The sequence below is a fragment of the Mytilus trossulus genome, chromosome 12, assembly GCF_036588685.1.
Source record: "Mytilus trossulus isolate FHL-02 chromosome 12, PNRI_Mtr1.1.1.hap1, whole genome shotgun sequence".
NCBI lineage: Eukaryota > Metazoa > Mollusca > Bivalvia > Mytilida > Mytilidae > Mytilus > Mytilus trossulus.
Genome location: NC_086384.1, coordinates 20,058,983 through 20,180,878, shown reverse-complemented (window position 1 = coordinate 20,180,878; position 121,896 = coordinate 20,058,983). Strand labels below are relative to the sequence as shown.

Genomic DNA, 121,896 nt, shown 5'->3' with positions numbered 1-121,896 from the left:
ATTTCTTGAAAACCAGAAACCATTTGTAGTATATATAGTTAACCTGAGCGTTTAACTAATATCTTATATTATGGTCTTTAATTGTAATTGTAATCACATTAGAGGAAAAAAAGTAAGCTTAAATCTGTTTACGTCAATTTAAAAAAATAAATTTAGATTGTGGTAGAAAAAAACGTGCGTCCTCCAGAAATTGTAAACACGTAGTAGCCAATCATGCGTGCAACTCATTAAGTGCCTTGGCTAATGACGAAGGTAAAATAAAATGTGTATCATGAAATAAACATCTATAATGGAGGGAACTTTAGGGAACTAAATTATGCATACCCGTATAAGGCTGTGAATCTGACCTGTTACAATATTTTTTTTTTTAAATGCTATGATATATCATTTCGACAAGTATATTTTGTTTTAACTAATTGATAAAGGTTCCTACGAAATACAATTACCTGTATCTAGAACAAAATCGTTTCAAGGTATACTTTTCACAGTGTCCTGTGTACATTTCCGATTCATAAACACTGTTACTACAGATGTAGGATATCTTACAAATTCCTGCTTCTAGAAAGCTGAAAATGTATTGTAGTTAATAATTAAATGAATCTGAAAAAAAAAACGAATAATAAAATAAACGGTGCCAATGTGTATGCACCAGCTGACAAAACTATTTTCATAAGAGAAACTTAAAGCAGACATATATGAAAATTAAAACTGTCATTATAGAAAATATGTTCTAAGTCATAAATTTATATCTAGGGTGCTTTGAAGCAGTATATTTTTATTTATCTAGTGCTCTTATAAAACATTTGAGAAATTAGATATGATCTGCTTATTCATGGAATTAGATGCAGTAAAAATGGTTGAGCAGCTATCTTGCTTACTTTTGTTGAATGATATTTACTGATATGATATAAAATTTTGTATAAAAATATACCAGCTCAAGCGAGAAACCAATCTCGTTGAGATGATCAACGATAATCTAGAATTAATATGTTTGTCTATTGGAATACATTCGCGATAAAAGAAAAAAAAATTCCTTACAAACATTACATTCTTTAAACAATGCTGTTCATGTAATCAAGTTGACAATATTGACAGTATAAGGGGCATTTGGTTTTCCATTTGTCGAATTTCTCTATATACCAGTGTCGTGACGTCAGCCTATTCATTTTCCATGGATTATTTTTTCTAGAATAAAAGCTTCCTCAATCTGTCCCTGGATTAGAATATAGCTCTCGACAAATAAAATTGTAGGATTTGATGTTTCTGAATTGTGAAGAATAAATGATATCATGTTCTTAGTAAGGGAAAATCATATTGTTTAGGCCTTACTAGAGATTAAAAAAAAGTCAATAAGTTTCAAGTGCCCAGACGCACATTTATCAGTCTGAAAGAATGTGTGATTAAACATGATAAAACTGACTAAAAGTTAAATTTGAAAAAAAAAACAAAATATCAAAATAAGATGTATTTAACTGTTGCAGTAGCATTGGTACTATTAAGCTTAATGTTTTTTTTAAGAGAAGACTCATGTTTTCAAATGTCTATAAGAAATTAACAATATCAAAGCAATACTAGAACGAAAGAAAAAAGTTTTAAAATTAATTAAAACCAGAATCTTTGGCTTATACTCCTTCAAAACTCAGACAACTAGATCGAGAGTTAGTAAAAATAGTAGTGTCCAAATGTGTTGTAGATATATAACTCCAGTAACATGTATTGTAGATAGATAATTTTTATAAGTGAAACTGAAAAGCGAATAATTAAATGTGTATACAAAATTATTTACCAAAAAGAAACAAATAACAGACATATATGAAAATCAAAACTTTCATTGTAGAAAATATGGTCTCAGTCATATATATACATCTTGGGTGTTTTAAAGCAGTATATTATTTTTATTTGGTGCTCTTATAAAACATCTGTTATGCTGTTGTGTCATCTAATGTCTAAACTCGATTCATAAAAAGTAAAATCACAAAACATTCCCAAATCAGAATTTTAGTCCTCACACCATTACTTTTTTTATACATAAATTAAATGCTTAAAAGGAATTAAGTTTAACTTTTGAGTATATTTTAAACTTTTTAAAGGCATTGCATTTGAAGATTTCAATAAACAAAGAAGTAGTATTTGATGTAAAGGACTGAACTTAAATATTGGTGGAAAATAAAATCTAGTGTTATTAAATTTTTGAATTTATTGAATTGAACTGGATATAAACAAAAAGATAATTACTCGCAATAATATAACATGATTTGTATTCATACTCTTGATAAGTCTTTATGTTAGAATGTAGCAAAGTTTTCTCGATCAATGAAATTGTAGTACATGTATTTGGTGTGTCTTGAATGAAGAATGAAAGAAATCATGTTCTTAGTAAGGGATTATCCTTATATGTTATATTTGTATTTCTATAACCAATTAATTGTGAGGATTTATTAATTCATCATTGAACATGATAAAATGTTTATTCAGACTCACTTACAATACCTTCTTATTAAAAATGGCCTTAATTGTGAAAAGACATCAACACAATAGTTTAAGTGAGAGACAATGATAAGCGTTGATTCAACGTTTATTCAGACAATCATAAAGCTTAATACTGATATTTTTGAACTTTGTTTTTTATATTGGCACACACAGACTGAAATCCATTTAAAATAAAGCAAAAGAAATTGAACTTTTTTATAAAAGAAGCTATAAAAAGAACCTGCTGTGCACTAAACGATGCTTGAAAGCTAGTAAATACATTTGTCTTTTAAACTCAACTGGCATATAAGGATCGTTATGATGTTCAGTGGATAAATTTATCGGTATTCAAGCTCTTATTATACAGCACGTCATCCCTACAGTGGTTTCCGTTTGTACGATTGAAAAATATATGTGGTGTAAATGGGGGTGGGGTTGGGGGGATAATTATTACGAAGAAGAATCCTGACTGTTCGGGCTCCGATTTTTTACCTTTTTTGCACAATTTTAAAAACTGTAAAAAAGCCTCATTCAATATATTTTGGATTTCATTGCAACATCACTTATGACCTGTCTGTACCTTAGCATCCATGTTATATTAACTGGTTCATTTAACAGAAAAAAGTTAAAATAAATTTGATAGGTTTGAAAAAGATTACTAGTTTCTATATATATGTTTTAAATAATGGCTCTTATCGTGTTATTTTCTTCGATAAGGTAAACTTTGTCATTTTGAACATTGTATTTATCATCAAAGATAAGATAAACTATATTTACAAGCAAAGGTCCAAAAGTTTCATTTCTATTCAATGTTCATGCTAATTCCATAAATTCCAGACTTTTTGTTGGTAATACTAAATCTTTATTGTAAGGTATTCTTAACATATTAACTTTCCTCCTTGTTTTAATATAATGTATGCTCTTTTTTACTTTGTATTCATTTTCAATTTTTCTATATGAAATTATCGCACAACTGGTTCGATTAAATGAACGTGCTAAATAAAGAACTAAAATATATAAGAGACTCCAGGCTGCTCATACTAATGATGTATACTTGTATACGAAATATTTTATTGATTTTTTTTGTATTTTAGTTAACCAATGTCAGTGTAGTTCTCTTTCCAAGACGTTTATTTTGTTTCATTTACTATGTACAGTTGGTTAAGTTAGCTATAAATGTAGGTTTAATTCACGATATTCTACATTAGAAAATGATTGTAACAAGTCTGGAATATGACAGCTGTCAACCATTCGTTTGATATGTTTGAGCTTTTGACTATGCCATTTGCTTAGGGAACTTCCGTTTATAATTGTCCTCGTAGATCGGTATGTTTGTTATTTTACTTTGGAGTTATTTCTCGTCATTTTAATCAACCACGAAGTCTAATTTCATTTAATGTGCAACTATGTAAGACGTAGTTGTTTAGAAAGATCAAATTAAAATGTAAATAGGTAGGTGTTTGTATCACTCTAAATGACAAACAAGGATTTATATTGAAGTCGCGATCTTAAAATCATTTAGCCTTAACTACTTTTTTTAGCGTGGCACTTACAAGTGAGCCCCATTATTCTTTTAGATTTATTCTTGTGTAACTTATTTTAATATTGATGGTAATAGTTTGAATCACGAAACAAACTTCAGAATAGTTTTTCATCAGATTGCATTGTGGATTTATATCAAAACATACATAAAAACCCCTATTATTCTATAACTGTAAAATAAATTACACAAAAATAATTAAAGTAAGTAATAAATAAAAAAATTAACATCGCATGATGTATTATAAACAATGATAGACTCTATGAACTTGACTGGGAATAAATACTATGTTGTCCTCAAACTTCACAAATAAAGGCAATAGTAGTATACCGCTGTTTAAAACTCGTAAATATATGGATAAAAACAAAATCGGGGTAACAAACTATAACTGAGGGAAATGCATTAAATATAAGAGGAGAACAACGACTCAACATTTAAATGTAACACACACAGAAACGGACTAAGCATTAAACGAAATCCGATGAGAATAACAAATATAACATCAAAACCAAATACATGAATTATAGTAATGTGAATTCACACTCAAATATAAGAGAAAACAAACAACTAAACAGTCATTGTAGTTATCTGTATTTGAAAAGTCTGTATTATTAAGATAAACACATGTTTTAACAAATTTGCTTTTTTTTTAAATGGAAAGAAAAGTTCTACCGATGCTTCATGTTTTGTACTTTTTTTTAAATTTAAACAAGTAAATTGGGTAAATTTCTACAGTTTTAATGGACAAATATATGGTGTGTTTTTTATAATTAAAACATTTTCTTTATAATATATATAATGAATTACGCAACATTATTCTAACGTAAATACTTTTTTTTTCTCATTAAAGTCGTTAGGGTTAAAAAGAAGTAATTAAGATAACTAGTGCCACCTATATATAACACCCAAGATAATAGGTAGAGGTAAACGTATTTGCTGCTGCCCTGGTAATTAGAAAACAGAATTAAAACAGTGAGAACTGAGTGTTGATGGTGGTGTAGACATAGCGAGAAATTTTGAAACTTTATATGACGGGAAACATGTCTTTGCAAAATTAAGCAAAGGGTGTTCCTCATTCATACTATTTCGAAAATTCCAGAACCGTTGTTTACCATTAGCAAATGCCATTTTTCCATCAAAAAAGCTGCGGCAACATATGTGTTTTGCCATTTTATTCACATCCAACGGTGTTGATAATTTTAGAATTTCAAAGTTTTATCACCCGATCTTTTATATTGAAAACGCACGACCCAAAATGACTACCATTGTTACCTATGTAATTAATTACTTAATTGTAATCTAACAAATACATGTCAGATGCATAAATATATTTGAATGTGAATATCTCCGAATTTCGAAGTGTCATTGGACCTCATGCAAATCATTCACATATTTCATTAGACAATTATAGGAAGTCACCAACCTTCATACAATTCATTTAAACCTTTCACAGAAAATTGTGAACATATTTCACAGATGAAGTAGTCATCAGGACACAGTACTTACATATAACATAATTAAGAGTATTATTGTTTAAATTTAGGTAGAATTTCATGACAGAAATATTTTTGGGTCCAAACTTAACATATTCTTAGATGACATTTAAAACATCTGATCTAAGATCTTATATTTGAATTCAACGCTGATATGGTTTGTATGCCAAAAAAACCTGATACCATATTAATGTTTAAAACTTTTTAAATACAGCTGTTTACGAACCAAGCCTCATATGGGGAAATATATGATATTCATATATATTTTGTTTTTTACATACTAGTTTTCAGATATGATCTTTATATTTAATCTTATAGAGACAAACCTTAGGAATGTTACGAGTATACATACATATGAAGAACATCAGAATAAAGTTCTGAAGAAGACACAAAGTGAAGGGAGGAATAGTAAAACAATTTAGTATGAGTTTCAACTCTTAAAAGCTCGAAGCATATACATGTTGAAAATATAACCATATATTATAAAATTAGAACAAATAGTAGAGCAAATGCACTTTCAAGGTTGTATTGAGTTTTTTTTCATATTTCGTTTTTCATATTTCGTTTTTTTTATGTTTTGTTTACTTTATCCATAAAGTACATGTAGATATATCTAAAAAAGCGACTAAGGGTGTAGGTAGGAATGATTTCTCATTCGATGACAGAATTTTTTTTTGTTCTCGTCAGGGAAAGAGGAATCACTATATACCAGTATGTCTTTGGAATTTTATTCGGAACAATATACGCGACTGTGATGGAAATGAAAAACCACAACATATCAATTTTACTAAAGTATTCTTTATCAGATACATCAATCGTGGGCGACTTCCTTGGACTGGTAGCATTTTACAAGCACATGTCTTGTTTTTTGTATCTTAATATACTTTTTTATTATAAGTTTATCATAGATGACACAAAGTGAACAACCAGATATAATCCGTTAACAGTTTTGTGATACCTATCAGTAAATACATTAAATTTCATTTAAGAACTATCTTTTTTGTTGTTGCTTTTTTAACCATTCCCTTCACTTTGTGTGTGTGTGTGTGGTTTTTGCATATGTATTCTTTATTGTAACACCGTCAACACTATTTATCACAGTTTCATATACATTACTCGCCAAAATGTAATACAAAAATATGAATTAAGGAATGAACGTATATTCAACTACAAACCAGTTAAAGTTTGAAATGGCCCATATCATGCATATCTGTACTCGACTGTACTAATTTTTACTCGACCAATCTGAACTGGTCGGAAAACTTAATAATACTCGACTGTAGTCTGAACCATACTTAACAGTCTTACTTTTCTCGTTTGAATTGTTTTACATTGTCTTATTGTGGCCTTTATAGCTGACTATGCGGTATGAACTTTGCTCATTGTTGAAGGCCGTACAATGACCTTTTGTTGTTAATATCTGTGTCATGTTGGTCTCTTGTGGACAGTTGTCTCATTGGCAATCATACCACAGCTTCTTTTTTTATATTAACAGACTGAAATTGTACTCGATCAGTACTTAATCTTTTTATACGTATCTGAACCATGCTCGACTTATTCTGAACAATGATCGACCTAGCCTAAACAATGATGGACCTAGCCTGAACCATACTCGAACTAGTCTAAACCTTAATCGACCTAGTCTGTACCATACTCGACCAAGTTCTAAACAACCTAGACCTATATTTTGTCATTTTTGTATCTATCCATTGTATTATCAATTTAGGAACGTGTTTTAATAACTGCTTCATGTATTATGTCTACTTAATAAAGCAGTGAGCATTTTTTTAAAAATTAATACATGTATAAAATTATATATAAAACAACTGAATAAATAAAAAAAAATGCACCTTAATTTTGTAAAACCAAGTTTTTATTACATTCATAATTTGATAATAAAACTTCATTAGCAATATGTGATAACTTAAAAGATGAAAATGTGTTCCAAATTTCAGTAATATTTTATTTTAAATAAAGATGAATACGTTTTGTCAAAATTCAAGACATGGCATATATTAAACAGTTTAGTATGGTTTAAATACCTCAGTACATGTGTATTCTACAGGTAAAACAACTCAATTTACTTAAACTCGTGAATAACCTATGATCTATTAAATTCCACAGGCCTTGAAATTTAAGTTAAACCGAATGTTGCAATTTTAGATTAATGTTTTTATGCAGAATGTATTACCTCTGACCAAAATTATTATACATCACAATGGAAAAAAAAATAATCCTACCGAATCAGAACCATCGACAAAGGAAGAAATTTACATACTGGGAGAAAAGAGGCTTCTAGGAGCAGGTAACATTTCAAAAGCTATGAAATATATTACCTGTTTTGCATTGAAATGTTTTTTGCCGTGTTTGTCTGTCATCACGTTTGTGCTCCCCATATATATTTACAATACTAACTGATTTAACTATTCACTGAATATTATATACAAATTGTACAAGACACATACATGCTCATGAGGATACAAATACGTTTTAGCTATTCTTTATAAAAATTTTTTTTTACATGTAGCAACCAACCACTCTATATGTTAGATGCATGCATATTCCTCATTGCCATTACACAATATACAAATATTGTTGCTGCAGTTAAATAATTTATCCAAAAGACATAAGTTAAAGGCATCATCTCACAAAACAAATGTCAGTTGTGGAGCATAATGTTTTTAACTGATAACAAACAGGTAAAAATTACATATCCTAACTAATTCTGTTAGTTAAATACGAAACAATTTAGCCATAAATCATCAGCTGTGATAATATCAGATTATTACATGGCATTTTTCACATCGCATGTATTATCAGCCCTATGCTCAATATCAGCCCAAGAGCCGCATGGCTCGAGGGCTGGTATTGATCAGAGGGCTGATAATACATGCGATATGAAAAATGACATGCTATGATCTTTTTATCATATGCTTCAACAACGGAGAAAAATAGCAGATTCATATAATTGATCCTTTTACTTTTAAGTTCAAAGGGTGAAATGTTCACGGACGCCGGACCCCAAATTTAGTACATTCGATATGAAATCTTTCTAGCATATGCCTCAACAGAGAGGAAACATATTTTGATACGGACGAATCGACAAAAGTATACATAATGAACACTGTTTGGAAAAGTCAACTTTTTAAAGTAACTTTCTAAATCATGTTTGAAACTTTTAAAAATGCATTAATTTAATAATTTGTATGTTATTTTTTGTTTTTTTTATTATTATTTATTAACACTATTTTACACAATATACTTTCCAGTATCCAAATAATTGTTGTGTACACTTCTTTGTAATGTTTACCATAGAAAACGTAGCATTGAAGTGTATTTTACGGAATTTGCCGAGTATCACCGGAATGCCATGCGATAACATTACGGAAATGCATGTGATAACAATCGAAGCATGTGATAAACTTTTCATATCAGCCCGCTAAGCACCAATTCGAAAAAATATGAAATTTACGTTAATTTAATGCTATTATCATACAGTAAAAATCATATGTTATTTAGTCTAAGTATATGATAATGATTGATATTTATTTTCATTATATCATTCCAATTAAAGGAATAATTTGTCGTGTACTTTTGTGTATGTTTTTAGGAATAAGATCAAGACTTGAACAGCAGAATTTGAGATATTGAACATAAAATAAGCTTATCAGGAGAGAAGTTACTAGAGTATACAGAGCGAGCAACAAAGACCAGGTATTGCGAAACTAGTGATTCAACAGCGTCCCCTAAGATGTTGGAACTTAAAGATAAATAAAAAGTGTTCATGTTTATATCATTATCATGATCATTACACTGCTCCAAAGGAAGAATATATATATCTTTTAACTGTCATTCATTCCTTTAGTTTTTATTGTTCAAAATGACTTACGGATCAGACACAAGTTTTACAACTAAGTAACGTCTTCTTCAAGTCTTTCAGTAACATTACTGTTAACACACTTATTATAAGAACCAGAAAAACATAAAAAGAAAAAAAAAAGAAATCTGAAAAGAAAACCAGAAATACATATTCTACTTGTATACAAAAACAAACATTTTCTGATATGCCGATGAAAAGACTAAAAACAAAAGGAGAACATGACAGAGGACGACTCAATATTATAAATTGGCATAAACAATAAAGACTTTAGTGATGGATGGTTTATAAATCAATCAATAGATGAAATACAATATCTAAGAATATCTATGACATAAAACAGGTAGATGTATACATGCCCGTAAAGCCAATCACGGTGCTCGTAAAACAGTCATTACAACACTACTTCGTGCTAGAGTTAATAATTTGTCGTGCAACAACAATCAGGCTATAACAGCCTTTGTTCTATAAACAATTACTCAAACGCTTCTTTTCAAAAACATCAACAAAAATATCTGTCGAAATTGCACTGTTAATTCAATTTATACTCAGATGATACAAAGTCAGTAGTCTCCTGTCTATTACATTGTACTTGTTATTAATTGGTTTATTGTTAGTTTTTTTTAATTAACAGGATTTATTCAAAATTGGTTTTATAAGGTAAAACATTACCAAATGTACTTAAAAAAACCTCAATGAAAAACCATACAAAACAACTAAAAACAATGAGCAAATATTTCAAAAAAAAATTTGAACATTAAGCAGTTCCTATATATAAAAAAGCTGATGAAACATGTCGAAAAAAATAAATCTGAAGATTCATTTTAACCCAGTCAGTTAGCAGTTCCTATATACTCTCCTGTTTAAATATATGATAAAGCGTGTAAAACAGGGCAACATCTTTATCACATGCCGTATCATCCCGAGATCTGCCCGAGGGCCTGAACTATTTTTTGCCATGGATTATCAAGTATACATGTATAGTATTTACCAAATTTCAAATGTCATTGAAAGGAGGCTTTTTATATACTTGATCGATAATCAAAATATATTTCTTTTAATGATACAGATCAAAAAGGTCTACAATTCAAAGCACTATTTAAGGAGGCAACACAAATTGATTTAAATTAATTACTTAAAAAATATTACCTGACATGCAGGATACAAAGCAGCCAAGGTAATAAGCCCATGGTTGCTTATCCCTACTTCAAGTTAAAAACGTTTAAACCGGAGAGCTGGTCCAAATTATTGGATCTAACAGGAAGTCTCCCTGTTCTTATATATGCCACAAAAAAAAAGAAAAGAAACTAAGATACTTAATTGCCATCGAGCACGAAATGAAGTATTAAGAATAAATCATCGTTTATTGAAAAAAAAACCAAGTAGTTGTTGTTACAATACATGGCTTATTAATTTATAGCCTACGGAGAAATCGACCATTCATTCTATATTAAAAAAAAAATCTTAATAATTCTAAATTCAATTTCAATCCTAAATTAAATATTTCATACTAATACTTTATTAAGATTACAACATAACGATAATTCATTTCATTTGTGTATACACACGTTTTTTAGTTTATATTAACACATTAATATCATGGTCTTTTGATCGAATTTAAGACTTTTTTAAACATTCAAATAGTATCATATAATAACAAGAATCAATTGATAAACATGTGTTTTTGAACTTAAAAACAACCCTTTTGTTTTTTTGTTTAAAAGAGTTGTATTAAGAATATGGCTTTTAAAACAATATTGCTATCACAAGTGTTAACCACAGTAGTATTATTCTGTCTATATAGCTTTGAAGAAATAACTTTAAAAACGTGGTGAACACTAGATAACCACGGTGGATTTCAAATATACATCAAAAATATTTTAGCCATTCCTTATAAAAGAGGGACGAAAGATACCAAAGGGACAGTCAAACTCATAAATCTAAAACAAACTGACAACGCCATTGCTAAAAATGAAAACGACAAATAGAAAAACAATAGTACACATGACAAAACATAGAAAACTAAAGAATAAACAACACGAACCCAACCAAAAAAAACTAGGGGTGATCTCAGGTGCTCCGGAAGGGTAGGCAGATTATAAGTTGTATATACGTTGATGACGTTACGATTACATGTCAACATTTTTTGTAAATGAGCTGATAGATGTTTCAACCAATCAGAAGACGTTTTACATTCAAAATTTTATTTTGTATGCATATCGTAGCATAATTTGTATTAACGAATGTTAATGAAGTTGTCATTTCTTTTTTGAAGCAGGAAATTACGTTCTGTTACACCATTGTTCTCTTTTTGTTTGTATAAAGCATAAAATAAAAACAATTTTCTCCAATTTTATATTAAGATTCTATGATCATAGATTTATTTCCATTCTCAAAATTTTGCATTTTTTTATGAAAGAATGCACACAATTTGTAGCTGAAAAATATTAAGGTGTTTTTGCTTGTTTTTGATGATATTTAGCAAAAAAGGCATTATAAAATCTACATGTTAGGGAAAGTATTAAAAACATTCTAGATGAGGAAGTATTTAGTGAGTATTCACCTTAATATACATATTTATACATTAAAATAATCAAGTGCTGCTGGTTAGTTAGAAGAAACATTTGTCTTGAGCAACTGCAACTTTTGGGCAAGGATGATAATGATAAAATTTGAATCAGAACTTAATATTTGTTTTAGGGCTATAATGGTAGCGCGTCAGCTCTAGGATAATTCATGTTGTTTGGACTAAAAAAATTATCAATACACACTATTTGGAAGTAATTTTGGAAAAAAAATAATTCAACATGAAAAGATTTATTCGGTTTGAACATCAATTAAAAGTTGTTGCTCCTAGTTTAGTTTTGAAATTTAACTTTGGGGATCTGATGAGTAAAAAAAAAGAAATATTAGTCATGAAGGAGGGACGAAAGATACCAAAGGGACAGTCAAACTCGTAAATCTAAAACAAACTGACAACGCCATGGCTAAAAATGAAACCATTATGAGTCATGGCTAATATTTCTTTTTTGTATTTTAAATCTGCACTCTGATATTGTTTACTTATGAACACCAACTACGTATATAAAGCGTACCTGGGTTTTGACTTTGAAACTATGACAATAGTACTTTTTTATTTTTGTATTCAATTATATATAAATACTGGTCTTAAAAACAAGTCCAAGCACTGATATGTTGACCTTGATCCATTTTCATTACAAGATGTTCAGTTTAGGTCCTAATTTTATATATTTTACTTTACAAAATATTGTTTTGGAGCAAATCTGCGCTTTCAAAATACCTGGCTTCTTTGTACAAGAAAGTTGTATAAAAAAAATCAGCATTTGGAGAAACTTATTGAATTTGCTAACAAGTTATATCGATCATTGATCCATGAATTATATTATTTGGGATCAGTATATTTTTTATTGTGTCAGTTCTGCATGTCAATTAGACTTTCAATTTGTATTTTTTTCAATGGTTTTACGTCACTATTCATACTGTTTATTATCTTTGTAACTGTGATTTTGTAGCCCCGCAAATTTAGTTTTAAAAGGATATATGTGAATCACCCTAATAGAGCATATAAAATTCTCCATCTACGTTACCTGTTAGCAAACTCTCCATCATACACGGTTTGATAGATGCCAATTGAATTTTATAGGTTACAAATGAAAATGTGCATATAGGAATATAATGCTGGACTATCATTGTTGAGAATAAATGTATACTGATAATTAAATTAATTAACTCTTAAAGAGGCACTTGCTACGAGATATATGAAAAATCAAAAGTGAGATTTTTTTGTTTATTCATTAATGAAAGTGAAATAGTGAAGTAATAATTTGCTTTTATCAGCTAAAATGGTTCAATTTTGTCAAATGTGTATGGTTATTTGAAGGAAAAGAATGTCAATATTGAAAGTGAAACAAAGGTAAATAATTTGATTACATATTCAATCCACACAAAATAATTTTCATAAAGGTAAAACGACGATAAACCTAAATTTTTAATCTATAATACAAAATTTAACAGACCTATTAAAATCCAATTACACGAGTTGCTTTATCTATTAATATCCATGTTTATGTTTACATCGCTTATATGGTAGTATACATGTAAGGTCAACTTGATAGATAATTAGATGGCGTATTGGCAAAAATTCACACGAATCGAAGCTACATCTTATTGAGACCATGTCCTGTAAAATGTTTATTTTACGCTTTTGATAGTTTGGAAAATGTTTCACATTGTTATAAATAAAATATGAGAATTTGAGTAAAATCGGTGACCATGAATTTGGCAGCTAGTGCCCCTTTAAGGTTCCACTAAAGTCAAAATATAGGACACTTCATAAACATCTAAACTTTGCCTGTATTTTTCAACCTATAATGAATAAAGTCATAAACTATGAGAACATATGTTCATTTAAACATACTTTACATATACACATTGTGTAAATTGTAAATAAACTTGAAATTGTTATGTTGTGGCCAAACCGGTTCTTGGGGTGAACACAAAATTTTCCAAAACATCTGCAGGCCTGCAAGACGACTTAATTTGCTTAAAATTGGTATGGAAGAATACTATTACATATAATGCAGGGCAAGCGCATGTTGATTTTTTATAAAATGTATTGATTTTCGAGTTTCAGTTAATTTCATGTATCTAAGTGAACGAATATCGAAGGTACAATACAGAAATTGGACAAATATGCCATTAAAACATATGTATGTGACAAATCAGCATTCGCTTGCCCTGCATTACATGTAACAGTATTCGTCCATACCAATTTTTAGCAAATTAAGTCGTCTTTCAGGCCTGCAGATTTTTTTGAAAATTTAGTGTTCACCCCAAAAACCGGTTTGGCCACAACATAACAATTTCAAGTTTATTTACAATTTACACAATGTGTATATGTAAAGTATGTTAAAATGAACATATGTTCTCATAGTTTATGACTTTATTCATTATAGGTTGAAAAATACAGGCAAAGTTTAGATGTTTATGAAGTGTCCTATATTTTGACTTTAGTGGAACCTTAAGTACATGCATATAATGGGATGGTTTCGTTTGTATCTTTTTATGAGTTTAATTAAACATCTTGTTTGAGCTTATATTCCTGGTTCAGGGACTGCTAAATACAAATTAAATTGTATAGTTTTTTTTTTCTCAAACAATATCCTCCCGTACTATAAGTAATATGAAGACTGCTTAGTATGTATTAGGAGTAGCATTGTGATGTTTATGTGTCCTTTCTGACAGGAGTCATCCGACAATGATATAATTGCATAAATCTAATTAAGTCTTATAGAAAAAGAATGTTGTTAAAGCCTCGGTCACGCCTTACCGGATAGCACGAACGGACGACTAACGGATGAAAATATCCGTTGGGATTCCGTTGATGTACCAGTGGGAAAGCCACGGATCGATTCTGCGCCTCCTTCCATATGACGTAACGGCCAGAAAATCAAGGGCGACAATCGCGATTTTTCATAGAGGGCGACACTATCGCGCCATCGCTGCAATTTGTTTACATCGTGTACGTGTGATTTTTCGAGAAATTTATCATTAAATACAATTAAACTTGTGTCATTTCATCATCAATTAGTTATATAGGTAAGTTTTACAGGTGACCATGCTATTTTTTCTTCTTAGAAGATTTTATTTTACAAGAAACGAACATCTGAAAATGGCAAGTGACGTTGTTAATTTGGGGATAAAAATATGGCGGGTGTTTTCCCCTTCTGAAAATAACTGACACATTTGCATCCTATTGGCTATTTAAATATAAAATGACCAAAAATAGTATCTATGATGATAGGAGTCCCTAAATATTTGCATAAATACCCATCACTCCGTGTCAAATTGAAACTGAGGCTGCGAAAAGGAAGCACACAAATCGACGCCATTTTTCAACAGATTAAGGTTTCTGAGCTCACGAAATCCTAGTATTATTACTTTTAATGGTTAGTAGAAAGATATTAATACTATCCATAACATGATTTATTGATCTGATCGGGTTATGGCTACATGTTTGCCTCTTTTCGATTCTTAAATCCAGTAAATTTCCGTAGACCACATGTAAATAAACGCCCCTTTTCCAGCGTGAGACTTCAATTTGAATAAAACTTCAATTTTGGCAGGTCAATGTTAGCATTTAAATTTTAATTAAAGTTTTACAGTTGTGTAATGCATATGTGCTGAATTGTTTGGTTGTCTCGAATAGTAAAAAGGTTAATATCTTTATTTTTGAACCCAAAAAGTGTGACAAAAAACACAAAAATCAAACAAAATAAAAATATAGGAAAAAAAAATAACTATCCCCAGGATAAAGGGGGTTTCCAACTATATGTCCCCATTCAAATGCATTGATCGTCCCCAAAAAAGGGAGATTCCAATCCCTGGAACCCTATCCCTGGATCTGCCACTGGGAACTATGACTATTAAAACGTATAAAGAATTAGAGAATTGTTACTAAAGGAACAAGAATAGAGAAAATTTACCATAAAATAAGTAAAAAAAAAGAGCAAATGACATGCTAGCTGCGGAACCGTAGCTCTTAGGTCCTTATGTTATTTGTTGACTATTTTAGGACCATAGACTACTTTTTTTCTGGGACACCTTCCTATGCATCCCAGAAAAAAATCAAAATATTCCTAGCATCAAGCCAGAGGTCTGGTCATAATCATTTTGAACTTTTGATGTGCTAATTTATATATTAAGGAAAGAAAAATTATGGACAAAAAGTATAAAAAAAATAGAGACCAATGAACTAAAAGATTAAATGATAGTACTATTATTTTTGCTCAATATTGCATATGGGCATGTAAAATCTACAATACTAAAATTACAAGGTCCAATTTGTCAGCCGTCATCACGTAAAAACGACGAATCAAATAATTCATATTCATATCATATATTTAACTAATATAGTACAAAAGTGTAGATTAAAAATTACACCACTCCAGGCCCTTTTGTTTTTGACGTAATTAATATTGCCAATAATTAAGAAGTTCCGGTTCGAGTCCGATACAGATACCAATAGTATATTCACCTGTTACCTATTACCTTATCTGTATGTTCCGCATCCGACAGGCTCACCACCAAACGGTGTATTCAGGATTAATATGCTATATACACTGTCATAATCACAGGGTTGACACTACTAAATTGTCAAATTGTTACCTATTGTAGTATTAATCAGTAAGACTTTCAAAGATAACAAATCTGGACTAAAAATAAGGCGTATAGGTACAGTTTTCAATTTGTTTGTGGGCATGCATGACATAAAACAGCGAATCAAAGAATTCAACTTCATTCAGATGACAACTTGAATACTAATACTAAAATAAGGCTTGCACATAGTTATATACTTTAATTCATTCCCAGACCCGCGATATCACGGGTGTTTTCTAGTATCTTTTAAAGATTTCAGGTATATGAAATATTCACCAGTAGGAAAGTATAAATTCTGTCCCTCCTTCCATGCTAAAAAAAAATATGTGATTTATTGTTGAATTTTATTGCCACCTTCAGTATTGGCTAGGTGTTGTGGCCAGGTTTTATTGGCATTGGATACATTTATTATCAATTACTGGTATAAAGAATTAAAGATATGAATGATTGAATGAAAAGTTATCTTTTAAATAACAGATACCTGTAAGATAATTTAATGTTGCATATTATGTTATACTTTATTTAAACATTATTTATATCTATTAAAGAGGTTGATATGTTATTATGGTGATGAATTTTAAATACTAAAGTAAATGAATTTATAAGTAGAAAATTTTTCCAAACATCTGTTGGTGTGTATAAGTATTACCTTTTCTAGAGGACATTTTTCGGGACGTCTGGATTGGGTATTTTTAGCTGAGGATTTCGGAATTGATCCTTCGGATTCCAGTATTTCCTTTCAACATTTTTTTTTTAAATTGGGACCTCAGAAGAGCATGTTTTTGTCAGTAGACAATTAAAATATATTATAATTTACCGATCATATAGCAACTCTAGAGAAGTTTGAAATTATATTTATTTGATAACATCATCTGCATAAATTATATACATGTATTTTCAGATAACAATAGGAATAAGAAGAGCAGGATTTCTATATTGAGGATTTACATGTATGGGACAGAGGACTATTTGACTTGATTTTACTTTAAAAAACTTTTTAATTTCAACAACAGTTCTCCTTAATTGTTTAAAATACTTTTTACATATTTTTCATTTTAAAATTATTTTTATGACTTTGTATTTATTCATCACTTAATAAACTTTTATTTCTAAACATTTTTATATTTTCAAATATACCTACAATGTGAAACACTCCACCATTTTATATTGATAACGTGGGGTAAATGTACATGAGACACTAAACTGTTGCAATACAATATTACTTAATGTCATTGAAAAACCTGAGATTCATTGATGCAAAGCTAGCATATTCATAGGGCCCCCTTTCATAGGAAAAAAATTGGTTGATTAAATAGGGAATCACTGGAGCGGGCCCCTCCCAAGTTAGTCAGCAGCAGCAACCCCCCCCCCCCCCCAAATAGAAAAGTTCTTGATCGGTCACTGGTGTCAGACATATACATGTTTGTACTGTAGTATTTGAGACATAAGAAAAATAAAAGATATAAAAGTCAAAATGATGGTCTTTTATTCTTTATAAGGTTTGAATGACTTAAATGGAAAGTTTCTAGAATTGTTCACTTCTCCTAGACATAGTGAGGTCTATCATGAAGTAGCCTATCATGACATGACTTTTCACTGTTTTGCTTCCAATGGCATGTAGATTTCAAAGTGTGGTAACCCCTGCACCTAAATAAATCATTTTCAGAAGATACATATTTTTTTTTCAGACTTTTTGATGAAAAGTTTAAACTAATATACAAATTAGAAAAAAGAAAACTGATCAACTTGAACCCACAACATATAATTGAGCTCAGGTGCTCTGGAAGAGTAAGCAGATCCTGCTCCTTGTGCAGTATTATGTATGAGATGTCTATGTACCTTTTTCCTGGATATGTTAACACATGATTTTGCAAATTATTGCAATTGTGTGCTTTTAGAATGGAGTAAAATGTGTGAAAAGGTATTCTATTGCAGAAAAATCAGCACACAGATATAGGAATAGTATGATTCTTAATAAACTATAGATCCTGTGTCCACTGTTTTCTTGTAAACTGGTGTAAAATAAAAATGTGGGTCAAGCAGTAATATCAATGCAACAAAACAGGATCACCAAAATCAGAGTGAGACATTCATATACCATTTTTAAAGTAGACCTTGGAAGTGACATAGCATTTTGTTAATGATTTAAATGGTCATATAGCTCTAACATGTATTAAGAATTTGATGTACTAGGCATTGGGCATTCATATTGAATTTTAATCTCCAAGTTCTCAAGAGTTAAATATGCCCCAGGGCCCAGAAACACTCAAACATGAATAGTTGGTCACAGTGTACATCAGGTTGCAGATTTATAATAATTTACAGAATCAAAGAATGACTGTAGCCATTACCCTAAAAATTGGCTAAAAACAAAGACTAGCTGAGTGCTTACACTTTGCATTTTTGCATGCTTATTCAGACAACAACTTTTGACTAACTGAATTTTTTTTGTTGAAAAAAGGGGGGTAGGTCTACTTCCAGACAGTGGAAGTTATTTATATGGACAAATTCGTTCATAGATTAAACCAGTTTCAATGTACAACATAAATCTCGCCCATAAATCTGTTATACATCAGCAGCATAATTAAATAACTACAGAAAATGTGATACGAGGAGTTTGAACAACTTGTAAACATCAACAAATGACGTTGTAAAGCCTTCAACCACTCAACATTTTAAGTAAAATATATTTAAAATCCTGAAAACATCATCACCCTTCGTTGCCTCAATTAATTTTGTGCTAAAAATCTGTAAAATTTGACATAATTTGCTTGATTTTGCACCGAAATAACTCCCAAAACATCTGAAAAATGTTGAATTTTGACCTCCGGTTGAAGTATTTATTATGTAAACAAGACTCAGAGTGACGGGGAATCCTGTACATTGTCATGTGCCCATATGTTTCTAGGTCACATTTATTTATATCTCGACCAATGAAAAGCTTTAGGATGCATTTGTGTCAGTTGTTTGTAGTCGTGGGGATTACCCGCGGTTTTTTGGAAATCAACGGAGGTAGTCTTAAGATTTATCATATTTCAGTAACGGAGCACTTATTTGAATACCGAATTTGGCAGTCGTCTGACAAAATCTATTCTAATGAAAAATTAAACTCAAATACTGATGGATGATAAGTTGTTTTAATAGATTTATTGTCTGAAGCACAGGCTATGTTTTTGTTTACACGCTGGTTACAGCGCCACCTAAAAATTTTTAGATTATGTCCCCTTTCCCGCGGGACTACCGGAAGTAGCTCTTCAATGTCACTGGCTTTCCCACTGTACTGACCAAATCAAATGGACGCGTAACGAAAGCATAACGGACACACACCGGATATGCAATGTACAAAAATCGGAAACGTATCGGACAGAACGGATGTCGAAGGTACATCCAACGGACGAATACCGTATAAAACGGACACCTTATGGAGGCGTACCGGATAAACGGATGAACAAGATATAGTAAGAAATTAAAGGCGACAATGTAAATTGCATCAATATTCAAATATTTCTGTGTTACTGTTTTTTGGTTTGTTCTTCAAAATGCCACCAAAGGGCAGTGTGTGGCCTGAATAAGAGCTACTTGATTTTGAAGTCATGCCCATATGTAAATGCGCGTTTGTTCCTACGTTGGAAAGTTCCGGGCGGGAAGAACTAATTAGCCGAAAAGTTAATGGAGGATCTTATTCACTAGATACTTTGTTCTTCCTCTGGTTTAAAAGTTCCACCGGAACAAAGTGACTAGTTGAAAAGATTCAACGGAACATATCAACTAGTACAAAAGTTTCTTTTTGTCAAATTAGTCAAAACCGGAACTAACAAACCAGCACAAAAGTTCCAACGCCACTTATCAACCAGACAGAAAGTTCCATATGGAGGATTAATGCAAAGTAAATGTGAAACTTTTATATTTGAACCTTTCAAAGAGAAACCAAGATACTGATTACAAAAGTCAAAAGGAACTTAACATCTAGCCACAAAGTTCCTCTTTGGCAAATAAGTCAAAACCGGAACTAACAAACTAACCCAAAAGTTCCAACGGAACTTATCGACCAGTCATAAAGTTCCATTTGGAGAATTGATGCAAAGACCCACATGACACTAGAAGCCCGATTTCAGTCTGAAACGGCCATTTTGGTCTGATCACATCTTGATTGACTGGATTTACCGCTAGAGAAATTCGTCCAGATATTTCAGATCGTTTAGTCGCCGTTCAGATCGATAGCCTCATCAGGTAAATCAGTTCGTTAAGGCGTATCAAGACGGAAAAGACTGAATCATCTAACGGGTTGTTTAGACCCGTTAAGACCGTGTCAGACCAAAACAGACCATGGATACAAAGTTACGTCAAGATGTTGTCAGACCGTGTCCAGTCGTGTTCAGATTTTAATCATTTGGACACAAAACGAGTGAAACTTTCCCATTGTTTATCAGGGGTTGCTCCCCTTTTAAAAATAAAATAAAAGTTAGAAAGAAGACGGTTTATGTTAACTGAAAGTCTACCACGTCCCTTTAATCATGTTAATTAACTAAAAAAAATATTCAATTTGAATTCTTACTACATCCTATTTAACATGTTTTGTATATATTTTAAAAAATAGCTCAAAGTCATACTGCTGAACAAACCGCCGCGAAATGACTAAAAAAAATTCAACAGATTGCCGAAATAACATTTATTTATTGAATGTAAGCACCTGAACCTTTATATTAAAGGTTTACAAGTGATTACAATACATGTTTTTGCAATTACAGACTGTCGTGGGTGGTGAAAAATTTGTCATGTTGACGCAATAGATCATTTTTACACCCGTATTAAATAATTACGGATGTCGGCCGTGAACACACAGGCACTTGTCTCAGAAAATAAATTTCCTATATACCTTATTATAATAAGGTATATAGGAATTTTTTTTTTCTGAGACAAGTGCCAAAAAATTTCCTATATACCTTATTATAATGAGACAAGTGCCTGTGCGTGAACACTTGAAAACGCGTGATCTTAATAATTATGTTTAATTAAATTTAAGATGTAACATTTTTTAATATTGTAAATGAATGCATTCATTTAACTTTTAATGTTGGCTATATAAATTGCATTTGAGTGAGGCAGGGAAAAATATATATATATAACTAGAATCTATGTCTTTTCTCGTTTTCCGTTTACTGTCATGCCATTGTCCGTTCATTTTTGCCAGACTCATGCGTTTGACTTTCCATCTTTATTTTTCACTTAGTCTATAATTCGACAGCCTTTTATAAAAAAAATATTACACACCAGAAGACTTTGTTAAAAGATAAAGTTTGAATATTATAGCAGAAAAAGGCCAGTGTACCTGAAGTACATTTGAAGACCAGGTTATATATATTACATGAATACAGCATAATAAAGCTGGTTTAATTTGAATTACTATCCATTAGGGACATTTTCTGACGATAATTAATCAAATCTGACAAGTTTGATTAAAAACGGAAAATAAGCCCGTAAACGATTTAACGTTACCGTACCCTCTTTACTTGTCACATGTCGGCATCTTCAAATGGCAAATTTATTTTACACAAATTCGTTGACATGCCATGATGGTAGATGGACACTACAGCACAATATAAGCTGAGCTGGAAATTACAATTGGTGAGTAGAAATGAATAATATTTTAAAACATGCCTATCAGACATTAGCATCCAGTACTGCTGACAAAGTTGAAGTTTTAAATCAGTTTTTTACTAGTGTTTTTACTCAAACGGAGGACTTGAAAGATTATGATACTAATTCAGTGTCGAACAATTATTTAAATGATATTAATATTTGTCAGGAAGATGTGATAAAGAAACTTAATAAATTAAAGACAGATAAATCTGCAGGACCTGATGGTCTCCATCCGAAAGTTTTATATGAAGTTAGACATGCAATTTGTTATCCATTGTTTCTAATTTTTAATAAGTCTATCAAAGAGGGGAAAGTTCCAGACGATTGGAAAAATGCCATAGTATCACCGATATTTAAGAAAGGGAAAAAACTAAAACCTGGTAATTATAGACCTGTAAGCTTAACATCAGTGGTATGTAAGATATGTGAATCCATTATTAGAGACAATATTATGAAGTTTATTCTTACAAACAATCTTTTTACTAGTAGTCAATATGGCTTCCGTCCTGGTAGATCATGTGTTACTCAACTCCTAGAGGTTCTGGATGAGTGGTCAGAATTAATTGATAGTGGTTTTCCACTGGACTCGATTTTCCTTGACTTTTCCAAGGCGTTTGATACTGTACCGCATCAGCGTTTATTTTTGAAACTTGAAAAACTTGGAATAAAGGGATGCATTTTAAATTGGATAAAAAGTTTTCTATCTGGGCGTAAGCAATGTGTTCGTATAAATAACACAACATCAACATGGTCAGACGTTGTGAGTGGTGTACCTCAGGGAAGTGTTTTAGGACCAGTTCTTTTCTTAACATTTATAAATGATCTTCCTGATGTAGTAGAGGGCATAGTGAAAATTTTTGCTGATGATTGTAAAGTTTATTCTAAAGTCTCGTCAGATTATGAGCAAAGTAAGTTACAGGAAAATTTGGACAGATTATGTGAATGGTCAGATATGTGGAAATTAAAATTTAATGCTGCTAAATGTAAAGTATTGCATATTAATCCTGACAATGACCTGAAATATCGTTATACCATGTTGGATGAATCTGGAAATTTTATTGCATTATCTACAGTGAATGAAGAAAAGGATCTTGGAGTAACTTTCGAGTCTAATTTGAAATTTGAAAAACATATAAGTGATATTTATAACAAAGCGCAGAGAGTGTTGTCTCTTATTCATCATTCTTTTGATTACATGGATCAAGATATGTTTCTTACTATTTATAAATCAATAGTGCGTCCGCTGCTTGAATATGCGACATGCGTCTGGTCACCGTATCTTAAAAAAGACATCCGTAAACTGGAATCTGTACAAAGGAGGGCCACAAAACTGGTGAAAAATATTTGTCATCTTAATTATGAAGACAGGCTACGTTCATTGGGTTTGCCAACTTTGGAATATCGTAGGGATAGGAATGACATGATACAAGTCTACAAATCGTTGCATGGTATAGATGACATCGACTGGATGAAGCTATTTACTTTAGCACCATCTAATAATACTAGAGGTCACTCATTAAAACTGTTTAAAAAACAGTGTAAGACCACACATAGACTAAATACTTTTTCAATTAGAGTAGTGGATCAGTGGAATAACCTGTCTGATTTAACAGTGACGGCAAAGACTCTAAATAATTTTAAGTCTGCACTAAATGGCGAAAACTGGAACCCTTATAAATTCATATGTTCGTGTTAATTAAGTGTTCAGCTGCGCACACCCAAATAAGTGTTTTTTACTATAAGTTTAATATATATTATATATATATATATATTAATTATGAGAAGAGAAATGCATATACGACAATCCAAGATGAGGGGTCAGTAGAAGCCTTTGGCTTATTTAACGACCCGAAGATAAAGGTATAAAGGTATAAAGGTATGAGAATAATCATTGATCCGGCCAAGAGTTTGAAGGAAAGATGTTTACATTTGTTACATTTGTGCATACAGGTATGAATTGACTTTCTAATACACCACATTCTTGTACAGTAACTTGTTCAAAGGCAAAGTAAGAATTTGGGCTTGTAAAAAAAATTATTCCTGTGATTGGACCCCCCCCCCTTTTTGGAAGATCAATGCATGATTTGAAAAAGGTACATATAAACTATGGTTTAATTCCTCCCTTTTAAAAAGGGCTGGATACACACCTGTTTATTGCCTAAACCATTGTGTGTATTCACAATGGTTTGGTTGGGGGGGGAGGGGGGCCTATTACCAGACCTAACCCCCTGATGGAGTAACCCTAGTCCAAATAATTATGACGTCTGGCAAGGCTATTTTATTTTTTTTCTGAGACGCCTTCCTAGGACGTTGTAGGAAGGCGTCCCAGAAAAAAATTTAAATAGCCTTGCCAAACGTCATAATTATTTGGACTAGAGTAACCCTACATATTCATATTTATTGTATGTTTAATAATGTATTGATAACTGTCACGTCCTAAAATTTGCATGAAATATCTGTCACTGGATTTTTTATAACTCATAACCAACCAATCTTCACATGTATGTTACAATGATGATGCACCTATTTATATAGCCACTGGTGGGTGATGTACAATAATTATAATTTATCACATATTTGTTATGAATACCTTCAAGGCTTGGGTTTGCATATGCAATAACCTCTAAATTGCCGGGGGCAAAAAAAAGAGTATATTGATATTGTGCCCTGATTCCAAATGATGTGACAGCATTGCGTCCTTAACGACAATTTTTTACACTTTTGTGATAAGAAATTTAAGATAATTTTCCAGGCATGTTTCATTAAATTGCAGGCGCGGATCCAGAGGGGGGTTCCAGGGGTTGGAACCCTTTCTCTTTTTGAGGATCAATGCATTTGAATTGGGACATGTAATTGGAACCCCCCTTTGTCCTGGTTTTCAAAATGGCTGGACTCTCCCCTGAATTGTTATCAATGATTTGTTTTGCTCTAAATTTTGTAGAACTTAAATATAACATGTTATAATCTATGCATACCATTGCTTTGTCATGTATGTAGTAATATTCTACAAATTCTATTTTGAAATAAAAAAGTATTATTAAAAGAATTTGTTGAATTATTATTACTACAAATATCACAAATCAAATACATGTAGTTACTGTAAATTCAGAAATTATTGCTTGCAAATTATTGCGAATTTTTCATTTTAGACTTAAATGCGATTTTAATTTTTACGATATTGTGAAAAATCCTGTTTAATTCATATAAAATATCATAAAATGTGCGTTTAAGTTATTGCGTTTACAACTCAGTCGCATTTTTCGCAATAATAAAAACCTCACATTAATTTCTGAATTGACAGTAGTATATAAAATAGTATTAATCATGTTAATGCTATTGACTTATTTAATTTTATACATGTTATAGAAGTCGCATGTAATACAAGTTATAAATACTTAATTCTTAATGTAAATTTTTTTTGTAGATAAGATATCACATTGGTTTGAGCATGATTCCCAGCAAGATTATGAAGGGGCATATATATCATATATACATAGGAAATATATAGTGTCACTAAATTACTCTCATACGGTACCTCACCTCTGTAGCTGTAAATTGCGAAACGGTGGATTCATTCATAATTTTGAGTTACTTATTGCAATTGGAAATAACGTTGATAAAGCTAACAGCATTATGCCATGATGTTGATGGGATGTTCTGATTGGACAAAAAGGAAATTGTGAATTGAACAAATAGCAAACTTGAAATTCATAGGAAAAAAAGTAGGAAATTGGAATAATGAAAATTCATAGTTTCAGTGATTATCTTACAATCATCATGATCATTGTCAATACTACAAGTGCATCATCATGATCATATATATCTGAATTCACCTTGGATAATTATACATTTAAAATAAGAATTTGGATATAATAAGAATTTCTGTGCTGGCGTTGCTACTGTTGGCTTCATGTACCACCAGCTGGGAAAGTTAAACCTTTTTGACCTTTCGTGAGGGTCTGTCACGGTCCGTCACAATTGGTTAGTGTCATATATGCATGATTATGGAAGTTTCACCAACCTAGACAAGCTTTACAGCCCTGGCACGGTTGTTGGTTGCACTTAGAGTCAAATGACAGCTTGCTGTATACATTTGTAGTTCAAATAGTCTGAATGAATCTACATGTATGGTGACAATCTTCTAAATTACTGTTCATTCTGAAACTGGCATTTTATACTAGTACATGTAGTAGTCGAACATATTAAACAATACATGTACTTCAAAGTATCAATTTATTTTGTCTCGCCTTACATGAAAGTCATGAAAGTTGGTTGTATATATGCAAGAAATATGTATTACAGTCTTGGGGTGATGATGTAAGCTATTTTTAATAGAGCTTTAAATTTATAAAAGCTAAAAGAGCTGGTTCAGGGAATGAGTGTAAAATATACTGTTACATTTTATTACATGTAATTGGATACATTTTATTAAATATGAGTACCTTGCAAGGTCTACTTGTCTATCAGGTTAGGTTGACCTGACCTTAATTTTATTTCATGGATAATCTAAGTGATTTAGGTTATTTCAGTTTAATACAATGTTAACATGGTTAGGTTTGTTTCTCAGATACTTCGTAATGAAATTAGAGACTGGAAATGGGGAATGTGCCAATAAGACAACAACCTGACTACAGAGCAGACAACAGCAGAAGGTCATCAATGTTTGAATTGTTTCTCAGAAGCTGTAAGCTACATTGAACATGTTGGAAACAAACATAATTTTTGTTTTGCCTAAGGAGATATGGTATCAGGGGTGAATCCAGCCATTTAAAAAAGGGGGGGTTCCCAACCCAAGACAAAAGGGGGGGTTCCAACTATATGTCCCCATTCCATGATCGTCCAAAAAAGGGGGGTTCCAACCCCCTGAACCCTCCCCCTGGATCCACCACTGGGTATGAATTTTGATGAGACGACTTGCATTACTTAAACTATAAACCATGTAGACCAAGTGATTTTCTTTTTAGTCACTATATAATAGGTCACTGCACACCCTTCAGCAAAGACCAAAAACTTAAACTTCATGATGAGCACCCTATAAATGGCTCTGCTTGGAAAGAGCTAGGCTTCTAACAGAGTTAATGTAAAAAATTCAGACGAGAACCCAACAGTGATGACAACTTGATTTATACTAGTATACATGAGCTACAAACAAACAAATATGTGATAAACAGCAATCAACAAAAACACTACAGACAAAAAATTAAGGGAAGACTATTTAAATATAAAAAAAGAAGATGTGGTATGATTTCCAATGAGACAACTCTCCACAAAAGACCAAAATGACACAAACATTAACAATTATAGGTCACCGTACAGCTTTCAACAATGAGCAAAGCCCATACCGCCTAGTCAGCTAGAAAAGGCCCCGATAACTATAAGAAAAAGTAAAACGATTCAAACGAGAAAACTGACGGCCTTATTTATGAAAATAAATGAACAAAAACAAATATGTAACCAAGGATTTGTATAGTGTCTCACTATACAAATCCTTGATGTAACACAAAAACAAACGACAACCACTTAATCACAGGCTCCTGACTTGGGTTTATTTACTTTAATGTAAAGTAAATAAAATTAACTAATGTCTTGTACAAGTATTACCCTGACGTTCCGTGAAAATTGTTTTCAAAAATCTAATTTGTCCATAATTCTTTTATGTAATAAACTTATTTAAATAAATTCAGACCTTCACCTGTCTGATCACCAGCATGGCTAAAGGTATTACTCCCAGATGTATTGGCAGGTGACACCTCCAGGTATTCAAGCGATTTCCTGTCGGACTTGCAAGTTCATGCATCATTTCACTTCTGTCAGTGTACACGACCGAAAACTTGAATCTTTCCATTTTAAACTTTCAGGTGCATAGGTAATCATTTGATAATATACATCTCTGTCCTGCGTGTCCGATAGTGATACACTAGTCATTACTGTTTATAAATAACATTTCTGGTGTAAAGAATATTATTCATAAAAATTTAAATAATTCCAAAAAAGAGATTTGATAAAATAAAAATTTGCTTACACATTTTTTCCAATGGTAAATTTGGGGAAATGTAAGTACTCGTTGTCAAAAGTAAAGGCCAGTTTGAAACATACAAGAAAAATTGATTTAACAAAAATATATATATACGCACTTAACGACCATTCTTTTATACGCCTTGATAGAAAGTTACGGAACTATAGATAGTTGCAATTTAAAATTATATACATTTTTACATTGAACATAAGAAAGAAATAAAATTGAGAATGGAAATGGGGAATGTATCGAAGAGGAAGCGGAAGGTCACCAACAGGTCTTCAATGCAATGTAACGAGAAATTCCCGCTCCTGGAGGTGTCCTTTAGCTGGCCCCTAAACAAATATATACAAGTTCAGTGATAATGAACACCATACTAATTTCCAAATTGTACACAAGAAACTAAAATTTAATAATACAAGACTAACAAAGACCAGAGGCTTCGGACTTGGGACAGGCGCAAAAAATGCGGCGGGGTTAAACATGTTTATGAGATCTCAACCCTCCCCCTATACCTCTAGCCAATGTAGTAAAGTAAACGCATAACAATACGTACATTTAAAATTCATTCAATTCAAGAAAAGTCCGAGTCTGATGTCAGAAGATGTAACCAAAGAAAATAAGCAAAATGACAATTAAACATAAATAAACATGCAATTTGCCCCCTCCCTTTTTGGGAAAAAAATTGGTTGCTTATATAGGGAATCACTGAACCGTGACTGGAGCGGTCCCTCTCTTAGGTCAGTCAGTGGGCCATCACTTACGAAAATTCCTGGGTCCGCCACTGAGCATGTTATCATGGGATGTCGATGGACTATTGTATACCAAAAGAAGAAGAAGAGAACCAATTTGAATTAAAAACAGGTCGATATTTAACCTGCTCTGGTTCGTCGAAGTAATGGACAAAGTAAAATCACAGATTTCTATTTAAATAAAATTGTTCTCGAACAAAGGAAGGAATTCGTCATCACAATTGTTGGGTATAATGTATTATAATGTGAACATCGTTCTGAAGTACTGTATGCCAAATTTTCTGTTCCAACATGCACGTTATATATATGCTACCTGACGTCCCAAGAGAATTTTCTGTTCCGACATGCATGTTACCAAGATATGTGAATATTTTCTTGGAAAAGTATTCAGTAACAAAGTTTCAAATTAATATCGGGATTTATTTTCTTTCTTGATATATTCAGTAACAGCAAAAAGAATAACTTGACTGCTTGTCCGCTAAATTGGGCTGTTCTTGCCAGATAAAAGACTTATAGTTAAATAACTCGAAAAACTTTTAATTTGTATTTTTTTGTTTTATTTATTTTCATCACTAGATAGCTGAAATTTATTGGGAAACTTGCATTTCGGACATATTCTTTGCTTCTTATCTCGAATTAAAGAGTGTTATAAACTTTTTCAAATGTTGAATACGCAACCAACAAATGGAAGTTTTTAACGACCTTGACTGGCTATACAGCCCTTGCACGGTCGGCCCTGGCTTGCGCCTTTTTGGGCATTAAATAATTTAATATGTTTACCATGTGGTAATTTAAATAATTTAGAACGATGAGAAAGTTTAATAAAAACAAAAATTTAAAAAGCAAAAATTTGGATAAATAAATGAATAAAAAAAGTAAAAAATTTAAGATTAAGTAAATAATAAAATAATATAATACGCAACCAAATCTCCAAGTATTATTTATGTTTCTGGTAAAGGCGTTTGATTGGGTATTAGTTTGAGGTAGGCGTGTTTTCGGAAACATTCCTCCAATCAGACCTATTTGACATACATGTGTGCGCTGATGCGTGTACACTGGCTATTGTAACGGCACGTGTGACTGTCTCATATCGAAATCTGTCGAGCGTGACCAATGTTTATTGTAGAATTTTTTGTCATGTGGTCAAATTATTTGACATACAAGTTTTAAATTTGCATTTTGAAAGATTATTTTCGGAAGTTGTCCCGTATATACTATTCTAAAGTGTTAGAGAGAAAAAAACAAGACTTTAAAGGAAAGATACATATCAACGGAGAATATAACCTGAGAAAACTATACTAGTCTACTAGCATAATAGTCAAAGATATAAAACATGTATTATATGGCTCTGATATTAAATTTAACGTGTTCTGGAAAATTTTGACAAAATATAATTGCACGAATTTTTAATCGATCGCTGACCTTTAATTCTAGAAGTGACTTGTGACTGTTATAAACATGCAGAGACAATTCTATGCATTATGGTTTAAGTTTACAATGAACACACTATAGTTATACATTTTCCTTTTAAATATCAAATAGACAATCACCTTTCGGATAGACTTGCTTTTTCTTTCTTTTCGTAAAAATTATCATTCGTCCATTAAGAGACATAAATTACAAGTTATATATGTCTCTGGTTTATTATATTTGATTACTTCAAAAATGCTTCAAAATACTATGAGCCTGTATTGGGGTCCCAACCGATCACACAAAAAAAAGGGGCGAGTTCCAACTATATGTCCCCGTTCAAATGCATTGATCGTCTTATAAGTTTATGACTCAACGGTTTCCTCCAACAATATGGTTTGATAAATTTCTTTCGAAGTTCATTACTTTTCACATACTAAAATAAAATGATATTCATCTTCAATTACTTGTTTATCACACATAATACAAAATCTCGGATATGTCTCAATATTATAAAATCGACAAGTTTCTATATTCAAACAGTGAGCAGATATATGCGGTATTTACAAATGAATGGTTTTATAAATATAATTTACAGCATGATCTTAATAAAATTGTTGGGGTCAAATACATCTATGCAACATACATTTAGGCGAGTCTTCAAAAAATAGTACATTTCACTATTAAAGCTACCGTTTAATCTATCTTTGAATTCAAATTAAAACAAATTCACTTTTTTTACACCCTGATGTAACCGTATTTTTAAAGTGTTGTCATCCGTATCAATAAATTGTTTAATAAAATTGAAGTGCATGAGTATTATTAACGTCTAGGATAAGTGTGAGATTTCTCTGTTGATGGGAATAAACAAAATTTAGCTGAATTTGTATTATTTAAATTAATGAAAAGGCAAGCTAGTGTGTGTTTGAAATGATATTGTTGAAATGGATTTATAGCATGAAAAATGTGTGTAACTGATTTTACGTTGACTTGGACTGCGAATTTGAAAATAATATATTTGTGAAATCACATTCTACAAGATGACATATTTTGTAAGTACGTTTAATATACTCTATAACCTTTCATTCTAATTATAGTATCTTTGAAATGCATTTTATAGCGGACTATGCGGTATGGGCTTTGCTCATTGTTGACGGCCGTACGGTGACATATAGTTGTTAATGTCTGTGTAATTTTGGTTTCTTTTGGACAGTTGTCTCATTCGCAATCATACCACATCTTCTCTTTTATATTTATATAGCTATTACTTGCAACTGCCACATGTACATGTTCTAGACTCGTGTCGCTGAAAGAGGTCTCCTTTCAAGTTTGGTGAAAATAGGTGGAAAAAAGCCACACTCACTTATAAGATATATACATGCTCTCAGTCTGACTGTTGCATTTTGAACAAACGAGTGAAAGTCCAGCGCCATGTAGAACAAAATAGTTTCAACATTCATTTATCATTATCATGATCTTGACCTGCATGGATATATGCATTTAACTTGCAACTGTACGGTTAAACAAACCGGTTATTGATGGCTGCACAAAAATCTTTAACCTCAGACAAAACATGAAATTAACTGTTCAGGAAAAACGAAGTCCATCTAGTAGTAAAATACGGAAAAATGAAAATAAATATATGCAAAATTTTCCCCTGGATACTGTGTTTTGGACATAAAGAAGCCAATGTCCCAATTTCCCGAAATTCCATTATGTTTGACAACGATTTTGATGTAAAACAAAACTTTAACCACAGACTGAACCTAAATGCTGAATTAGTCGGCGTGAATGCTGACGACGGAACCTTTATTTTTTACCAATTAATTAAATGAAATTGCGCCATATTTACCTGTAAATATTTTTTTACCTATAGCAAAAGAAAAGCAAATGGTATGTTGTCAGAGCTACCTTAAAAAAATAAAAAATCCAGAGCTCTTCAAAATTGAAGAAGAAAACTAAGAAAAGAAAGATTTAAAATATGTGCGTCAGTAAATGTATATAGAGAGAAGAAAACTTCACCGGCTCAACTTAAATTCCAGCCGAATTTCACTGAATAGTGGATGCTATTGGTGTTGTTACAAACAAAGATGATGACTTTGTATTGTGTCACGATCCAGAAAGCGGGATCATTTTATTAGGATGCAAAGCTAATTTAAAATTTAAAATTTCTGTGTACAATTTCAGAGGAAGTTTTTGCTGGTATCTATAAAATTTGTCCAAAATATTTCAAACAACTTTATACTATACATGCATGGCTTCAAGATAGGACATTATATATGTGTCTATTCTCAACTACAAATACCAGCCTTTAGTTCAATGATGTACAGAGACATTTTAAGGTGTAACTGTGTATATTTATACAAGTGAACGTTTTAATTCAGCATACTTTTTGTTATTAAAATGACTTTAACTCCGCCAGTCGGTAAACTGCCGATCCCGAGCCCGAAGGAGGGAAGTCAATCATTTAGTTATTTTATATAAATAAAAAAAAAATTGGCGCAATTAGATGATTATTTTATTGGCGCAAATGATACATATAGTTTTGAAAATTAAGTGGCGCCAAAGAAGTATTGGCGCAATTAAGTTGTGGCGCAAATGAGTTACTTTTTGGCACAAATAGATATCGCCCGAAATAATAGCTTAAACCCTTTCAAACTATTCTATTAATCTCTCCATGCCATATGGCATAGGTTATGATTAGCCCTCGGGGAAAAACAGTCAAATGAAGGGATAATTATTACAAGTACGTGTATTCCCGACAAACAATGACAATTACCAAATTCGTTCATTACGTGTAAATGAATGCATTTTGTAAAAACATTAAATCTGTATTTATATAACTGTACAAATCACCCATGCAGAAATATATATACACATGGAAAAAAGTATTGCAACACCTTAATTTTTTAAAACATGAAAAATTAGTCTCTTATTTTGGATGGAATATGATAAAATATTTGTAAAATAATATTGAAACGTAGTTAATGATAACATTGGCTTTAAATCGAACAAAAAATGTATGAAAAAAAAGGTTTTTTCGAACTAAAATTTTTATAACAAAATGAAGTGTTTTTTGTACAAAAAAATGCATTTTACAAGTTTTACTGTAGACGAACTTTACAATGTCAGACATTTCAAAATTAATCTTTAAAAGATTGTTCACATCATGGTTGGTCGTTATACGCCAAAGAATTAGTACTTTGGGCGCAGCTTCCATTCAATACGACGAAAGTAAGCGATCCATGGTAAAAAAGACATTTAAAGGGCACATATTTATCTTTCGTCTGACAGCACGTATACACCGCAGTTATCGTGAATTATATAAACATATAAAAAAAAAATAACATTATTTTTTTAAGACAAAACAGAGAAAAGAACTGATAAGTGCGGGTATTCCATGCGCCTTGCCTCCTTTATGTTTCGATATTTTAGAAATTAATTATTCTTCTATCTATTATAACACGTGAAAACTACACCGGTGAGTTCCATATATGTCTTCAACTTACAGCTGGTCCTGAAAATGCATGAAATATTTGCCACTGGACTTTTAACAACCAACAATCAATCACACTACAACTTAAAGTATATATAGTAGTGAAATACAAAATGAATATTATAATGATACAATTAGCAAAAAAAATAGAATACAAATACACACTACTTTATTTAACTGACATAATTTAAAGGAATACTCTGTAAACTATATAAGTAGAGAAGCGAAAAGTTTCTTTTGAATACTTAACAAACTTCCGAACAGTTCATGTTTTTTTGCTCAATTTAAAATCTTGAAAACATAAGCATGTATATTAAAAGCTGACGATCAGACATCACTAATACGTGTATACACAAATTCATTAATTCTTTATTAACGTTTAGCCCTACGGCACCTTTCTATTAAGAATGATGATGAGAGTAATTGTAATATATAATAGGCATGTACTTTCTTACGTTACGGATCATTGATTTTGTTACCTGTTGACCCGGTTGATTACTAGCACGTGCCATCGAACTCAACCATTTTAACTAAAATAGATTTTGTTTAAGTTAACGCCATATGTATACTAAGTACAGTATACCTATCATATGGATTAGAAAATGCATATTATACGGTGATACTTTAACACTGTCCCGACAGAGACTGAATGAATGCAGTATGATGATCAGGTTTCGGGATCCGAGAAGTCTTTTTTCGAATTTCCGGATGTCGGGAATATTTTTTTCCAACTTAAATAGAGTAAATCTCACTAAATTAATACACATGCAAACAAAAAGCAACAGCTTCAACGGTTAACTAGGACATATATCAACAGAAAACGAATTAAAGCAAATGTCATACATAAAACCAAAATATGCATGTGTTAATTTGCCTCCGGTGCATTTCTGTGGATCCTTAACTTTTTTAGGTTACGTTTAGGATTTTCCGTTACTAATCTTCAAATACGAAAAACATTTTCACCGGTGTTCACAACATTTTAAGGTTTATGGCATACATTCTGGTGTGTATACAATTAACATACGTCCTTGCATTTAATTACCAATATACATTTATATAAACTAACATTTATTAAAAAAATAAACAACATATATAGACGAATAATTTAGACGTTGCGCACGGTATTGGTGTCACTTTAGAAATATGGGTTAGATGGCGGATTATTCAAATTCAAGCTCTTATCCTATACAATAAATAGCCATGTTATGCATATCATTCGAAAGGAAATAAACCATAGAAATCAATAACATAGATGAAATTGTGCTTAGTCTATTTTTTAATGAAAAAAAATGCTCATTTCGATGCCTATAACGTCATTTTAAGGGTGTCCCGCTGTTACAATTTTGTTTTATGTGCGTCTTTGAAATCCCAGTGCGGATTCATTAGTAAGTAGAATGGTTTAAAATTTTACAACTATATTGTATACATTTAACGTTAAATGAAGTAATAGACGTTTTTAACTATAAGAGTAGGAAGATCGTCAGAAAAGTTTAAACAAACAAGAGAAAAAATGTCCCAATTTGCTGCTCAACCCGTAAAAAAACTTTCTGTCTTCAATTTCATAATATATAACATACGAAAATGGATTTTAATAATATCAGAAAAATTATACATGTTCCGAAGAAGCTATCTGAAGTCATCATTATGTAACTGCGGTCTTATTTTAAAAACATCGTCATTTTTCCCGTGTCCAATAAAATGTCACGATGGACAAAATAACACAAAGAATAATTCAGAGGCTTTTTATCAAACGAAAGTCCACTATATCTCAAATTTTTATCACCTGTTGACTGATATGAATGGAAAATACATTTAATTTCCTTTAAAATGATATGACAAGTACTCTTGTTTGAGTTGCAGGTAGAAAATCCGAAACGATCTAAGATGTCCAATGAAATGTCCCCGTAACCGTAATTTGACGTTCGCGTTATAATAACGTTAAACTGGTATACGACTTTTTTGCATATTTGGCATATATAACATATTTTAATGAAATGGTCTGATCTGTATAAAATAAAGTTCTCGTTTGCATTAAAATTGAGATCTTCATTGTTTCAAGGATATAAGATGTCGAAATATTTAACTGGGATACTCCATAAAGACAAGGCCCCGGAACTATAACAAAGAGAAAACTAACTAATGACCACACTCCCACTTTATAAAAGCAAGATACATTGAAAAAGGAAATGCAAACAAAAGTGAGATCTTCTTAATTATCCTCCTCAGCCAGATAGTATCTGTAATTTCTAGCGTTGCTATTAAAAAATTTGAACTATACACATGAATGAAAATCCTCACAATTATTAAATCTTATGAGAAAAAGTACTCCTTAGTCGTGAACATTTCAGTTAAACGTGCAATAATTTTTTGTTGTTGCATCGACTCATTTACTGACAAAAAGTGTTATCAGAGAAAAACTCGTATGCCATAATATTTCAATATAGCTTACGATCATTTTTATTAATCTACTGTGAGTACATCTACCTAGCAATGTGTATGAAAAATAGGGTTATTGCATTTAGAAGTAGTGTGACAGAATGAAGTTTATTTTCTCAAATCTCCAACAGTACTGCCTGGTAAATAGGCATGTTTTTGAAATTAAAAATTTCTCTTTTACCATTTGTTGAGAAAGAACGAAAAAGAGAGAGAGATAGAGATTAGTTGTCGATGGCACACAAAAATGTAGCAGCTAGCTCTAAGGTATTAATTTACAGACACTCCAAACTCATTCGAGAAAGAAAAAAATAACAAATCAATCTTTTATGTGCAAATTTTTTTTGTTGTTGTGCAAAGTATATTTTTTTTTATCTTCACATAACGCCACAAAACATAGATTGAAAATTGATTCTTACATCGCGATGACCGTGAGGGGATTATTTCCGATGTATTGTTGCCATAGATATTTTACTTTCGTTTTTGACTGGTAACCGATCGCAAAAATTCGCGGATATCATCGAGTGCAAAATAACATATCTTATCGCTTGTTATAAAGTCATTTCTGCAATGAATACTCATCAGAACGGAAGTTAATAATACAAACATATTGTGTCGTTAGAAATATGTTTATGCATTAAAATATATGCACACGTACAAAAGAAATGTGTTAACGCATGCGGAGGAATTTCACAAGAAATTTTTGTGGGAAATGATGAATGTCTACTCAAATCCAATCTATGGGAAAAATCGAATTGTTATTGAAGAGTGTCTACCATGCACGTGTACTGCACTTTAATTAGAATCGTAGAATAGAATGATAAACAATTGGATGAAAATTATACATACATGTAACTGCTATATACAAATATTAATATAATATGTAACAACACATCAGACGGTATACTGATTTGTATCACCACAATATAATAGATATTAAAGCAGTGAGGTTGAATTCCCTGTCATTTATTCATTATCCACACACGAACTTTTCTCAGGAAAAAATACATAAATCTCAGTTTCAGGTATAGAAATGTGATTTTTTTTCTGAGACAAGTGCCTGTGACCATCCACAAGAACGTGCGGTCATCCGATGTTCAGTATTTCAGTTCTTTGATTATACTTGTAAAACAATGCAAACTCGAAACAAAAAGATTGAAACCGAAAACACAAAAGTAATCAGTTTGGAAACGTTTTTTTTTAAGTCTAAGAAGATTTAGTGTAAACCGATATACTCTGTTATATGTTGAAAATGGAAGCGCTGAACCAAATATAACCAATAGTATATAAAAAGTGCATGGAATGCATTCCTGGTCCATATTTGTTCGCTTGAGAGAAAAATGTATCTATGTGAACATGCACATATAGCAATTACTAAAAAATACACATCTAGTAAAATGAAAATAATTGTATCATTCAAAATCGGATTTCGACCTGCTTGTAATCTGTAAGGTAGGTATTGGTCTGTGTAAGAATTTTCTATACTTTGCCAAATTCTATAATTTCAAATATAATAAAAAAAAAATGATCGCCGACCCTTATTTGAAGCTTGAATTTGTGTAAAAATATCACATGAAAGGACAGCTCGTAAAATATGTTTCCGAAAGCAAAAACACAACAATACAGAATCCCCGTTCTCAAAATAAAGTAAGAAGATGCGGCCGTATGACGAGACAAACTTCCATTAATATAAAGACCAATTAATAATGTCTATAGGTTACTCTATTGCAATCAACAATGAGCAAAACCCGTACCGTATAGTCAGCTATAAAAGACCCTTAAATGGCAAATGTAAAACATTTCAAACGAGAAAACTAACGGCCTGATTTATGTAGAAAATGTGTAAATTCCTACATAACATGAATTTTCTTAATTATTTGGTAAAACAATCCTGATTTAAAAATTGTAATCAATGAAAACATTTCATTGAATACAATTTTCATTATCACTGAACTAGTACAAAATATATATTTGTTTTGGGGCCAGCTGAAGGACGCCTCCGGGTGCGGGAATTTCTTGCTACATTGAAGACCTGTTGGTGACCGTCTGCTGTTCTTTTTTCTATGATCGGGTTGTTGTCTCTTTGACACAATCCCCATTTCCATTCTAAATTTTATTAAATATTTTCTTTTTAAAGAAAATAGTTTAGACCCCGACCATCTTTAAATCATTGAAAGTTGGCAACGGCATTTCTTTTACAAAAATAGGCAGTTAGTTTTCTCGTCTTAATTGTTTTATGTTGTCATTTCGGGACCTTTTATAGCAGACTATGCGGTATGGGCTTTGCTTTTGAAGGCCGTACAGTGACCTATAGTTGTTAATTTCTGTGTCATTTTGGTCTCTTGTAGAGAGTTGGCGATCATACCACATCTTCTTTTTATATATTTCAATCATTTTACAAGACATCAAATTGTTATTTTGTGTTATTGTTGCATCTAGTAATAATTCTTCGCAAAAAATTAAAAAATGTTCATGTATTTAAAATTTTGTTCAAATTCAATGGAATTTTCTATTTGCACCGCCTTAAAAAAAAATAAAACCATACAAAGAAGCAACTTCGAAAATCTCTGTAATATAAGCAGCATTTCACATGAGTAGATCTGAATATAAGGTCAACGTTTGAAACTTTCCGCGGAACAACGTCAAAATCGTCGTTTTATTAGGAACGTCGTGTAACGCAAAGTGGCACAAATACCGTGCGTAACGTCTTATTAGTTCCTCGACAAAACAAGAAAAGAAATAAAGAATCAACAGAAGATTTAATTTTTCTTTGTAATTAATCAAAATAATACTTCAAACAAATCCTAATATAAAAAAAAAACATATATACAAATTAATCTAAAATGCATTATCGAGTAGAAGGGGCGCAACTCGTGTTATCAAACCGGTATACTAAACGGATCTAAACAGGGTCTGAACATGTTGAACGTAATTTTGTATCAATGGTCTGTTTTGGTCTGACACGGTCTTAACGGGTCTAAACAACCCGCTAAACGATTCAGTCTTTTCCGTCTTGATACGCCTTAACGAACTGATTTACCTGATGAGGCTATCGATCTGAACGGCGACTAAACGATCTGAAATATCTGGACGAATTTCTCTAGCGGTAAATCCAGTCAATCAAGATGTGATCAGACCAAAATGGCCGTTTCAGACTGAAATCGGGCTTCTAGTGTGAGGAGGGGGTATTCTTCCCTCTTTTAAGGGTACTATGAATACTAAATTTGCATGATAATGCAACTTAATCCGTTTTATGTCAGCTATGAAAAACAAATTAAATTTTGCTGGGAGAGTTTGGTCTTCCCCATCAGTTCATCAAAATTTAAACACATTTCATTATTTGTCCCCAAAGAAACCCCTTTCAGTGTTTTGGGTATTCTTGTAAATAAATGATTTGCTCTAAGTTCCATTATGAATAATAAGAATTCATGAACATTAAGGAATCTAATTGGAGTTTCTGACACCAAATTTTCAATTGACATTTATCCGTTTCAGATCCGTTCATCATCCATTTTATCAGTTATACTTGCGGTAGAAGTCCGTTTCACATTCGTCCAACATCCGTTTTATCCTTCAGACGTCCGTTAGAAGTCATTTGGTGAATTAATTTGCCAGACATCCAAGGAATGTATAACGGACGCGTAACGGATACAAAACGGAAACGAAACGGACGAGTACCGTACAAAATTGACGCTCACCGGACGTTCAACGGACATGTCATCCGTTGTACGTCCGTTCAAAGTTTTGAACATGCTCAAAATTTCCACCGGACAGAACAGACGTCGACGGATAAAATGTACGCTAAACAGGCATGCAACGGAAATGAAGGGACGTCTAACGGACATGAACGGATTGGAAAAAAGTTATCCGTTAGGCATCCGTTCGAGCTATCCGTTAAGGTGTGACCGAGTCTTTAAATTGAAATATTGTTTATTTGTAATGATTGTCATGTGTGTCTATGTAACCATCCAGTATTTGGATTTTACACCAATGGTATGATTTGATTTGATTTTATTTGGATCAAAGATGAACGTTGTTTTTTGGGAAATATATAAAAGATGATGTGGTATGGTTACCATTAAAATGCACCAGAGACCAAATGAAGTAAAAGTTAGCAACTATATAGTTCACAAAGAAGGATTCACTGAAACTAAAGCATTAATTATGAAAACGGTTTCTCTGACCATGTATTAAACCAGTAAAATATGATACAACTCAATTCATTTTTTACGTTTGTCAGTTTTAGAAAATATCATATAGCCTCTCGAAAATATTTTCTGAAAATATTGTTTAGGGAAACAATGTTTAAATAAATCTACAAATAGACCGTTATCTTATATTTTACTGGGATAATACAAACAAATGGAATAAGGAACTATTAATAAATTTGATAAAAATGCGTTATTATATCATACGTACATTGTGAACTTTTTCAACTAATTTGTATAGTTCGTTTGTATGTTGTACTGTTATTCTACTGTTCTAGGTTAGGGGCGTGTTTGGGATTTGGCTAACATGTTTAACCCCGCCACATTCTGTTCGTATGTGCCTGTCCCAAGTCAGGAGCCTGTAATTTAGTGGTTGTCGGTTGTTTATGAGTTAAATATTTTTTTTTCGTTCATTTTTTGTTCATATATTAGGTAGTTAGATTTCTCGTTTGATTTGTTTTATATTGTCAAGTCGGGGCCTTTTATATCTGACTGCGGTATGGGCTTTGCTAATTGTTGAAGGCCGTACGGTAACAAATAAGTATGTAAAAGAAATACCAATTCATTACCGGATCATTTTACCATGTAAAGGCCAGCAGATTCAAATGTATTTTACAAGAATTATGTTACACATTTCCTCAGAGCTTTGCGCTAGTAGTCAAACTATCATTTATATTGGAGATTTTCTTTGAAAACATGCTGGACAATTTGAATGGCAATATTGGTTTTTATGATAACGAGACAGGAAAACAGGTTTACAACTATCATGAGATGGATGGATGGATAAATTTAGTTATCAGCGTATAATATAAATATTGGTCATATCAAAACGCGAACACATTGACTTGATGTGAAAATGAACTCTGTTTTGTACTCGAACCTCATAATGAGCAGTTATTTAAATGTCAAAGTAAATGAAGGCATAGACTTCTTGAAGACATGTAAGAGTACCTTGATACTTTACTCTGATACTGACCCGTCTAGTATTTTCTATTATTTCATGTCATGTGCTCAACTGAGAACTGAGCATCAAACTTGAATTTCGTAATGTGAATCAAAGTGATGTGTGTTTTCGTCAATGAGACAATATTAAAACGACAAAACCTCAATGATATCTGATAGTGGTAATATACATTACATGTATGTCAACCTTTAGATCATCCTTACTCTACAAAAGTTGTAATATATTTAACAGAATAAACCACAGATCTACAATTAACTTTCCACTAGTTGCACCCTTCGATGAGTATTAATATGGAATGCATATTAGGTGCTGTTTTTAGACCATTCTTCAACAAAATTTGTTTGACATGCACACGTATAAAAATTGCGGTTTTTATCCAACGCAATCATATATATATAGGTTTGAACGTAGTTTTCAATTTAGACTCGTTTATTTTTTTTGTTTGGGCATGTATCATATTTCCCCTCCGGTTTATATGATCCGTTCATCCTATATTGACTTTTAAATTCAAGAGTCAATCTTAAATTGAGAGTAAACAAGTAAAACTACGAGCTTCTGCTCACTGATGATACCCCCGCCGCAAGTGGATAATATTAATAGTGTAAAAATATGCAAGTGTTCGGTAAACAGGAAGTTGTCGAGTGATGAATCTGAAAGGCATCACACGGTATAGCTGACTTATATAAATCCTGAAACCAAATTTCAGAAACCCTTGTATTGTAGTTCCTGAGAAAAATGTGACGAAAATTTTCCACTTGGCTATCATGTGTAAAATCATACAAGTGTTCGGTAAACAGGAAGTTGTCAAGTGATCAATCTGAAAACGCATCACACGGCATAGCTGATTTGGATAAATCCTGAAACCAAATTTCAGAAATCCTTGTATTGTAGTTCCTGAGAAAAATTTGACGAAAATTTTCAACTTGGCTATCATGTGTAAAATCATACAAGTGTTCGGTAAACAGGAAGTCGATAATGATGAATCTGAAAACGCATCACACGGTATGGCTGACATATATAAATGTTGATACCAAATTACAGAAAGGGTGGATGTGTAGTTCCTGAGAAAAATGTGATGAAAGTTTCATGGGACGGACTGACTGACGGACGGACGGACGGACTGACGGACGGACTGACAGACAGAGGTAAAACAGTATACCCACTTTTTTGAAAGCGGGGGTATAATTATATGGCCTTCCAAATACCGTTTCGATCCCTAACATCACTGAAGAGACATATATTGTAGAAATCTTGATCTGGTGTACTAAAGAAATATTGACACCGAATGTTTGTGGCACAACATCGTAGCCACAAGTTAACAATTTTTTTTTCTGTGACGTATTAAATTCATATTAAGATTCATTTTGTTACATCTTGTGATCAATTTTATTTGTCAATCGCCAATGGCATTCAGCAGGGTTAAAGCACATCAGTTGTTCGACCTGTTAGTCAAATGCGTTTTGTTAAAATATACTTTTTCGCTTTTTTGTTCTTTTGGAAAATGTTGTTTGTGCTGTTTTTAGACCCTTCTACAACGAAATTTGTTTGACATGCACACGTATAAAAATTGCGGTTTTTATCCAACGCAGTCATAGGTTTGAACGTAGTTTTCAATTTAGACTCGTTTATATTTTTTGTTTGGGCATGTATCATATTTTCCCTCCGGTTTATATCATCCGTTCATCCTATATTGACTCTTAAATTCAAGAGTCAATCTTAAATTGAGAGTGAATTATATGGCCTTCCAAATACCGTTTCGATCCCTAGCATCACTGAAGAGTCATATATTGTCGACATCTAGATCTGGTGTACTAAAGAAATATTGACACCGAATGTTTGTGGCACAACATCCTGTCCACAAGTTAACATTTTTTTTTCTTTTCTGTGACGTATTAAATTTATATCAAGATCCATTTTGTTACATCTTGTGATCAATTTTATTTGGCAATCGCCAATGGCAGTCAGCAGGGTTAAAGAACATCAGTTGTTCGACCTGTTAGTCAAATGCGTTTTGTTTAAATATACTTTTTCACTCTTTCGGTCTTTGGAAAATGTTGTTTGTGCTGTTTTTAGACCCTTCTACAACGAAATTTGTTTGACATGCACACGTTTAAAAATTGCGGTTTTTATCCAACGAATCATAGGTTTGAACGTAGTTTTCAATTAAGACTCGTTTATATATACATGTATATATATAATACCCTCATGATAGCGATATTCGACTCCTTCTCCCAGCCACACACATATTTAAGTTTGTCTTATTTAAGTATTGAATTATAAGTTGGGTTAATTGACTTTCGTTATGGAAACATTTTCTGAAACTATTGTTAACCATATCATGCATATACCCTTGTTCTGTCCTATCCCGACCTTTTGTTACGGTAATTTTACATATGATATCACAACAAAATATCGAGATAACATATACCAACACATATATAAGGGATACACACCCATGATAGATAGTATTTGTTACAGAGAAAGTTTTTGCCATACAATTTCTGAAATATAAGGTAAGATATATAATGCATTATATAAATGATATAAGCATTACAAGTATTTCCTTTATATACTTAAGCATTTCCAAATTCAAAGCACGCTTTACCTTTTCTACAGTCTTTCTGTTTTTAATGTTATTTTTTTGAAGATATACGGGAATCATCTTATGTAAAGAGAATACGACAAAGTTAGCTGTTGGTATATATGTTTTTATTGAAATTTCCACAATAGTTTTGTATATTTACATCAATGGCATTCAATTGCTTGGCTTTACGTTTTTAGAGTTTCCTGATGAGAATTTGTCCAGAAAAGTTCGGACGCAAGATAGAAATAAATTTTCCTGTCTTTAATGTTGAATATTTTTATAAGATAAGCGCATGAATCTATGAAGCTACATCAAATGTTTTAAGTGGAACGTTTTTTCATCGCCATGGTGTTGTCAGTTTATTTTCGATTTATGTGTTTGAATGTCACTCTAGTATATTTCCCCTCTTTGAAATCAAATGATGAATCAGAAATGGGGAAAAAAAGTCTTGATATCAAGACAAAAGATTTTTTATCTGATTTGCCTTGTACAATATTAATATATTTGCTTTTATTTTCAACAATTAGTCTCTCGTGGTGACCGAATCTGCTATTTGGAAAATGGATCTTTCCTACAAAACAAAAAAATTACCATATTTAAATTTATTTCCTTATTTCAAATTCATTGGAAAAATCGTTGCATTTTTTGTATTCTGTCCAACAATTGTATACCGATTTTTGAACAGTTATACCTTATCAAGGAGGGGTATTTGCAAAAAAAAAAACCCAGTCGAGAGAATGGTAAATTTTCCGAACCCGAAGACGAGGGAAATTCATTCTCAAGACTCGTTTTTTTCCGCAAATACCACTCCCTCCTTAACATGATATACCTGTTTAATTACACTGATGTTTACGTATACAAATGCTTTGATGATCGTGACGTTACAAGCGTCAAGTCGAAAAGAGTATTTTTTGGCAAATACCACGTAAAATACCGTACAAGAAGGCGTATCCTTTGCCATATACCCCGGCGCCGTTAAAAAATGAACCATCTTCATTAGATAAAAGTAGATGGTGCAAAATCCATCATTCGTAGATAAGTTGTAATTACTTTAATAAGGACATGACTAAAATTTAAGTGACATTCTATTAATCAGAATATTTTAAGTATCCTTAAACTAACAAAACTAACGAACCACTTGATTTAATTTGCTTATAATACACAAAAAAACGTTTTAAATTGTTTAATTTCATGTTATAATGTATTTGTAATTCTAATCATCTAATCATTTCATTCTTATCATCTTAATCAGCAGGATATAGATAAAAATGAAAGTTTATATTTGCTGTTGAAATTTTATCTCTTGTTACCAAACACAAAAGCGTTCAAAAAGATAGCGATAGCCATAACTATTGATCTCATTGTACTATCGTGTTACTACATCTATTGCTAAATTTTATCTACTGTATAGGTGCAATAATCTTGCATTTAATTCCTGTGAAAATAAAAGTAGAAGAACTCGTTATGGAAGTTCGCTGCTCATTTTCAAAATAAATAACTTTCTATTAAACTAGAATATATTGATAGGGGTTTAATTGTGGTATAAAAAAAAGAAAATATAGGGGTCAATGTACTTGTTTTCGAGATATTACCTATTGAAATTTTGACGAGAAAATATTCTCTCTTGATTTGTAATAGCTTTATCATTGACCAGTTAAAACTCTCAAAAACTATTTAAAAATAAGTAAAATTTTATAATATAAAAAAGAAGATGTGGTATGATTGCCAATGAGACAACTATCCACAAAAAAACAAAATGACACAAACATTAACAACTTTAGGTTACCGTACGGCCTTCAACAATGAGCAAAGACCATACCGCATAGTAAGCTATAAAAGGATCCGATAAGACAATGTAAAACAATAAGACTTTTACAAATGGCTTATAATTATACATGTAAAAGATTTATAAAAAGAAAAATGGGGGTCCATTGGCAACATTTTTTAAGGCATTCAAACGGAAAAAACTAAAGGATTGCGAAAATCAGACAATAAATCCAAAACATGACAACCAAGCATACTAAAATATAATTTACTCGCTCTAAACTTGAAGGGTAGCTAACTTGTTTAAGAATAATTTCATATAACCGAAGTGGGAGCTCGTATGTTGTTTACAATTTGCAAAGACAGGAAAGAGCTTGAATCGCTCAACTAGTAAAATATTTCATATTTAGTTTACCTAGTGTACTATAATTAGTTATGTCTGCTTTTTTGTTAATTTGACTGCGTGATAATTTTGCTCAATTCAACGTAGTACATTATGTCGTTAGTTTAACAACAGTGTCCATCTTAATTATATAAATCATTATATCTCGTTATTTTTGCTTTTTCTTTTTCTTTTATGAACATGCAACAGATGCAAAACGTTTTATGAGAAAAAGGTACACCAATAAGCATACTACGATGTCGAAAGGCGGTCTTAAACAGGGAGAGGTACATGTTATGATTAGAGAGATGTTTCCTTTTAAATTGCGTTTTCATATAATTGTTCTATAAACAATGTAGTAAGATCATTTAATTTAATAAGTTTTATTGTTAATAACAAAAAAAAAAAGAAAAGAAGTCAACAAAAAATCAAATTTGAAACAACAATACATAACGCAGAGAACAACGTGGTTACGTGAAAATTGATCAAAAACTAGGAAAAATTAATTCATCTAGTCAACCATTGGTTATGTACAGTCATTCACCTCAGAAATGCATAACAAACATCTTAAAAAGATCTAAATGAGTAAGTAAAGCCATGAGATGGTTAATAACCAATGTTACATTTCAGTCTACTGTTCACCCAGATGATGTAACCGACAATAATCAGGAGACCAGTAATCCTAATGAACTACACTTAGAAAATCTTTGCATAGCAGAGAAAAGTGATCAACCTTCTACACGACAAGGAGAGTCTACGATAGGCTCACCAGGCACGCAGCAATTTAGAAATACTAACAGCCAGTATGGAAACAAGGGCAGATCTACCGGTCAATCTTCTGTAAGACCAGGAAATGGCAGTGGTCAAAATCAGCAGTACAGAAGAACAAATAACGGAAAAGGAAATGATCCTTCATCTAAAGGTAAAAATAAAATAAAAAGGGTTAAAAAAGGGAGTGACGCAATATATAATGGTATAAAAGCTAGTAAAAGAGGCTGAAAATAGGGAAAATATATAAGTTTAAGTCAACACCTTAAAAAAAATAATAGAAAGGGGAAGTAGATGCCTCCTTATAGGAGTCGCAGCAGAGAAAAGTATGGGGTAAATGTAAAAAACAAAAAGGCCGGGATTTTTTTTTTGGCATTTTCTACTCGTCTTGTTTCCATTGAAGTGAAAAAGAAAATGTCATCCGACTTATGTCTTGACTGCGTCAAATAGTTTGCAAAGCTTGTAAAAATATATTAGAAACAACAAAAACAGGGTCCGATAGGGAAGATGAATATAACCCTTTATAAACGACAATTGCAATTCAACTAAATCTTCGATAGCTGTACAAATTGCTTTGGTCATTACCTTGAAATATTTTGAAATATAGTTTCTATTATAAATCACATTTACAGTTTGACGTAGTTCATATGTATATATAGATGAAGATCAGACAATTCCATATTTGCAGGTAATGCACCTACCCAACGACAGTGGAACAAGAATACATCTGGGAAATCCCAGATGACACCAAAAAAGGTTAAATGACTTAACATAGAAATAATAGCTGATCCATAAATGAAAACAAATAATCTTTAACACAGCAAGAAAATCTCGCATCCGAAGGTGGGCTTATGAAACACATAACTATCAACAATTTTCAGAATTTTAAAAGTTATCAAAGGTACCAGGATTATAATTTAGTACGTCAAACGCGCGTTTCGTTTACATAAGACTCATCAGGGACAATCTTTTCAAAAAAATTATAAAGCCAAAAGTAAAAAGTTGAAGAGCATTAAGGATTCAAAATTCCAAAAAGTTGTGCCAAATACGGCTAAGGTAATATATGCCTGGGAAAAGAAAATTCTTATTGTTTTGAAAAATTCAAAGTTTTGTAAACAGGAAATTAAGAAAAAATGACCACATTATTTATATTCATATCAACACCGGAGTGTTGACTACTGGGCTGGTGATACCCTCTGGGACGGAACGTCCACCAGCAGTGGCATCGACCCAGTGTTGAAAGTGTTGAAACTAACAGAGAACCACATATCATATATAAAATGTAATCAAGAATTAGTATTAACATACGCTGAGTGAAATATAAAATGATTTTGAATAGAGATATGAAAATGTGATAGGAGTGATGCATACAAAACGATCTAATATGGTTGTCTAAACCTACCAGAACAGTATAGCTTTTAAAGCCAATTAGTAATTGGATAGATTAAACAGTCTTATAGGCTTATTGTCATTTTCAAATTGGTCTTTTGTGGATAGTTGTCTCATTGGCAATCATACCACATCTTCTTTTTTATATTATAGGATAAATAGAATCATAACTGTGAATTATTAATTGAAAAATGCTAGAATCTGTAATGAAATCTGAGCAATTGAAACTGATAAACTTTATGAAACTATAGAAAACGTTGATAATTCAGAGACAACTGTTTTTCTCTTGTCATATGATTATATAATTTTTTAGTAAGGACTTGTTTTGTCACTTTGGTATCTTTCGTCTCTCTTTTTCCAGTTACTTTATAAGACTTTTGTACATATAAACCATTGAATATGCACCGTTTTTCTTTTGTTAATTTAGTCCGGATATGAAGCATATATGACAGAAGCTGATGTCAAGAAAGGACTGGTTTCAGGACAACTAATACAGGTAATTGTACGGTTACATTCAATGCTGACCTTCTAGCTTAGACCCAGTAGTCATTAACTAGGTAGAATAATTTACAATCAATACTGTGTTTTAACTTTATGTCCATCAGTGCTTTTGCGGACTAGCTTACTTGTCTTTTTTTTTATCAGAAGTCTCTCTAACTTGGACTTTCGACACGCATATATGTTAGAAAAGTGTTACAGTCACTTTTATGTCTTTACGTTATAGTCTTAAACAGGTCATTAGATTTAATGCCATTCTTCTAAAATAGAGAAAATGCAACTTCTACATGATTCTTACTGTTATAGTCAACGTATAGTCTATTTACTTCGACCAGGACACTTATACAGATATGCTGATTACCTGAGTCAATGTTGAATTATTATTATACAAGAGAGAATTTTTGTCAAGATAACTCAAATAAAGGCAACGCTGTTCAAAAGTCAAAAAATTGATTGAGGGAAAACAAATCTGAGTTACAAATTAAAACCGAGCAAAACACATCAATTATAGGTAGAGAACAACGAGACAACAGAAACAATGAAGTGCAACCAAAAAAACGACAATGCAACATACTAGAAATGAACTATAAGATAATTACTGCCCTTTTCCAGACAGAATTGCCCCAAAATAAAGAAAAAACGATAAATAGGCAAAAAAAGACTATTCTACGAATCTGTACTTATCATGACCAACAAGATGAGAGTTCTTTTATCATGTAGAATCTGCTTAACCTAGGCCTTCAAACCCCTGAGGTAAGCATCAGTGTTGGTGGTGCTTGTGCCGATCTGTCTTAAATTTTCAATGTAGTGTTTTGTAAACTTGCCATGAAGTTCTTTCGATTTAGGAACCTTGAAAGTCCTTTTGCTATCTTTCGCAAAACAAAAGCAGATTTTCAGATATAGAGTATATACTCCTAGCCTTAATATGTATTCACACCTACTTTAATTTTCAATTATTTCTAGTTGTCTTATCATAAATATATAGATACATGTAGCGTCAATGTATAACAAAAATATGTAAATGAATAAAACGGCAAGATTCAACTATTATTTTTCAGGGTCCAATCAGAATTGTAAATGATGAAAATGCTTTTATACCTCATCCTGTACGTAAGATAATATCAATAATATGATAGTGATAGGAGTTATGAATACAAGTGTGTTTTTTTCATTTTGTGTTAATTAGGTCACCAATACACATATAATTTTTAACACAACGAGTTGTCTCCAAGTGTGGAAGAAATGTAATTTGGCCTAGGTAATCGTCAGTGAAAAGTTTGATTTTTTTTTGCATTTCGTTACGGTTGATAGAGAATTTCAATATGCTACGTTTAGAGAGAATTTCAATATGTTACGTTTAGAGAGAATTTCAATATGTTACGTTTAGAGAGAATTTCAATATGTTACGTTTAGAGAGAATTTCAATATTTAAAGTATATTATTCAAAAAGAATGAAACAAATTTTAAACTTGCTACACGTAGATTCTTCATATCATGAACGTTGGAGGATAGATGAAATATCTAAAAGGTATGAAATACACAAATTATATAAAAACCAACATGTTCACACATGAAAAATATCTTAACACTAGGAATATGCAATAAATCAAACACAAAAATTCAATATACTAGTATCTTAACACGACGAGGAAAACATTAGTATAACAGTCTTTAAGGAAGGTTGTTGTGTTAATCAAAAGACTGTCAGTTATAAAAAAAACACTTTCGTCACTAAACTTCTTTTTTTGTCTTTTGTGATCATGTCAATTGTACTAGAAAATCTGTCCAGTAAACATTACTTATAACAAACATGCATTATGTGATAATTTGTGTTACTACGTTTTTTTTATTGAGTTAATAAAATTGAGAATGGAAATGGGGAATGTGTCAAAGAGACAACAACCCGACCAAAATAAAAAAATACAACAGCAGAAGGTCACCAACAGGTCTTCAATGTAGCGAGAAGCCTTCCAATTGATATTTTATAGAGTGTCTTTCTAAGTTATACTATTGTTTCAGAAAAGGGAGAATGATTGTTACCATTAAAACGTTTAATCCCGCTGCAATTGTTTGCACCTGTTCTAAGTCAGGAATCTTATGTTCAGTGGTTGTCTTCTGTGTATATGGTTAATAAGTGTTTCTTTTTTTCTGGTTTTTATATATATTAGACCGTTGGTTTTCCCATTTGAATGGTTTTACACTAGTAATTTTTTGGGACCTTATATAGCTTGCTGTTTGGTGTGACACAAGGCTCCGTTTTGAAAACCGTACCTTGACCTATAATTGTTTATTTTCATAAAGAGTTGTCTCATTGGCACTCATATCACATCTTCATTTATCTATATATGATTTTTGGAAACAAATTATTGAACAAATAAGTATAATGCATATACAAACTGTGAATATTAATCATAAGAAACAAAGTTTTTACTTGTCACATGACCCCTGAAACGTTGTTTTGATTGAGCTCTCGTGTTCTTCATATTTCATTTATGATGTGTACGTAATCCTAAACACTCTCAATGATTACATTTGGTTCTACTTATTTTAGAATTAGCAATGCATTCTAAACTCTCGAATCATGATTTCATAGTTGGAAATCAGCAAATCATCACAATAAAGCATATAAGTATGTAACACTCAGAAACGTGTCTTTCACCCAAACGTGTCCGATTCCCAAAACATGTCTAGTTGAAAACAGCACCAAAGCGTGTCATTTGTATAAACGCCCAAACGTGTCTATTTCTCAACTAACCCCCAAACGTGTCCAATCCCCAAAACGTGTCCATTACAAGCGTAATTTGCTAATTGCTATTTTATTAACGTATACTAATTTTACTAGTTCATTAGAAATATAAATAAGGCACGTTAGAAATTTTTCAAAACGGCAGAACTAAACTATGTTTAAGTGGCGGCGTCATTTCGCTATATTGTATGTAAATTGTAGGCCACCATGTTTAGTTAAACTGTATAGTTAACGGGTTAAAATGTCCCTTTCTCTGTGCATTAAGACGTTAATGTTCTCTCTAATAATGCATGAAATACTGGCAACTGGACAATTCGCAATCAACAGTCTAGAGTTGATTTTTTCAATAGAACTAAAAAAACAACAACATTAAAACTTGTATGTTTTCTCTAAATATGCAAGAAATACTTGCAACTGGACAATACGCAACCAACAGTCTAAAGTTTATCTTAACAATAGAACAGTGAATCGTTAAAACATGTATGTTCAAATGTTAAAAAGATAAAGACAGGTAGCCTTTGTTCTCTCTAAATAGAACTGCAAAAACATTAAAACTTGTATGTTCTCTCTAAATATGCATAAAATACTTGCAACTGGACAATACACGACCATCACTTTAAAGTTAATTTGTACAGTACAACTGTAAAAACATTAAAACTGACAAAACTATTGTTCGCTCTAAATATGCATAAAGTACTTGTAACTGGACAATACGTAATCAACAGTCTAAAGTTTATTTATACACTACAAAATAAATTTGCAATTAAAACCTGTGTTGATTACATAACAATTATATTCATAAAAAAAGAATCTATAAAACCTATGCAAGAAATATTTGGCACTGGACGTTAAATCTCTTTGTCGTGTGTCTTTAGTGATGCTGGAAACCTAAAATTCATTAAAAAATCGGATAATCAGTTTATGATTTGATGAGCTTTTAAATACGCACAAATTATTGACAAAAGTGGGGGGGGGGGGGGGGGGGGGGGGGGGGAAATGCTGTTAAAAATCCGCCATACAATATTCGGATAAATATAAATGGTATCAATGGATTTAATAAGTTCAAATAATTAGCAAAGTTAAGTGAATATGAAATACTTGCAACTAGACAATAAGCAATTTCACTCAAGTTAAATAATTATAACAGATTAATTTTGCAATTATTATAATCATTAAAAACCTACATTGTACTAACTAAATCTGATAAATGACAACTTCATCTTCTGTGTCTCCCATCATAGAATTGCCGTAAACGTTATCAGAGATTTTATTTAGGAGATACATGTACAGTTTTAGCGCTCAAAGAAGTGTGACGTTTTGGCGAAAATCATATATCGGACCCGTTTGGGGGTTATGAAATCGGACACGTTTTGGGAATATTGTACATTTCGGACACGTTTAGGGAGAAAAGACAGGTTCAGGGGAATCGGACATGTTTTAGGGGAAGGACACGTTTTAGGGGAAGGGCACGTTTGGGAGTGTTACAAGTAAACAAACGATATTCCACCACTTCTCTGTTGCTTACATTTTCTAAAAAAACGTATGCTTCGTGTTATTCATAAAATTGTTAACTTATAAAAAGGAAGATGTGGTATGATTGCCAATGAGACAAATATCCACAAAAGAACTTGCACGTTTCAGCAGGAAGTTAACTTTGTGTTTGACAAAATACGTTTTTAAGAAAACTTGTACAGACATGAGTTGGATTACCATATAGGATGGGGATGGTCTATTAGTGGTACAATTATACACATATAATCGTAATCTTTGTTGAGACTATGATACTAATGTCATACTAACTCATTACATTGTGTATATCTATAGTTCCTAATACTAGCTATAAGCTGGTCTTTATATATGTTACATTAAACTGTCATGTGAAAAAAGCACGTGATAATATACCCACCCCCTCTAAAAAAATGCATCAAAAACAGGTAGCAATATATTTGGAATGTTATCCCGAAGTGAATTTGTTATGTTTATTTGTCTGTTTGTTTTTGTTTTAATAACACCTTATGTAAGAATTCAGGGTTTTGATTGGATGATAGCCAGTGTATTTTGCTAACCAATTTATTGTTGGTGACCTTCTGCTGTTGTGTTTTTTTTATTTTGGTCGGGTTGTTGTCTCTTTGACACATTCCCCATTTCCATTCTCAATTTCATCGTTCATTTTTTAACGTCGCCGGGGTTTTTGGAAAAAGGATATGCTTTTTTACCCTCTCTGCCGTGGTATTTGCCAAAAAAATACTCTATCCGACTGGTCGTGTATAACATCACGATCATCAAAGCGTTTTAGAACATTCACATTCGGTGTAGTTAAACAGATATAGCATGTTCTTGAGGGGTATTTTGCGAAAAATACCAGTCTTGAGAATAAATTTCCCTCGCCTTACTGATCGCGAAATTTAACATCTTCTCGACTGGTATTTTTTGCCCCTCCTAAACATGATATATCTGTTTATAAATCACTTTCTATATAAAATAATTAAGTTTTACATGTATAGATTGAGAAAACATGCATAATACATTGGAGTACCAAGGACAGACGACAATCTTAGTTGAGATGCAAACCAAATAGATATATGTTACAAATGACATGTTAATATCATAAACAAACAAAGAATATTTAAGTTGAAAAAAACCCAATTTTATTTTGTCAATTTGATTTCATCGTACATGTCATTCCTTGAATATAAAAAAATGAATATTTCTTAGGATGGCGTATCAGACATATGTATTTGTGGTACTGATAGCAACCGGGCTTTGAATGGTGACATAGTAGCTGTGCAAATACATGACAGGGATAACTGGAAGGTTTGATTCTTAATAAAAATCAATAAAGATATAATGTTATCAAAGGTACCAGGCTTATCATTTGATACGACAGACGCGCGTTTCATATCAGTTTAATCTAAGATTCTTACAATTAATTTGATTTAATGTTTAAAAGAGGCAATTGCTACTAGATACAGAAAAATACAGAATATTGTTTTGTTTAAGTCAATCATTAATAAAAGCGAACTTGCTTTTTGTAGCCAATTTAGTTCAATGTTGTCAAAATATGCAAAGAAACATCATTTCCAAGTGAATATTTATACCTTATTTAATCCGTATTCATGGTCACCTTAACCAATTAGCTAGAGATTAGTTGCGCATGTATTATAAAAAGGAAGATGTGGTATGATTGCCAATGAGACAACTATCCACAAAAAAACAAAATGTCACAGACATTAACAACTATAGGTCACCGTACGGCCTTCAACAATGAGCAAAGCTCATACCGCAAAGTCAGCTATAAATGGCCCCGATAAGATAATGTAAAACAATTCAAACGTGAAAACTAACGGCCTTATTTATGTAGAAAAATAAACGAAAAACAAATATGTTTCATTAGCCGTGTTCAGCCATTAAAAGGAAAGTAATGTCATCATTGAAAGTGAAACAAACGTAAACAATTTCATTGACTAATTGACTGATCCACAAAAAAATATCCTATACAAGTAAAAACGATAATTTACTTATTTTTTTTAACCTATAACATAAAATCAAACAGACCTTGAGAAATTCTATTCCACGAGGTCGCTTTCTATTTCTATCTAAGTAGATGTTTATATCGGGGTTATTTGACCGTCGGCAGTTTTCGGATAGTCATCAATAGATTCTGATATATGTATCGAGTCCATGCATTGTTAACTATTTGTTTCATTCTTGTGGTAATACGTTTAAGTATGTGTTCAACCTATAAATCAAACTTGTGAATTTGAATCAATCAGTGAACATGCATTTGACAGCTAGTGACACTTCAATCTGTAGAAGTATTATAACTTTTATAGATTGATGGAAGTTATGTACCGATGTTTTTAGTTACATTATATCTATTTTTAAACATAATTAAAAGTATGTTTATAAGTGCTTTCATAATCTGTGACAATTAATGTTTTTTCTAACATAATAACGATTTTAATATCAGATAAATGTACACGATTTAAATGATCTCGAAGAAAAATACAAGGACAATGAATCCAGTGACAATGCAAATAACGATAATCAGTCAGATGTTACTCCAAGGACAGAGCATCAAGGTGATTCAGACAGCGGGAGTCAACCTGAGAATAAGATTAATGAAAATTCCATGTATATAACGTTTCAAGAAGTAATGAAAGGAGGAAATGATGTGGTTAAAAAATTGTTTACATCTAATGACAAAGAGAAACTAAACTCTGCAAACCGAGTTTTACGGAGAACTGGAAAGGTATATTTACACTGTACTGTAGTCTTTTTTTCATTGATTGAGAGTAAATTCAAGATCAATTTAAATTTCTTAATGATAATATATAATTAATCTGCTTATTACCTAATTACCATAAAGCACAGATAAGATTTGACTTAGGGTGGAGTCTCGTTTACATTTCTCTATCTATGTTCCTTTATAGCGTTATCTTCAAGCTTGATAATCCCATTGACACATTCCCCATTTATTTGATTTTGGTTTATTTTTATTTTTCGGAACTATATGTGACGTCCTGTCGTTAAACTAGTATACATTATGTTTCAGGCTCAGCTGTAGCTACTGGCCTCTGAAATTTTCTGCTGTATTTGTTCTGGTCGTTGCCTCTTTGACACATTCCCAGTTTCATTCGCAATTCTAAGAGAGATTGTAAGGTGTAATTCTGAAACTTTGTCTATATTCTGGATGATACACAATAATACACATAAAAAAATCTCTTATACATTAAAAACAAATCTACTACGTCTTGAATCAGGTTTTGAATATGAATATGAGGAAATGTGGAGTATACACAAATGAGACAGCAGCCCTTGGAACCATAAATGATTAAATTGGTCGTAAAACAATGTATCTGATATACAGATAAACTTTAAAACAGAACATTATTTAAATACTTTGGAATTCCTTTTTTCAAAACCTCTGTACTCAGTAATGCAATTTCGCAATAATAATATTGCAGGTTGTGGCTATAATGCAACTAAAGCATTCTAGAGTATGTACAGGAAGTTTGAATATGATGAATCAACATACAGCGTTGTTTACACCACGAGTTCAGAAGATTCCCCGAATAATGATTCCTTTGAAGTATTGTCCAAAAGGTAAACATTTCGATCAGTAAGTGTCTGTAACTAGAATTTTACGGTCATCATCACAAGTAGGTCCACCAGTACGATGTGCGTTGTCTCAACTCACTATCAATATTATCTTTAGATATAAATATAGATACGATGTCTGTGCTCAAATTTTTCGATTGTGTTCTGTACCCTGTTGCGATATTTTGACTGTGAATTATCATTATGGCTTTCATGCATGCATAGCAGGAGACGCCCATCTTGTGAACGTTCCTGGCCATGTTTGGAGTGCAAAAAACCCAAACCCAGTTTGTGTTTGTTACCTTGTGTTGTCTCTTCGTCATCGATAAACGAGAGTTACACATCAGTAAATTCTAGTCGCTAGTTGCCTTACATTGCTAGATAATACATTTTGTAGAATATATTGACCCCATAGTTTGAAATCTAATGTAGGTAATATCAATGAATATTGTGCTAAAATAACAACAGTATCTGCATATTTAAAAAATTGTAAAAACACTTCTAGCATTATTGTCCAGTTCATGTCGACAAATATCTTTACAACATTATCATTATTTTTAAGTGAAGGTTAGGGAACGATCATTCACCTTAAATCAAAGAGAGGAAGGCGGAGGGATGTCCTGAAAAAAATATACTGATCCCAAATTTTATGAAATTGCAGATGACAAAAAACATTCTTAATCAAGATTTCCCCAAACCTTTTTGTCAAATAATAATTTGATTCATAGCGTCGAACAATTGAAAATAAAAATGTTTCTGACTCAGCCAAAAAACCATAAAACCCCTTATGAAGTTAAATGGTTGCTCCCTTAATACTAGTGTTAATGAAAAACAGTTTTTTTTTATCACACTAAAGATATTTATGATGGTTTGTATGAATTACACTATATTATACAGACTTCAGCAAAAGTCCAAAAGATCATACCAACATCTTGTATATCAGTAAAATTAAGGAATGGAGAGACAACTATTCATATGCACACGGGTAAGTTATGACTAAGTAACTATTAATCAGTTAATCGATAAGCATAAATACATACTGATAATGTACAGGTGTGGTCTTTCAGTTGAGGCGCTTTATTTTGCCAAAATGAGATTTAAACCTCCATTGCCTTGGTATATTTAGCATTCTCATTATTTTGTAGACTGAAACTGGTTTTGGTTTGGTCGAGTTTTCTTCTGCTTTTTTTTTCTAAAACGTAGCCTTCTTTAAAACATTTCCTTATAATTGTCGACTTTATATATTGCCAGTGAGTCTGTTTGAATATTGGTGCCCCTTTGCGTCACTTTCTAACTTTCACCTCTTACATTTTGTTAATTTGGAGGAAGTTTAAGAGCGTCTCACCAATAACAAATATGATTTCTTTGAAGTTTGATACACTATTTATAAATTTCAAACCTTTTGAAAGTTTTGCTGTTAGGCATTTGCGAAATGGCATGCTTCAGCATTCTTCACCGGCTAGGTGCACAATGACGTCTGATATGATAGTCCTTTTGTGGAAAGGACACACCTCTGTGTGTTTTAATATACATGTAAAACATAAGTAAACATAAACAATAAAGCAAGGTGTTACAAATCAAACTGTAAATATATTTGACAATATAATACTTTTATTACTATAATTGATACTTTTTTTTTAACAAAGTTTACATTTATACTTATGGTTACACTGAACATTAGCAAATTTAGTAAGGGGTATACATAAGGGTTTTATTCTTTCCTTGGCTATTTGAAGAGTAATTTGGTTTATTTGTGATTGTTCACGTTTAAACATCATGAGAAAGTACTACAAGAGAAATATTTACAGGCCAGTGTATATAATTCAACAATAACTATCTACAAATTTCCCTTAATATGAAAGAAGTAATGAATAGATGTACTAGAATAAGTATTAGAAAATCAAAGACATGACATCAACATCATATTAGGTTTCAAACGATATCATTAAGATACAAACTACTGAGCAATATCCTGACTTTGAACGGGCGATTCAATGTAGCAAGTTTACTTAGGAGTGCCTTATAAGTGTTGCAAAGCTTTTTACCAAGTGTATTGAAGTATTTACCGACATATTGGCACACATGTATCTTCCTATGACCCTTTCACTATTTAAGTATTCCTTTTTATATATTTGTTTATAGGGAATTCGCGCAGACTTTAGGGACGAAAGGAGAAGTAAACATAGAAACAGAAGGAATCCTGAGAGAATATGATGTTGATTTTTCAGAATTTACCAAAGAGGTGTGTAAGAATAGAGCACTGTGCATACTTCAAGAACAACAGACTCAATATATATTAAAAAATGTATCAATCATCATTCAATATGCAAATTTATGAGGATCAGTATAAACATGACAAAAGTGAATTAGAGAAGTACCTAAAAGAAAGAAAAACAAAAACGTGTTTACTGTCAATTAGAAAATATCGTCTTATTAAAAGAGTTTTAATATACTGTTATGTAAAAATAAAATATATGCTTAGTTAATAAAACACATAGAAAATACTATTGTCCGTAAACAACCCGAATTATTCACGAAGAAGTTGTCTATAGTAATTACGATGGTAACAAAAATAGATCTGTGAATTATATGTATGACGAATTTAAATTGATGACTGGTACTTCCTTCATTTTATCACATTATCATACTTTCATATTTGATAATAAGAAAGAATAAAACCAGAATAAAATTGTTTCGAATAAACATCATATAAATCATTCTTGCTATAAATATTAAGGTGCATGTACTAAAGACTTGTTTAGTTAATGTTTTTGATAAAATCTAAAAGGTACAAAGACCTGGAAATCACTGTTCATTTTGTTTAAATGTTTATATTCTTTATTACCCAGATGCTAGATAGTTTACCAATAGCAACATGGCAGATTCCTGATGATGAGATTACTAAACGACGAGACTTCCGTCAGCAGTGTGTGTTTACTATAGACCCTGCAACAGCAAGAGATCTAGATGATGCTCTGTCTTGTGAGCAACTAGATGATGGTAAATAGACGTAAAATTAAATTGTCTACCATAGATACACAGTATGGTTTATGCACAGACTAAACACTAGTTTTTATTTCAGGCCTTTGATGTTAAATGTTAAAATAGTTCTCACAATTAAAACAATATTGCATATATACTTGAGAGATGCAAAAATAAGAGATAAGGAATAAACTTACAATTTGATTCAAAATGTCACAAAATCATTATGAACAGCAATAAAAAATGTAAAAATGGTGGCATCTGGTTTAATATCGTTGTGTTTTTTTCCAGAGACTTACAATGTAGGGGTCCATATAGCAGATGTCAGTTATTTTCTTAAAGATGATTCAGCACTAGACAGGCGAGCCAGTAGCATGGCTACAAGTGTTTATCTAGTTCAGAAGGTTAGCATAGTGAAATATTTATTTGTTTAGGTCATTTGTTCTAAGAGACCGGAGTGAGCTATACACGTGTGAAACAGCAGATTGATAATTTTAATCTCAAATCAGCAAAATATCAGATTTGTCAAATTTCTTAAAATGTTGCACTAAATTTCCGGACTATTTCTTCAAAAGAAAGGTTTCGCTTGACAAAATTTGAGGAATAAGTATTTTCCTTTTATCGGTATGTTGGATTCATAAGAGCACACATTACTACACAAATCAGTCAAAATCAGCTGGAATACTGACAGCTAGACTTTAGAAATAGTAATTTCTGAATATTTGTGTAAGCCTTTCTTGATTCATCACTACTACCTAGTAAAGATTTTCTTTAATTTTTTTTTTGTATCGCATGTTTCAACCTAGTAAGTCAACAAGAAAAGTCAATCATTCACCCTTCCAAAATAGCAGCCAGCGGAAATAACTGAAACCCAATTTACGTCATATCAAAACCTATCTACAAAACCAATTATTTCGTTTATACCATCAATTTCCAGAAATATTAAAACATTAAAATCAAAAGATAGGTATGATTGCCCAGGAGTAACATATTTATAAGAGAGCAATGGACATGGATGTAAACAACTACATGGTACGGTACGATCTTTCCTCATGACAAAAAAAACATACCGTAAGTAAGCTTTAAAAGACCACGACATGACAACATGTCAAACATTTCAAAAGGGTAAACCAAAGACCAGATGAATGATACAAAAACAATTAACGATGTACAAACAATTAAAGACAGCAATAAACGGCAGAAATATGTTTATATCGAAATAGGATAATATTATACAAATAAAATTGTCAATGAGATATGATTGCCAATTAGACAACTCTCCACCAGATACCAAATGACATAGAAGATAACAACTTTAAGAAGTTTAAATTAAATAATTAATTTTACATTATTGTAACTGTAAATACTCCTTGTATATGCTGGAAACGTAAGCATTTCCGACTCAATTATTTCGTAAAAATATATTAAAGAAATGGAGGTACTATTTTTTATGAAGAGGTACACATCTGCTTTAACGACTAATTTATTTTTGTATAATTCAGGTGATACCAATGTTACCCACAATTCTGAGTGAAGAGCTATGCAGTTTGAATCCCAATCAAGACAGACTTACGTTTTCTGTCATATGGAATATATCAGAGAAAGGAGAGGTAATTAAGTTGAATAAGCTGTCATGATTGAATTAAGAAAGAAAAATATAATCATAGACAACTTTATCATTATGACCTTGGGGTGTTTTCTGCTCTTTAGTCGGGTTGTTGTCTCTTAGACACATTCCCCATTTTCATTCTCAATTTCAAATTTATCATATAGAACTAAAAATGTAAGACTTGTCAAGTAAATCGATGGTTGAATTAAAAACACAATGTAATTTCACTACTATCACGACAATATCAAGTATACATATCCCTAGTCCAGGACAAGCACATATCAATTAAATATATTCTGTATACGTTTACAGTCTTAAATTTTGGGTGCTACTTTCCCTAAAAAAAAAATAAAAAAAGGAAATTAGAGAATATAAATTTAGAGCAACATATGAATTTCAGAAACTTTTCCAACTTGTACAATGTTGTAAGAGTCAACTGAGATTTAGATCATAAAATGTATTTATGCATGTTATCAATACCAAGCCTTCTGATCAAGCTTATATGTTAATAAATAATGTTATTTTAATAAACGTAAATACCCAATGCATGTCTTTTCTAGATAAAAAGTGAATGGTTTGGACGAACTGTGATTAGATCATGTGTAAAACTTAGCTATGATCATGCTCAGGTACTATAACAATATTTGTATGCTTAAGCATTACGCATTTTTCCCCCAGATAAACGTTATAACTAACTTAGAACACATATATCAGAGTAAACATCTAGTATGTCATATTTCCCAAAACATCTTTTATAATTTTATCTTGGAGCTTTTACATTTGCCATTTGAAAAATGCAACTTCTTCAATATGTTAGTCACACTTTTGGTACTAATTAGCAGATTGTGCGAAGAAACATTAAAGACTAAAACTGTTTATGATGGGATTCTAAAATCCACGAAAATTGGATTTTGGTGGATAGTTGTCTAATTGACAATCATGCCACGTCTTCTTATTTTATGTGATCTATATAACTGACATACATATTCTATGATATGAAAGCATATAGAAATTTAAGAACTTGGCAATAAGACAGCAAGTTAAAGACACAACCAACCAGAGAAAATAAAAATTTCAACATCTTACTCTGGGTTTGTTCAACGACAATTTTTGGGTTTGATCGTTCCTATTGAAGGTTAAGCACAGAAGAACGCAAGACACATCAAATTTGTATTTGTGGTGTAGTTCATATGAACCAAACATTAAAAACAACAAATTAAATATAAATGTGTCAGTACATCAGGCGGAAACCAAGTTGAAACAATGGAAAAGAAATTAACTCTTTGTTAGCTATAGAGAAGGTAAAAAAGGAGAAGTTGGTAAATTTGAATTGTTTATATCTGTTTCTATTTGGTTTAGAAGCTTAATGAATGCATCATATGTATTTGTTATAATTCAAATTATTGAATTGATCATCGAAATATTTGCAAACTTTTAAATTATTGAATTTTGTTATCAAATAGTCGATTGTGGTAGGTGCAAATTCACGTGAATCTTTTTTTGTGCATAAGCATAACTTCCACCGACAAAGTTCCGAAGAAAATAGTTGATTTATCTTTTTAAAGCATCAATTTCCATCTCTGCTCCTGGTGACATTTAATGGGAGAAATATAAAAAAAAATAGGCAATAATTTCATCGACACGATAAAGTCGAGTACACAATTTTAGGTTCAGGCGTGTTTGAGTTGACTTTTCTGTCTTAAACACGTATAAAGAAAATTATTTGAGAGATCATCTCGCGTCAGATTTTATTATTTCTATATACTTCGGCTGTAGACTGATAGAATAACGTAAAAAACATTACAGTGCTAAAAGATGAAATATTTGTGTCAAATGAAATACCTTTCTAATGAGTCGTAACAATAGAGTAGTTGTATTCGAATACCAAATTTGTACTAAAATTACTTGTCTAAAAACTTTTCTGCAGGGTCTTAACAATGCATAACTTCAAAAAACTTTATCTAGGGTAATTTATATTTATTTTTAGTCTGCCCTTCCAACGTAATATCTATATAATAATTGTTTTAAATATTTTTGAACTTTCAATAATTCCCCCAGACAACCATTCAGACAAAAGTTGACCAAATGTATAAAGGGTTCTATAAATGTACATTAAATGCTGCTCAATCGCTAGTAGATGTTTTTGTCTTTTACAATATAACTGGCATATCAGGATCGTATTGATACTATGATATTAAAAGAAAGTATATTGATATCGCTTATATATTATAATTTCTCCATCCTTTCGTTATGTAAGATAGTTCTCACCAGCAATATATGTAGAACAAAACAACCCATACTTTGACATTGCTGTGTAATTTGTGTTTTTGTGCTGCGGTCTATATTGTGTCTAGCACATTTACATTTAATTATATTAAATACCCTTTTTCATACTTACAAATGAGTATACATGGACTCTTCATATATTCAATATACAGAGATTCATAGACGAGCCAGAAAGGGAATGGACAGAAGAGGAATTGCCAGCTATATCGAATGGAATCTCGATCAGTCAAATAAAACAGACCGTATTATATCTACATAAGGTATTCATTACATCTATTTCATCTAAACATTACGTTAGTTATTCGCATTGACATTTATTCCGTCCATCTATATGCTATTTACTTGAAGAGAACTATTCTTGTAGTAGGTATCATATTGAAAAAATATGAGGCATGAATGAAAACAACTCGGCTCTTCGGGCTATTAATCTGTTGAAACGTTTCCAATTCTTAATAACAGGTATAAAGAACATTTGAGGTGCTCACTTTCCCCATTAAAATCAAACATTAATCTAACATTACCTGTTTTTTTTTTAAACAAGATGGTTGTTTTTATATTCTATTTCTGAGTTTGGTCATTAAATCACATATAAAGTGTATCATAAAGAGCATTTAAATCACTTGACCTTAAACCATTTTTTTTATTGTAAAATCAATAGAAAAGTGGAATAGAACGAACATTTATATTCTTATTTGCATTCTTCATAATGTAGTGTACCATGCAACCGAATTCTTTACGGAGGTGAATCGATACAAATAGAAATAATTTGTTAAAGCTGGGCAAATATATAAATTTGAAAGAGAATAAAAATCCGTGAAATTTTAAGAACGGTTTTGACAATTAAATGTCCTGGCATTGGGACACATGTTTGAGGGTGTGTCAGACTGTAAACATGGACATGCTCCTTCGAAACAATTGTTTTATATTGGTTTTCACCTTTTTTCACTATATAACGTTCTGACCTAAATATATTTGAATGTTAAATGTATTACATTTGTTTAATAAGATAGCTAAGAACTTACGAAAGGCCAGATTTGACAAAGGAGCCTTGCACTTAGACAAAGTGAAGTTACAGTTCTCTTTAGATGAACAAACTGGAATGCCGAATGGATATAGTGTGTATAAACAAAAAGATAGTAATAGGTAATTTTATATATATAGTTCAAAATATCTATGATTCAAAATCCTGCATACAATCTGTTTTAGACACGAAGACATTAACAAAATAAACAAAATAACACCTTTTTATGATCAGAGGTACATTCAATCATATACTTATGAGGAATAGGTCATTTCAGAATCTATGCTTTTTGGTATTATTGAGGTTCTTATATTTTAAACTAAATATTTCCGAACGAGTTGTATATGAAATAAGAAGTTCTTTTTTTTTCTAGATATGTTTATAATTGGACAAATAATCAGATAAACGGACATATTTCAGGTTGGTAGAAGAGTTTATGCTGCTGACTAATATAGCAGTTGCTGATAAGACCAAGAAACATTTTCCAGATAAAGCATTGTTACGAAGTCATCCCAAACCACAGTCCAAATTGGTTGATGAATTGGTAAGAAAAATAATATAAATTTAAATGCGAAAGTTTTACCTTTGGATAAAGTGTTGCTAAAATAATGCCTAAGTAAATAGACGATGCAGAGAAATATTAAAGGTATAACGAAATTGACATTCGATATGGGCACATTTGTCTGCACAAACGTTGGTATAGCTGGTTTTCTTTAATTGTTTATTTTTGCAGGTGTTAATAATGAGCTTCTTCACAAGATGGCAAATGAACATTTTAGGTCGTTATAAAATGAATCAATATACTATATATTGATTGATTTATTTGTGTTTAACGCAAATTCCACACTATTGTGCTGTTTCGTGGAGGTCAGTTTTTATTATTGGAGGAAGCCGGAGTGCCCAGATAGAGTCACCGACCTTCTGTAGACAAACTGAAAATCCAAGCTAAAAAAGAGTCGAGTGCACCTGCCCCGTGCAGTATACGAACTCACAATCTCAGTTTTGACTGGCTATTGATACATATTAAACAGTGAATCTACTACTTAAAATTGAGAATGGAATTGGGAATGTGTCAAAGAGACAACAACCCGACAATAGAGCAGACAACAGCAGAAGTTCACCAACAGGGGTTCTATGCAGCAATAATTTCCCGCACTGGGAGGCGTCATTCAGATGACCCCTAAACAAATATATATAATAGTTCAGTGACAATGAACGCCATACTTAACTCCAAATTGTACACAAGAAACTAAAGTTAATAATGATACAAGACTAACAAATGCAAGAGACTTTTGACTTGGGACAGGCGACCACTTGACCACAGATACCCCAATGTAATATAAAATGATATTGTGCATTTCCACATAATTGAGTTGTGCGGATGTTTTTCCTTTTTTTTATTATTATATTACAGGTTGAAATGAGCAAAAATGTGGGATTTCCTATTGATGCTACATCTGCAGGTACAATACAGGTAACTATTGTGTATCTTTGTGTAAAGATGATTTTTGAAGTTCACTTATTTTGTTATACTTTTTCGGATATAACAGGATTAAATATCTTATTAAGCAAGGAATATGTAAATGTTACAGTATTAATTTATTTGATTCCTGCGTCACTTTTGAGTCTTGGCTTACACATTGTTAGGACTGGTATCTAAAAATAGTTTATTACGTGAATTTTTGCTCTTTTTGTTATTTTTCTCAAAAAAATCGTCGTGTTTAGTTTAAACATATTTATTAGTAGTGGATTGGGAAACACGTTTTGCTACTTTTATTAACCACTTTCCACTTTGCGGGTGCGAGTGCTACCTTGTAGCGGCATTAGCCTGCTATTTTTCGAAATCTACAAGGGTGTCTTTAACGTGCAAGATGTATGGCTCTCTCTTAACACGGGTCAGCCATTTATCGTCTTCTTCCGACGGACTATTATCGTTTCCTCAATAAAATTCTTGCAAATGGTGTATAGGGAGAGCCGAAAATTTAGTCCCTGAAATTTTCATCCCGAAACGGAAATCGAACTAGGAACCTTTGTGTTAGTAGTCCAATGCACTAACCACTTCACCACGGTTCCCATATATACTATTGTGTATATATGTAAAGAAGTTTCTTGGAGTTCAGTTTATTTGTTATCTTTTTTTCCCATAGAACAGATTATATATTTTATATAGTAAGGAAAATGTAAATGTATTAACTCATTTGGTTCCTGCGTCACTATTGAGTCATGGTGAACACATTGTTAAGACATTGTTAAGACGGGTATCTAACACTATTTTTTAAGTGATTTTCTGCTCTTATTTGTTATTTTTCTACCATAATCACAAATTCAATATCATGTAAGGAGTTTTTTTTTCTTTCAAACAATTTTAAATATGTTGCAATGAGATCAACCTCTAACAATATTTTTATAAGGGTTATTATATAAACATTAACACACAATTAAGCTATGAAAATATCGATGGTTGCAGTTAAAGTTTCTTTCCCTACATTTGTTTGATGCGCAGTTTTACTTTCGCTCTGTATATTAATTTTATATCCAACAGATTCAAGATAAGGTTTAATCGTTTTTATAGAAAAATTTCAACAAAGTCCGTACAGTAGAGACTGCCTATTCAGTTTAATTTTATTGAAATTGCATTCATAACGAATTTTTCAAAGAGCCAATTAAATGTCAGAATCTGGAGGTTGTATCATTGTATGACTTCATATCATATATGACATGAATATCAATAATGAGGTCATTTTTATAAATTTCCTGTATACAAAATTTAGAATTTTTTGAAAAACTAAGGATTTTCCTATCCAAGGCATAAATTACCGTAGCCGTATTTGGCACAACTTTTTGGAATTTATGATCCTCAATGCTCTTCAGATTTGTACTTGTTTGGCTTCGTAGATATTTTAACTTGAGTGTCACTGATGAGTTTATGTAGAAGAAACGTGCGTCTGTCATACTAAATTATAATCCTGGTACCTTTGATAAGTTTTCATTAAGCCAGGTTTTGTTATTCCTACATAATGAATAATTGTCAGTGGATTGTTGCATGTCTCAATTTTGATTATATAAGATATTTGATCATATCATCACACTAGAACATTTAAGAAATGGGATGATTCACCCTTTTTTATTCACAACTTCCCATTTCTCAGTAGTAACATACCCTCTGCGCCTACGTTTTGCGGTTATATATCTAGTTATTACGCTACGTTTACACGTTATATAACGTATATTCACACCATACGGACTTCGTTCAAATGGTTGAACGACTTAAATAAACAGTCCATAACTTGTACGGTCACCATCATTAATCGGTTGACCGGTGCGACGCCTTAGTGTCTCAACTCATTAGAGACATGTTTTCGCCTTCTTAGATCTTTACACACCAGAATAGTCGTCTGATCTGTAATTTTATTGACTGTTTCTAACTATTCCAGATGCATGCACTTCCGGAGACGCATTCCCTGTCGTTGCATCCGATCGCGTTCATTTTAAAGTATATTCGACTCACTCATCTCTCATTTCTGTACTTGATTAAAAAGATTTGACACACTGTCGCCCCAATTTTAATTCCAAACAAACATTTGTAAATCATTTCGTCCCATTTTTTTATTTAAAAAACCCAAATATATCATTCCAACCATGATCTTTGTAGAAGACTCTGTTGGGATACGCTGAAAATGATGACGTATACGAAGCTAGAATGCAGGTGCTAGTAAATATGTGTTGTAAAGTCATGCAGGTAATTATGTATAATAAACATTGTATTTTCATACCTCTTTTTTGATTTTGGTTTTGAATTATAACCTTTATAGTAATTTCTTAGTTTGCACTTTGGCTATGCATTTGCCGTAAGTGTAAGAGGAGGACGATTTGCTTCATACTGTTAAGGTACGATTAATTTGTGACTTTTGATATATTTTATTTCAATTTGTTTTGTATGTCTCTGATCCTGGTATCTATGATAAGTTGTTTTGAAGTAAAATTATTCCATCAATATTTAATTATATCATTAAAGTGAGAACACAATAGTATATTGGAGAGGTTGTTGGAGTATGATGGTTATTCGTACTTTGTCAACATCTCTTTCATCCCTTTACTCTTTGTGGTTGTCTGCAAGGATACAAATACAAGGATCTTCATCATTTACACGTAATTATTTGTGTCTGCTTATCTGAACAAATTTAAACGTGACGTGAATTAAATATTTAGGCAAATGTAACAAACAGGAAACCTAAGTTATTCTTATAAAACCATTTGTACAAAGTTTTCCTAAAAAGTGGTAGACATAATCGGATGAAACAAAGGATACTTTTATAAATAAATGACATGAGTGAGTATCGGAGTAAGTTCTCACGTGGATTAAACAGGAGGACTGGAGGACTTGAGGAATTTTTAATTCAATCGAAAGTGGTTGTGATTTTCATGTGTTATACATAACGTGTCTTGGTACGCTTTATTTCATGCATTGTTGGTGACGAACCCTGTCATTTTTTGAGACTGTCATAATATTCATGAAAAAGTATTGCATCTTCAAAAAGCTCTGATTCATATTTTTATTTGTTGGGTATTTAATATTTCTCTATCGTATTTATTGATGATGAAAACATATACAACATCTCCATTTAATGATATAAATATATGTACACCACTTATTACTTTACTAGCGTATAATAAGATGAGGAATTTGATATATTGTTTTCTTGTCACTATTCCATGGTTCATTTCTACATTATCAAAATGCTTGGTATTCCTGCAACAGATGTTTTGAAGTAAAAGAATTGTATCACAACCATGCATTTATGTATTTCTTTATTTTTAGAAAGCTAAGTATTTCTGTACTGGATGTATCAATGATGAGGATCTGTATCGTCACTACGCCTTGAATGTTCCTCTGTATACACATTTTACTAGTCCTATTAGGAGATATGCTGATGTGGTAGTACACAGGACTTTGGCTGCTGCTTTAGGTTAGCCGCCACATACACTCATCATATTAGTCACGACAATTAACAAATCTGTTAAAAATACCCTACGAATATTGTTTAACAGATGCCTTTAAAAAAAAACAACAATAATAAAGTTGCTCCGAAAATTTATAATTCAGAGAATAATGAAAATGATTTTGCAGACTAGGTAAAATATTTTCTCTTGAGTCTTGAGATGATATTAGCATGGATATAGTTTAATTGATAAACACTAATACTCTTTGGAACAATTTTCACTAGCTCTTTTCTGTTTTCTTTTTCCAGATAATAGTGAACTAAGTGAAAAGTCTACGGTGGCAATACAGAGCATCGCCGAGAACTGTAACGACAGAAAGAATAATGCTAAACAAGTGTCAGATTTAAGTGAAGAACTGTTCTTTGCTGTCTTTGTGAAGGTAGGTCAACTGTAATTCTATAAGCATGTATAACTAGTGTATTGTACTTTGTGGTTCTGGATAGAGAGATAATAATATTTAATTGGGTGTATACTAACCCATAGGATATTGGAGACTTTCGTTATAATATCTTTAAAAAACCATCGATGATTCCATGTTATTAATTGTAAGTATTGAAGTAGTGTTAATAGTAGATAAATTATGACATAATGGTATGATTGCCAATAAGAAATCAATACAGTAAAAAGGTAAAGACTGCAGGCTTTTAAGAGCCTGTTTCACTCACCTGATTCTATTTTAGTTTTGAAAATCAAGTTCGAATAGGTTAAAATCATAACAGATACCCTAGTAATGATGAAGGCCAAATTTAATTTAAGCAACTTTTGTAATGTCTTCAGAAATTACCAATAAATTCATTGAAATTGTAGAAAATGACTTTATAAGGACAACAACTTTAACAAGATGTCAACTGACAATTTTGCACATGTTGACTTATGTGTATCTCTTTTTTTCTTGATATTTTTGCAATTTACAGTATGTCTCAATCTATAAAGATACATGTAATAGGGTCTTCAACAGCACCTTATAAGTAACATGTATGCCATGTTTGGTTTCATTCCAGTCAGTGCTTCTCTGGTCGAGTGGTCTAAGAAGTTACTACTGTAATCACTAGCCAATCAACACTGAGGTTGTGAGATTGAACCCCACGCGTGAGTGTTCACTCGACTCCAATCTTACTAGGATTGTCGGTTTCCTGTCTAAGTTCGATGGTTTTCTCCGGGCACTCCGGCTTCCTCCACTACTAAAAACTAGCGGTCACGAAATAGCTTAAATGCAGTGCCTCATAAAAGTTGCGTTAAAACACCAAAAATCAATAAATCATTAGAACATTTGTTCCATGTTTGGTTAAATTCTATTCAGTTGTTCCTAAAAGAAGACATTTGTATGTTTTTCCGACTTGGTCATATGTTAAACTTACTTCCCCTGCTGGCAACTATCTTGGATAACAATGCAGCTACAAAGTAACAGCACTTGGTCAGCACATCAAAAGAAACATTCATACCATATTGAGTTTAAAACCATTAAGCGGTTTGTATATTTTTCCCATAGGGTCCATTGTTAAACTAAGTTTCCTGTCGGCAGCCGTCATGGTTGATGTGCTTGCTACAAATTAACAACACTTGTTCAGCCCCTCATAAGGAACATTTATGCCATGTTTAGTTTCATTCCATTCATTAGTTCTCTTTAAGAAGACATTTGTATAAATTGTCCAAATGGTCCTTTGATAAACGAAGTCCTTTGCTGGCGGCCATCGTGGATGATGGATTGCCTGCAAAATTACATCACTTGGTCAGCACCTTATAATGAACATTCATGCCATGTTTTGTTTCATTTCTGTTAATTTATAAAAAAAAAAACGACTTTGTCTATATTTTCAATTAGGTTCTATCTTAAACTTACTTCCACTGCTGGCAGTCATCTTGGATAACAAATGAGTTACAAAGTAACAATACTTGGTCAGCACCTCAAAAGAAATATTCACACCGCACTTGGTGTCAATCCATGACTCGGTTTTCTAGAAGGAGATATTTGTAAATTTTCCCCATAGGAACCCTTGTTAAATTAAATTGTCTTTGGGCAGACATCATGGTCGATGAATTTGCTACAAAGTAACAACACCTGGTCATCAAATCATAAAGAACATTTATGCTTTGTTTGGTTTCATTCCAATCAGTAGTTCTCTAAGAAAAGACATCTGTATGAATTGTCATATGTTAAACGAAGTCCCTGCTGGCGACCATTTTGGATGATGGATCGACTAAAATTTTACAACACTTTGTCAGCAATGTTTGGTTTTATTTCATATAGTGATTCTCTAAAAGAACACATTTGTATGAATTGTCCAAAGGGTCCTATATTAAACGAAGTCACCTGCTGGTTGCCATCTTTGATGGTGGATCGGCTACAAAGTTACAACACTTTTGCAGCACCTCATTAGGAACAGTGTTGCAAAGTTTGGTTTCATTTCATTCAGTGATTCTCTAAGAGAAGACATTTGTATATATTACCATAGGGTCCTATGTTAAACGAAGTCTTCTCCTGGTGGCCATCTTTGATGGTGGATCGCCTACAAAGTTATAACACTTTGTCAGCACCTCATAAGGAACATTGATGCAAAGTTTGGTTTCATTTCATGAAGTGATTCTCTAAAAGAAGACATTTGTATGTATAACCGTAGGGTCTTATGTTAAACTAAGTGCCTCTCTGGCCGCCATCTAGGATGATAAAGGAAATATTCAATGGATAAATAGGTTTGCATTGATACTATTTTAATTTGCAAGCTCTCGCTACTTTACTATTTTTAGAATAAGAATGTGATATCCAGGAAGCCTTAACGTATCGTCAAACTCCAAATCCACCCATGTATCCATGAATAATTTATTATTAAACAAGTTTATTATGGGGGACCATTAAATTGGTTTACTCATTAAGAATTTTCAACTTTCTGTCTCAAGCAAGTTCATGGAAATAGATACATGCTAGCTTTTAATACATTAACAACAAATCAACAGTCTTTGTATTGAGGAAATGTTAACTCTTTTATCATGAAGTTTGAAATAAGTTAAATCATATTGCACTTTTTTTTTATCTAGACTACTGGTCCATTGGAAATGAAAGGAATGGTGATGACAGTATTAGATAAATCCTTTGATGTCTTATTACTTAATATTGGAGTAAAAAAGAGAATTTACTGTAATGTGAGTATCAACAAAATATTTATAAGTCTAAATTGAAAACTATGTTCAAACCTATGATTGCGTTGGATAAATACCGCTATTTTTATACGTGTGCATGCAAAAAAAAATTCGTTGTAGAAGGGTCTAAATACAGCACAAACCACATTTTCCAAAAGACTCAAAAAGTGAAAAAGTATCTTTAAACAAAACGCATTTGACTAACAGTTCGAACAACTAGTGTTCTTAAACCCTGCTGACTGCCATTGCCGATTGACAAATAAAATTGATCACTAGATGTAACAAAATGAATCTTAATTTAAATTTAATACTAAACAGAAAAATATAATCTTGTGGCCAAGATGTTTTGCCACAAACATAAGGTGTCAATATGTTTTTTGTACACCACATCAGGATTTCGACAATAAATGTCTCTTCAGTGACAAAATATTTATATATATATAATAGTTTACTAGTTGTATAAAATTGTTCAATTCTGCATTATTACAAAAACTGCATGTTGAAAATCATTTATCAACACACACGATGATTATATACGTACTTTTTAAATCGACAAGTACGTAATGATGATAAATCCATCCGTCCGTTCGTCTGTAAAACGTTCCACCTTATGTCCCACTTTTGTATCCGTATCTAATCTTGACACACTATTTTGCAACTTTCGCAGAATTGTACCACATTTTTTTTGGATTTAATGCATAAAGATTGATAATGCTTTATCTTGGATACCAATTTTGTACATAATCCCTTTTAACAATGTATTGAAATTTTCTAACAATTACCAATGTAATGCTCACTCCTATTTGTTTTTGTCAGAATCCTGTTTAGGTTTTCTCTTTCTCGCACTGTTGTTTAACTCCTATTTCGTTTTTTCATCAAAAAGCAATTTCGCCGTTTCCTGAATATTCACCAAAAATGCCATTGTGCATATCATAGTTTTGGTTTTGATCGAAACGACTTTCGGCATTGCTCCTACCTAATTTCGTATTTTCAAGGGAAGGGAAACAAGCTCATTTAGTTGTGAGCTTTGCTTGCAGAACAATTAGTTTAACATAGTTTTGATCCAACCCTAAAGATGGAGAGTCTGATATTTTTTATTTGCCAAAATGTGTAATTTAGCAAAAATATTTTTAGATTGATATTTAGGGACATACAATACGGTTTTGATCCCGTGCGGATTTTTTTTACAAGAATTCGCATGCAATCAATTTTTTACCTAGTCATTTCAAATATGTTATAAAATATAAACCTGCTATGGTGCATCACATTCTCATGAACTCGATGAAATTTCTTAATTTATCGTGGGAAAAATAGTCTTTTCGGACAAAACTTCACAACTTAGCGAATAAGTAGTTCTGATTTACAATTTTCTAACAAACACGATTGGTTGTTTAAGGGGGCTCCCGGGTATAAATCATTTTTTTTTTCTAAAAAAGGATTTCGCTTTACTTTTTTTTTTTTTTAACTTTATCCTATACTTAATAGAAAAAAAATAAACGTTACAATGGTGTTACCGTTCATTTAAGCTCAGAATCTGCCTCCGGAAGAAGCATACATTTTTGTCAATGTCCTTTTTTCCCCCTGTTGAACTAATAAGATAAATACAGGTAATATCGAAAGAAAAAAAATAACGAAATTACAGAAATCGTTTAGTTTATGTTCAGCTCGCTCATTTGAAAACAATGATTAAACAAAATTGGTCTCTTATGAGAAAATTGCATTTTTGCGCCAAAGGGAGATTTTTTGGAGCTTTTTCAATAAGTATTTAAAAAGTAATCTGGGGCCAAACCGAATCGACTTTTATGGTTGATTTTTGTACCAAACATTGTATCATAAATTAATAACTAATACTGGAATAAATAAAATGTGTAATAAAAAAATAAAGGTTAAATTTTTTGCTGAAATGTTTGTACCCGCGAGCCTCCTTAAAACTGAAGATTCAAGATTCAAGATTCAAAGTTTTATTTAGAGTCGATATTCAATAAACTACATAACACAAGCTTAAATGAGCTTTTCAAATCGACTTAATAACAACACACACACACACACCAACACACACGCACACACACTATACAATACACACATACAAAAGTCATGAAAACAACACAATTGTAAACATATAAAGCATAGTAAGATACCATAAATGACATATATAAGTTAAAAGCATATAGTACACTTAAAATATATCACAAGTCAATAATAAGATTGCACAAATCATATAGTCACACAGAAAATAAAAGTAAAATAAAACAGGCATAAACACTATATGCATGCACTGTTACTTGGATCCCGTGTTTGTACCAATTTTTTGAATTGGTCAAAAAATGTTTCCACTCGACAATGGTTTGTTTAGAAACAAGATATATAACTCAATAAATCATATTTTTTAGATATATATTTACCAACATACACAATCTGATGAGTATTTTTTTTAATAGCTTTTGTGAGCACAAATTATAAAAGAGTACTAGTATTTCAAGAACTGGCATGTATTGTATCGAGCCATTTAGCTTCAAATTCAAGTATGATTATCTCATAATTCACTAGTATATATATATTATTTTGAATATCTGTTTGTAGCAACCAGCTATTAAGGAAACTTGTTATAAAAAAGAAATGAACAATTCAGTATTAACTTTATACTGGAAGCCAACAGAAGACAAAAGTACCGGAGCAATACAGAAAATATCAATATTCACGGAAGTCACCTGTATATTAAAACCAACAAAATCACCTCTACAGTGGATGGTAAGATATCTAAGTATCTGTAGATACACCTCTTTACTTTTCGCAGAATACCGCAATGAAGAACACGACGGTTGCTATGTACTGTACGATATATACAATCTACGTACCTTTTATCTGTATGTTACAACCAGGACAATAACCTCTACAGTGCACATTAAGATATGCATATGTAGTCTGAAAATAATCTGTATATGACGAACAAAGCAATTACCTCTAGTCTTTAGTCGAATAAAAATATCACTTTATACATTTGAAGTGGCCAAGCACATTTCTGGATTGAACGTCATTAGGACTCTAAAAAAAAGAACTGGGAAAACGATGAGTACAAATACGCTGAGTGCTACGCGACCACCAGGGAAGATGAATAGCCAAACACCCGTAATGTATTGTTATTATTCAACGGAACATTAACGGAATATATTTGTTATAAATCATGTCAGTGGCTTAGCACTGACTACGTACTGGTCTGATGATCCGGATTCGGATCTAATGGTCAACGAGCAGTATCAAACCAGTGTTCTAAAATTTAACTTTATTAATTCATTATCCTTCATCTAGAACGCCATAAAGATGTATTCAGGTGTTCATTTTGGGGCCTTGCCGTTTGAGTCTTGTTTAAATTATTGAAGTTGAAATGACAGGTTGTTTTTCGTAAATCAGAGAGCAACATTCTACTGAAATCGATGGTTCACATGACATATTTTTTATCTGACCTTCTGGTTTCAACCAATAAAAACCTAGCAAAAATAAATAACACAAACACAATAAGAACAGAGCATATAAATCTGGAAACGAAATAACACATTTCTGTGAGGTTGATAATACATTTATTTTGTTTTGCCGTTACAGTACCATGCTATTTTATTTTCAGGCTATCCTAAAATCACCAGAAGTACAAAAATGAGATATTAAACAGTTGTACTTGTTACAGAATTGTAAATTTACAGGAAGACTTGAAATCAATATGATTTAAAACAGTGTTAATAAGATAACATCCTGCATAAAAAAAGATGTTTGTACTTTATATAGATAAGATTTTGTTCCAAACAAAACTGAACTTATCCATAGAAGTTTTTATAAAAGAGTTTATCATTTTTAAATTATTTGATTTTATTATTCAGATTTTCATTACAAATTTTATATGTGTTGATTATTTTATATGTCTGATGGTATAAAATAAAGAAACGGAAATCTACTCTACTTCTACGCATATTAAAAATGTTTTCTAATATTCATTACTGCAACCATGCACTGTGGATGAGCATGGCCTTGAATTGGTTCTGCTTTGTAAAGTTTTAATCATCTGATAAATGCGAAATATTTTTCTAATTGTGTCTATCAAATTGTTTAATGTATTAACAATCAAAACTTAATTTGTGAAATAAATGCTATGATTGTAATTTGTTGCAAAATATCAAATTTTAATTTGTAGTATTTAATTTATTCAATATATACCTTATGCATGTTATTTTCGAATACTTGACCTTCAATATATAAATCAAAAACGAATGGACCTACATTCATATTATGAAACATTATCTACAAATATAAAGCAAGATATATATATTTCTGAGACATGCAGATAAATATTCTGGTTTTCAAGATTGTTACAAATACAGTGAACTAACTGGTTAATTGATTTTTTTTTTTATAATATCAAAATCATTTATACCACCCTTAATCGAATATATATTGTGTCCTATTTTTTCAATTATTTTAAGTATCTTTTTAAGAATAAGAAATATTTTAAACCAATATATATGTATGACCAATATAGTTTTTTAGAATACAAATATTGTTTTCATTTTTCATTATTAAAACATTTTAAATTAAAATGCTTTTGACAAAAAACCGTAACGCAAAATATCCAAGACGGCTTCTCTACTAAATTAATACCTATTATGTTTTTGAAGAAAAACTCTCTCTCTCTCTCTCTCTCTCTCTCTCTCTCTCTCGAGTTTGCATGGATACTTAGCCTTTAATAAGACACACACCACCTTTTCTTAGTCCTGCTTCCTATCCACGTTTATTGTTTCAATTTAAAACATTTTATGGAAGCTATACCAATAAACCTGTATTTTACACCCGACCGTTTTGCAATGGTTACCACAACTTTGGATACTACAGACCAGGCACCACTTCAAATTGGTGAAACTTGCTATATATGATCTTATTTTCGAATTCATTAATACATTTTGAAAAGTTTAAAATTATCAGGAAATTGAGTGTTCTAAAAGGATCACCAATCTTTCACCTTCAATATGCTTTATCTGATACCTTAATTACTGAGTTATATACAATATATTTTAAGATTTAAAAACCAGTGCGTGGGGACTCTTTTGTTTTAAAGAGGTATAACTGTCCTGTACCTTTTTCTGAACGTCCCTGATTAGGTGGTGAAACGTGAACCTTACTGGTCTGTTTTTTTTAAACTCAAGCATGCACTAACATTTTACATTTTAACCTTTTGCCCAAGGGCAATTTCCGTCCTGTTACCACTATTATTTTCACCTATGGAAACGTTTAAAAGACTAAAATTTGATTTCTTGTAATGTAATGCAAAGAGCATCATTTTGCTGAATGTATGACTCCATGTATGTATAGTTTGAATGGCAGCCAGATTGAAAAATCCGAGCTCACTAAAGATGAAAATTTAGAGAACAATAATTTTGTTTTTCTCTCCTAATACAGCCTTTTTGTGTACCTTCTGAGAATATTTCATTGTAAGCAATATAACATTAAGAGGATGTCCAAGTAAATATCAGGCAAATCCTATGATATGGGTGGAACAACATAATTTTTTTCCTAATGAATTTTTGGTTTCAATGCAATGTTTATATCAAAAAAAGGATGTATATGTCAAAGATATTTTTGAATCAACAGTGGATGGCTAATAAAATGATTTTAAAGTTCACTAACAATGCAACAAAATTTTGTACAAAGTGAAGAGTTATCTCCACTTTTTAATGAATTTTCAGTGCTTTCTATCTATTTGTTTTTTTTGTTGCAGTTATTAAAAAAAAAGAATTCAACTTTGAGAAAGAATGAATTTGTGATATGATATAGATTTGAAAATTTGAAAACAAAATATGTCATGTGCCATCCACTGCCTGGTTTTTCCATGGACACCCTTTTAAATGTTTATATTATCTTATTCAATTGATATTTAATAGGAGTAAACTTCAACACAATTCGAATCAAAGGGCTAAAAGTAATACGTAATTCCTTTCATCTATACTCTGTCACAGCACAACCACAAAAAGAATCAGGAAGGATGTTAAAGACAATTTCACTGATGATCACGCATTTAATCTACTATATACCAACCATTTCATTTAATATAAGTTATTACCATTATATCAAATAAATCTAAACATAACATACAGTATTTTGAAATGAAAAGACAGATTTTTGACTTTTGATATCAGCAGAGAACATTGTGCCATTCTATTATAGCAGATGTTAACAGATCTAAAACGGAATTTATTTTTGAATTTTCATTACCTAGGCAATTTTTTTATCTTGCAAATAAAGTTTCAAAAGTTAATTGACATTGTTTGCAGTTATCTTCCAATTGTAACCAATTTGTATTGATGCATTTTTCATAAACTATAAACTAAAGAAAAATAATTCCTTACTGTTACCAACTCTGTCCTGTTACTCAAAATTCTGTCATGTAATCGACATATCGGACTACTAGTATATTTTCGTGTATTTCTAAAGCTTTTGTATCATATTTTACTAGTCATTGTTACCACATTTAACAATTGTTTGCATTACAGACAACAGGTCTGAAATCCTCAATGGTCGTTCTTCGATTTGTACTATTAAAATACCGGTTGCAAAGGCATTCGTTTTTGGTTTTTCCTATCACCAAAATTTAGATATTTTCAGATATTGCCTCATATATTTTTATCACTTTATGAATATAGTTGCGAATTTTTTATTGGTATTTTTGTCTAGAATTGTTCAAGGAAACGCTTATGTTATACATATAAACAGAACATGCAACCCAGATGAGTTAGTCCTGCGAAATATTACGTTATTTTTCCGTCATGTCTTGATGCAATGTTTGACTTCGGAATGTTCAAAATTGCTGCCGTTATCCTAGCAATGGGGGACGAGGGTGCCTTCCTTTATTGCTATGAATTACAAATCTATTTACATTTGATATTGGTAGGTCCCATACTTGTTTGTGACATATTTATGTATTGGTGTATTCTTTTATTTTATAAACTTGTTATACAAATCATAAGCCTTCAGATGTATTATTTTGCCAGACAAAAAGCTAATGAATCACAAGATAAAATGCGTTTGTAGCTTTATACCTATGTCAAGCCTCAAATATGTGAGTGTTCTTATGGTCTTTGTTCTCTCTCATAGTGTGCCATATTTTGATTGAGTTAAGTCTGCCAATTGATATTTTATCGTGTGTTTTTCTATGTTGTGATGTTATGCTATTGTTTCAGAAAAAGGGAGAAGGTTTGGATTCATTAAAACGTTTAATCCCGTTGCAAATCGTTGCACCTGTCCTAAGTCAGGAATCTGATGTACAGTAGTTGTCGTTTGTTTATGTAATATATACGTGTTTCTCGTTTCTCGTTTTGTTTATATAGATTAGACCGTTGGTTTTCCCCTTTGAATGGTTTTATACTAGTAATTTTGGGGCCCTTTATAGCTTGTTGTTCGGTGTGAGCCAAGGCTCCGTGTTGAAGGCCTTACTTTAACCTATAATGGTTTACTTTTTAAATTGTTATTTGGATGGAGAGTTGTCTCATTGGCACTCACACCACATCTTCCTATATCCATAGACGTTAAAAAATTGTCATAGTTAGTTCCTTTGTCAACTTTAACTTCTCTTTTTATGAATTTGACCTACTGAATTGGACTATTTACCGGGTTTGTAATAAAATGAGCAACACGACGGGTGCCACATGTGGAGCAGGATCTGATTCCCCTTCCTGAGCACCTGAGATCACCCCCAGTTTTTGTGGGTTTCGTTTGCTGTGTCTTAAGCTTTCTATGTAGGGTCTTGTGTACAATTATCTGTCTTTTTTATTTTTTTTATTTTAAGTTATGGCATTGTCAGTTTATTTTCGATCTATGAGTTTGACTGTTCCTCTAATACATTTCGCCCCTCTTTTAAGATTTTCACACTCTCAACAGCGATCAAATATCATGTTCATGTATGTTCACAGTAAATATATTACAACAAAAAAAAAATTCTCTGGCGATACTTATAAAGTTGATGTGTCAAATTATGACTTTTAGGCGAAAACATTGTTTTTGTAATTTGTGTTTTTTTTAAATAAAGACAGAATACACCTAACTTGTTAACACATGTATAGTTTGAAGTTCACACGTACTTGTACATATGAACAGTGCTAAACATTGCTTTTGTTTTAGATCATACAGTGCTAAGACACGAAAAGTTAAAAAGTAGAATTACTATCTTCAATGATCTGGAATGTCCTGTATATGTCCAAACGCATAATTATACGTTGATAACAGATTCTTACGGATCTGGAATCGTCCTGAGAGGTTGGTTAAGCAGCCCGCCAGTTGGGTGCGTCCCAAAACATTAGTGGAATTTGACAACCCGGTACAATAGACAGTGATATAATTGCGTTCCGACACAAACTAATTATCCCGAATATGCCGACAGTTGTAGGATTCAAGTAAATAGAAAACATTAACACTTTTTTGCGTCATGCTTGATGATACTGACTTGATATTTGTTACATACTTAACAACATGACAAGTTATAGATCAAGTTGGAATTTTGTTCCAAGACAATGATTGTGTAACCAGTAGGGGACTATGTGTTGCTATGCAATAATGTTGAAATGTAGACAATGATTGTTTAACCAGTAGGGGACTATGTGTTGCTATGCAATAATGTTGAAATGTAGACAATGATTGTTTAACCAGTAGGGGACTAGGTATTGCTATGCAATAATGGAGAAATGTAGAAAATGATTTTTAAACCAGTAGGGGACTATGTATTGCTATGCAATAATGGAGAAATGTAGACAATGATTGTTTAACCAGTAGGGGACTATGTGTTGCTATGCAATAATTGAGAAATGTAGACAATGATTGTTTAACCAGTAGGAGACTTGGTGTTGCTATGCAATAATGGAGAAATGTTGACAATGATTGTTTAACCAGTAGGGAACTATGTGTTGCTATGCCATTATAGAGAAATGTAGACAATGATTGTTTAACCAGTAGGGGACTATGTATTGCTATGCAATGATTGAGAAATGTAGACAATGACTGTTTAACCAGTAGGGGACTATGTGTTGTATGCAATGATTGAGAAATGTAGACAATGATTGTTTAACAAGTAGGGGACTATGTGTTGCTATGCAATAATGTAGAAATGTTGACAATGATTGTTTAACCAGTAGGGGACTATGTGTTGCTATGCAATAATTGAGAAATGTAGACAATGATTGTTTAACCAGTAGGAGACTTGGTGTTGCTATGCAATAATGGAGAAATGTTGACAATGATTGTTTAACCAGTAGGGAACTATGTGTTGCTATGCCATTATAGAGAAATGTAGACAATGATTGTTTAACCAGTAGGGGACTATGTATTGCTATGCAATGATTGAGAAATGTAGACAATGACTGTTTAACCAGTAGGGGACTATGTGTTGTATGCAATGATTGAGAAATGTAGACAATGATTGTTTAACAAGTAGGGGACTATGTGTTGCTATGCAATAATGTAGAAATGTAGACAATGATTGTTTAAACAGTAGGGGACTAGGTATTGCTATGCAATGATTGAGAAATGAAGACAATCATTGAGAAATGAAGACAATGATTGAGAAATAAAGACAATGATTGTTCAACCAGTAGGGGACTATGTACTGCTATGCAATGATTGAGGAATGTAGAAAATGATTTTTAAACCAGTAGGGGACTATGTATTGCTATGCAATAATTGAGAAATGTAGACAATGATTGTTTAACCAGTAGGGGACTAGGTATTGCTATGCAATAATGGAGAAATGTAGAAAATGATTTTTAAACCAGTAGGGGACTATGTATTGATATGCAATAATGGAGAAATGTAGACAATGATTGTTTAACCAGTAGGGGACTAGGTATTGCTATGCAATAATGGAGAAATGTAGACAACGATTGTTTAACCAGTAGGGGACTAGGTATTGCTATGCAATAATGGAGAAATGTAGACAATGATTGTTTGATTGTTTAACCAGTAGGGGACTATGTGTTGCAATGCAATGATTGAGAAATGTAGACAATGATTATTTAACCAGTAGGGGACTATGTATTGCTATGCAATGATTGAGAAATGTAGACAATGATTGTTTTACCAGTTGAGGACTATGTTTTGCTACGGAATAATAGCGAAATTTAGACAATAATTGTTTAACCAGTAGTGGACTATGTATTGCTATGTAATAATGGAGAAATGTAGAAAATGATTTTTAAACCAGTATGGGACTATGTATTGCTATGCAATAATGGAGAAATGTAGACAATGATTGTTTAACCAGTAGGGGACTAGGTATTGCTATGCAATAATGGAAAAATGAAGACAATGATTGTTTGATTGTTTAACCAGTAGGGGACTATGTGTTGCTATGCAATGATGGAGAAATGTGGACAATGATTGTTTACCCCGTAGGGGACTAGGTATTGCTATGCAATGACGGAGAAATGTAGACAATGATTGTTTAACCAGTAGGGGACTAGGTATTGCTATGCAATGATGGAGAACTGTAGACAATGAATGTGTAACCAGTAGGGGACTAGGTATTGCTATGCAATGATTGAGAAATATAGACAATGCTTGTTTAACCAGTAGGGGACTATGTATTGCTATGGAATAATGGAGAAATGTACACTCCACAAAGAGTACCAAAGAAAACATCATTAGCAAGAAAAAGGTACAATGCGAAATGAAATTCGTCCAATCTAACAGTTATTTTGGTATGATGAATTAGATTACCATAAACAATTTTCATGATAAGGTCACACTCGATACAAATGATCGACGTTTCAGTTTTCTATTTTTTTATTTTTTTATTTCATGCCTTTAAACGTAGTCGACCCATTTTCTCCATTTAATTATCCAATAAGATGGGATCCACCGTGTCTGAAAAGATAAAAATTGCAACAAATTAACACCGACAGCGAAAATGTAGGTAAACAATAGTAATGATTTTATGAAAAATAGAATGTAGTTATCAAAGGTAACAGGATTATAATTTAATATGCCAGACACGCGTTTTTTTTCTAAATAAGACTCATCAGTGACGCTTTTATTATAAATATGTCATGTAGATTATTAGATATGTATATAAATATTTTGTGCACATCGATATTGACACAGATGAACGACATCAAAAGAAGAGTATATTACAAGCTTTTATCTTTACCATTGAATGAAATATATGATGTTTTACCAAGTTTATAACCTTTGACCACTGGTGAAATCTACATTTTGATGGAGAAGGGCGTTATTGAAACGCGTATTCATAAAAAGAAATTGTCTTCTTTTTTTTTTTTAACTTTAAATATTTTATTTCATTCCTGGTTGTGAACAATGTCCCTCAGCGCTACAACAATGACGCTAAGGTTCCTCCCTGTGTTGTTAATTGCTAATTAAACCAGGGGATTTGATTAGCAAAATATATCTTATATTTATATCTTGTGTTAGTTGCATTTTACAAAGTATTCATACGAGCACACAATACATACATATTATTCAGTGAGCCTATATTATATATATAAACAATTATATAAGAAAGAAATTATAAAAAAGAAACCCCAAAAGACGGATTTTTTGTCCGTCATTTGTTTGATTATATAAAACTAGTTTAACCAAAAGTAGAATGATCAAGCATGGTTGACCTCATGGCCCTCATGGCTTGACAAATAATTTCATGAAGTGGTGAGTAATTTATTGCAGTCATTAAGTCACTTATCAAATGTGTAAACTTTTTTTTATAATAATCAAATATTTCTGGTAAGTAATAATGAAATATGTTGAAGAGATCAAAGAAGGAGCTATTGACCCCTGATATTGATTGATTTGTAAATTATTGATTGATTGATTCTTTGTTATTTAAATACTGACTGAAGTTTTTATATCAGGTCTAATTCTCATAAAAAATAAATATAATCAAGGTTTCAATATTTTCCTCTGAAATTTTTTCAAAAATAGACTATCTGGATGATATAACATTTGTGTTTCAATTTCATTTTTTAGAACTGACAACATGTTCACAAATTTAGTTCTCTTTTCTGATAAATAAAAACATTTATAAATCACAAAACAAATCATTGTTATGACATGATTTAGTGGATTATATTCAATATCTTCAATTTGTTATCCAAGCACAAGATTTTTAAGACAGAAGACATTTTGGTCTATATTAAAATACATAAATATGTCATAAATTGTTGACCAATAATTTTTTACCCATTTACATTCAAAGAAAAAATTATTATAGTTATCACATTTGGAACAAATCACACAATTTGGATTATCAGATATTTTCCAACGGTGCAAATTAAGATAAATTGCTGTAATATTATGCAGTTATTTCCATCTAAACATTTTCATTCTATTATCTTTTAAAAAATGGAACGTAAAAATAAGGTTCTTCTTTATAAAATAAGTAACGTTATAAAAAGTTAATTGATTTTTCCATACAAAGAATCCTACTGGGAGCTCTTTATTAGATATAATTAAAATATTATATATTTCTTTGAATGAAATTTTGTCCAGTTTGTAATACAATCCATGGCTATTCATCTTTATATCATGTTGAAAATGAATTTTAGTATTTATATAAGTTTTACTCTTTAATTTTTTCTTCCAAGATTTGGGTATAGCTTTACGTGAAATACATGTTTCTGCATTCCAATTTTGTTTCCTTTTAAGTTTGTCTAAGATTTTTTTTGAAAATTCTCCTATATCGTTTATAAAAATTATATCTTCTTCTATCCAATGTTTAAAAAAAAAAACTTTTGCCTTGATTCTTAATATATTGATTTCCCAATATAACTTGTTTCCTGATATCTTAGTAGTTCTCAGGTTTTTTTGTCTTCCCGCCACCATTTTTAATCCAGCATTTTAAGATTTCTAAGTAAAAAGTAGGCAGATTTTTTATGTTTTCTAATGATTTATGAGAACCCAGATTCATTTTAAATATGAGGTTTTTACCCCCAAACTCACTGAAATAATAGGTTGGAATAATTTTCCAGTTTGTCCAAGTTTCATCTGTTAGCCTTTTTACCCAATTTATTTTCATTGCTTCAATGTAAGAATCTATATCTGTCATTTTTAACCCCCTTCAAAATAGTTTTTTCTTAGCACTGAGCGTTTAACTTTCTCACTACCACCCTCCCATAAAAAAATTATATGTAATCTTCTTAAACTTAGATATAGTTTCTTTGCACAGATTAATTAGTGATGCAATATATGTTATATTAGGTATGACAAGTGTTTTGATGATAGTGATTTTACTAATCATGCTTATTTTCCCTTTTTTCCAATCATTAATTATTTTTTCTGATTTTTCCAACTGTTTTTCTGTATTCAGTTTTTGACATTCTTTCTTGTCAGAGCCAAAATAAATACCTTTTTACGTTATGTTTCCAATTAATATTTTCCAATTTGTCTTTGCAATGTTTAAGTTTACCTAGCCATATACCTTCTGTTTTGTTTCTATTGAGTTTGAGTCATGAGAGCGATCCAAAGGTTTCAATTATATTAAGTGCATGCTTTATTTCATTTTTAGATTTAAAAAAAAAGAGTTGTGTCATCTGCTAATTGTGAAATTTTTAGACTATGAGTTTTTTTTTTATCAATTTTGATTTGTATTCCTTTTATATCATTAGAGTCTCTTATTCTGCAAGCAAGTAATTCAACTGATAAAACAAACAATAAAGCGCTTAAAGGACACCCTTGTCAAATTCCGCGCTCAATATTAAAGGTTTCTGAAATCCATCCTGTTTATATCCCATAGTATATCATTAAGAGAGAACCAAGTTATAGTGAACTACGTTTAATATACAGCATGGTTAGTCTACATTGTTTACAAGAATAACATGTGTAACACAGTTGGGCGGAAGTGCCAGTGCGCATGAGTTATTACACGTGCATTATCAAAGTACTGACATACTATACATGTTACATCCTTTCTTTTTTTTAACTTGAAGCTTATTTTAAATTATCAGAAAATCTAAACTCAAAATAATTACTGAACAAAGTTATAAAATTCTTCAACTGCTATATTTAACTGTCCATGTATATGTTCCAGAATCAGAATGATTTTTCTAAGGCACTGTCATTTAAAATTCAAATACTAAATAAACTAAACCTAACTTCTAGTCTCTAACTAATATTTACAATGTTCAACCGTTAAAAGTCACTTTAAATCGTAATCTTTCATCCAGCTTGGTTTCTGAATTGGTCTTCCATAACGGCTACACGGTTGAGATTTCTCTTCAACATCGGGCACGACTGAATGTTTAGGGTCCGAACTATTGTTTTTGTTTTCATCATGAGATATCTCTTGTTCATTCGGATCAATGTTAATTTCTTCCGTCTGACATTTCGGATTGAATTGTTCATTAGTTCTACGCAAATATTTTCTGTTACGTCTTGTTTACGTCCATTTTCCTTTTCAACTTCATACGATCTCTCGGATTTTTTATTCTTGATCACTCCTTTTTCCCATTCTTTTTGTCTATCTTGTGGTGTTAGTCTGACAATTTCACCTTGTTTTAGTTCGTTTAAGTTTCTTGAGGATCTATTGTAATATTTTTCTTGACGTTTTTTATTATCCATGATGTTGCTTCGTACATTTTCTGGAATTTTCGATTCAAATAATGCTGATTTCATTGGTAGCAATGTTCGTGTCCTTCTGTTGATCATTTGTTGTACCGGACTGAATTTTGTCACTTGTGGTGTATTTCTAAAATTCAGTAACGCAATGTACGGGTTACTGTTTGATTTTTTCGCTTTTCGCATTAGACGTTTTGCTGTTTTCACTGCGTTTTCGACTTTCCCATTATTTGTACATGTCCCGGACTAGATGTTTTATGTTGAAAATCCCATTGCTTGCTGAACTGTTTAAATTGTTCGGACGAATATTGAGTCCATTGTCTGATATAACTTTTTCAGGGATTCCCCATCTAGCGAAATGTTGTTTAAGTTTATTGATAACTGTTTTTGACGAAGTATCATAAAGTCTATCCACCTCGAAAAAACTGCTGTAATAATCTACAGTAATCAAATAGTCATTTCCCGATAGAGTGAATAAATCGGTTCCTATCTTAGCCCACGGTCTCGATGGCACGTCGTGTGACTTTAAAGTTTCTTTCGGTTGTTTCATAGCAAATGACTGGCACACATCGCATTTACTGATGTAGTCTCTCAATTCTGAATTCATTCTAGGCCAGTATACGCATTCTCGTGCACGTTTCAAACATCCTTCGATGCCAATATGAGTATGAATTTGGCTCAGTATTTCGTTTCTCATTGTATTTGGTATTATGCATCGATCACCTTTGAATATAATGCCGTTTTGTACAGAAAGTTCGTCACGTACATTATAGAATGGATCTAGTTCACTCGGGTGTTCAGAATTATTCCAGCCATTTTCAATAGTTTTGATAAGCTGTTGTAGTGTTTTGTCTTGTTGAGTAGACTGTGCTATGAGTTTTTGTCTTTCTTCCGATATTGCCAAATAGTCGGTCATATTTATCTGTTCAACTTCGACTTCTATGTCGGAGCGCACCAAGAGTATTTCATCCTGTCTTATTGATTCATTGCCATCGGTGCTTCTCAAATACGCTCTTGATAATGTATCTGCGATATACATAAATTTTCCCTGTTTGTACTTTAGTTCTATGTCGTAGCGCTGCAGTCTCAGAAACATTCTCTGTAACCTTTTAGGAGCGTGATATAACGGCTTTTTGTACAAACTTTCTAGGGGTTTGTGGTCACTTTCAACGTATACCTTGCGTCAGTACTAATGAAATTTCTCCATACCGAAAACAACTGCCAAGAGTTCTTTTTCTATTTGTGCATAATTCTGTTCAGTTTTCGTCAAAGCACGGCTAGCGTAAGCAATCGGTTGACTGTCTTGCATTAGGAAAGCGCCTAGTCCTTTTTCTGAAGCAGTGTTGTTTCGGATTTAGAGTCAAAGTACTTGAGAACGGGTGTTTTTGTCACTGCTTTTTTAATCATTTCAAATGCTTTGTCGTGTTCAAAAGTCCAGTTCCAAGCGTTTTCTTTGTGCGTAAGTTTTCTTATCGGCTCGCAAATATCACTTAAATTTTCAAGGAATTTAGTTAGATAGTTAATCATACCTAATAGTCTCTTCACGCCTTTTACGTCTGTCGGTTTTTCCATATTTACAATCGCAGCAATCTTTTCAGGATCTGGCTTAACTCCTTCTGCTGTCATGTGTAAGTGTCCAATATAAGGCATTTCTGTTGCTCTTAGAACAAGTTTGTCTTTGTTTATTTTGATATTTCGTTCGCGGCAACGGTCCAATAATGCTTTGAGTTTTCTATCGTGATCGAGCGTTGCATTTTCAATGGTCTGTCCTTCACCATAAATAATAATATCGTCAGCTACGGTTCGGACTCCCGGTAGATTTTCAATTTCTCTTTCCAAAACTTGTTGGAAATATTCCGGGGCAGGCGAAATTCCAAATGGCATCTTTGTCCAACGGTATCTTCCGAACGGTGTTTCAAAAGTAGTTTAAAAGCTTGACTCGTCTACTAGGTTTACATGCCAAAATCCATTGTTAACATCACACTTGGAATATACTTTAGCTTTGCTCAATTCTGGAAGTAGATCTTCGATAATTGGCAACGGATAATGACACCGCTTTAAGGCTTTATTTACTGGCTTTGGGTCAATGCATAGTCTTATTTTCCCACTAGGTTTCTTGACAATTACATGGCTGGATACCCAATCTGTTGGTGTATCAACTGGTTTAATAACTCCTAGTTTTTCCAGTCTTTGAAGTTCTGTCTTTAACTTCGGCTTAAGTGCAATAGGTATGCGTCTTAACGGAGACTTAACAGGAGGTATGGACTCATTAATTTCCAATTTTAAGGCTCCCTTAAATGTTCCTTCTCCCTCAAATACGTCAGAGTATTCAGAAATAATGCTTTCCATAGACGCAATGCCTGTTGCATTCTGGCTATCGCATACCATAATGTTTTAAAATTGTATCTTAATTAGATATATAGCTTGAATGGCCTTTGCTCCTAGTAGAGGTGTGTATTTATCATCAACAACAATAAACTTGACCTTGTAACGTTTGTGTGTTTTAGGATTCTTTACACGCAGCATGCATGTGCCATACGATTTCATAGTAGACTGATTATACATCGTTAACTTGTCATTTCCACTCTCAATTTGTGAATGAATGAGATAAGATCTCGGAATTAGGTTAGCAGTCGCACCGCTATCTAATTGAAACTTAACCTCTTTGTTTTCATCTATTAATAGCATCCTTGCAAATATCTTATTCTGTATCATGTTTACGTTTACATCGTCTGATTCTACAGCTATTATCTCATATTCGCTATCGCTCTCGTCTGTTGATAATGTGTTAAATTGCCTTACATCTGATCTTTTACCTCTAGGTTTCATTTTTTGTCTGCATTGGGAAGCGAAATGATTTAGTTTGCCGCAACTGTCGCACTTTTTTCCATATGCAGGACATTTTCCTTTAGTGCATTGTTTTCCACAGTATGAACAGTTTCTTTTGCTTTGCTTTTGTGTAAATGTTTTATGCTTGTTAAAAGATGATTTACTTCTTACCGCCTTAATTTCTTCTCCTATATCCAAGTTGTTAGATGCTCCTGTCATGGTTTTCATTTTTGCTGAAGTAGATTCTAAAGCACGGCAAATATCTATGCACTTATTCAAAGTCAATTTGTCTTCTTGCAAAAGTCTTTTTCTTGCCGTGTTGTCCCGTATTCCACAGACAATTCTATCACGGATGAGGCTTTCTATTAAATCCTGGTAGTTGCATGTTTTTGCAAGTTTCCTTAGCTTTGAGACGTAAGTGTCGATGTTTTCGGCTTCGCTTTGATTACATATGTTGAAAGTGTATCTTTCAAATGTTTCGTTTGTTTTGCCTATACAAAACGCTTCAAACTTTTCGATCACTTTTGCTATGTCCTTCTTGTCTTCTTCATTTTCGAAAGCTAGTCCATCAAAAATATCCATTGCTTCTGGGCCAATGCAAGTAAGCAATGTTGCAGTACGTAATTTTGTATCTTTTGTAGATAAACCTGATGCGATTTCATAATTGTTTCATGTCCGCTTGAGTTTTTCCAAGTTTGTTGATATATTTCCATCCAAGTCCAGTTTCCCCGGGAATGGAATGTTAAACAATGGTGGGACGGCTGCCATTTCAATCGCTGGTTCTGCTTGTGGTTCTATCGCTTGTTCCTCTGGGATGATCTCTTCTTCCGGCTCACTTATGTTTTCGTTTTCCTCGTTGTCTGACATCGGGTTTTAACATCTGACACCATGTTTATATCCCATAGTATATCATTAAGAGAGAACCAAGTTATAGTGAACTACGTTTAATATACAGCATGGTTAGTCTACATTGTTTACAAGAATAACATGTGTAACACAGTTGGGCGGAAGTGCCAGTGCGCATGAGTTATTACACATCCATTATTTAAGATACATCCTTTTATGTCATAATATAGGGTTTTCACCCACTTCTGAAATGATTCATTAAACCCAAATTTCTTTAATGATTCCAGCATAAAATCCCATTCCAGTGAATCAAATGATTTAGAAAAGTCAATAAATAATATAGCTCCTTCAATATTAAAATTTTCAGAATAATCTATGATGTCTTGAATTTGACGCACATTGAATCCTATATAGCGATTTTTTATGTATTCATTTTGGTTTCTATGGATTATTAATGGTAAGATTTTTCTTAAGTCTTTGTGCTAAAGTATATGTTATTAATTTCACATCTATATTTAATAAAGTAATTGGACGGTAGTTATCCAGGAACAAAGGGTCATTTTTCTTATAAATTAATGATATAATCCCAATCTTTTGGGTATTAGATAAAGATTCTTTATCATAACAAGTATTAGAGACTTTCAAAACTATGTTTTTCAGTTTTGGCTAAAATTGTCTGTAAAACTCTACAGTTTAACCGTCTTTCCCAGGTGTTTTATTTAGTTTCATTTTAAAAATGGAGGATGTTAACTCTTCTAGTGTTAACTTACCATCTACCTGTTTACTTTCAGAACATGTCAAAGAATGATTAATCTTTGTTCCTTCAATATATGATTTTAAGATTTCAGTATCTGGGTTGGAGCTTTTGTATAGGACTTTGTAGTACTCTTTACTCATATCAAGAATTTCACTTTGATCTACAGTTACCTCCCCATTTTGGGACAATTACTTATGAATAGATTTTTTTGATTGCCTGTATTTTTCTAAAGATAAAAAGAATTTAGTATTTTTTTCACCTTCTTCAACCCATTTGATTCTTGTGGGTAATGTATCTAACCTATCGTTTAAAGTTTTAATTTCGCTTTCCAAAACATTGATTTTATTTTTTTCTTTCTTTGGCTTTCGATTTACAGTATTTAATTGTAGTGTCTCTGGTATCAATTTTGAACAAGTCCCACTGAGTAAGAAGATTTTCATTATTAAATTTATTCTCATACTTATCAATCAATTTATTTATTATGTCTTGATATTGAAAGTCAGCTAATATACTATTATTCATTTTAAAGTAACCCTTTCCTCGATTTCTTGAATAAATATCTAATTTTAAAGAAATAGCTTGGTGGTCTGTACTTGAAATTTGAGCTGGTTTGATGTCAGCTGATACTGTCAGCATGCGTACTTGTGAACTTATTATAAAAAAGTCGATTCTACTTGCCTCAATTGAAGAATTTTTCCTTTACCAAGTATATTGTTTTTTTTGGTTTTATTTAATAGCCTCCAAATGTCTATAAATTTATTTGTTTTGATTACCTGTTTAAGATTATTTATTGGTTTTTTAAAATCTAAACTAGATAGACGGTCGTTCATATCTCCTCCTACAATTAATGCACCAAGACTGTGCTCTTCAATCAAGCCATGTACTTTTTTAAAGAATGTGTTCCTTGCGTGGACTTCATTTGGTGCATATAAGTTTAATAAAGTAAATATCTTATCTTGAATTTCCAAATTTATTAAAAGTATTTTTCCTTCAATGTCACTAAATTCATTTATTATTTTAAAATCGAGTGTTTTGCGTAAAAAGAAAGAAACGCCTCTCGAATTTGTTTTGCCTAGACTGTGATGGTGTTTTCCATGAAATTCATTATTAATTTTAGTTATAATATCTTTTGAGAAATGGGTTTCTTGTGCCATTAAAATGTCACACTTATGTTGTTAAAACCATGTGTATAGTCTAAAGCGTTTATCTTTCTTTGCTAACCCTTGACAATTTAATGAACAAATATGAAGATTTTTAATGTTCATAGTAGTTAGTTGTGTTTGTTGTTATAGAAAACAGTTTTAAAAATCCATTTAAATGCCAACAGAAGTTTTGCTAATCGAGCTTGATTATGACCCAGATAAACACCAGGTTATTTATAGATCTATATATAGCATTGTGAAAGTTTAAATCTATTTTTAGTTTCATTACTGACTTTCCGGAAATCTCTCCTAATAGGTAAATGAAATGTACCGGATTTAGATAGTTTTGAAGTGTAATTATTTTTATGTTAAAATTGACACTTACGGTATTTATATAAAATATGCTACATTCTACCTTGTAACAAATTTTCTTTTCTTTTTCAGATTCAACATCAATGATTGATGTGTTGACCTTGTACGAGTAACCGACTACCTGGATTATTTTTACAGTCAACATATGCATTATATGGAATGTAAACAAATGAATAATAGACCACTTTCGAGTTCATCCATCACCGGAAAAAACTCGTCAATTATACGCACCTTTATGACGTCATTTACCAGATAGACGGGGTCGCCTGTATCCCTGCCCTATTTACGTTCATCAAGCGTCTTAGTGATCGTCATTGTGTAGGATAAACTAGAAATAATGGTTGTTCTGTAGGTACTTAATGACAATTCCCTAATGACAGCAGTGCTGGTTGTCAATTTTGAGAATTCAATTTGCCGAATAATTCGTACAATATAGAATTATAGTTTTCCAACCACTCGCTCAACATTGGAACGGAAGTGACGACGCCCCTAAACGCACAAATGACGGTGATAAAGGCGCGTATAATTGACGAGTTTTTTCCGGTGACGGATGAACTCGAAAGTGGTCTATTCTAGGAGTATTTATATTTGAAACATCATATGCAGGATTTACATTGCAATATAGTGTGGACTCATCATTATTTTGTGAAATTGATATTCTAGCTGAAATGGATTTTAACCATTTATGGAAATTTATAAATAGACATGCTAAAAGAATGGGCCTTGACAGTATATTAATCCCAAACTTAGAACTATAAAATTGAATTAGTTTACTGCCTAACTGAGATCCATATAAGTGAATTATATTGGACATTTCAACAAAATCGTTTAAAGTGAGCTGATGCTTTTACAGTTCATGGATGCCGTACCAGTTTCAAGCGACTTATAAACAGTGTTTGTTTCTGATAAAGTTTTTGTCTCTTTATTCAAAAGATAGCTTTTACATTCTAAACAGTCTTCATATAGACTTTTATCTGTGTTTGAAATATTTACCATATCTTTAAATACCTCTTTACATGTACTTGTATTTATTTTTTTCTTCTTTGAATGTATCTGTCTGTTATATAGACATCACACTCACAAATTATGTTTATGTTAACATTATAGACACAGTCTATAATTACAAGAAAAAGTAAACAAAAATATTTATACAATATGAATAAAATTAAAAACATATTTTATAGAAAATATTTTTTGTTTTTTTGTTTTTTTATATTATTTAGAGGAAATTAGGATTTAGTTTTTTTCACAGGTTCCTCTCTTGAATGCAACTCATCAGTAGGGGTGGTTGCATTTTGTTTATGGCGTGTTCTTGTCTCATCATTGGGTTTTTGAGAAGGTGTTCGAAAAGCTTCCTTTAAAAGGTGATCCATGCTTTGCTGATCTCCAGAAGAACGGTGTTGTTTGTCTTTTTGGTTTTTTTGTCGTTTAGCTTTTTTAACCTGCCTCTTTTCGTCTGTAGAATTTATATCAGATGCTTTCGGATTTTCTTTTGATTGATTGTTTTGATTGTTACTGTCTTGTTTCTCTGCTGTTTCACTTGCAACATGTATTTGTTTGTTGAATGTAAATCTGTTTTTAAAATTCGACAGATCTGGAGATTGGTGTTTATTATTATTTCTGTTTTCCTGTTCATGCTGATGACTAGATTTGTTGTCGGAATCAGAATCGGATTCTGATTGGCTGTCTTCACTGGAGGAAACAGTTTCAGCATTACAGTATTTGGCTGTATGGCCAGATTTGCCACAAGTTTGACACAACCAGTCATTCGGACAAGTAGTGCAGTAATAAGATTTATGTCCACTGCCTCCACAAGTTCTGCATACCCAGTCATTTGGACACTCAAAAAGCTTATGCTCCTCTTGCAGACATTTGTTGCATTTGACTGTTTTTGAGTGTCTTCTTGGCCTTTGTGGAGAACTATAGCTCTATATTTACCAATAAGAAGAGTTTTTGGTAATGGTGTGGGGATGGGATCACAAATAGCAAAGCGATCACCTGTCTGACAGTTTGTTAGACGCCCATCACCTCTTAACCTCTCTCTATTTATTTTGTGTACAATACAATTCTTCTCTTCTAATGCTCTTTGGATTTGTCCATCATCCGCTGAGCAGGGTATATTTTTTACTCTCACCCAAATGTTTGATGGATTTTCATTATTAGCTACCATAGGATTTCTGGCGTAAGTTTGAATAAGCTTCTTTCGAATGGCAATACCATTGGTAAGCATTTTTTCCCTGTCCTCATGATTATCAAAGTACAACCTCCACATTCCCCTCACTCTTTGTAAGCCTTTTAAGTGACTGGGGTCTACAAGACATTCAACTGCTTTATATAGTTCGACATGCGTGAGATATTGATCTCTTGTGGGCTTACTAGAGCCAAATAAATCATCTTCCATTATGAAAATAGGTTTTACGTCACTTACTGACTGATCTTTTGAAGATGTATCTTCGGAAGAGGCTATTTCAGCATACGTTTTAGTCTGGGTTTTTGGAATTGTCCCTCCATCCGCCATATTGTATAATATTATATAACAACAATCAGCAAAACTACACTTTTTTTTACGATAAATAACTTCAATATGCACCTCAATTTGCACTCAACACTAGGGAAAATGTAAGCCACATGAAATCAAAATTTAAAGAATTGCTACTTATAATATCAATGTTTCTTTTTTTTTTCGAGGAGCTCTATCCTACCGTGGTTATGGCTAGGGTGCGTTCCAAAGAAATTGTCAGTAATTATCTATCAAACATAATCATTATGTTCATGTGCAAATATAAAGAAATTCGTATATATCAAACATTGTTCTAACTTTGTTGAACCCCTTTTATAAAATTGTTGGTAACTATGCAAATGTTTGAAATACACTTAAGGTCTTGAACATCGGAAATCGTCTCTAGAAATCTTTTGCATTTTCATACAGCCTATATTGTTTAAATATGATTTAAAGTGGGATATTGACAGAATGATAAAATTGAGAATGGAAATGGGGTATGTGTCAAAGAGACAACAACCCGACCAAATAAAAAAACAACAGCAGAAGGTCACCAACAGGTCTTCAATGTAGCGAGAAATTTCCGCACCCGGAGGCGTCCTTCAGCTGGCCCCTAAACAAATATATACTAGTTCAATGATAATGAACGCCATACTAATTTCCAAATTGTACACAAGAAACTAAAATTAAAATAATACAAGACTAACAAAGGCCAGAGGTTCCTGACTTGGGACAGGCGCAAAAATGATGATGCATGCATTTTAGTTCATAGGATCTTTGATCTCTTTTCAAAATATCTGGATGCATCTCTGGACGCAGTCTTTTTCAATAATGCAACAAACTGTGGTCTGTGAGGTCGATAAGACCATTTTATCATTGCAGTGGAAGATGTCAAGTTACACGCTACATCGTATGGAAACGAGTGTTTTGAATTATATGGTGAGATTATTTTATGAATATCTTTATTTGAATATTTAATATTTTGAATCTTAAAAAAACCAATGCAATACATTCTTAGGTTCAATGAAGTTTGACGCCTTTTAAAAAGTTTAAATCCAGAAAAATGGTACAAAGTATGACGGGAATTTTTTTTAAAGAAAGGAAAGGTTAACCATTCATGTCGTAAAACTTTCGATACCACTTCTTCAAAATGGTAGATCTGGCAATGCAGTTGTCCAATTAAGAGGCTGTAATGTCACTAATACCTTAACTTACTTTTCAGCACCGTCTATTTAGCAACAGAAACACATGTCTCATACAATATCTATATACAATATTAGATCAATGTCAGGAAAATATAAACTTTTTGTATGAGAAATAGAAATTTCTATCGAGCCCTTCTCCAGTTTTGTGCCGAGTACCGAAAAATTCATATTTTTTTAACATTGACCTTTGTTGTTTTTATACTGCAACTTAAATTAATACAATGATAGCTTTTTAAGTCGTAACACAAATATTAAACTTATTTTCTTCCCTTTATGGACCCCCGATTGTGGAGAAAGTGTTCCATGATGAAATTGACATTATACAAAGTAAAAGTATGTAAATATATTAATGCAGTTAACACTAGTTGCAGTATTAAATATGTGGCCGTACTATGACGTAAAAACGAAATTAGATTCAGAAGAACCATGTGAACTTTAAACTCATATAAATTATTGCATAATAATCTAAATGTAACTATAGCAAATACAAATACAAATAGTCAGACTGCTTACAAGCATTGACAACACCATGTTCATGTTTGCAGGTGCATGTTTTTAATTGTGTTTATTTACTGTTGATTGTTCAGTAAAATTGTTACTATTCTATTGTTTATTCTATAATCCTCATTTTTTTCATAAAAGTACATCCTATTCACTACTTTCAAAGTCTTAAATTGGTGATTTGAAACTATTCAAATGTTTAGATTGTCCCGGCTATTGTTCATATTGGGATGGTTAATTAATAAACGTATCATTGCTTAACATTTTTCATATTTGCTAAGTTACTTATCATCGGTAGCCATGTTGACTTGACGCAAAGATATAACTAATATAATAAGAACATTGATACACACGTATACCATAGTATATAACATTCATAAGGCAACGGCGTTTTCTTTATCCAACTGACAATTGTGAAAAATTTCAGTAAAGAATGATTCTTTAAAACAGTACAAGAAAACCATATTCTACGTTACGTAGCAAATATACCGTGTTATATAACCACCTTTGTGTGAACGATATAACATGTGTACGGTCCCGTTACATTTGCGCTCTTCATCTTTCTTGCGAGGTAATAAAATTATGATGTTTGTTGGTCATGCTTGTCATATTTTTGTTCGTAAATTATTTTGTAATAAGTTAGAAGTTCAACGTAAATATTCGTAATTGAATTGTTTCATATTTGTAATGTTGGGGCCTTTTAAAATCCCTAATACGGTATGGAATTTTCTCATTGTTGAAGGCCATATGATTGCCTTAAATAACTTTCATCGAAGCTTTGATTTTCGGTGGAAGTTTATTCGATGGCAATCATTCTCTATCTCCTTATTTTTATATTCTGTATCAGGTTAAGAATATGACAGTTGTTATCCATACGTTTTTTTATTAACCATAGGTATAGTATCCCCCTTTTCCCAAGAATAATATATGATAATTTTTATACATGTATGATTTGCATATTAGGAAATACGTTAATATGATTGGTCGAGAGGACTTCCGGAATATGTTCTTGACCTTGTTTATTTTTCGATAGACGACGTTGACCGAACTTGTTTTCGTAACCAATCACCCTTTTCCCATGAATAATCTATGATGTGTTGTGTGAGTTGATATCGAAAATATGTGTTGTGTGAGCTCATATCGAAAACATACGTTTAGTGTGCTGAAAGTGATACATAACAAGTCAGGAATATAACATTTGTTATCCGTTCGTTTGATTATTTGAGCTTTTGATGTTGCCATTTGATAAGCGACTTTCCGTTTTGAATTTTACTCGGCGTTCGGTAGTTTTGTGATTTTGTTTTATATTAGATCGAATTTCAGTCTGTTCATCCGCTTATCAATAGTCGCTGCAGAGAGTAATCAGAAATATTTTTAAATAGTGACATTAAGCTAGCATGCCGTTAATATGGTTCATGAATGGATTTTCAGCTCGTTTTAATAATAGTAGATGATTGCCAAATGCATGATGCGATGAACTAATTGAGTATGTTTTACTTGAAATCAGAGGTAATGTACAGTTTGATCAAACGGGATGGTCATTAGGGAATTAAGATCAGGAAATTGATTCCACGTTAAAATAGCAAAAAGACGTGGCAACACAGACAAAATGAAACAGATTTCATTGCCTTATGAGAAAAGTTCAAGAAATTTAAATTCTTTCTTCATTTCGCCAATTTGAATCGTCACTTTGATTCGCAACTTCCTCGTATAAAAACGCGTTTTTAAACCATTTTTATGTACTGTGAATTCATTCATTTTCGTGAGTACCAATTTCGTGAACATATTTACGTCTATATGTGATTTGTGGTTCTGCCAAAGTCTGGATACAATTTTTAAAACAAATTTATTTTGTTGAACAAAAAAATTCGTGGTTCACCTGTACCCAAGTAACCCAAGAAAATTAGTATCCAACGAATTATTATGAATCCACATTAAGCGGATTTCAATTGTAGGAACAAAATAATAACTTACCCAGAATCTTTTTTTTCACAGATATACATGTAATGCTTAGAGCCACAACTCACATCGTCCCAATTACTGCTTTCGCCTTTAAAAAATAAAGATTGTAAACCTGTCAACTTCTTTAAATACTTGTGTTGGCTTGTTTGAATGTACTTTGATCACTTGATAGCCATAAAATAGGTATATTTATATATTATGTATGTAAAATTTTGGATATGTTCATAGGTTCAAAAACAAAAAATACATTGATCAATATGTTAAGACGCTACTAACATGCATTCCACAGGCATAAACATTTCCAGAGGCATATTTAATAAGGGGACTGGGGTCCCTCCCATTTAGTGAGCTTCATGTATGGTTAATGCATATACTTTTTACTTGTCCCACGCCTAATATTTTCTAGTTTGTCTACCTTTCTTCAAAATCAAGGATCTGCATTTGATCTCCTTTATGGATAAGATATACTATACTAAGCATACAAAATCAAACAAGTACAAAGTTGAAGAGCATTGAGAACCCCAAGAAAGTAGTGCAAAATACGACTAAGATAATCTATCAGTGGTGTTAATAGTTATCAAATGTACCAGGCTTATAATTCAACAAGCCAGAAGCGCGCTTTGTCTACATAAGACTAAGTGACGCTCAGATCAAAATAGTTTGAAAGCAAAACAATTACAAAGTTCAAGAGCATTGAGGAACCAAAACTCAAAGACATATGTAAATTTATATGTTTTAAGTGGGTTACTTTGTTACAGTCTTATATGTATTCAAAACATTCGTATGTAGCTTATATGATTAGACATCTGTCTATCAATGAAAGTCTTAATATTGTCTTGTTCATTGTCCTTGCACCAAGATGATCCATTCGCTATATTTGAGATACCATTTTCAAGCTATGTGTTTTATAAGAATTGAAACAATAATGGAAAGTGGGGTGCATTAGTAATGCTTAGTTTAGACGGATTGTTAAATGATCATATACTGATAACAAAGTATTATTTTGTACTTACTCCAGTCGCTTCGTACATTGATTGCAAGACACTCCTGGTTGGAACCCATATATCGATCAGGTTGGTGTACGCCGAACATCTCTGGGTAAACAACTTTACCCGTACTCGCCCACTGCCAGTCATAATCAAGGTTGTGGTCAGTTGCTCCAATACAGTAAATTGGCTGAAAACTTCCCGTATGATGATGATTTGAACTTCTGTAACCTGTAAAAACATTCTTTTATGAATTGTCATTACATTCAAAACATTCATTTCTTTACAGGTTTTGATACAGATTTAACTTTTATAATAAAGGTGGGGTTCTAAAACATTACGAGTTTTGCGTGTGAATGTAATTAATTTTTGGGCAAATGAGAGTAATGCGTGCAAATGTAATGGTAATGTGTGCAAATGTAATGGTAATACGTACAAATGTAATGACAATGCATGCAAATATAATGTTAATGTAAATGTAATAGTAATGCGTGCAAATGTAAATGTAATGCGTGCAAATGTAAATGTAATGCGTGAAAATGTAATGGTTATGCATGCAAGTGTGGAAATGTAATGCACTGCTTAAAACTTATTTCTGATTTTTTCTCAAGTTACGAAATGTGGTAGTTACATGTAGATCTTCACAATTATTAACCAAGTTAACGCAAATGTGATGACCTAAATAACTTTACAACCTTGTTTTTAAGTGACACTGTGTATGGTGCATACTTATGATAGAAATTATCAATCTAATCATAAATGTCGACTGATTTTAGTATGACGTCCATTATCATTGCACCAGTTACATATTTATTTAGGGGCCAGCTGAAGGACTGCTCCGGATGCGGGAGTTTCTCGCTGCATTGAAGACCCATTAGTGGCCTTCAGCTGTTGTCTGCTCTATGGTCGGGTTGTTGTCTCTTTGACACATTCACCATTTATATTCTCAATTCTATGATAAATGGATTAAAAATTTCTTAAAAAAAAGAATCAATGATTCATATAAATATAACAATCATTTACTTATGCTCATCTTTTGATTTCTATGTAAAACAATTTATTTGTGTTGGGAAGGCAATTAAATATTTAAAAGGTAATCTTTTTAAAACAGAATAATTATGTTAAAAAAACCTGAAATGATTTGTTTTGTTTTTAACTGGTAATAATAATTATTAATAAAAAATCAGAATTGATATTACATAATTTGAAATTAACTGATTGATTTTTCTATATTTATGCAAAACTCATACCAAAAACAAATTCGAGCAAGCTAAGCATTCGAAAATGTCTATTTATCAACAATGTCATGACAACTTCAAAAGATATTCAAAGTTACAATGACAAACGAACAATTTCATACCATATAGAAGCCCACTAAAAGACATACAAAAAAAATTCAAATAGTTATCAAAGGTACCAGGCTTATTCAATACGCCAGACGCGCGTTTCGTCTTCATAAGACTTATCAGTGACGTTCGAAATAGTTATTAAGCCAAACAAGTACAAAGTTAAGCGCATTGAAGACCCAAAGTTTCAAAAAGTTATGCAAAATACGGCTCAGGCTACATGATTCCAGAACAACACTGATTCCACATAAAATAGTTTTCAAAGGTACCAGGATTATAATTTAGTACGCCAGAAGCGCGTTTCGTTTACAAAAGATTCATCAGTGACGCTCATATCAAAATATTTATAAAGCCAAACAAGTAAAAACCGGGAATCTCATGTGCAGTAGAATGGTATGCAGATCATGTTCTACATGTAACACCTTTTGTATTTCTTATATCAATACGCAATCGAAGATAGATATGACTTGATGATGTCATATTCTACGTTGGTTTTTTTCGTTGACTTTGAGACGCCTACACGTCATTCTGTCGACGAGCATTTCTGAACGTAACATTGAAAAGCTGCATCATAAATCTTATTCATTGTATCTGAAAAAAGGCACAGCAACTTCTTCTAAAGACAACCTTGGAACAAGCAACAACGACTAATAAGAGAGGTCGCACAGAAAGCTAAGCTCAAAAATTAAGCCGCACTTGCAAAAAAAACCTGTGCCATAAAAAAAAAAATACTTCAGAAGACAGAAATCCAACAAACATATATTCCAACATATAGTGAGCAGTTAGGGATCACTATCGGTTCACTCTACAAGAATGTAAAAAACATCAACAACAAACTGTTAACTTGTAATGGACGATTTTTGATTGGATACATTACAGTTCGAGACTACGCCTACAAAACACTACCTCTTCTGCTTTGAAATGCAACAGTATTGTGTCTAGGTATTTTGTTGAACTCCAACAGAAAATTTTTAAACAAATGTAGTTTAATTTTGTTAAAATTTCTGAATTTATTTGTCACTCTCAGTAATGAGGCAGTGGAGGCTTAAAAGACAAAAATAGGTTGGGGTTTTCTCTTCCAGAAACCAATCGATAATATTAATTTAGACTATAACTATGATTTGAATGTATAAAAGTTTGGCAAGTATATTAACTGTATGCTTATTAAAGAAAAAAAAAGGTTTATATAAGCATGTTTTTTTGTCATTACTGAATTATACCTGTATTGAGGTATTTTGATTTATTATATTACAGGACTTCGAATATAAAAAAGAAGATGTGGTATGATTGCCAATGAGACAACTATCCACAAAAGACCAAAATGACACAACCATTAACAACTATAGGTCACCGTACGGCCTTCAACAATGAGCAAAGCCCATACCGCACAGTCAGCTATAAAAGGCCCCGATAAGACAATGTAAAACAATTCAAACGAGAAAACTAACGGCCTCATTTACGTAAAAAAATGAACGAAAAACAAATATGTAACACATAAACAAACGACAACCACTGAATTACAGGCTCCTGACTTGGGACAGGCACATACATAAGTATTGTTCGAATGCTTGCCGTCTATAAATTACTTAATTGTTTAGCAATTATAACAAATTTCATTCAGTTCGTAATCAGATGCAATCGTGCAATAATCATATTGTCGCAGATAATGTACGGCAATCCTTTATCTTTAAAGAATTAAAATTTAATGTATATTTATTTGTTCAGTTTTATAATTGCTTATCTTTTCTTCAAAGGTAAATTTTGTGAATCCTTACCATATATAATAACGGTTTCTCGAATGCAAGATAATTAATAAAATTAATTTTAACACTCAAGTTTTGAACAAACCTAATTATAGACTGACGTAAAATTTATCTTATTGAAAATAAAAATGAAAAGTTTTTTCTTTAGTGTTATCTATCTATTATTGAATTTTACAACATAATCATCTTTAAATTTTGTAAGGTTATTTGCGGCTTACGACCCAACATTATAATGTATATGGTTGTATGTGATGATCGGTATTTTCTTGATTTTTGTTACACAGACTTGAAATGAAAGCTGACTTAAACACACTCAACTATATCATGAGCATGCTCAACACGACAGATGCCACATGTAGAACATTATCTTCCTACCATTCCGAAGCTTCTCATCAGTTGCTAATACTTTAGTTTTCTGTGCCGTATATTGTATACTGTTGTTTGTCATTTGGTCTTTTTTTTACCATGGCATTGTCAGTTTATTTTCGACTTAGGAGTTAGTCTGGTTCATTACGGTAATGTTTTTTGTATGTATAAAGAAAAATAGGTGATTTGTTGCATTATCTATAATGTCCAATCAAATACAAACAAATGGTTAATTTAAGAATAAATTTTTCAATTTAGTCATTTAAGAAGAGACAAATATTTATACTGGAATGATAGAAAAATATCTATATTTTACTTGTAGCAAAAATAAAAAACGAGTTCGGTTACATCAATTTTTCTTTTTCTTTTCTTTAGCATATTATAAAACATATTGCCTTATAAATTATTTTAAAATTCTATATCATAGATTTCTTTGTTATGCACAACAATGTTTTTCAATGACCAATCTATATAAATTTGGCTATTTTTAGTGACTTGAAGCTTGATAAATAGCACAGTGACCCCCACACATTTATTATATTTTTGAAAAAAAGCATTGACAAATCTATATTTTGGCAAAGTATAAGAACATTCTCTCTGAGGAAATATATACTAATGATCAAACAAAAATAAAGACTTACTGGGGTCATTTTTAATGAGATTGACTAAAAAGCTGTGAGTGCTATGATCATGGTCCTCAGCTAATTCAGCACCATGGTGAAGACAACTGGCCTGAAAGATAAAGCAAAAAATATCATAAAAATGATTTGAACTCAATCGTCTTAAAGGAAACACGATTTCACGATCATAAAAGGGTTAATATTTTCTGTTACTTTTGTTAATGACGTTTTTGAGTAGCGATCCTCTTATTCTGTGGCTGTAATGTACGAAATCTTTTATGAATAACCACCACTTATATAAAAGTAGCATGATTTTCAACACAAGTACTTTGAATTTCCTTTCATCAACAGTTCGAACATTTCTTTGTACGGTATGATATTTATTCGTTTAATGTATTAACCTGTGTTTTTGTTATCTTCAATAACAATCTGATTAAAATAAAAATATGACGATCACAAAAGGTATTGAACACAGAAAGTACAATGAAGCGTGTTTAAGGTGGTATGGGTGTCTAAATTAAAAATAAAAGAATTTGTTCAAACTTTGTCAAAACGTAGTATTTATTGATATATGTTCAAAAATATAATAAAAATGATAGGTCACCGCGTGCATTTTCTGGGCATTAATCATTGTAGGCAAACAAACTTACTGGTTTAAATCGCATTTGGTAATGTCATGATGGAGATAAAGAGGACTAAAATGTGGTACAGCCCTTGGATGGTGTAAACTTCCCAAAAAAACGTGTATGGTGTAATGGTGTATAATGTATGGTGCAATGGTGTAAGGTGTATGGTGCTATGGTGTATGGTGTAAGGGGAATGGTGTAATGGTGTATGGGGAATGGTGTGATTGTGTAACGTGTGATCGGGAATGGTGTGAATGATGGTGTACGACATTTCATTAGTTGAAAACGAAGTTCTTTTTATTTTGTTTTTTCAAATTGTAAACATAAACAATAATAATAATCTTAATATTGGAAATTTAATTGCATTATGGGTTATTTCGGATCGTGTAGATAGAATGGGTAATGGTGTATGGTGTAATGTGTAAGGTGTATGGTGCAAAGGTGTAACGTGTATGGTGTAATGGTACAAGGTGTATGGTATAATGGTGTATGGTGTTAGTGGGAAGTTTACACCATCCAAGGACTGTAACTACAAGCTGAGTGAAACATATCTAAAAGATATGTGAAACATATAATCCATAAGAAACAACCAAGTCATAAAGAAGTTTTGAAGCGTCGATACAATTTTCAAATGATTGACTTCAAATTTGCAATTGGAATCATTTCTGCAAAAACTTTATTCTCAGCAGTTTCAGCAGTTACACTCTACCAAGGGAATTAAGATAGGAAACGCAGGTACTGGCTTAGCGTATCATTTGGTGTGTATATACAAAACATACAGTCGTAGCTGGAATTGTTTTACTTGTGCTTTGATAATTTAAGTATGCTGTAAAAAAGCAACAGAAATTTCACATTGTGAAGATTGAAACCATTTCTGTTATCACAAAAATTGAATTCAGTTGATTCGAATAGTCTATTTCTAGATGCAAAGCACAATACATGTATGAAGCATTATAAGCTGTAGTTTTGGTATCATGTATTTCAAGTTCATCTGAATAGTTGCAGACAAATATTAATCTTTTAAAAACATATACAAACACAATACTCATTTAGTTTGGTATTGTATTATTAATGAATATTTTCATTCAAACAATCACAGATATTTTGTTTTATTTAAAGGTGTTTATGGTTAGACACAAATCGACTAATTATATAATCACAGAGATTATTTAGAGGATAAACAAAAAATACCAAACTCAAGATGAATCACAAAAGGGTAATCATATTCCTGTCTTACAATAAAGTACAGGCTATTAATAAATTCAAAGAAAAATATACCAATACTAAGAAAATGTTGATTTTGCTTTTTACCACTTTTTCCAGTTGGGAACACGCATATAATTAGTATGTATGCTTACCTTAGCACTGTTCCAGGATGTTCGTTCTGGATAGATTTTAAAACATGAACCAGAGTGAGAATGCCAACCACTTGAACAACAATTGTAACCTTTGATTTTGTAATGTAAAATGGAGAAATAGTTATGCATACATATATAGAATAGAATAGAATAGTTTTTTAATTGCTAATGACAGCGCCCAAAGCCGAGTTGAATAATTACATTACATTTACATACAATAGATACAATGATTGTTTAAAACATTTGCTGTAAAAACAAATTATAAAAGCACAAATTAAACAATACACATTAATCAAATAAAATAAAAAATCAAAGTATTCAATTATGATCAGCAATAAAAACCAGCTGGTACATTTAATACTATACTAGGTACAGTGACCCAGTTCTATAATACTGACAATATGAACCAACATCACTTGCCATTTCTAACTATATGTATATATATATCTATAAGTATGTCTGAGTCAGTGACAACTCTACAGTTGTCACTGACTCAGACGTACTTTTAAATATAATTATTTTCTGTGACTGTATCTTACATTTATTTGTAGAATCCTTTACTATAGATAATTGAGCTGATCTGTAACAATAACATCTCCATGCCTTATATATCATGTACTGTAGTACGACGCTAGATTAAAACTGACGATGAAAGGTTACACACGGCCACCGAGAGCTTTATTATTGTGAAGCCTAGGAGGTCGTGTGGTCTAGCAGGACGGCTGCAGTGCAGGCGATTTGGTGTCACGATATCGCAGTAGCAGGTGTTCGAATCCCGGCGAGGGAAGAACAAAAAATTTGCGAAAGCAAATTTACAGATCTAACATTGTTGGGTTGATGTTTAGACGAGTTATATATATATATATATCTATATATCATCACTGAAGAGACATTATTTGTCGAAATCCGGATATGGTGTAAAAATTTTAGCACCTCATGTTGTGGTTTAGCATCTTTGCCGCAAGTTTTATTGTTTTCTTCTTGGTAATTAATTAATATAGAGATCCATTTTGTTACGCCATGTGATCATTTTTTTTTGGCAATCACCAATAGCAGTCAGCAGGGTTTAAGAAGTATTTAGACCCCTCTACAACGATTTTTTTTACATGCACACGTATACAAATTGTGGTTTTGTATACTACGCAATCATAGGTTTGAACGTAGTTTCCAATTCAGACTTGTATATATATAAATATATTTAAAACGCCTGAATAATAGTCAACGATTTTTCCCACGAGGGCGCTGGATCTTTACGAGTAACGATACATGTACACAATAAATAAACTATATAGTTTGCACCTGTCCTAAGTCAGGAATCTGATTTACAGTAGTTGTCGTTTGTTTATGTAATATATACGTGTTTCTCTTTTCTCGTTTTGTTTATATAGATTAGACCGTTGGTTTTCCCGTTTGAATGGTTTTACACTAGTAATTTTGGGGCCCTTTATAGCTTGTTGTTCGGTGTGAGCCAAGGCTCCGTGTTGAAGGCCGTACTTTAACCTATAATGGTTTAATTTTTAAATTGTTATTTGGATGGAGAGTTGTCTCATTGGCACTCACACCACATCTTCCTATATCTATATAAACGCCTAAAAAGTGTACACAACAATACCAATAAAAAAAGGAACTAGAAATGTAATTACTTATAAATATTTCTGATAACAGATGTCCTTCATCGGTATGATTGTGATGTTAAATGAATCATATATCAGTCTACTTGATTAAACGATAACAGTCTTGAAATTTATACAATAAAAAAGTCAAACCGAACATCAGGTAAGACGCTTGCACAAATATATGAATCCCGGCGAGGGAAGAACCAAAAATTGCGAAGGCAAATTTACAGATCTAACATTGTTGGGTTGATGTTTAGACGAGTTGTATATACATTATGTACACAGTCATGTATCACCATCATTGATGGCGATCCAATGGATACATCTGTTGTTGAGTTGTCACTGACTCAGACGTACTTATACATATAATTATTTTCTGTGACTGTATCTTACATTACTTTGTAGGATCCTTTACTATAGATAATTTAGCTGATCTGTAACAATAACATCTTCATGCCTTATATATCATGTACTGTAGTACGCCGCTAGATTAAAACTGACGTGGAAAGGAAACATACGGCCAGCGAAAGCTCTATTTTTGAGAGCCCAGGTGGTCGTGTTGTCTAGCGGGACGGCTGTAGTGCAGGCGATTTGGTGTCACGATATCACAGTAGCATGGGTTCGAATCCCGGCGAGGGAAGAACCAAAAATTTGCAAAAGCAAATTTACAGATCTAACATTGTTGGGTTGATGTTCAGACGAGTTGTATATATATATCCTATATTGTCTCTTAAAATTCAAGAGTCAATCTTAAATTGAGAGTAAATTATATGGCCTTCCAAATACCGTTTCGATCCCTAACATCACTGAAGAGACATATATTGTCGAAATCTAGATCTGGTGTACTAAAGAAATATTGACACCGAATGTTTGTGGCACAACATCTTTTTTTCTTTCTGTGACGTATTAAATTTTTATTCAGATCCATTTTGTTACATCTTGTGATCAATTTTATTTGGCAATCGTCAATGGCAGTCAGCAGGGTTAAAGAACATCAGTTGTTCGACCTGTTAGTCAAATGCGTTTTGTTTAAATATACTTTTTCACGTTTTTGGTCTTTTGGAAAATGTTGTTCGTGCTGTTTTTATATCCTTCTACAACGAAATTTGTTTCACATGCACACGTATAAAAATTGCGGTTTTTATCCAACGCAATCATAGGTTTGAACGTAGTTTTCAATTTAGACTCGTATATATATATATATATAAAAATTTATTAAAAGATAATAACGGTTTCAATGCATCACTTTTTTACTAGTACTTTCACTGCTTCCGCAGATCTTCAGGTGATGTGACTTGTATATAAATAAAACAATTGATTGACGTTAACAATAGTATGACGTTAACAAATACAAGGGAGACAACTAATGTCATAATGTCATTTTAAGATTTTAAAATGTTATGTTAAAATTAGAATATCATTTATCATTTAATGCCGGGTTGAGAATGTTTATGAATAATTCTTCCTTCTTCCTCCGGAGAAAATCATTTTGACGATTTACCATATACAATGGAAATATTTTAAATCGTCCATTTGAACAACGATGGAAATGGTCGTTTGCCCTGATGAGTGTTAAATCTTCATGGTTGGTTTTTACAATTGGCACGGTTTCAATGTTCGATTTGTGATGTGATTTTTTGTGTTTTTTACTTTTAAATTATATATATATATATATCTAGCGGGACGGCTGCAGTGCAGGCGATTTGGTGTCACGATATCACAGTGGCATGGGTTCGAATCCCGGCGAGGGAAGAATCAAAAATTTGCAAAAGCAAATTTACAGATCTAACATTGTTGGGTTGATGTTTAGACGAGTTGTATATACATTATGTACACAGCCATGTATCACCATCATTGATGGCGATCCGATGGATACATCTGTTGTAGGGTTGTCACTGACTCAGGCGAACTTATGAATATAATTATTTTCTGTGACTGTATCTTACATTAATTTGTAGGATCCTTTACTATAGATAATTTAGCTGATCTGTAACAATAACATCATTCATAATCTAGCTGCGTACTACAGTACATGATATATAAGGCATGAAGATTTTATTGTTACAGATCAGCTAAATTATCTATAGTAAAGGATCCTACAAATTTATGTAAGATACAGTCACAGAAAATAATATAGTGTCTAAAAATAGACACCTCTTAAGAACAGGACATACTTTTGAAAATATCACCTTTCAATAATTGAGGTAAACCAAAATTGGGACTCAGAAATGAGAAAAAAGAGAGAAAACTTCTGGATGCATCAGCTACGTACTCTTGAACCTGATGGACTTAATAAAAAGGATGAAAAACAGTTCTACCCGAAACCAAAGGAATAACTCATCAATTTTACTTTTATTTAACTAAAACAACTATTTGTTTTAATTTTTGAAAAAAATGTTTATGTACAATAAACGGCAAAAATTTGTTTTATACAGATCATAAATCAATATGTTTAACTTTTGTGTAGCTCAAGCTACAAAGATATTTTTTGTCATGCATTCGATTTCACCTCGATAGATGCTCACGCCCGATGAAGCTAATTTGTTTAGCGAAATATTGCGTGAATAATATATAAAATATAACACCTAATTTTATAACACTCATTAGTGTGTTAAAGTTACATTCTTAGACACTTATATATATCATATATATATATATTATAAATTTATATATTTATATATGTATACAACTCGTCTAAACATTAGCCCAACAACGTGAGATCTGTAAATTTGCTTTCGCAAATCTTTTGTTTTTCCCTCGCCGGGATTCGAACTCATGCTACTAAAATATCGTGACACCAAATCGCCTGCATATATATATCTTCATGCCTTATATATCATGTACTGTAGTACGCCGCTAGATTAAAACTGACGTGGAAAGGTAACATATGGCCACCGAAAGCTCTTTTTTGAGAGCCCAGGTGGTCGTGTGGTCTAGCGGGACGGCTGCAGTGCAGGCGATTTGGTGTCACGATATCACAGTAGCATGGGTTCGAATCCCGGCGAGGGAAGAACCAAAAATTTGCGAAAGCAAATTTACAGATCTAACATTGTTGGGTTGATGTTTAGACGAGTTATATATATATATATATATATATATAAACAAGTCTAAATGATCACTTACATTTAATATATCCAAGTGAACTTGAAATTCAGGATACTACCGACACAGATAAATCTGCTTCATATTTAGACCTTTTTCTCCATATGACTACTGATGGTAGGTTAAGGTAGCACTCCAGAGTTAGAAAATAAAATTGAAAATGAGCCCCAAAATGTTTTATCATCTCCTATTTCTGGATTTCTAATACATTAACCTAACTGTTTGTGTTGTACATGTGCATATGTATGTAATCAGTATCTTCCATATATATTTGATTTTCAAAACTTAAAAGGATGAAAATAAATTCCTTTTATCTGTATCCATGGCAACATTCGGCATTTATTTCCAATAAAATATGGCAAAAAGGGGGGTGAACATGTCTCATTTCCCCCCAAAATTTGGATCAAACTAGAATTTCAATGCCTTTGAGTGATACCTTTATAGAAACTGTTTTCCTAAATCTTCCTAATGATCAAATAAAAAATGGGTGTCTTTCGCCTCATTTTTTTGTAAAATCCAATCACAAAGTTCGTGCGATAAAAAGTTGGAAAAAAACATTGCCATAATTGCCGGACCAATGTATGGTAGGGACATGCAAATACGGACTGCCATACAGAAAACAGTCTATATTACATACATAACATAACCTTGATGATCATATAAACCATATACAAAGGCTAAGTTAATACTCAGCTATCAAAAAATTATTTTTATTGCACACTAGCTCTCATATTTGAAAAATCCACAGGGGCCAAAATGCGAAACTACACACCTAACTGTGGAGTGCTACCTAAATACTAAAATTTATGACAAACGCGATGATTTTAATTTTCCTATAGTCAACTTTCCATTTCTATGTAGCAACATCCCAGCGACACCAGAATATGGAGTATATGTGTCTCAATTGATACGTTACTCTAGTGTTAGCTCAAAGTACGTTGATTTTGTTGAACGAGGAATACTGCTTTCTCAAAAGTTGATAAGACAGGGCTATGAATCAATCAAATTAAGAGCATCACTCAATGTATTTTACGATCGCCATCATGAGCTGATTGGCCATTATGACATATCTGATATTCTTCCACAGTCCTCATAACCTTCCATCATTACCGAACTTTACAAAGAAATAACACGACGAGTGCCGTCTTCGGTGCAGGAGATGCTTACCTTTCCGGAGAATCTGATTTCACTCCCGGTTTTTAGTGCAGTTCGTGTTGTTTCTTATTTATTATTTAAAACTATTGATGTAAATGTCTTTTGGTTTTATGAGTTTTTGTTTACTCCTTGGTTTTGATTATTATTGTCTTGAAAACAACGTTCAAACCTATGATTGCGTTGGATAAAAACCGCAATTTTTATACGTGTGCACGTTAAACAAATTTCGTTGTAGAAGGGTCTATATATAGTACAAACCACATTTTCAAAAAGACCAAAAAAAGAAAAAAGTAAAAAAGTATATTTTAACAAAACGCATTTGACTTACAGATTGAACAACTGATGTTCTTAAACCCTGGTGACTGCCATTGGCGATTGACAAATAAATTGATCACAAGATGTAACAAAATGGATCTTAATAATAATTTAGTACTAAACAAAAAACAATCAACTTGCGGCAAAAATATAATACCACAAATATGAGATGCAAAAAATGTGTACACCAGATCCGGATTTCTACAATAAATGTCACTTCAGTGATGTTAGGGATTGAAACGGTATTTGGAAGGTCATAAAACTTACCTCAATTTAGGATAGACTCTTGAATTTAAAGAGTCAAAATAGGACGAACGTATCTATTATTGTAGTTACTATTGTTATTATTGTTACTATTATTGTATTTGAAGAAATAAAATCTATCGAGTGATTTTGGTACTTGTAGGCATTGCTGTCTTTTATTAAATAATAAAACAAGTTATTTATTTAAAAGTTTGATAATCTTGGGAACCTCGGAGCTCATAAGCCAGACAAATTTAGACTCATCTGCTTTTGTTCTTATATTTGGCACCCTTTGCGCTCTTCTATATATTTTGGATATAAACTCATCATAGAAACCAGGATTACAATTTTATATATACGCCAGACGCGCGTTTCGTCTATAACATACTCATAATCGGATATTGAAGTAAAAAGTGTATTTCATCATCAATATTATTTTTACAAATTTGACTTGAAATATTTTATCAATTACATCTACATTTGTATATCTTCCAGCTTCTATTTCGAGTTTATGTGCACTTAGTCGAAATTTAGTTATCATATAGTAAATCTAAAAATGGTTCAAATCTAAATTGAGATTTAAACATATATGCACACAATATATTTTTCTTATTGCCTTGTCTAAAACCAGACAATATTTCGTTTTTCCAAATTTGGATATATTTTAATCTCAATTTTGAAAAGACTGTTTTTTTATAATTTAAATTTTGATAATTTGTAAATATCTTTATCAAGATGTTAAAAATTAAAATGGAGTGGATGTTTCCTTACCTGATAATTTGTTTTTCTCATGTAACTCCGAGGACTCTTGCATTGATGCAGATAACAATATATCCCATTTTTTCTAGTTTTATTTTTCATATTGCCGTTATCTTGATGATATTTTTTTCGTTAAATAAACAAGAATTTTCAAATACACAGCCGAAATTGACCCAAAAGAACTTACTTTAAATTAATCAAATTTGAAGGGTAATAGCTGTCCTTTCCGAGATTAAGATATTTTATTTTTACACGGGAACTTCAGACCAAAATAAACGACAAAAGGTACGATTTTTCGTTCCCTATCGTTAATTTTCCCTTTTTGGATGGGGATGTTCCTTTGGCACCATCTTACGGTGTTTACATTTCACACCAATTCGCTATGCCCATGTTTAATTTGTTGTGACGTTTTTAATTTTAACGAACGTAATCTATGTATAACTGGTAAATTATTAAGCCAGGGATTTCGTTACCACAAATTACTTAAAACCTTTGCTAAATTCTTCCCTATGTTATTTACCGTGCCTGGAAATTAAGAAACGATCCTGGTAAACTTTTCGATCCTTTACATAAACCTATTATAAAAGGTTATCAATTCAACACTGTAATAATATCATTAAATAATATTTTTATTGATATTAATATTGATTTTGTTATCAACAAATTAAAATCAAACTAAATATTATTGTTATATACATATACACTTTTATGGATCTACAATCTGTCGAAACATGTATCTTTTCTCTTACTGTTTATGACGTCTTTTTTAAGATTTTTTAATAGGACTTATATCCCGTTTAACATAGGTCTTTGGCCCAAATATACTACTGAAAAAGTTTATTATTACAACTCCACTGTAACCAGAATTTGATGCACCTTTGTAGTAAATGGGGACATAATATGCAGATGTGAATATCCATAAGAATATTTACTTTTTTTAGGTGTTATGAGCCTTTCAACTTAGGAATATGGTGACATTTCGTTTGCCTAGTGACAATATATGGCGTGGGGTATGTGGCTAGGTTCGTGGAACTGTCGTGAATGGTCAACACGCAAAATCGACAATTTGACAGACAGAAAGCTAGTTCTCGAACACATTGTGATATTCTTGCGATTTTTGATTCGTTCCTACGAGAGGAAGAGCAACTTTGTGTCCCTGGATATAAATGGATACGCCATAACATTACGAATCTTCACAGAAACGCAGTACGAGGATCTGGTGTATTGGATGCTTTCCTTCGTTCAGAGTTGTTTAACTCATTTGATATTGAAATAATAGATAAAAGTGTTGAAAGAATATTTTGAATATATTTTAATTGTAAATATAGTGATATTTTTGTTCTCTTGGAACATACTATTTGCAACCAAGTGTTTAGACACGGCCAAATAATCAATAAAAATTCTTTGAAAATCTTTTACACCAAGTTTTCTGTAATTATTTGAATGGAAATACGATATTTTGGTGATTTTTATGCTAGATGTGACTTTAAAACGGATTATATTGAAGGCATGACGACGCTATATCTAGATCGGTTATTGATTCTATCGGAAACCATAACGGATTTAGCGATTTTTTTTTTTATCAGATGTCAATTTTAGTCTGCTAAATTGTCTATCAAGCGTTAACGATTATACATATATATAACCAGCCAGAAAATCTGCTGTAGATTAAGCAATTAAACCGTACCTTAGATTTTAAAGTATTGCTTTAATACTTAATATTTTAAAGTATTGCTTTAAAATGTCGGGTGTAATTGATTCTGTGGATTACCGAATGCAGTTCACAATACTTTGAATCCGATTTTGAAATTTTATACGCAAGAAATGATAACATTGACGATCTCGATAATGTAGTCGGTGAGAAAAACAAAAGTTGTTTACCTGATCTTAACAATAATATAACCCGTGATGAAATAGTCATAGCAGTGAACGTACAAAATTACAGAAAGCATTCGGATATGATGAAAATCAATCAGAGTTGCTCAAGAATGAAAGTGCGATCGACTTACTATATGTAATATGCAATGGTTGTTTTGAACTGGGTAAAGTGCCTGACCAGTGGCCATCTGGAGTTGTAAACTCAAAAAACAAACGATAAACGCCTCCCAACAAACTACAGAGGAATCACGATTACATCCGTACCGAGCAAAATCTACTGTAGTGTACTGCATTCACGTTTATGTTAGCAGTTAGAGGACAACGATATTTTGTGTAAGGAACAACATGGTTTTCGACCAGAACGCACTTGTTAAAAGCATATATATAGCCTTACTTCAGTTATATCAAACAGAAAAACATCCAAATACTAGTAGTTTACATTCGTCAGTTAAACAGATATGAGGAAGGCGTTTGATTCAGTGTCTAGAAACCTATTATGGTATAAACTCTGACGTGCAGTTATTCAAGAAAAAATCAAGTCCGCCATACAGTCACTTACGAGAATGTCAAATGTACAGTCCGCTTGAATGATAGATACACTCCATGGTTTGATTTGGACTGTGGTGTGAAACAAAGGTGTTTGTTGTCACCGGCAATGTTTGCGATCTATATCAATGACTTTGTCAAGCGCATTAACAATCTACAGTGTGGCATTTGAATTGGAGATGATCTCTTAAGCATCCTTCTTTACGCCCATAATATAGCGCTTATTCACCAGATGAAGCTAATCTGCAACGAATGTGCGATGCTATCTCAGATTGATGTAGTCAATGGAAGCTTGATGTTAATCCGTCCTAGAGTAACGTAGTACATTTTCGAAATCCATCTATCTATCGTATTAATTTTAACTTTACTTGTTCCAGACAAAACATTACCAATGCTACATCATATTAATATTTAGGCATGTAATTAGATGTCCATTTAACGTTCTACAAAGCCGTCCGCGAATTATCACAATCAGCGAGCAGAACATTCGGTGCGTTGTTTGGCAAATTTATAAGCGCAGGTGGAATGGCACACTCTGTTTACTTCAAGTTGTATTATGTTGCATTCTACTATGATTGAACCAGTGTTATTTTATAGTTCGGTTATATGGGACACTAAAGTGTATTCATTAATAACCTCTATTCAGTACAAATCAGCTATTTTTATGTCTGTTGGGAGATACACCGCAAATACTGTGATTCGAGAAGATATGTTATTTGATCTTATGTTTAACGAAACAAAGAACTGTAAGTATACGATTAGTAAGTCGGATGTTGCGATCTGATGATACACGTTTAACACGACAGATTACCGACTGAACTAAAAATCGACGTAAAGGCTGGTACGTTAAAGTGAAATAGTTTGTTGAAACCATTGATCGAGATGCCATATATACTGATATTGTTAACGATACTATTAGTTACATAGTGTACATAGTGAGCTTCGCTCTCACCCCATAGGGAATTTACTGACCCCATATATACCGTATTACGTCACTAGCACACTATGTAACGAATTTGTTTTGCCGATTATCTTAACTTATCATATTTAGTTTAGTGACCTACATGATCTATCAAAATGAGCAAGTCTTCAATACCGTTAGCATTAAGAAACTACTTCCATTGAACATACAAAACCAGATGTAAAAAATAACATTTTGTAAGCTTTAAATGTGTATTAGACCATTGGTTTTCCCGTTTGAATGGTTTTACACTAGTAATTTTGGGGCCCTTTATAGCTTATTGTTCGGTGTGAGTCAATGGTCTGTGTTGAAGACCGTACATTGACCTATAAGGGTTTACTTTTAAATTATTATTTGGATGGACAATTGTCTCATTGGCACGTACACCACATCTTCCTATATCTATTTACAAACTTATTTTCACCTTTAGCAATTTCTGCGTCTGTTGACACCTTTTAGATTTTTTTTTAATACGGCTTTCTTTTTATAAAGGGACGTAACATCATTACTAACCGTGTATTGAATAAGCCCCACCTCCCTACTAACCTAATATGGAATATACACGGTCTGCACGCGAACGCTTTTCAAAAATCATATTCCTAGAATTGTGTAGGAGGTAGGATAAATTAATTTCTAAGAAAACTGTAATGCGAATAATAAAGGAACGCTTTTATGTTGTTGATAACGATGAATTCAAACAGGAGATGTGTGACGATTCGAACAATGTAAACGGCAATAAATTTAGGAAATACCGTTTATACAAAACAAACTTTAAAACTGAACGCTACCGTAAGGTACAACTTCCCAAGAAATGTGCATCGAACTGTTGTCCTGTTCCGTATCGGATCTCTGTCATTGTCAATCGAGACAGGACGACTCGAACATTAGTAGATGAAAGACTATGCCAACTATATGAACGAGGTTTGTATTTTTGGCAAAAGTTTAACTGTGATAATTTATATTTCTATTCGTATTACTTATTTTTAAAGCTCAGTGTGATGTAAAGTAAAATGTTTAGATCTTCTCTAGTTTTTAGATTTTAAAATTTACACATATATACACTAAAATTACTTGTTAATTAAACCTTTTTAACATTTTGGTTTTAGAAATGTTTGTACATAGGTGTCTCAAGTCTTCATAAGGCTGGATATTTGGTCATTTTCATTTTGTGTTGTTAATGTTATTGTGTATATATAGATGTCTGATCAAATATGTGACACTATAATAGAATAAATCATTATTTATTTATTAATATTACTACGTTTTTTTTTATTTTTAACTGTAGTCAAACATGATGCAACACATCGATACCACAGTCCATTCGTGTTAAATATTACTGCATTTCAAATTAATACTTAACGCTTGTATAACTTTATAATCTCATTATAAAGTACCATTGACATTCAAATGTAATGGTGACTTTCAACAATTATTTTATACATGTAAATGACAGTACAGAAAACAAGACAAAGTTAAAGATACTTACCGTATACAAACAAGAATATACACAATAATGCAAGCAATCCTTTCATTTTTAGACTGATGACTGGGTTTATAAGAGCAAGACTTTTATACAAATAGATAACCTTTACCTTAAAAGTTGTCACGACGGTAGGTCATTCCGGCAGACTATTATCTTCAGACATTAATCAATTGGCACCTGTACGTAACACACAGAGGATGTCCAAAAATAGCGATGCAATATATCAATTAAAGTGTCGAATAAGAACTTGCAATGTATAAAAACCACAAGAGAAACGCGTCTTCAAACCACAACATTGAAAACTAAAGACTGAGAAACACTTTCCAACCAAAAACTAGCTTTCCTATCAGGTACTCTAGGCTGGTGAGCTTATCCTGCTCCACATCTGGGACCCGTCGTACAAACCTAGTGAAAAGTCTGATTCGGTTACATTAGGGAAACTATGACAAAACATTCATCCGACATTGACATCCAGAGTGGTATGATACGATTGCCAAGGAGACATTACGCAATATGATCCAATTGATGCAGTTTGAAACAACTGTTGGTCAGCATTGGGACCTAAATTATGAGCGATATCCATATCGTATAGTCAGAAATAATAGGCCAAACATAGCATAAAATTATGATTTGAGTAATCTAGCTTGAATATTTGTAAACTTTGTAAGATTTTAATTGACTATAGTCTATACCAAAACACTCCTGGCTATGCTAAAAATGATTCATGTTGCTTTTGTTTTTGCTTGAAATTTTGTTCTTTGTTCTTTTGTATTCTTCAATGTCTGTGTTGTTTATACCAGTAACAGTCTTATACATATTAAGTCATACAATACTTTTCTTAAAAAAAAAATATATTGTAGGTCAATTATATTTATGATAAACTCAAGTTTGTTACCAATTCGCTATTGTTTGAAGAATTTTTACTTGAATTAGCTTATCAACATACATTTGTGTTTTTAAAAAATAGACGAAACACGACGTGTGTCAGTGTACAGAAAATAGAATGAATCTGCATTGTATAATAAAAAGTCATAAAATATTAATCATGCAAATGGGTCATTATGGTTATTTCAGCATTTTGAATGTTATAGGAAGTATTTGTTGGAGTTCCAAGAATTTTCATGTAAACAAAGTGAGTATGTTAGATTATGCTGCATTAACACTTAAGACAGCAACCATTTAACTTCAGAACGGGAGATATGGAGTCATTAGTCTATACAAAAACAACAGAAATAACTTGTTAGCTTTAAATGTGTTTTCTGCACTTATTTCAAGCGTTCATCATGAATTTCATCGTCTGTTGTCAAGATGAAAAAACTCTGATTTTTCCTCAATACTGTGTTGTTTTTATATAGGGACGAAACAACACTTCTAACTGTAAATTGAAATCAAACACGCCTACTAACCCCATATAATAGTTATCAAAAGTACCAGGATTATAATTTTAAACACCAGACGCGCAATTTGTCTACATAAGACTCACCGGTGACGCTCAGATCAAAATAGTTGAAAAGCCAAATAAATACAAAGTTGAAGAGCATTGAGGACCCAAAATTTCAAAAAGTTGTGCCAAATACGGCTAAGGTTATTTACTCCTGGGGTAAGAAATTCCTTAGTTTTTCGAAAATTCAAAGCTTTGTAAACAGAAAATTTATAGAAATGACCATATAATTGATATTCATGTCAATACCGAAGTGCTGACTACTGGGCTGGTGATACCCTCGGGGACGAAACATCCACCAGCAGTGGCATCGACCCAATGGTGTAAATAGTTATCAAAAGTACCAGGATTATAATTTTAAACGCCAGACGCGCGTTTCGTCTACATAAGACTCATCAGTGACGCTCAGATCAAAATAGTTAAAAAGCCAAATAAATACAAAGTTGAAGAGCATTGAGGACCAAACATTCCAAAAAGTTGTGCCAAATAAGGCTAAGGTAAACTACTCCTGGGGTAAGAAATTCCTTAGTTTTCGAAAAGTTGAACGTTTTGTAAACAGAAAATTCATAAAAATGACCATATAATTGATATTCATGTCAACACTGAAGTGCTTACTACTTGGCTGGTGATACCCTCGGGGACGAAACGTCCACCAGCAGTGGCATCGACCCAGTAAAATAAACATGGTCGCCAATAATCGCAAATGAGTGTAAAATTAAGTGTCTAGTGTCTTTTGTTGCTCAATACAACCTTTAATGATTATCAAACACCGATATAGTAAAGCATCCCATATTGCCTGAAATGACCCGACAAGATTGTAGTTTTTTGGCAATAAAGCCTTATGATAGTCCTCTTACTTAAAACGGATGATATAATTGAAAAATCATGTTAGTACCTATTAATGTATTTATATGTAAGACCTTGTCATGTAACATTCAAAACATCGTCCAGGAAGGGTGCTTAACCACTTTTTCCAGCTAGTGCAGATATATAAGATCTTACGTACAATGGTGACTAGAAAATAAAATTTTGGACCTCTCTGAGTTATGTCCATTTTCAGTAAAGAGCTAATTTGCATAATTAATTCGACCGATCGGTGAAAAAAGCTCAAATAATGAGGAAAGCACCAACTTTTGCATGATGGTACATTTTTGTGTGCTGAGCAATATTAGCTATGGACCCACCCTCAAAATTCAATATGGCGGCTTATTTCAAGGTTTCAAGAGATTTACCGCATTATAAAACAGAGCGAAGCGCGATTTGATAAAATATGTGTTAGTCTCATTACATTTCAAGCTGAACAGAAAGAGGCAATGAATATAAATAACAAACAGATGATAGCTATATCTCAGCAACTTCAACAGTCTGAAAACAGGATAGACCACAAGGCTAGTAATAATTGCATGGCGGAACTGATGGTCAGACCAATAAGATATTCAATGTGGTGGTGATACGAATGGACAAGCTGACAACAACTGAGGAAGGAGACACAGTTCAATTTAAAAGTGCATGCAAACAGCATGGTTTCTTCCAACAACTGGCATCTGTTGTAAATGAATTAGTGGACAATCGAAATAAAAAAGTTAAAATTCCTGCAATGGACACATCATCTAAGCCCAAATTTGAACTTAGCCAGTACAACGAAAGTTTACCAAAAGTACACAACAATATTCATGCCTACGGTCTTTCATCAATAGTAGTTCGCATACACAATCAAACACGCCAACTCTGTTGAAGGTGTCTTCACCTTAAGTCAAAAGTCTTATGTCAGGGCCATTGGCCATTGGCCCTGCATGAGACAGTTCAAATTATTCAACAACAATCTCCATTTAAGAGCATACTATAAATAGTACTAATCCAAAGCTGGATGCAGTGCCTTCTTACGGC

At 32.1% G+C, this 121,896-nt stretch overlaps 2 protein-coding genes and 1 long non-coding RNA gene across 3 annotated transcripts; 2 read left to right on the top strand and 1 right to left on the bottom strand.

Moving 5' to 3' along the window:
* The first annotated feature begins 21,812 nt into the window (after positions 1-21,812).
* On the top strand, positions 21,813-26,424 carry LOC134693179 (uncharacterized). The gene is made up of 2 exons (XR_010102359.1): positions 21,813-22,183; positions 25,623-26,424. It is a non-coding gene; the product is annotated as an uncharacterized LOC134693179 (long non-coding RNA).
* Positions 26,425-46,464: 20,040 nt separating this feature from the next.
* Positions 46,465-76,394, top strand: LOC134692291 (DIS3-like exonuclease 2). Its single transcript, XM_063552740.1, has 22 exons — positions 46,465-46,494; positions 46,838-47,129; positions 47,664-47,731; positions 48,792-48,860; positions 55,579-55,860; positions 56,576-56,714; positions 57,606-57,693; positions 58,851-58,950; positions 59,558-59,712; positions 59,986-60,094; positions 61,193-61,300; positions 61,860-61,928; positions 63,738-63,845; positions 64,592-64,728; positions 65,027-65,150; positions 66,021-66,080; positions 68,259-68,345; positions 69,426-69,573; positions 69,856-69,986; positions 72,641-72,745; positions 75,323-75,490; positions 76,362-76,394. Exons 1-22 carry the CDS (start codon positions 46,465-46,467, stop codon positions 76,392-76,394), a joined length of 2,610 nt encoding a protein of 869 aa, XP_063408810.1.
* A 7,149-nt stretch (positions 76,395-83,543) lies between these two features.
* LOC134693700 (lactose-binding lectin l-2-like) lies at positions 83,544-118,646 on the bottom strand. The gene is made up of 6 exons (XM_063554592.1): positions 118,572-118,646; positions 106,511-106,599; positions 104,548-104,638; positions 100,459-100,662; positions 99,458-99,533; positions 83,544-83,629 (listed from the first exon to the last, which is right to left on the bottom strand). Exons 1-6 carry the CDS (start codon positions 118,615-118,617, stop codon positions 83,602-83,604), a joined length of 534 nt encoding a protein of 177 aa, XP_063410662.1. The 5' UTR covers positions 118,618-118,646; the 3' UTR covers positions 83,544-83,601.
* Between the last annotated feature and the right edge of the window lie 3,250 nt (positions 118,647-121,896).

Bases quoted from the DNA above. Each gene is read 5' to 3' on its own strand.
- LOC134692291 (XM_063552740.1), top strand. From the start codon at position 46,465: ATGTCGAAAGGCGGTCTTAAACAGGGAGAG. The intron at 58,951-59,557 runs GTGTGTAAGAAT...TTTATTACCCAG, and splicing joins TTTCAGAATTTACCAAAGAG to ATGCTAGATAGTTTACCAAT. The intron at 75,491-76,361 runs GTAAGATATCTA...TTTTATTTTCAG, and splicing joins AATCACCTCTACAGTGGATG to GCTATCCTAAAATCACCAGA.
- LOC134693700 (XM_063554592.1), bottom strand. From the start codon at position 118,617: ATGAAAGGATTGCTTGCATTATTGTGTATATTCTTGTTTGTATACG. The intron at 104,639-106,510 runs GTAAGCATACAT...TTTATCTTTCAG, and splicing joins CATCCTGGAACAGTGCTAAG to GCCAGTTGTCTTCACCATGG. The intron at 100,663-104,547 runs GTAAGTCTTTAT...ATGTTTTTACAG, and splicing joins TCTCATTAAAAATGACCCCA to GTTACAGAAGTTCAAATCAT.